The sequence below is a fragment of the Rana temporaria genome, chromosome 3, assembly GCF_905171775.1.
Source record: "Rana temporaria chromosome 3, aRanTem1.1, whole genome shotgun sequence".
NCBI lineage: Eukaryota > Metazoa > Chordata > Amphibia > Anura > Ranidae > Rana > Rana temporaria.
In genome coordinates this window covers 196,685,194-196,829,372 of record NC_053491.1, presented here as the reverse complement: position 1 = coordinate 196,829,372, position 144,179 = coordinate 196,685,194, and the positions used below count along the sequence as shown (strand labels likewise).

At 42.2% G+C, this 144,179-nt stretch overlaps 1 protein-coding gene and 1 long non-coding RNA gene across 2 annotated transcripts; both read left to right on the top strand.

The window, feature by feature from the left end:
* The first annotated feature begins 27,227 nt into the window (after positions 1-27,227).
* Positions 27,228-133,565, top strand: WIF1 (WNT inhibitory factor 1). Its single transcript, XM_040344084.1, has 10 exons — positions 27,228-27,566; positions 27,713-27,852; positions 56,799-56,907; positions 84,619-84,759; positions 96,054-96,149; positions 97,861-97,956; positions 99,967-100,062; positions 111,399-111,494; positions 118,174-118,269; positions 133,182-133,565. Exons 1-10 carry the CDS (start codon positions 27,425-27,427, stop codon positions 133,301-133,303), a joined length of 1,134 nt encoding a protein of 377 aa, XP_040200018.1. The 5' UTR covers positions 27,228-27,424; the 3' UTR covers positions 133,304-133,565.
* Positions 62,759-63,305, top strand: LOC120932011. The gene is made up of 3 exons (XR_005747921.1): positions 62,759-62,812; positions 62,899-63,028; positions 63,219-63,305. It is a non-coding gene; the product is annotated as an uncharacterized LOC120932011 (long non-coding RNA).
* Positions 133,566-144,179: the final 10,614 nt, after the last annotated feature.

Below are 144,179 nucleotides of genomic sequence, written 5' to 3'. Positions count from 1 at the left end.
CCATTTATGTGTTCATGTGGATGTTACTTGGCACATACCACCCACCTCAGTTACACTAAAGAGAAAACTTTGTTTTTTGTTTTGGATAGAGGGGAGAGGAATTGGAACACCTGTCAGTTCTTATTGCTGTCTGTGCCCCCGCTAAAGAGATTCCTTCTTCCTATTTGTCCTGTTTACTATTACCATTGAAAGTGAAAGTAAAAAAAAAATCCCACATTTTGGGTTGTCCCCACAAAACTAACATAACTACGGAGGAGCTGCAGAGCTCAGGTGGGAGAATATGTCCACAAGACAACTATTAGTCATGCACTCCACAAATCTGGCCTTTATGGAATAGTGGCAAGAAGAGAGCCATTGTTGAAAGAAAAGCCAATAGAAGTTCTGTTTGCAGTTTGCGAGAAGCCAAGCGGGGGACCCAGCACACATGTGAAAGAAGGTGCACTGGTCAGATGAGACCAAAATTGTACTTTTTGGCCTAAAAGCAAAACACTATGTGTGGCGGAAAACTGAAGCCTCGTACACACGATCAGTCCATCCGATGAGAACGGTCTGAAGGACCGTTGCCATCGGTTAACCGATGAAGCTGACTGATGGTCCGTCGTGCCCACACACCATCGGTTAAATAACTGATCGTGTCAGAACGCGGTGACGTAAAACACAACGACGTGCTGAAAAAAACGAAGTTCAATGCTTCCAAACATGCGTCGACTTGATTCTGAGCATGCATGGTTTTTTAACCGATGGTCGTGCCTACTAACGATCGGTTTTGACCTATCAGTTAGGAATCCATTGGTTAAATTTAAAGCAAGTTGGCTTTTTTTAAACGATGGTTAACCACTTGACAACTGGGCACTTAAACACCCTAATAACCAGACCAATTTTCAGCTTTCGGTGCTCTCACATTTTGAATGACAATAACTCAGTCATACAACACTGTAACCAAATGAAATTTTTGTCCTTTTTTTCCCACAAATAGAGCTTTCTTTTGGTGGTATTTGATCACCTCTGCGGTTTTTATTTTTTCCGCTAATAATGAAAAAAGAACGAAAATTTTGTAAAAAAATGAATTCTTTTTCATTTCTATTATAAAATTTTGCAAAAAATGAATTTTTCTTCATAAATTTGGCCTAAAATGTATACTGCTACATATCTTTGGTTAAAAAAAAAAAAAATTGGGTTATTATTTAGTCTGGGTGAAAGTTATAGGGTCTACAAGCTATGGTACCAATTACTGAAAATGTATCAATTTGATCACATCTGAAGTACTGACGGCCTTTCTCATTTCTTGAGACCCTAACATGCCAGAAAAGTACAAATACCCCCTAAATGACCCCTTTTTGGAAAGAAGACATTCCAAGGTATTTAGAAAGAGGCATGGTGAGTTTTTTGAAGTTGTAATTTTTTCCCACAATTCTTTGCAAAATCAAGGTTTTTTTTTTTTTTTCCACAAAAGTTTCATATTAGCAGGTTATTTCTCGCACACAGCATATTCATACCACAAAATACACCCCAAAACACATTCTGCTATTCCTCCCGAGTATGGCGATACCACATGTGTGAGACTTTTACACAGCGTGGCCACATACAGAGGCCCGACATGCAGGGAGCACCATCAGGCGTTCTGGAGCACCCAGACCAGTTCTGACATTTCTCTCCTACATGTAAAAATCATCATTTATTTGCTAGAAAATTACATAGAACCCCAAAACATTATATATGCTTTTTTAGCAAAGACCCTAGAGAATACAATGGCGGTCGTTGCAACTTTTTATCGCGCATGGTATTTGCACAGCAATTTTTCGAACGCATTTTTTTGGGAAATAAAACAGTTTTGTGCTTTTTAAAAAAAAAACATTAAAGTTAGCCCAATGTTTTTGCATAATATGAAAGATGAAGTTACGCCGAGTAAATAGATACCCAACATGTCACCCTTCAATATTGCACACGCTTGTGGAATGGCGCCAAACTTTGCTACTTAAAAATCCCCATAGGCGACGTTTTAAATGTTTTTACTGGTTACATGTTTTTAGTTACAGAGGAGGTCTGGGGCCAAAATGATTGCTCTCGCTCTAACGTTCGCAGTGATACCCCACATGTGTGGTTTGAACACCGTTTTCATATGTGGGCGGGACTTACGTACACATTCGCTTCTGTATACGAGCACGCGGGAACAGGGGCGCTTTAAATATTTATTTTTTATTTTTATTGTTCATTTTACTTTATTTATTTTAGTTTGACACGTTTTTCCCCAAAAATAAATGTTTTGATCACTTTTATTCCAATTACAAGGAATGGAAACATCCCTTGTAATAGGAATATAGCATGACAGGTCCTCTTTACAGTGAGATGTGGGGTCAATAAGACCCCACATCTCACCTCTAGGCTGGGAAGCCTGAAAAAAAACAAAAAAAAAAAAAATGATCCTGGCTTCGATCGCAGCGGTGAGTCAGAAGAAGCACCGGAGGGCGAAGGGAGTGGGGACATCCACTTTTGCCTCCCGTAAGAACGATCAAGAGGCGGAACAGCCACCATGATCGTTCTTATGGTGTAGAGAATCGCCGGCTGAAAAAAATGATATCTGAATGATGCCTGTAGCTGCAGGCATCATTTAGATATCCCTGCACAAAGTCAAGGACCTCATATGACGTGGGCGGGAAGTGGTTAAAACACATTTTTTTCCCCAGAGTATTTTCTGGGTATTGCAGAGTATTGGCCGGGGTATTGCAGAGTATTGGTGCGGGGGTATTGCAAAGTATTGGTGTTGGGGTATTGCAGAGTATTGGCCGGGGTATTGCAAAGTATTGGCCGGGGTATTGCAAAGTATTGTGTGCGGGGGTATTGCAGAGTATTGTGTGGGGGGTATTGCAGAGTATTGTGTGGGGGGTATTGCAGAGTATTGTGTGGAGGGTATTGCAGAGTATGGTGCGGAGGGTATTGCAGAGTATGGTGCGGGGGTATTGCAGAGTATTGTGCGGGAGGTATTGCAGAGTATTGTGCGGGGGGTATTGCAAAGTATTGTGTGGGGGGTATTGCAGAGTATTGCGCGGGGGGTATTGCGCGGGGGGTATTGCAGAGTATTGCGCGGGGGGTATTGCAGAGTATTGCGCGGGGGGTATTGCAGAGTATTGCGCGGGGGGTATTGCAGAGTATTGCGCGGGGGGTATTGCAGAGTATTGCGCGGGGGGTATTTCAGAGTATTGTGCGGGGGTACTGCAGAGTATTGCGCAAGGGGTACTGCAGAGTACTGGCAGGGGGTACTGCAGAGTATTGCGCGGGGGCATTGCAGAGTATTGCGCGGGGGCATTGCAGAGTATTGCGCGGGGGCATTGCAGAGTATTGCGCGGGGGCATTGCAGAGTATGGCGCGGGGGCATTGCAGAGTATGGCGCGGGGGCATTGCAGAGTATGGCGCGGGGGCATTGCAGAGTATGGCGCGGGGTTTTTGCAGAGTATGGCGCGGGGTTTTTGCAGAGTATGGCGCGGGGTTTTTGCAGAGTATGGCGCGGGGGGTATTGCAGATTATCGCGCGGGGGGTATTGCAGATTATCGCGCGGGGGGTATTGCAGATTATCGCGCGGGGGGTATTGCAGAGTAATTGCGCAGGGAAGGCAGAGTATTGCAGGGGTTAATGCAGAGTATTGCACAGGGAAGGCAGAGTATTGCAGGGGTTAATGCAGAGTATTGCACAGGGAAGGAAGAGTATTGCAGGGGTTAATGCAGAGTATTGCACAGGGAAGCCAGAGTATTGCAGGGGTTAATGCAGAGTATTGCACAGGGAAGCCAGAGTATTGCAGGGGTTAATGCAGAGTATTGCACAGGGAAGCCAGAGTATTGCAGGGGTTAATGCAGGGATGGCTGAGCAGGGATGGATGGATCTGTGACTGCAATAGTCACAGATCCATCCACAGCGCTGCTGACACCCCGCGCTCCCCCCTCTCACACTGTATCGATCGGTACAGCGAGAGGAGGGAGGAACCGGCGTCATCAAATGACGCCGGTTTGTTTACCTGTGATCGCGCCGTCATTGGACGGCGCGATCACATGGTAAAAGACTGCGGTTGTCGGTCAATTACCGAGATCTGTGTAGCGCCGGGTCTCATAGACCCGGCGCGCACAGAATTTTCAGTGTGCGCGCCCGAGGCGGCGCGCATTACTGCTTCTGGTGGGCGCCGTTAAATAACGGCGACCCCCAGTTAAGCAACCACCTTGCCGCCGTTATATGACGGCGGCTGGTGGTTAAGTGGTTAAATAACCTATGGGGCCCACACACGATCGGTTTTGACCGATGAAAACGGTCCATCAGACTGTTGTCCTCTGTTTAACCTATCGTGTGTACGAGGCCTAACACTGCACATCACCCTGAACACACCATCCCATTTGTGAAACATTGTGGTGGCAGCATCATGTTGTGGGGATGATTTCCTTCAGCAGGGAAGCTGGTCAGAATTGATGGGAAGATAGAAGGATCCAAATATAGGGCAATCTTGGAAAAAACCTGTGAGGCCTCGTACACACGACAGAGATTCTCGGCAGAATTCGCCGAGAAACTCGGTCAAAACCCGGATTCTGCCGAGAATCTCTGTCGTCTGTACAGTTTTGGCTCGATGGAGCCGCCGAGGAGCTCGACGAGAAAATAGAGAACATGTTCTCTATTTTCTCGTTGGCCGCGTTGTTCTATAGGAGAAGGCGGCCCGCCGAGCTCTTCGGCGGCTTCATCCCAAAACGAGACGAGGAACTCGACGTGCCAAGCACGTCGAGTTTCTCTGTCGTGTGTACGAGGCCTTAGAGTCTGCAAAAGACTTGAGACTGGGGCAGAAGTTCACCTTCCAGCAGAGTAACGACCCTAAACATACAGCCAGAGCTACAATGGAATAGTTTAGATCAAAGCATAGAATGGCCCAAAGTCCAGATCTAAATCCAATTGAGAATCTGTGGCAAGATTTGAAAATTGCTGTTGGTTGTAACATGACAAAATATGGAAATTTTTTAAAGGGTAGGAACACTTTTTCAAGGCACTGTAAAACATAGATACATAGATAAACACTATTAAAGATAAAACAAATAGGTAAAGGTAGCATTTTACATCTATATGTAGAACCTTTTAACCTCCTGGGCGGTGTTCCCGAGTCTGACTCGGGGTGAGATTTTTGGGCAAGGATCGGTAACCCCGAGTCAGACTCGGGCTCGCCTCGCTGGATGTACAGGGAGTTTTACTTACCTTGTCCCTGGATCCAGCGATGCCACCGCGCTGTGTGAGCGAGCAGGTCCTCGCTCGATTCACACAGTGCCTCCGTGTGACGCCGATCTCCGTTCCCTGCGACGTTACGACGCACGGGGACGGAGAACGGCGCCAAATTCAAAAAAGTAAACAAACACTATACATACAGTATACTGTAATCTTATAGATTACAGTACTGTATGTAAAAAAAACACACCCCCCTTGTCCCTAGTGGTCTGTCCTGTGTCATGCATGTCATTTTATATAATAAAAACGTTTCTTTCTCCCTGCAAACTGTAGATTGTCCATAGCAACCAAAAGTGTCCCTTTATGTCAAAAATAGTTTTAGATCAGCTAAAAAACAGCGATAATAAATTATAATCACTTGCAGAATTGTGCGATAGCGATTTGTGGGGAAATTCGGCATAAAAAAAAAAAAATAATGACAGCAACAATTCTGCAACTGAGCAAATTTCAGTGATTTTGATTTGATTACATTATTGAATAATTTTTATTATAATTATATTATTATTTGTTATAATTATTTATAATTATTTATTATATTATAATTTATAATTTTGTTTTTAAAAAAATGTCATACCCGGGATGCCTATTAGAATCTTGTTTGGTCAGATTTAAGTGAGTTATTTCTAAAAATTACAGACCTACAATATAAAACGCCAAATTTCCTTGCAAATAATGGTACCGCTTTCAGCATGTTTTTTCTGAAAGAATCATACCGCCAGGGAGGTTAATACCATGCCATTCATTTTATTTCATATACAGAAGTGGATTAATAAATCAGAAATGTGATTAGGATGTATAGTAAAAAAATAAGCTAAAGGAGAAGCTTGCTCTTTTTAATTTTATTTAAAAAAAAAGTTATATTGAAAAATAAGATGGATATACACCAGATAATGAATCTCTCTTTTAAAGAAGAGATTCACCTAAAATTGGTTTTAAAATTTTAAGTGTAATTGGGCACAGTTTGATTCACCACAGTCTCTCTAAAACTTTCCAGGACCCACACTGAAAGTTCTGCTTTTGGCACTGGAATAGCCAAAATATTTTAGTCGCAATTGTATGTTTTATGTTACTATCCTAGATAAATATTCTCCAAATAATCCTAATGAACATCCACTGAAGGATACAGGGGATTATTTTACCCTCTAGGTATATTCCCAAAGGTATAAACGTTATAGTCATTTTGGCCAAAGGCAATAGAAGCTGTGCCGGCAACCCAAAACTGTCCTGTCATTGTTAGATCATTGGTGTGGGAGATCTCCACATTAGCCCCATAGAGAAATTTATAGACCCAGCGGGGAATTAAATTTATCCCCACCCTGCCAAAACGAGTAGTATTTTCCTTTAGGTTTTTGCTATGCATTTCTGAAACATGCCAGTGCTACCAAAAGGAGGGGTGTTATTTTACTAGTAAATAAGACTTGGAGTCATGTGTTTTCCTTCTCCGGCTCCACATATCTTTTTTTAAATCTTTTATTGGTCTCATAACATCTTTGAACTCACATGGATTACTATATTGATTGCTTCGCATTTTACAAGTTGTCTTAACATGGTCAAACTGGCATCCACAATTCATTGCCATTCTGGAAAGAAAAGCATTTTTATTTGAAAAAGAAATACTCAGAATGACAAAATAATATTTAATAAAGCAATTAACATGGTCCGTTATTATTTTAGGAGGTTTTAGCACAGTATTTTTGTACTGCAAAGGGTAGGAAAACAAAATCACACTCACTATGGGTCACTAATTGAACATGATTTGTGGTTGTAAAATTGCTGTACTTCAAACACATGTTAAACTGCCTGCTGTCTGCTCACACTTGGAATGTGTCCCTGTCTTTCTGGACCTAATTACTTGCTTCAGTTTCTTTTCACAAATGCATATACAGTAAAATGTGTGACTGAGAGAACTATATGATGTGCTTTGTGCCAAAGTAGCAGATCCAAACGCTCACGTTCAATATACTGTGTGGCAGGTAAAACTGATGAGGTGAGAGCTACATAAATGCCTGCCTATATGATCAGTACTGAACAGAACAGTTACATACTTTCCTCCTTTACCTAAAGTCATAAAATTCTAGACAAATATTCCTCTAAATTTGAAATTGCTGCTTGTGGAGCAATAAAACCTACTTTTTTTCCACCTGTTAAAAAAACTGCTTTTTACTTTGATAATTAGTACACTCCTTTTTCCATTGCTGGTCAAGAATTTGCACTTGTTGTCTCCTGAGCCGCAAGTAAATGGGTATACCGTATTTGCCGGCGTATAAGACGACCCCCTATTTTTCCAGGAAAAATTTTGGTTTTGGGATATACTCGCTGTATAAGACTATCCCCTTCCTACTAGTCTTTCTGGAAGCTGAGGGATAGCCAGAACAACCGCTGACAGAAACAGGCTTTTTTCAAATCTCACTGTCCCATTACATTACATTACATGCCTCACTGTGCCATTACATTACATGCCTCACTGTGCCATTACATTACATGCCTCACTGTGCCATTACATTACATGCCTCACTGTGCCATTACATTACATGCCCCAACTGTGCCATCACTTGCCTCCACTGTGCCATCACTTGCCCCCTACTGTGCCATCACTTGCCCCCACTGTGCCATCACTTGCCCCCACTGTGCCATCACTTGCCTCCACTGTGCCATCACTTGCCCCCCACTGTGCCATCACTTGCCCCCACTGTGCCATCACTTGTCCCCACTGTGCCATCACTTTCCCCCCCTGTGCCATCACTTGCCCCCCTGTGCCATCACTTGCCCCCACTGTGCCATCACTTTCCCCCCACTGTGCCATCACTTTCCCCCACTGTGCCATCACTTTCTCCCCACTGTGCCATCACTCACTTTTTGCAGAGTCTGGCTTCCAGGCCGATGACAGTCTCCGTCACGCTGCGGGCGTCCATGATTTAAAAGCCGCGCCTTCTCCTCAGATTGTTCCGTGATAGGCGGAACACAAATTTTCCCAGCAGGGCCTCTGTTCAGTGTTCCGCCTATCATGGATGTCCTCTCGTCCGAGGATGAGAAGGCAACCGTGATAGGAGGAACACAGAACAGAGGCGCTGCTGGGAAAATTTGTGTTCCGCCTATCACGGAACAATCTGAGGAGGAGGAGCGGCTTTTAAATCATGGACGCTCGCAGCAGCCGGAGACTGTCCTCGGCGTATAAGACGACCCCCGACTTTGGATGCATTTTTTTGCATCCAGAAAGTCGTCTTATACGCTGGAAAATACGATAGTTTAAAGAGTAACTACACTTTTGTTGAGAAAAATACATTCCTCTCGGGTGATTTACGTACATTACAAGGATTTTAACAAACTTTGTTGCAGATTGCTGCGGTAAGTCAGTCTTAAGAAATCACTGTGTGTTTGTTTGTCTCCATATGGGAAAGTGAATATAATGGGAGTTGTTTCAAAATTATAAACTGCAGCACTTGGAAAGCTCTAATGAGGAAAGCTGCAGGGCCTGCATCCCCTTAACCGTGAATTCCTATTGGGAGTATCTCACCAAAAATGACATTTCTGTTGCAGGGGATGCCAGAAATCTCATTTGTATCTTAGTGCAGACTTCTGGGAAAATGTATGGGCCAATCACACAAGCCGGAAATTATGTTTCTGGGTGGAGATGTAGATTGAAAAGGAAGGGTAATTTTTAATAACATTCAATTACTATATGACTTGTGTTGCAATTGTATACGCTTTATTATTTTTTCTTTATTTGCAATTTTTTTACCCACGAAAGTGGAGTTACCTTTTAACTTTATTTTAAAGACACTCTCTGGTAAGGGGGATTGCATAGTGTTTATTTTTTATAAGGCTGCATGACAAAAAAAACAAAAAGTAAAGCCCCATACACAGGTTTTTCTCTTCAGGTTTACCAAAACCATCTAATATGAGGTCAAACCTTAAGAGTTACAATTTGTATGCAATCAGGCAGGCCCTTGCACTACATGGTTTTGGTAAACCTGAAGAGAAAAACCTGCAGGAAAACTGAGAGTGTGTATGGGGCTTAAAGGAGTTGTAAAGAATTATTTTTTTCACCTTAATGCAATCTATGCATTAAGGTGAAAAAACATCAGATGCTGCCGCCCCCCCGAGCCCCCGTTATACTTACCTGACCCCTCAAAAGTCCCGCGCGGTCCTGAGATCCTCTTCGCCGCTCAGCCTGGCCGCTGATTGGCTAGAGCAGATGGATTGAGAGCAGCGCAGCCATTGGCTGGCGCTGCTGTCAATCACATCCAGTGACGCGGCGCACCGAGGGGCGGGCCGAGTGATACAGTGAGCTGCTATGGCCGCTCGCTGTATCACGGGAGCGCACCCGCAATTACTCACCACCATGCAAGCTCTCGCATGACTTTGGTCAGTACTTGCGGGGAGGACAGAGACAGCCGCCGAGGGACCCCAGAAGACGTGGATCGGGGCCACTCTGTGCAAAACGAACTGCACAGTGGAGGTAAGTATCACATGTTTGTTATTTTAAAGGAAAAAAAAATCCTTTAGTAATCCTTTAAGTGTAGGGCAGTTGCTCCTGCCATAAATTTTATTTTTCCACTAGTGTTGCGTTCTAGTGGACACCACTGTATCATGTGACTGTGGCCCTATCAGATCTCTATGGGATGCTGAATGTATTAATATAGAGCTTGTTGCCAACTCAGCCATGCTACCTACAGTTGTGCCACCAGCCAGAGACACGTGGTGTCCACCTACACCCTCCTGCAGTACCACAGCAAACTTTTGAACCCCCCCCCCCCCCCCACACACACACATGCCTGGCAAATTTATATTTTTTTAGCACATATGTTAAACACAAGACCCGTGGGCCAAATCCGGCCCTCCAGGCCATTTCATGTGGCCCTTTCACCTCTCCTGCAGGTGCTACACCTCCCTCATCTCCTCCTCCACCTTGTCTCAGCAGTCAGCAGCAAACAGGAGGACAGAACTCCTCCACCATATCCTGCGCTTCTCCATGCAGTCGCAGAGAGGCTTGTCTCTGCCACCCTCCTCTCCATTTCAGCAGTCGGCAGCAGAGAGGACAGAACTCAGCCTTAGCACCCCCTTGTCTCTGCCTCCACTGGTCTAGCATTTAGAAGACTCCAGCAGCTGACTCCAGACCTACACAGGTCATTCACCAGACTCTGCACTTTCTCTTTCCCAGCTCTGCCCCTCAGCACAAGGTAAGGGGGGTGCACTGTGACGTAAGAAAGGGTGGGAGACTCTTGACTTTTGATAGTGGGGGACTACATATAGAACTGGCCCTTTTAGGGCAAACATAATGCTGATGCTGCCCACTATGAAATTGAGTTTGACACCCCTGTTTTATAGGGTTCAGAAGATGCCCAGTATTACAGCCACATCCTGGCAAGAGCACCATATTCCATTTTAACACAGGGCTGTCTTAATGAGAGGGCACACCTGGGCACTGCCCAGGGGCCCCAGCTGCATGGTGGGCCCCTGCACTTTCCCCAAAGCAGCTGGTCCTTGAGCCCACGCTGCCCCAAAATTGGGGGCCCCATGGTGGCACTGAAAGTGGTGGATACACAGGGGAGGCAAGCTGGTAGCGGTGCAGAGGGGCCATAGTGATGGGGAGGCATCAATCTAGCAGATATATTATATGCACAGGAAAGCTTTGTTACTTTATATACTGTATGTAGTATTTTCCCACTGTTTCTTTGATGTACAGAATGATTGTAGTTAATGCGGAGAACCATGCAAAAGGGGAAGCTCTGCTTGTCTGTCTCCTCCCTACTTGATATCTGTTTACTTACACTGTCTCCATTGTAGGGGCCCCAGAGCCTTACTTTGCCCAGGGGCCCATGATGCTATTAAGATGGCTCTGTTTTAACATGATGCTTTTGCAAGGATTTTGCTATAACGATAGGTGCCTGGGCCCTATAGAAAGGTCAATTAACCACTGGTAGGTTTGATAACAACTATTATACAGTAACATTAAACTGTTTGTAACTTTTCATAAACACTGTTTAGTGTTGGTGAATATACCCGTAAAATGTATTTCCACTTTTGCAGACAAATTGGGATAACACCTACATCATATTTTTTACATGTTACCCTTAACATAGCATAACTTTCATAACTTACATACATATTTGAAAAGTGCTGATTACCTTTTTAAGTGCTTTTCGCTTGCTTAAAATTCCATACACGTTCTCCTTGCTTTGTAATGTTTAGGAGGGGGTTGTGGAGTAATGTTTAACATTGTCTGTTTTATTCTCAGTTCTTCATTAGCAGCTGAAAACTAGATTTAAACACTGTCCTAACAAAGGGTTAAAATGATAGAAATCATCCCCCTGCATTGTATGTCATTGAGGGACAGCTCACTCTATATGGGGGCAAAAACACTGTGAGACTGTCCAGAAATTCTAAATCAGCCATGACATCTTGGAACCATCTAAAAGTTAAAGAGGTTGTAAAGCTTTGTGTTTTTTCACCTTAATGCACCCTATGCATTAAGGTGAAAAAACACCTTGCACTCTCCGGCCCCCCGAGCCCGTTTTACTTACCTGAGCCCTGAATCTCCGTGGGCGCGATCCTGCGTCGTTCTCTCAATCTCCGAACGGCTCCTCATTGGATAGATTGATAGCAGCGCAGCCATTGGCTCCCGCTGCTGTCAATCAAATCCAAAGATGTGGCCACCGGGGGGCGGGGCTGAGTTATACACTCGGCGGCTATGCACACCGAGTGTATAACACGGGAGCGCACCCGCAAGGTAACCCCCTCAGGAGAGAGCTTCCCAGAGGGGGTTAGCTCTTGCGGGAAGAAGCAGAGACACTCGCCGTGGGACACCAGAAGAGGACGTTCGGGGCCACTGTGTGCAAAATGAACTGCACAGTCAAAGTAAGTATGACATGTTCGTTATGAACCTTTAATACCACTTTCAGAAATATATGAATTTTTTTGGAATGTTTTAGTTATGCTGTGTGAAAATTAAAAACAGTGTCATACAGGCCTGTCCCCTGATGTCATCTGTGATAAAATACGTATTGGTGGGGCTTAAGGAGGTGACATCATCGAGCATGCTAGTTGGCAGCCAACTGGGACGGAACCGCTTGCCCATTGGAAATCATTGTATGACGCTGTTTTAGATTTTATATACGTGAGTGCGCACCTTGGTCTTCATTAAAATTGAATTAAAATGCTATTACACTATGGAGTTGCCCTCGGTCTTCCTTTTTTGTTTTTACTAAAAGAAGGTTTATATTTTCTCTTGTGACTCACATTGGATAGTGAGACTGGATCAGGATTATGGTCAAAATTTTTTGGTAAAAAGCTGGAGTGTATTTGCTGGTGCACACATCACATGATTTTTCCATGGGGGCTCGCAGATTGAAGAGTGTTTATATGGACTTTTTGTGAACATTGGTGTTTATTTACTAAAGCTGGAGAGTGCAAAATCAGAGTCCCTTCTGCATAGAAACCAGTCAGCTTCTAACTTCAGCTTGTTCAATTAAGCTTTACCAATAAAACCTGAAAGCTGATTGGTTTCAATACAGAAGTGAGCCTGGTTTTGTACTTGCCAGCTTTAGTAAATAAACTCCATTGCATGTTAATACAATTAATTGATCATAAATTGCTGTTTATAGGCTACTTTTATGGAAAATTTTGAAAATTGTTTTCACAAATAATTTTTGTATGTTATTTTCACAGGAGATTTGTTCAATATTTATTTTGTATAATATGTTGGTAGGATAAGTAAATAGCACTTGGGTGTTTTTTTTCTATTCACACCGTGGCTTTGAATACAAGCATCACACTCTTTTAATACGTAGAGAGGCCTCTATAATTAAGTCTTTAACAGGGTGAAACGTGTTGGAGGGATGTTCTCCCATTGGTGGAGACCAGGCTGGAGTCATTTGATATACAGATCATGTTAGTAGTTCAGTGGCATGGATCCATGATAATATAATAAATGTTAACAGGGTATTCACACATATGGGCTTATTTTAGAAAGGTAATTGGAAGAACAATGATGGAGTGCAAAGTTCAGCACCCCCATACCTAAAAAGGAAAATGGAAACAATCTTCTACTAAATGCCACAATCTAAAATTATATTTCCTTAATACACTGCCATATAATCTGACACAGTGGGCCAGATTCAGGTACATTTACGGTGGCGTAACGTATCGCATTTACGTTACACCGCCGCAAGTTTTACGGGCAAGTGCTTGATTCACAAAGCACTTGCCTGTAAAGTTGCGGCGGCGTAGCGTAAATCCCTCCGGCGCAAGCCCGCCTAATTCAAATGATCCGGGTAGGGGGCCTGGATCATTTAAATTAGGCGCGTTCCCGTGCCGAACCTACTGCGCATGCTCCGTTTTGGAATTTCCCGCCGTGCTTTGCGCGAAATGACGTCTCACCGACGTCATTTTTTGAACGTAGATGTGAGTTACGTCCTTTCCTATTCACGGACGACTTACGCAAAAAAAGAAAAAATTCGACGCGGGAACGACGGCCATACTTTAACATGGCAAGTCTATTTATACGCCACGAAACAGCAGCTTTTTTTTTTTTAATTTTTTATTTACACATCATACAAGGCTGGTCCACATGAACCACATCAATAACAATACAACAGCTGTAGTCAGCGTACATGTGTATAAATTCAAGTGGCATCGCCTAAACATAACAGTTTGCAACCGTGGCCCAGCCTCCCATTTCTTTTCCGTTTTCTAAGAGCGAAATGAGTTAGGAAGAAGGAAGGAAGAATGCCGGAACTACTCAGGTAAGCAGACCAGCAAGGTGAGAATATAGGGTTAGTTGGAAAAGCGGGGGTGGGGGAGGGGGTAGAGAAAAAGAAGAAGGGGGGGGGGGCTCGCGACCATGGACATCCATTTTCATCTGGCTTTCTGTTTCCAGTGGCCGCCCCGGCCTCGCACTCAGGAGGGCTTCGGGGCAGGCACAGGAGAGTCAGACTAAATGCGGGGTCTGATGTTCACCTCTGAGGGCCTGGCCCTCCTCTGAGTATTTGAACATTGTCCAAAGCTGCCACGTCTGGGAGTATTGTTCGTTTCTATCTTGTTTTGAAAGGACCAAATCTTCTAGCCAGCCAATCTCGTCCACCTTCTTCAGCCACATGGTTACAGTCGGTGGGTGCGGTGACTTCCAGCACAATGGAACGCAGGCTTTAGCAGCGTCCAGCAAGTGTCTTACAATGGATTTTTTATAGATCCGCGCCGGGGTGTCTGTCGCGTGGAGCAAAAAGTATGCCGGGTCATCCGGCACCCTTCGATCCGTGAATTTTTGAGTAATTCGCCTGATTTCTTCCCAGTATGGCCTAATGCGTGGGCACGACCAAAAAATATGCATCAGAGTCCCCTTCTCTAGCTGGCATCTCCAGCAAAGGTCCGATACGTCTGGAAACAGTTTATTCAGCACGACTGGCATTCTATACCACCTTGTCAGAAGCTTGTAATTAGTCTCCTGGACTCTAACGCAGATCGATGATTTGTGCGTGAATGTTAAGATATGTTGTCTCTTATTAGTTGTGAATTGGGATCCCAGGTCTTGTTCCCACTTCCCTAGGCTCGGGAGTTGGTAGCTTTCTGGGGGCTCCACTAGTAGTGCATGAAGCAACGAGAGCGCATGAGGTAGCGCTCCCGTCTCTTCGCACATCTCCTCCAGTGACGTAAGGGTACGGCCTGCGGGGGGGGTGTCATGGTCCTAAGGAAGTGGCTCAGTTGGCCGGCCCTCAAGAAGTCCAGTCGAAAACTGCTCGAGCTGTCCATCAACTGCGCTAGCGTCATCCATCTGCCCGATTCGCTGAAGTGTGAGGCCTGGAAATAACCCGACTCGCTTAATGTGGTAAACCTGGCATCGTTAAGACCGGGCGTGAAGTCTGGGTTGCCCAGAATAGGGCGCAGGGGTGAACTTTCCGACGCAAGACGGCCCTGTCTCAGCAGTCTGGAGCAGATTTTTATGGTGTTTCCTATTATCGGGTGATGGTATACGTCTATTCGTTGTAGGGTTTGGCACCACGGGGCGCGTCTCAGTAGGACCTCGCTCTGTTCCTGTTCCAGTCGGGGCCAAAGTTTGAGTGATCTGTGACGGCACCAGTCTATGAGCCGATTAAGTTGCGCCGCCTGGTAGTACGTTTTTATGTTTGGCATAGCCAGTCCCCCGTTTAGTTTGGGTAGGTAGAGTACTGCTCTCTGTACCCGGGGTCGTCTCCCTGCCCACAGAAACTCCCCGAATGCGGTCTGCGTTTGCTTAAAGTATGTCGTCGGGATGTGAATGGGGAGAGCCTGTATTAAGTATATAAATTTCGGCAGTATAGTCATCTTTAGGATGCTGTTCCTCCCGAACCATGAGTGTAGTCCCGTGGTCCACTCATTCAGTAGCCGTTGGACTGTCTTAAGTAGGGGGGGGGAATTAAGTTTGTAGATGTCAGAGAGTTTCGGCGGGATGCGCGTACCCAGATAAGTCAATGCTACGTCTGTCCATTTCAGTTTAAAGTCTTGTTCAAGTCGTCTTAGTTGCGGTTGTGGAATCCCCACTCCCATCGCCTCAGATTTTGTAAAGTTGATTTTTAGGTTGGCCAGCCGGCCATATTCTTCGAATTCCCGCATCAAATTTGGAAGGGACACCGCTGGATTGGTCAGGGAGAACAGCATGTCATCCGCGTAGGCTGAAATTTTATAGTGACCTTCCCCCGCCGTAATCCCGTAGATATTTGGGTTCTGTCTGACGTGTTGCAGAAAGGGCTCCAGGGTCAGAGCGAACAGGAGGGGTGACAATGGGCATCCCTGCCTAGTCCCGTTAGTAATCGGGAATGGGTCCGACAGTGTGCTGTTCGCCCTCACCCTGGCCGTGGGATTCGTATATATGCCGCCGTTATCCAGTGTAGCATCCTCCGCCCCACTCCTACATGTTTTAAGGTGGAGAACATGAATTGCCAATTCACTCGGTCGAATGCCTTTTCGGCATCCGTACCTACAAAAACGCATGGGACCTTTGTCTTGTTTGCTACATGTAACAAGTTCAGTACCTTAGTCGTATTATCCCTGGCCTCTCTGGTTGGGACAAAGCCCACTTGATCCAGATGTATGAGGTCGGGGAGGTATTGTTGAAATCTGGTGGCGATCAGTTTCGTGAATATTTTTATGTCGGTGTTTAGTAAAGATATGGGGCGGTAGCTGCCACACTGACTGGGGTCCTTACCCTCCTTATGAATTACTGCTATTTGTGCCTGCAGGGTGTCTATATGAAATGTGCCCTCTGAACCCACCGTGTTAAACAGGTTTACCATCCGATTACCTAGGGTCGGGAGTAGGGCTTTGTAATAAGCCGTGGTGAGGCCATCCGGGCCTGGGGCCTTGCTTGGTTTTGATGACTTTAGCGCCGCTTGGATTTCTGACAAGGTGATTGGCTCTTCCAGTGTCTCCCTCATGTCTGATGTCAGTGTCGGCATGCCAGAGCTGTCTAGGTATGCAGATGTCAAGTCTCGGTCTGGGTCCGCTTGCGGGGAGGGGAGGTTGTAGAGATGGGAGTAGAAGGTCTTAAATTCTTGTGAGATTTGGTGTGGTAATGATAACTTTTTCCCATCCCTTGCCACTATATGTGGAATATATGATGCCATGTTTTGCTTGCGGATCGCCTGTGCCAGCATCCTCCCACATTTGTTACCCGATAAATTTTTCCCCTGCACACCTGCATCGCTGCCTTTGCCTTGTAGTGTAGCAAGTCTGTGATCTGCTTACGGACAATATTCAGGTCCGAACCCACTTGGGGAGTCGGATTCTGTTTATGTTGGGCCTCCAGTATGTGTAGCTTAGCAAGCAGGGCATTTAACTGCTCTGTTCTTGCTTTCTTCAGCCTGGAACCATGTTTAATCAAGAGTCCCCGCACAACCGCCTTATGGGCTTCCCACACCACACCTGCAGTACTATCCTGTGTCGTGTTCGTATCAAAATAGTGTCCCACCTCCCTGACTACTTCCGCCATGGTGTCCGAGTCTTGCAATAGGCTCTCGTTCAGTCGCCAGGTCCGTCTCTGTGTGGTCTGGGTTTCTGCTAGGGCGTAGACTAATGTGATCGGGGCGTGGTCAGACCACGTAATGGGTCCGATCTTTACCTCCTTGACCGCATCTAACTGCCTGTGGGGAACTAGAAAGTAATCTATCCGCGAATAGGAGCCATGCGGTTTAGAGTAAAAGGTATAGTCCCTCTCTCCAGGGTGGAAGAGGCGCCAGGTATCGATCAGCTGAGCCGAGTGCATCGCCGCATGTATCCGTTTTCGAGAGTCTCTAGAGGTTGAGGCAGTGCCCGTCGACGTGTCCTCCGACGGGATCAATGGGATGTTAAGGTCGCCCCCTATGATTAGTCGGCCCTCCGCAAAGCGTGTCAGTTTGCTCAAGTGTCTGGTCAGGAATGTGTCTTGATGGTCATTGGGGGCGTATAAGTTCGCGAGGGTGACCTGCGTTTGGCCGATTTTGCCCTTCAGAAAAAGAAAGCGCCCTGCTTCGTCTAATTTAGCTTCCCCGAGCGACCATGGAATTCTGGCCGAAATCAATATAGAGACCCCCCGGGACTTTGATTCTGTATAATTGGAGTGGTATACTACGGGGTAGTATCTATTTTTTAGTAGGGGTAGATTTTGGTCCCTAAAGTGTGTCTCCTGGAGCATAATTACATCCGCTCCCAGGCGGCGCATGTCGTGTAGGAGCATTCTCCTCTTTTCCGGGATGTTTAATCCCTTAGCGTTCAAAGATACCACTTTTAGTCTGTCCATGATCGCGAGTCACCGGAGGGCGAGCCCCCCGGCCCAAATAAATAGGGAGGGGTCAGGGAGGGGGGGAGGGGTCAGGGAGGGGGGGGGGGTCCAGTCCTCACACTACGTGTGACTGGGAAAGTAGAGGGGAGTAGGAGGGGGAGATAGCGGGGTAGAGAGTAGGGTATAAAGATTTAGGAGGCCTACACAAGGGCGTGTGGCCAAAGTAGAAATACTAATGTAGCTCAAGTAGCTAAAAGCACTCTCCAGTGAGTCACTGGCAATTGAGCGCAGGCCTAGGTGGGTAGATGGCTGAACAGGACCGGCAGAGCAAGCTCCCGGTACCCCGCCCCCCCCCCCACCGGCAGTCGATGTCGTTAGGATTAAAGCCCACATTGCAATCAAGTATAACACACGTGTAAATATCAACACAACATTCTTAGAGAGGTAATATTAAGGTGGAACCAAAAGGAACAATTAAAGATAGGGTCATAAGACTCTTCAAACAGATTAAACCCAGAAGGACCCTATAACACGTCTCCCAGCGTGGGGTGCTAACTCCCCTCCTCCCTCCCGGGAGAGAGACCCCCGCCAGGCATCTGAACAGTATGCCAGGACTATTACGTGAGACCATTTCAGTGAGCAGCCGCACCATCCACTTCCCTCCCCGCCCCCCCTCCCCCTCTTTCACATTATTTCTTTCCCCATAAGCCGTATGTCTAGTTCTGCATCATAACGCTTCCGCTGCACACCCTCTCTGTTCTGTTCCACATCTCTCCCACTGTATGGCATGTCCCCAAATAACAAAAAACAGTCTGGTACCATGTCCCCTCTCTCTCTTTGGGGCACGGGGGGGGGGGAATCCCCACTCACCACAGGGTCAGTACGATGAACTCATGTGCTGCGGAGTTGCTACGGTCCAGCAGGGAGTGCCAGTGTCAGGCTGGCCGAGGCCCTGTATCACATGGATCTCCCCAGATCTTCACAGGCAGTAAACCAAAGGAAGGGGGGGGATAATTGCCAACCTCCACCCTCCTCCCCCGTGGCCAAGTAACGTATGGGCTGCAGCAGAGGGCTTGTCCAGCTAAGTCTGTGCCTGCGGGTGTTCTCTGATACCTCGGGCCAGTGTGGTAGGAGGCCTACAGCCATCCTTGCAAAGGAGGGGGCAGATGCGGGACAGTGTACTCCGATATCTCGGCTTGCCAGGGCATCATGTCCTATACAAGGGGGGATTCCAGCAGCTCCTAGTGACGGCAGGGGTAGTGTGTCGTGTACGGGGGTAGGGGGATGCGGCGTGTACTGTGGGCTGCGGCGCAAGGCCTACTCACGTCACCCCTGTAGTGCGTCTCCGGACGGTACTCGTCGGCGTCGTCTGTCCTGGCGTCTCTGGCGATGCTGTGCTGCAACTCTGTAGCTGGAAGGCCCCGATCTTCCAGGTGCACGTGGTAGGATTTGTAGCCAGTCCGGGATCTGCACCGGCTCCGCTCCCAGGAATCCGAACAGTCCAGGCAGGTCCGCAGGGGACTGCACCGTGTAGGCCCTTCCGTCCTTCCTGAACGTGACCGAGAGTGGATAGCCCCACCTGTATGTGAAGCCCAGTTGTCTGGCGAGTTCCAGCGCTGGCTTCAGCATTGCCCGACGGCGGAGAGTTGCCCTGGACAGGTCTGGTAGGACTGTGACCGTTGCTCCGTCCACGCGCACTTCGCCGCGTTCCCATGCTCCCCGGACAATTCGCTCCTTTTGGGCGTACCTCAGCAGCCTGCAGAGGACATCACGTGGTCTATCCGGGTCTTCCAGTCTGGGGCCCATCACTCGATGCGCTCTATCGATCTCCACCACTGCCGTAGGTTCTTCCAGAATTTCCTGGAATAACTCCTGGATCTTCTCCTCCAGGGCCTCTGCCTCTACCGTCTCCGGCACTCCCCGAAGCCGCACGTTGTTGCGGCGACTTCGGTCCTCCACGTCCTCCAGGTGGAGCTGTAGGGCGATCACCGTGTCTCGGTGCTGGTCCCTCGCCCGTTCCAGGCCCACCACCCGTTGCTCCAGGGCTGAAAATGACACCTCACCCGATGTCACCCTTTCCGTCAGCGTGGACACCTCCGCCCTCACTTCCTGGAAATCGCGGCGGTGAGTTTCCTCTAGTTTTAGTATCAGGGCTTCTATATCGGACCGCGTGGGTAGGGCCTTCAGCAAGGCCCTGATCTCTTGCTCCGTCGAGGAGCCCCCCGGGGAGAAGGACGGGGAATCCATTTGTAGGTCTGGGGGCCTCGGGGTTGCCGCTGGCTCGGGTGTCTGTTCCGGTTCGTCAAGGGACAGGAGCCACTCACCGCCCTCTCGTGCGTCTGCCAGGTTGGCCCTTGCTGTGCCTCGTGGTGCCGTCGCTCTGGCCCCCGGGGAAGCCTGAGCCTGGTACTGGAAATATTGGTGCAAATCTCTCGCTGGCGTGTTAGATCTTGTCACCCGGGTGTTAGTTTTAGTGCTGCGCTTCTTAGTCGATTGCATGCCGACTTTTCTGCTGTTTTGGCCGGTAAAGGGGAGGACAAGGCCGGGAGCTCGAGGAGAAAGCAGCTTCACTCAGCCATGTCTAGGCCACGCCCCCGAAACAGCAGCTTTAACTATACGCCGGGAAAAGCCGACTAGCGACGATGTAAGAGAATGCGACGGCCGCGCGTACCTTCGTGAATCGCCGGAAAAAGCTAATTAGCATACCCGACGCGGAAGACGACGCAAACTCCACCCAGCGGGCGCCGAAGTATTACACCTACGATCCGAAGGCGTACGAAGCCGTACGCCTGTCAGATCAAAGCCAAAAGCCGTCGTATCTTGGTTTGAGGATTCAAACTAAAGATACGACGCGGCAAATTTGAAAGTACGCCGGAGTATCAGTAGATACTCCAGCGTACTTCTTCTGTGAATCTGGCCCTGTGTGTGCAGTAATAGAGCCTGATGTATCCAAGCAATATAAATGTAAAGATGATCTAAAAAAAACTTTGCTCATCAGTATTTAACATGTGAACATGAATGAACAGTTGGAAGTGTATCCTCCTATTTTTGTCCAGGTGGTTTTGAGCAGAACACAGGCCCTTAATCAGCATTTGTCTCCCTGGCTGCTCACTGGGATATGAAATGATATAACAACCCTCTCCTGGATGGGTACATTTTAATCAAGACGTCTATATTGACATAACTCGGTTGCTTTACGAAAGGGGTGGAAAGTGGAAATGAGTAGAAAGAGCATGTTCTTTTTGCAAAGTAAATTTTTTTGCCAAGTAAATTTCCATTTAGCTCAGTGAATGAGTGAATCTGTGCTCACTCGAACCCCTTGACACTGACGTAACACAAATATGTGACCCCTTTAGTGTGAAAAAGCACATGGGCGATGAGGATAAAAAAGTACAGGGGTGATGAGGATGAAGAAGCACATGGGTGATGAGGATGAAAAAGGACAGGGGTGATGAGGGTGAAGAAGCACATGGGTGATGAGGATGAAAAAGTACAGGGGTGATGAGGGTGAAGAAGCACATGGGTGATGAGGATAAAAAAGTCCAGGGGTGATGAGGGTGAAGAAGCACATGGGTGATGAGGATGAAAAAGTACAGGGGTGATGAGGGTGAAGAAGCACATGGGTGATGAGGATAAAAAAGTACAGGGGTGATGAGGGTGAAGAAGCACATGGGTGATGAGGATGAAAAAGTACAGGGGTGATGAGGGTGAAGAAGCACATGGGTGATGAGGATAAAAAAGTCCAGGGGTGATGAGGGTGAAGAAGCACATGGGTGATGAGGATGAAAAGGTACAGGGGTGATGAGGGTGAAGAAGCACATGGGTGATGAAGATGAAAAAGTACAGGGGTGATGAGGATGAAAAAGCACAGGATGATCAGGGTGAAAAAGCATATAGGTGATGAGGATGAAAAAATACAGGGGTGATGAGGGTGAAGAAGAACAGGGGCGATTAGTATGCAACAGAGGACTTCTCTTTCCTGTCTATGTAATCTGCCCCCCACCTCCAGTCTTAACTCTGACAGTGCCGGTCCATGCACTCATCATACACCATGGCCCCTTCTATCTCATGCAGAACTCTGAAGAGCCAGATGGTGGGGATGAGTGGAAAAGTTGAAGACCAGTAGCCCCAGCACTCCTTGATGCTGGAGGAGCTCCAAAGACGTTTCTATCCTGTCCCGCCCCATCTCTGCCCGCATTTTGGACCACACTCCGGGCTTACTTTTATATCCCTGCTATAGCAGCCATAGCCAACAGTGACAGAGTTCCCGAGGAGGGGACACCCACCCACTTGCTCAATGACTGGGAAGCTCGCTCACAGGCCCACACTGCATAGTGGGAGTTTTAGTTTATTCTCAGTCCGTGAGTGTACAGCTACTTAATGGTATCACTCTTGTGTCAATTGGCACCCAGGTGCAGTCCGCACCCTCATAGTGGCGCCACTGCAAAGTGCCCCCAGGGCAGGTGGCCTCGTGTTGGTGTCTTTGGTGTTATCACTTTGAACAATAAAAGGCAATTGGAATTCCTGGATGTGCAGCCATTTCTTTTCTTACAGGGCAGGCGGCCTACCGGGAAATTTCTGGCTATGCCGGTAGGCCAGTCCAGCCCTAAACAGCATCCATACTGTCCAGTTATCCTACAGAAATCAAAGTGCCCTTCCTGCATCATACAGCACCCATACTGCCCTCCATTTGTCATAAAGCAGCTACAGTTCCCTTCCTGTATCATACAGCACTCACTCATACTGCCCTCCATTTATCATACAGCAACCATAGTGCCCTTCCTGTGTCATACAACACCCATACTGCTGTGAAGAAAGGTTAGCTGTACTTTTGTAAAATTACCCTTATTGATGTAGAAAAATAACAACGACAATCCACAATGCACAAATGAGGGATATAGGATACAGCTAATGCATTTCACTCCATTCTTGGCCCTTAATCATAGATCAGGAGCTATGATTAAGGGCCAAGAATGGCATGAAACACGTTAGTAGTATGCTATATCCCTCATTTGTGCATTGTTGTCGTGAATTTTCGAGATCAATAAAGGTGATTTTATGGAAGTGCGTGACTTTTTTAACCCCAGGATTCTGTGATTTACTGGGCCAGAATCCAGCAGTGTGCAGTGGCAGTGGGAACAGGGGAGACTCACCTGGTGCGGTGTTTCACTCTCTTTACAAACACCATACTGCCCTTGATGTATCTTACAGCCCCCATAGTGCCCTTCATATATTATACAACACCCATACTACCCTTCATGTATCATCCAGCATCCATGCTGCCCTCTATGTGTCATGCAACAACTATACTGTCTTTCATGTATCATACAGCATTTATACTGCCCTTAAAGAGATTTTAAAAGTAATTTATTTTAAATTAACAAATATGTCTATTCGCTATCTGCTCGGGGGAATGGCCCCGAACAGCCTCTTCTCCGGCTCTCCTGGCCCCTACTCTCTGTCCGGTGCCCCCACAGGAAGCCACTTCCCATGTGGGCACTCATGCTTGCTCACTCCCGAGCCCCGCTGCTACGTCCATTGATACCACTCCCTCGTCACTGACTGATGATTGACAGGACTAGGAACCAATGGCTCCTGGCGCCCCAGCAAAGCCAGCGAGACACAGAAGTGAAGAGCGAGAAGAGCTGCAGACATGCACAACACTGGATCAAATGAGGGCTCAGGTAAGTAAAAGGAAGTGGGAGGGGGGTGTTGATGCCTAAACATTTTTTACTTTAATGCAGTGAATAAATTAAAGTGTTACTAAACCCAGTATAATGAAAATAGTTAATCTGCCCTTCCTGTACCATACAGCCCCTCTTCTGCCCTTTCTATATTATATAGTACCCATATTGCTATTTATGTAAAATACAACACATAATGCCCTTTATGTGTCACGCATGTGTCATGCATACCCATCATGAATCACACAGCTACTATACTGCCTCTCATGTATCATACAGCACATATGCTGCCCTTCCTGTACTATACAGCACCAAAACTAGCCTCTGTGTATCATAGAGCACCAATGCTGCTCTTCATTTATTATACAACACCCATACTGCCCTTCATGTATAATAGAGCACCTATTCTGCCCTTCATATATCAAACGATACTCATACTGCTCTTCCTTTTATCATACAACCTATACTGCCCTTCGTGTATCATATAACACCCATTATATACTGCCCTTTATGTATGTTACAACAGCCATACTGCACTTAATGTATCATACAACACCCATACTACCATCCTGCATCATACAGCACCCTTACTGCCCTTAATTTATCATACAGCAGCCATAGTGCCCTTCATGTAACATATAACACCCACACTGCCCTTCATGTATCATACAGTACCCATACTGCACTTCCTGTGACATACACCACTTATACTGCCCTTTGTGTGTCATACAGCACCCATACTTCCCTTAATTTATCATACAATACCCATACTAGTCTTCATGTATCATACAGCACCCATACTGGCCTCCATGTGTCATACAACACCCGAACTACCCTTCATGTATCATACAAAACCTATACAACCCTTTCTATATCATACAGCACCCATTCTGTCTTTCGTGTATCATACAGCACCCATACCCCACTTCCTGTACCATACAGTACCAATACTGCCCTTTCTGTATCATACAGCCCTTCATGTATTACACTGATACTATACTGCGGCTCATGTATGATACAGCACATATATGTTGTCCTTCCTGTACCATACAGCATGTAATCTAGCCTCCGTGTATCATAGAGCACCCATGCCACCTTTCATTTATTATACAACACCCATACTGCCCTTCACATATCATATAACACACATCCTGCCCTTAATGCATAATACAACAGCGATACTGTTCTTAATGTATCATACAGCACCCATACTACCCTCTATTTATCATACAGCAACCATAGTGCTCTTCCTGCATCATACAGCCCTCCACCTCCTGCCCTCCTTTTATCATACAGCACCTGTAGAGCCCTTCATGTATTATACAACACCCATACTGTCCTTCATGTATCATACAGCACCCATACTGCACTTTATGTATCATACAGCACCCACACTGCCCTTCCTGTGTCATAAAACACTTTTACTGCCCTTACTGTATCATACAGTGCCCATACTGGCCTCCATGTGTCATGCAACACCCAAACTGCCCTTCATGTATCATACAAAACCTACACCTCCTTTGTGTATCATGCAGCACCCATGCTGTCTTTCATGTATTATACAGCACCCATACTGCACTTCCTATATCATACATCACATATACTGCTCTTTCTGTATCATAAAGCACCCATACTGCACTTGATGTAACATACAACACCTATACTTCCCTTCACATGTCATACGACATCCATGCTACCCTTCCTATATCATACCACATCCACCATAGATACCTTTCTGTATCATGCAATACCCATACTGCCTTTCCTATATCATGCAACACAAATTGCCCTTCATGTATCACACAGCTACTATACTGCCTCTCATGTATCAAACAGCGCCCATGCTATCCTTCCTGTACCATACAGCACCTAAACTGCCCTCCATGTATCATAGATCACCAATGCTGTATCATACAAAGACCCATATTGCCGTTCATGTATCATATGACATCCATACTGCCCTTAATGTTCTATGCAACACCCATACAGCCCTTCGTGTATCATAAAACACCCATACAGCCCTTCATGTATCACAAAGCAACCATAGTACCCTCCATTTATCATAAAGCAACCCTTCCTGTAGCATAGAACACCCATGCTGCCTTTCATGTGTCATAGAGCACCCATGCTGCCCTTTTTGTACCATAAAAGCCCCTATATTGCTCTCCATGTATCATACTACACCCATCCTCCCCTTTCCGTATCTTCCAGGAGCTATACTGCCTTTCATGTCTCAAACAGCACCCATCCTGCCCTTCATGTATCATACAGCACCCATACTGCCCTTTGTGTATCATACAACACCCGTTCTACCCTTCATATAACGTACAACACCCATACTACCCCTCATGTATCATACAGAACCCATATTACCCTTCATGTATCATACAGCACCCATACTGCCCTTCATGTATCATACAGCACCCATACTACTCATCATGTATCATACAGCACTCATACTACCTTTCATGTATCATACAGCACCCATACTGCATTTCATATAACATACAACACCCATACTACCCTTCATGTGTCATACAGAACCCATACTACCCTTCATGTGTCATACAGCACCCATACTACGCTTCATATTATATACAACACCCATATTACCCTTCATATGTCACACAACACCCATGGTACCCTTCATATATCATGCAACCCATGGTACACTTCATGTGTCATACAGCACCCATACTACCCTTCATGTGTCATACAGAACCCATACTACCCTTCATGTGTCATACAGCACCCATACTACGCTTCATATTATATACAACACCCATATTACCCTTCATATGTCACACAACACCCATGGTACCCTTCATATATCATGCAACCCATGGTACCCTTCATGTGTCATACAGCACCCATGGTACCCTTCATGTGTCATACAGCACCCATACTACCTTTCATATTATATACAACACCCATACTACCCTTCCTATGTCACACAGCACCCATGGTACCCTTCATATATCATACAGCACCCATGGTACCCTTCATATATCATACAGCACCCATGGTACCCTTCATATATCATGCAGCACTCATGGTACCCTTCATATATCATGCAGCACCCATGGTAACCTTCATATATCATGCAGCACCCATGGTACCCTTCATATGTCACACAGCACCCATGGTACCCTCCATTTATCATACACCCACAGTGCACCATTGCAGTCCTCATCAGCTGTGAATCACGTTGTGTTATTGTATATATTAGATTTGTATTCAGCACCTCGGACAGATCCCAGCCAGGACAGGCAGGTTACAGAGGTAGATCCAGGTGGGGAGGAGAGATCTGGAACTTTGTGTTACTAGTAAACTAGTAGATTGTTGTGAGGACAGCGGATGGAGCCCCCTATTCCTCATACGTCCTCTATGATATAGCTGTCTGACTCCGGGTCTCCCCCGATCCTGAGATTCCTGATCAGATGATGATGAATAAACCCCCCCTGATCGGAGCGGAACCCCCCCCTGATGTAGCTCTGGGTGAGAGGCAGTCGGTTGTAATCAGGCTCCTCCCCCATGTCACACTCTCGGCTCCCTCCTTTACTACTTCATTGACTGTAGAAGTGAGAGGCGGACCTGAGTGAGATCAGAGCAGGCACCAGCAGCGGCAGCACGGCACGGGACAAGGCAGCACTACCTCTATCTATCTCTATCTCTATCTCTATCTATCTACCTCTATCTATCTATCTATCTCTATCAGTAGAAGAGCCCGGAGCCTACAAGGGGCAGATCCCAGTGTCCCGGCAGCATGGCCCTGACAGCAGTGTGCTGCTTTGCTCTCCAACTCTCCGCTATGATTTGCTGTGTGATTATCAATGCAGAGGCTGCACAGAGGCAGGAGGACAGCCTGTACATGTGGATCGATGCCCACCAAGCAAGAGTCCTCATAGGTACCCTCCTTCTTCTTCTTTACTCTCAGAGATGTGCCCACAGATCAGGCATGGGCACAGTCCTAGGACCTCTACTACTGGAATTAGCTGGGTGCAACTGCTATGATCACTGCTTGTCTTCTCATCACTTATTGCATTTATTGCAGGCTTTGAAGAAGATATCTTGATTGTTTCTGAAGGGAAAATGGCCCCTTTCACCCATGATTTTAGAAAGGCACAGCAAAGGATGCCCGCTATTCCTGTCAATATCCAGGCGATGAATTTTACTTGGCAAGCAACCGGACAGGTATGTCTGCTATCTAAAGTATATAACATGGGTCTCTAAACATTCTAAATAAAGGGCCAGTTTAATGTCCTTCAGACATGTTGGTATCAGTGGGAGGAATAGTGCCCCATCATTGGTATCAGTGAGAATAATAGTGCCCGATCATTGGTATCAGTGGGAGGAATAGTGCCCCATCATTGGTATCAGTGAGAATAATAGTGCCCGATCATTGGTATCAGTGGGGGGAATAGTGCCCCATCATTGGTATCAGTGAGAGTAATAGTGCCTGATCATTGGAATCAGTGAGAGGAATAGTGCCCAATCATTGGTATCAGTGAGAGGAATAGTGCCTGATCATTGGTATCAGTGAGAGTAATAGTGCCTGATCATTGGTATCAGTGAGAGTAATAGTGCCTGATCATTGGTATCAGTGAGAGTAATAGTGCCCGATCATTGGTATCAGTGGGAGGAATAGTGCCTGATCATTGGTATCAGTGAGAGTAATAGTGCCCCATCATTGGTATCAGTGAGAGTAATAGTGCCCCATCATTGGTATCAGTGAGAGTAATAGTGCCTGATCATTGGGCACTATTCCTCTCACTGATTCCAATGATCATGCACTATTACTCTCACTGATACCAATGATGGGGCACTATTACTCTCACTGATACCAATGATTGGGCACTATTCCTCTCACTGATTCCAATCATTGGTATCAGTGACAGTAATAGTGCCTGATCATTGGAATCAGCGAGAGGAATAGTGTCTGATCATTGGTATCAGTGAGAGTAATAGTGCCTGATCATTGGTATCAGTGGGAGGAATAGTGCCCAATCATTGGGGTCAGTGGGAGGAATAGTGCCCCATCATTGGTATCAGTGAGATGAATAGTGCCCCATCATTGGTATCCGTGGGGGGAATATTGCCCCAATCATTGGGGTCAGTGGGAGGAATATTGCCCCAATCATTGCTATCAGTGGGTGGAATAGTGCCCCATCATTGGTATCAGTGGGAGGAATAATGCCCCAACATTGGTATCAGTGGGAGAAAAAATGCCCACTGTTGGTATCAGTGGGAGAAATAGTGCCTCATCATTGGTGTCAGTAAGAGGGACAACGTCCCATCATTGGTATCAATGGGAGAAATAGTGCCCCATCATTGGTGTCAATAGGGAGAAATAATAACCCCTGTTAGTGTCAGTGAAAAGAATTGTGGCTCATTGTTGATGTCAGTTGAGTGAAAAATATATAGCAAGATATAGGGCCTGTGGGCAGTAGTTTGGAGACCAGTGAGATATATATATATACATATATATATATATATATATATATATATATATATATATATATATATATATATATATATATATATATATATATATATATATATATATAAATCATGTATTAAATATGTTCCAAGTAAATATAAAAATATATATATTTTTAAATAATTAATATTAATATATATATATTTTCTGTGTGCGTGTGTATTAAAAAATAAATAAAAATTATATATAATGTATATATGTTTGTTAAAAATAATTAATTATGTCATCTAAAAAAAATAAAAAGGTTCCTAGTGCCAATAAAATATATGAGGCACTTTTTAACTAGATTGCTGATCTTCTGTTAAGTCGTATACTATAGATACAGAAATTACTGTATTGGCAAATCTTTAAAGTACAGAACTAGTAATTTTTAATGGTTTAAAGAACTTAGTAATCAATATGCCATAATATAAGTAGTCACAATAACTATATAATCAGAATTGCATGTTTTAATTGTGTTTTTTTTATATATATTTGCAATAACACTGCCGGTATAGTGTGTATGTATATATATATATATATATATATATATATATATATATATATATATATATATATATATATATATATATATAAATATATATAAAATAATGATTAGGGTAGTCAATATAAATAAGTATTTTGCTTCTCTTGGTAGTCAATATAAATAATTATAATTGCAAACTTTATTTGTATTTTTTTTTTTTATGACTTTGCAATATTACTGCTACTGTTATTTTTCATATTTAAAGTCATTATATCAATAGTCAGTATAAATAACTATAATTGCAAGTTATAAATGTGATTTTTTTTTATTATTGTTATCTTGCAATATCTTTGTTGGCAAAATTTATATTTCTAGTCATGATATAATTTGTCAATATAAATAATTATAATTGCACATTTTATTTGTAATATTTAAAATATTTTTGCAATATCACTTCTACTCTCTGGTATAATTTATAGTCATGATATACGTAGTCAATATAAATAATCATAATTGCAAGTGCTATTTTGTGCTACTCCCTGGAATAGTTAATATTAATATTAGCATTCTTTGGGTTATACATCGGTGTCTGTTTTTAGATATTCAGATATAATTCTTTTCAATTTTTTTTTATTTTTTTTATTACAAACACCAATGTTTTTGGTTTGCATTGATAAAAATATCTTGTGACAAAAAGACTAGACCAGTTTTTTTATGAACCTGTCATAGTAGGTAAAAAAAAACTGAAAAAAAAATTGTTTATTACAATCACGTTTACAAACACCAATGTTTTTGGTTTGCATTGATAAAAATATCTTGTGACAAAAAGACTAGACAAGTTTTTTTATGAACCTGTAGTAGTAGGTCAATTTTTTTTTTATTATTACAAACACGTTTACAAACACTATTGTTTTTTTTTTTGCATTGATAAAAATATCTTGTGACAAAAAGACTAGACAAGGTTTTTTATGAACCTGTCGTAGTAGGTCAAACAAAAAAAATATATATAGAAGGGACAAAACACATACACATAAACATAAACACAATATATATTGTTTTTTATTATAACAATCACGTTTACAAACGCCATTGTTTTTGGTTTGCATTGATAAAAATATCTTGTGACAAAAAGACTAGACACATTTTTTTTACGGACCTGTCGTAGTAGGTCATAGTGCTGGCAGAGGTCCGACAAGATTCTTCTCATGTTGTAATGCCAAGCAGAGCTTTTGAATATTTAGGGAAACTATATTAGTCCCAAGCAGCTGCCCTTCCCTGGATTACCAGCTGCTCAAACACAAAACTGACAGTAAATATGTCACACATAGTAACTTGAATGAGAAACAAAAATGTGTGTTTAACCTTTCTTTCAAGTTCATCCAAAACAAGGTCTTCATCAAAGGCAACACAGCAGGTAAGCTGTGCTTAGGGGCTCTGGGCAGTAAGATCAGCCACATGACACTGTGATGCGTGAAGAAATACAGGCATAGATTTTTCACGCAGCTGCCTTTCTGCTGCTTCAATAAAGCACAGAAAACGAGGCCACTTTAGGAAGTGCAATTAACCTGTAGCCATTCGATTTTAGATATTTGGTGACTGAAAGAAAAATTCTTATGTAGGTGAAGTTTTTTATTGCTTTTTTTTTTTGCTTTTTAATAAGCCTTATGTTATTTATTCAGCAATTAGTCCAGCTTAAGCCATTGGTCGTCATTGCATGCTGAAACTATATATGATTCATGTTGGTTAGGTACTCTTCTGCTTCTAAGCAGCTCTGTGAGTATAGATAAATGGCTTATTCATAGGGCCTAACTGCCCAAGTCCATGTTATCGTAATACCTAATAGGAGCATAGCAAACTCTTTTCTAATAGTATTTATGAGCCAAGGAAACGGCTTCCACTGAATCGGACTTACAGTTATACCTTTGCTGTGTAGCATGTCACATAGCAGAGGAAATACCTTGTTTCCTGACCTCTGCGGCAGAATTTCCACTGTGGAATGTCAGTATGTTTACATTCTGTGTGATTGACTTTTTTTTTTACTTAAAGGGGTTCACATATCAAAAGTGTGCAGCTTCCAGCCTTTAATATTGAGATTCTGTTCTTCTGTGGTATTTTGCATCTTGGTGTTGTAGACATGCCACTGGGGATCAAAGCATAATGCTGCTGAGATCCCACTTCATTTAGTAGAGCAAGCATGTGCATGCCATCTGTTCTATCTGATAGAAAACAGCGGTAAACGGCTCAAACTGTGGCCAAAAAAAAGGCTTTAGTACTCAGAGATGAGATGCGAGGCACCTTGTAAGCTACATCTGGTTTCCATAGTAGTTTACATTGTATAAAATGTTCAATATACAACCTCTGTACTCCACATCAGTGCATAAGACATCATTAATTTCATAGGTGAAAACTTCCACAAGATGCAGAGAGTAAGAAGCGAAAACCCAAGCGACACAACATGTTTTGTTGATCATAATTATCCTGACGCCGGTTCTCATTTTCCAACACTATAGGAATGACAGCTAAAATCTGATTGGTGGGTATGAGCTACACCTCAATGGGCTAGATTTACTAAAACTGGGGCTTACAGAATCTGGTGCAGCTGTGCATGGTAGCCAGCCAGCTTCTAACATCAACTTGCTCAGTTAACCACTTCAGCCCCGGAAGGATTTACCCCCTTAATGACCCATCCCTGCATCAATTTAACTGACAATTGCGCGGTCATGCAACGTTGTACACAGACAAAATCTGTGTCCTTTTTTCCCCCACAAATAGAGCTTTCCTTTGGTGGTATTTGATCAACTCTGCATTTTTTTTTTGTGCTATAACCAAAAAAAAGGGAAATAATTTTGAAAAAAAAAACAAAAAAACGCCAATATTTGAAACTTTTTGCTATTCTTCTATATTTTTGTTGGTAAAAAAATTGCAATAAGCGTATATTGATTGGTTTGCTCAAATGTTATAGCGTTTAAAAAATAGGTGATATATTTATGGCATTTTTTTTTTACTAGTAATGACGGTGATCAGCGATTTTTAGCGGTGCAGAGAAGGGGGCGCCAAAGTGGCAGAGTTCTCCCCTCCCTCCTTCTCTCCGTGTTTGTGTCCATCCAGAACTAGTGTTCAGAGCATAGGTGTGTGTCCGTCCAGAACTGATGTGTCTCTGATCATCTCCTGTACTATGTCTGCAGTCTCTGACCATCTCCTGTACTATGACTGCAGTCTCTGACCATCTCCTGTACTATGTCTGCAGTCTCTAACCATCTCCTGTATTATGTCTGCAGTCTCTGACCGCCTCCTGTACCAAGTCTGCAATCTCTGACCGTATCCTGTACCAAGTCTGCAGTCTCTGACCATCTCCTGTATCATGTCTGTAGTATGTCTGGGGGCTCTTTCTAACAGACTCTAACAGAAGCCCTCTCTGTGTCCATCAGAGAGGCCCCCCTCCAGGTCTCTGCTTCTCTTCCTGTATTTTGTTTATTGCTAAGAGATCATGTAAGGTTCCCAGGGTAATGAAGACTTTGTGGGGGAGCATCTCTGTGGTTCAGTCATTGCCATAGAAACATTTGTAAAGAGGAGGAGTTAGTAAAATGACCACGCCCATGTGGGGGCGCCAGAAATATTTTTGCACCCAGGCGCCTGTGACCCTAGGATCGGCCCTGGGTGATACAGTGGGCCACTGCATGTGGTTAAAGCAGAGTTCTGCCTAAAAAAGGTCTGCAGTACAAATTCTGCAGCTGCTGACTTTTAAAATAGGGACACTTACCTGTCCAGGGCGCCTGTGATGTCCTCACCCAAATCCAACCTGTCCCTCGGCTCCAGGTGGAGGCGCCGACATTGCTAGTAAGGGAATCAGCAAGTGAAGCCTTGTGGCTTTACAGCCTGGTTCCCAACTGCGCATGCGTGAGTTCTGAGTGGTCCCTGCTGTCTTCTGGGACTTGTGTGTCTCCCAAAAGACATCGGTGGGGGGGTTGGGGTGGATTAGGGGCCGGACATGGCATAGATCGCTGTGGATACTGTGGCGATCTTTTACAGGAAGTGGGAGCAAATACCTGTATTAGAAAGGTATCTGTTCCCCCCCTCCCCCCTGAACGGTGCCAAATGTGCCCCCTGTAGGAGGGGAGGATTCCGGACAGCGGAAGTTCCATTTTTGGGTGGAACTCCACTTTAATAACCTGTGAAGTCCATGAAGGTATTCCATGTGTGGTCAGTCCTTATGTATCCAGCTTGAAAGGAAAGTGAAATGGTGGCTTGTATGGTTACAATAAATTACAACTGGAAAACTCCCAGGGAGGGATGTCCTTGTTATCACATATAATGCTCTTGTGGTTCATTACCAAGGCACCTGCTGTCCTCCTTTAATTGGCAAAAGAATCACATATGAAAACTTCTTCAACTGTGTAATATGTGGTTTATCATTGCCCAGTGTGGGAGCCATCAGTGTCATTTGAAGAGAAATAAAAAGCCATTTAACACTCAAGTAAAGGAAATGTACGTATGCATCCATGTGGAGCTTGAAAAGTCCAAGCTGTGTTTCTGGCAATAAAGGTATATCAGTTTATATCCAGGATAAAACCAGTCCCTTAAAGGAATGGAGGAGGTAAGAGAGGAGGTATCCCAAAGGCTGGCAGCATGGGAGCAAGCTGGAAGCCTAACCAGTTTCGCCGGACATACCGGCTGCTTCAGAGGCAACTGTCTCCTGTCTGTGTGAGGGATGTCTTTAAATATACCTAAAATTACCGCTTTTGGTGCCAAAACAGAAAAAACGCCATTAAGTAAATATACGTCATGACGCAAAATGTCACAGGGGCACTCGCCATGATGTCCCTGCACATGTGCAGTAGGTGTGGAGGCTCCTACAACATCCAGGGGACACCAGGAGGCAAAACAAATATCATTGTCCCCCAATTTCAGCACAAAATTAATGAAAAAAAGAATACAAGCTAAAATACAATATATAAAACAATGGGATATTGTATAAAGATTCATATAATTATTCTAGATACTCAAGTAGTGATAATATATACAGTGTGTCATATCACTTTAAAGATACCAAAAATAATACAAAATATGTAATGGTATGAATTCACAAGTAGGAGAGAGACATGTCAAGGACCAAGCACCCTAAATGATATGCACAAGAGGGAACTAGGGGCCAAATCCTCAAAAGAGATACGACGGAGTAACTGCTGTTACTCCGTCGTATCCCTGGTCCTAACTATGGAACTGATCCACAGAATCAGTTTCCCATAGTTAGGACGAAGATCCGACATGTGTAATTGAATTACACTGCCGGATCTTTTCTGCTTCGTTTTTTCTCCGTAAGTTTTAGTTTGCAAACGCCAAATTAGGGCTGCTTTTACAAAGTGTAAACTGTTTACACCTTGTAAAAACAGACCTTTCTTGCTAGCGACGCGATTTTTTTTAAAAAATTTTTTTGGCGCCGTATCTTTTTTTTTACCCGACGCAACTTTATTGTCCCGTCGCAATCCACAAAGCCCGACGTAACGTAATTTCGCGCTATGCACGTCGGGAAAATGACGTCACGAGCATGCGCAGTACGGCTGGCGCGGGAGCGCGCCTCATTTAAATGGGAATCGCCCCCTGGAGAAGAGGAACGCCTTGCGCCGGCCGGATTTAAGTTACACCGCTCAAAATTTCTAGGTAAGTGCTTTGTGGATCGGGCACTTAGGTAGAAATTTTGCGGCGGTGTAACTTAAATAGGAAAAATTACGTTACGCCCTCTGGCTGAGAATTTGGCCCTAGGTTTATAAACGTATCAAACTACAAGCTATCGTTCAAGCCTGGGGGGTGAACCGCCCCCAGTTCCCAAATCTATTGGGTTTCTCTCTGCAGGAATATTTGATGAAAGTTACCTCTTCTGGGGTTGGGATTGACCACCTCTAACACCCTGTATTTTAATGATGTACTGTCTCTTTTATGATTAAGACATACATGTCTGGCTACAGGTGCCTTTAGATGGTATGTAGCGATGTCATATATGTGATCCTGAAGCCTTCTCCTAACTGTTCTTATCATCTTTCCGATATAATAAGCTCCACACGATATAACACTTGATGTATTGCAATTGGCATGTCCCTTGCATTTTAGGTATTTGCCATTTCACAAAGTAAGGGAATTGCCTTCAATCATAAACCTACAGAATTCGCTGGCTCCACAATTCCTATCAATATGTATAAGTAGGTGACCTAATAAATGAGCTCTTCTGTAAATGAATTGCAGACGATTTGGTACCAATTTTCTGACAGTATCATCATCCGTCAGCAGGTGTCAATGTGTGTGTATACATATATCCCTGATCCTGGGTACCAGTTCGCTAAATTGTAAACATATTTTAGTTTTGGGTGTCCTGTCCTTGTCGGTACCCGTTTCTTTAGAAATAAAGGCTTCCTTATCGTTGTCTTTGGCTCTCTGATAGGCGTTAGTCAACCATCTCCTTTGATAGCTACATTGAATGAATTTCTTTCTCAAATTTTTTGCCTCAGTCTCAAAGTCTGCAGTCTCTGTGTAGTTGCGACATGCATGTAGGTATTGTCCTATCGGTATGTTATAAACTAGTGATCTAGGATGGAAACTATCTGCATGCAGGAGGTTATTGATGGGCGTTGGTTTCCTATATCATTTTGTTTTAATGTCACTGTTCTCACCCAGTTCAATGGTCGCATCTAAAATATTGACCCATACTGGGTCACATTCACTAGTGTTTCTTAGTTCCTGTCTACAAGACGGGGACGTCGTCGATGTACCTGTACCAGGACAGAATCCTGCCCAGGTATGCCAACAATGCCCCCTCTTCACTGAAAAGCCAAGCCTCCCAATCTCCTGAGTAAACGTTGGCATATGCCGGGGCACACTTGGTTCCCATGGCAGTGCCCTATGCCTGGCAAAAAAACTTTTGATGAAATGTAAACTTGTTATGTGTTAAGAGGAATTACAAAAGTTCCAATACAAACACATTTTTTCCCTTCCTCCCCTATATTGTCTTGAGGACACATTTTAAAGTTTTATTTTTCTCAATCAGTATTCACCACCTCTCCAGTTATATGATGACATTCAGTGTTAATTTTGGCAGCACATTTTGATTTAGTTTTAGTCTTAGACTTAGGACTAAAATGGCATTTTAGTTTTAGTCCCATTTTAGGCTTCTGCAATTGTTTTAGTTTTAGTCGTATTTAGTCAACTAAATCTCCAGGACATTTTAGTCGACCAAAATGTCCTACATTTTATTCTACTAAAATCTCTACAGTACATTTTGTGAACAGCAATTTTCAAGTCTTGCCACAGATTCTCAATTGGATTTAGGTCTGGACTTTGACTGGGCCATTCTAACACATGAATATGCTTTGATCAAAACCATTTCATTGTAGCTCTGGCTGTATGTTTAGGGTCGTTGTCCTGCTGGAAGGTGAACCTCCACCCCAGTCTCAAGTCTTTTGCAGACTCTAACAGGTTTTCTTCTAAGATTGCCCTGTATTTAGCTGCATCTTTCCATCAACTCTGACCAGCTTCCTTGTCCCTGATGAAGAAAAACATCCCCACAACAGTATGCTGCTACCACCATGTTTGACAGTGGTGTGTTCAGGATAATGTGCAGTGTTAGTTTTTCGCCACACAAAGCGTTTTGCTTTTAGGCCAGAAAGTTCAATTTTGTTCTATCTGACCAAATCACCTTCTTCCACATGTTTGCTGTGTCCCCCACATGACTTCTTGCAAACTGCAAACTGGACTTATGCCTTTTTTTCAACAATGGCTTTCTTCTTGTCACTCTTTCTATAAAGGCCAGATGTGTGGAATGCACGACAAATAGTTGTCCTGTGGACAGATTCTCCCACCTGAGCTGTGGGTCTCTTCGGCTCCTTCAGGGTTATCATGGGCCTCTTGACTGCTTCTCTGATTATTGCTCTCCTTGTCTGGCCTGTCAGTTTAGGTGGACAGCCATACCTTGGTAGGTTTTTCATTGTGCCATACTCTTTTCATTTTTGGATGATGGATTGAACAGTGCTCCATTAGATGTTCAAAGCTTGGGATATTTTTTTTATAACGTAACCCTGCTTTAAACTTCTACACAACTTTATCCCTGACTTGTTGGGTGTGTTCCTTGTCCTTTATGATGCTTTTTTCTTACTAAGGTTATCTGTAAAAATCCTCTGAGGGCTTCAAAGAACAGCTGTATTTATACTGAGATTAAATTACACAGCCGCAGACTCTATTTACTAATTAGGTGACTTCTGAAGGCAATTAGTTCCACTAGAAATGTTGAAAAACATTTATCCTTCCACTTCACAATTATGTGCCAATTTGTGTTGGTCTATCACATTAAATCCCAATAAAATACATTTACATTTTTGGTTGTAACATGACAAAATGTGAAAATTTCAAGGGGTATGAATACTTTTTTTACATGATTTTTCCCTTGCCGGCTGTATACTGTTTATTATTCTGCAGTTTAGCTGTTTGTAGTCATTCAAGTCTCTCTCCCAGTGGCTCAGCTATCCCTACTTCCACTCCCAGTAGTAACTTGGCAGCCTTCAAGCTTTCTAATCTTTCAATGTGAAGGCAGACCAGGTACTCTTGAAGTGAGAAGCAGCAGAGATAAATTGCTTAGAGAACAACTTTAGTAACTCTAGTGTGAACTTTGAGGAGGAATGGATGCATAGTGCCTGTAGCTACAGATGTCATTGAGGGGTTGTTTTAAAGCTCCTTTTTTGATTGTTAAAAATATGGAAAAACATGAACATCTGTAGCCTGACAGCAGGTTTTCTTTACAGTTCATTTACTGTACTAGATTTAGACAAATATATACTTCAGACAGTGTAATGCCCTGTACACACGATCGGTTCATCCGATGAAAACGGTCTGATGGATTTTTTCATCAGATATCTGATGAAGCTGACTTTCATCAGTCTTGCCTACACACCATCAGTCTAAAAACCGATCGTGTCAGAACGCGGTGACGTAAAACACAACTACGTGCTGAGAAAAATGAAGTTCAATGCTTCCAAGCATGCGTCGACTTGATTCTGAGCATGTGTGGATTTTTAACCGATGGACGTGCCCTTAGACGATCGTTTTTTTTCTATCGGTTTTTTAACCATCAGATAATTTTAAAACAAGTTCCTAGTTTTTTCCACCGATGGATAAAAGATGGGTCCCACACACGATCGGTTCGTCTGATGAAAACGGGCCATCAGACCGTTTTCATCAGACGAACCGATCGTGTATACACGGCATAAGACAAGTACGTTGTGAAAGATATAGCACTTACAGTAAGTAGACTGCAACAGCCTTCTTGCTTAGGCCCAATTTATATTCATTACAAAGTGCTGTATAACACTATAAGCTGACATTTTTGAAGGCATAAGCATTCATTAGTCAGCTCTTACTGTTCCTAGACTTGGCCCACCAATGATACGGCATTGTAATCCAGAAATAAGAAGCAGGATTGGGGGATATGCCTCTGATGATGTTCCTATAAGGCTAGAAGAACCAAGGTTGCCTACACAATGTCACATGTGTGGATGGAAGTAATCAGAAAATATAGGCTAAAGATATTTCTCTCTCTCTTACATACTATATATATTGTAATATGGGTACAATCAGCCTGTCCACACATTGTTTGAATTTCAGATTATATTTGAACCATGTAAGGTCGGCTTTAATAAATGCCAAAACATGCCAACCCACCTGGCTCTCCTGTCAGCAGTACCACTGCTCTTTACACTGCCCCCTAGACCACGGGTTCCTCAGGCTCACTTATCTTTTATTCATAGCACCTCACTGTACTGGTACACTCCCAAATCTGTGCATTACAAAGTCAGGGCCCTTCTTCCCCTACTTTTTGTTGGACCTCCTTTCTATGCCTCTGTAGACTGCATCAACATCACAAACAGGTGCCTTCCAGGATCACCAGATTACTGACAAAGGAAAGTTGGGTGAACTGGTGCATTAAAACAGCAAAAAAGTCAGGCGCCAGGAAACCAGGATGTATATGACAGTGGGAATAAAACTTTGCGTCCTACATGTGTGAACACACCAGGAGAGATGTGATAGAAATCCATACAATCAAAAGCAACCATACAAAAAAAGCGCTATTTGGGCCAAGTCTTGTGTGGACAAGGCTTGGCCCAAATAGCGCTTTTTTGTATGGTTGCTTCTGATTGTATGAACTGGTGCATTACCATTATGTCGGGAAGAAAAACTGAAGAACCTTTCAGGTAGGATTCTTTATGTGTTTTAATTTTTAAATGGAATAGACTTTGCTGAGCAGAAAATGTAGGGTGCCAATGATGACTTGCCTTTTTGAAAATACTAGTTGCACAACTAGCTTTCTGACAGAATATCTTCAGTACTAAGTCACTGACCCAGAGCAAGTATTGAAGATGAAAAGTTCTGTCTTCAGTATTGCATCACAGGCTGTAAACCTGCTCCTGGTATGTGATTAAAAAAAGCATATCAAAGCCAGGAGGTCAGCCCTCATATTTTTCTTAGAATAGAGTAATAGCAGTTAACCACTGCTGAGCTAAGCCTAGTTGACCTTATACAGAGTCTGTTTTCAAGAAAACCTTCTTCCTGCTCTCTTGCAAAACAGGGGTATACTATATATATATATATATATATATATATATATATATATATATATATATATATATATATATATATATATATATATATATATATATATATATATATATATATTGTATTGTAATATTGTAGACTCCTTACAGATTTTTAGATTTTTTAATGAACTTTTATTTTCTCCCCGTTAGAGCAGAACTGTCAGGCAGTAAGGCCGTCCTATAGTTTATTAAAGCACAGGGCCGATGACAAATACTAACAAATCGTGTCGCAAGTCAAGATGTGGTCAAGATGACATAAATTAAATTTGGGGAAAAAAACGGTTTCATGAATTAAAAAATAACAAAACAGTAAAGTTAGCCCAATTTTTTTGTATAATGTGAAAGATGAAGTTACGCCGAGTAAATTAAATTGCGCACACTCATGGAATGGCGCCAAACTTCAGTACTTAAAAATCTCCATTTTTTTTACAGGTTACCAGTTTAGAGTTACAGATGAGGTCTAGTGCTAGAATTGTTGCTGGCGCTCTAACGCATGCGGCGATACCTCACATGTGTTTGAGCGCGAGCTACCGGGGATAGGGGCGTTTAAAAAAAATGTTTTTATTATTTTATTTTACTTAATTTATTTTATTTTTACACAATAAGACCCCACATCTCTCCTCCAGGCTGGAAAGCATGAGATTGTGAAAACAATTCACGGATCTCATGCTTTTAGAAGCGATTGCGGCTTTGTTTACATTCCAGTACCCCGGCATTTCTTCTACACCTGAACCATATAGGTTGCAAGCAATACAAACACTCCCTCGTGAGTAATTTGATCAACACGGCCCGCATGTGTATCCCATTTAAATGGAAGCAAGGCTCACATCCCTTTATAGGCATGTGGTTTTCAAAAATCCAAGAGCTATACACTATGGAAAACCCTCTAGCCACTTGCAACCACAAAATTGATAAGTTTAGAAAAACATGGTTCTATTGGATTTGACCTCTTCCCAGGAATATGAAAATGCCCTGACTGTAGGTTAAGCTACGTGTTCAGTCTGGACAGTTATGTTTCTGACATTTGAAAGGCATGCTCTCCGGGTTTGTAGATGCTCCCTACTGGACCCCTACCCCCCCACTCACACACACACACTCACTCACACACACACACACACAAACTTTTTAGTGATCTTTTTAGACCTCTTTTTTTTCCTATTTCTGGGAAAGGTTCCTTTTTCTACTTTCCCCAGTTTAGTGTAATTTTCCCTGGCCCAGTCCTGATTTAGATGTCTTTTGTTTTTCTCTCCTGATTTGCAAAAGAAGTTTCAGCCGTCTATAAGTCTGGGCTAGTTCTAGTCTGTTAAACAGTTTAATAAAGTTTGAGGGAGCAAATCGTACAAGCTTTGTACTAATGTTTGCCTTCTTCAAAGTGGAGCCAGTTTCGGACACTAGATCCTAATGTGATCCTAGTGTTGTACTGTATGATCCTAATCTTCATTGTCTAATATGCATCTGTATTGTTGTGACTTTCTATTTGTTCCACTGTTCACCTATTGTGTCACAAGCTGTTTTTTCTTTGCCTTGTACTGGGCGTCTTCTTGTTGAATTAAAGGGTCACTAAAGGAATTTTTTTTTTTAGCTAAATAGCTTCCTTTACCTTGCTGCAGTCCTGGTTTCATGTCCTCATTGTTCGTTTTTGCATTCATGTTGCTGTAAATCCTCTCTGTTCTGGACACTTCCTGGTTGCCTGTTTCCTGATGACCACAGTACTGGGAGATTTCTCACGGTGGTCACTAATCAAGGAGGTGTGAGTAAAACTAAACTGGATTGGTGCTGAGGAGTTTTAGACAAAGTATCACTGCTCTCTATTGGCTGACTGCCCTCTAGTGGCTCTCTGTACATCAGAGAACCAGGAAACAACAGCAAAAACGAAACTACACTGCAGGCACATTATATGATTGTTTTTTTATCTATTTTTAATCATTTTTAAAAGGAATCAGTTAACTATTATGTCTCTATGCCCTGTAAACAGTCATTTCAGCAAAAAAAAATAATTCCTTTAGTGACCCTTTAAAATTAAGAATTACAAAAATGTACAAGTAAAGTACACAACATTTGTTATTTTTGTGAAACTATCATGAAGATTTGAGAAATGTTTTGTCTAAATTTGGAAGGTGGTTTCAGTCTATTTCATAGCTGAATTTCATTAATATTTAATTGAACTGGGAAAAGAACTGACATAGTTCCACAAGTTGATGTTTTTCATATTACATCAGTTCAGCCACTGCTGCTTCAGGTAATCCCCTGTTCCTCACATGCTGTATTTTATTTGAATTAGTAGAAAAATATCTTAATGCATTCATGCCAAGACATGTATTCCAATCAGTTTAAAAGCAAGCAGCTGCTTTTGTTGATTAGTTGGTTGCCTTGCCAATGCAAGAACTTATTGTTTTCATCAGGACACTTGAAATGGCATATACTTATGTAATGTGTGCAAGAAAACACAAACTAATCCACGTAACAAACATTTCCTGCATATTACCTCAATATTTAGAAACTTTATAACAAGGATGACCCTGGGATACTTCATAATGTGGAACCCTAAATAGTATATGACATATTGGACTCCTATTCTTTCTATGATTATGAGTAAGTATTAACGTAAGTCAGAAGTATACATTGGTTAATCATTACAGATTATGGCATGAATAAACAGCCAACAGTGGAAAGCACACTGCAGGGACATTGCTAGTGCCATGAAAGACCTGGGGCGCTTTTGGGCACCCTGTGAGAAAATTATACAAAACCAGACTGCACTTGCTGCATACATAGGCTATAGTGCCTGTACCAAAAGTTAAGAACTCTTCCATTGCATATGTTTTTCTGTACACAGAATATGGACATATAATCAGCAATTTGAGGCTACCTTAATGAAGAACTTTTATTAAAATAGATGGGGACTACTTATAAACCAGCACCTGTGAAAAGAAACAAATTGCTTAGGAGTATGTAACGTGCAGCACAGCTCACAGTTTGCAGCAGTTATGAATTTTTAACATACAACACAGCACATTGAGTACAATGGTCAGAAATGTTGAATATATAGCCCAGAGTACAAAGAGTAACGAGTACAGTTCTCAGGATGCATACAGCACAGCATACAGACCACAGTGGTCAAGGGTAGGTAACAGAGGTATGGAAAATACAGCACAGCATACAAATTGCAATGGTTAGGAGTACTCAGTGGTCTGAGAAATAATATAAATACTTGAATGACTACTGGTATATACTGCTCACAGGTTCATTTGGGAGACTCTGGGGGTGAGATCTCTGTGGCACGGCTTGCTCATTAAAAAGGCCTCGCTGTCTACCTTTTTGATTCTTAAATTGTTTTACACAGTGAAGAGTTCAACAGAGGGAAATGGGAAAATCCTTATTGTAGGAAATGGAGACTGCAAGAAGGTGGGTGGGAGCAGAGTGGGAAATATAGAAGGGAGATCTCACAATCTTTATTTTTAACAGAAAGGTATTTTTATTAACAAAACAGCATTACAAGAAATGCAGTAGTCGACAATCAGGTTTACATAGAAACAATATCAGACAGAAATAAGCATTCCCAGTGTTTTTTGTTGAGAAAAATAAAAATAAAAACAAGGTACAAGTTCATAGCTCTTTCGCCCTGACATACCTCAACCGATAACTTCCATGTGCAGTCCCAACTAAAGCCCTCCCTCGAGTACCATAGGATAAACAACCGTCGCCCCTGTGCTAAATCCTCATGTCGTGCCTTAAAACTAACAACAGGCCCCCAATACGGCCTGAGCTTCGGGCAATCCCAAACCATGTGCCAGAAGGTCCCCTCCTCGATCCAGATCTCACGATCTTAATTCTCATTACAGAGAAGCCAAGGGCTGATGCAATCCATCAGACTCCAACTATAACTGAATTGGCACTTTTGGAAAACATTAACCATATGCTTTGTAAAACTCTGCATATTTAAAGTATGAATTACTATTAAAATGTAAATATTGCATTATAACATGAATTATTAACCACTTCCCGACCACCGCATGTATATGTACGTCCACAGAATGGCACGTACAGGCAAATGGGCGTACAGGTACGTCCTTGCCTTTCTGCGGGTCGGGGGTCCGACCCCCCCGTAACATGCGGCGGTCGGATTCCCGCGGGGAGCGATCCGGGACGACGGCGCGGCTATTCGTTTATAGCCGCTCCGTCGCGATCGCTCCCCGGAACTGAAGAACGGGGAGAGCCGTATGTAAACACGGCTTCCCCGTGCTTCACTGTGGCGGCTGCATTGATCGAGTGATCCCTTTTATAGGGAGACTCGATCGATGACGTCAGTCCTACAGCCACACCCCCTACAGTTGTAAACACACACTAGGTGAACCCTAACTCATACAGCGCCCCCTGTGGTTAACTCCCAAACTGCAACTGTCATTTTCACAATAAACAATGCAATTTAAATGCATTTTTTGCTGTGAAAATGACAATGGTCCCAAAAATGTGTCAAAATTGTCCGAAGTGTCCGCCATAATGCCGCAGTCATGAAAAAAATCGCTGATCGCCGCCATTAGTAGTAAAAAAAAAAAAAACTATCCCCTATTTTGTAAACGCTATAAATTTTGCGCAAACCAATCGATAAACGCTTATTGCGATTTTTTTTTACCAAAAATAGGTAGAAGAATACGTATCGGCCTAAACTGAGGAAAAAAAAAAATGTATATATGTTTTTGGGGGATATTTATTACAGCAAAAAGTAAAAAATATTGCATTTTTTTCAAAATTGTCGCTCTATTTTTGTTTATAGCGCAATTGTCTGTTAAAGCGACACAGTGCCGAATTGTAAAAACGCCTTTAGGCATTTAGCAGCATATTGGTCCGGGGCTTAAGTGGTTAAATAAAAACATTTCATTAGAAAAATACTAAATATATTAATTAATTTATTATTTTAGATAGTTATAGCTCCTTACCTTACCTTACCTTAAAAATAGTAATCTAAAATAAAAATAAAAATTATACTGATCAAATAACAGATACTGGGGCCTGTTAAGCTGCAATAAATTAATTATCTATAGTGATCATATGCTCCAGGGCGAATACATTTAGTTCTCTTAACATTCCCTCAATATGTCTCCTAGTAATTTAGTTTAGCCCTTTTCTGCATTCCAGATAAAAGTTGGTGAACTAATCCCAGAAACAGAATTGCATGTTCAACATGAAACTACTGGAGATGAGATGATGTATAGCAGTAAATTTCTATCTTTCGCTTCTTTTTTTTCTCTCCATCTTTAAAATGAATGCTTCTTTTAATAGAGAAATGTATCTTTCTAGCTTTAGAAGCTGCTTACTTGCATTAAAACTAAGCTCCAGGAATACCGCAACTTTGTAAAATGGTTTGACAGGTTCCCACTCCCGCTTCCGGCTGATCTAGCCATGGCAAAGTCAGCCAGAAATTCGCCCCCCCTCCTCCTTCCCCCGCCGCCGGGCCATTCACAAAGTGCTGCGTGCTTCGCGCATGCGCAGTAGGGAACCGGCTGTGAAGCCGCAAGGTTTTACTGATGATTTCCCTTAGTAGAGATGGCAGCGGCGGCACCCGACAGCCAAATGAAAAAAAACGTCTGGGGTGAAGACAACGCTGGACTCGTGGACAGGTAAGCATCCTAATATTAAAAGCTAGCAGCTACAGTATTTGTTGCTGCTGACTTTTAGTTTTTTTTAATGAAGGAGCCTGGAGCTCCACTTTAAATAAATATTTAAACGTTTATTTCACTTTCAGCACTTATTAGGCCAGCTAAGCAATGGAGGTGTCAAATAGGGCACCATTGTTGGGCTGTATTTTGAGCACCATTTGCCTTTAATTAAGGCCTGCATTGTAATCACAGTTCATAACTGCAACCCATGATTGATGTAAGTAGTCTGTATGATTTGGACCAAATGCAATAGGATGTGCAAGTACATTAAAAACATCCTACTTTAAAAAATTTCACTTTTTTGCATCACCTAAGGCCCCTTTCACATATACGGATCCCGTGAGGATCCGTATATGTCTCATCTGCTTGCTCAGCGGGGATCGCTCCGTTGATCCCCGCTGAGCCGGCAGATGACAGGGCGGTCCCCGCACACTGTGCAGAGACCACCCTGTCAGATCTCTGCTTTGCCCTCTGGGGGGATCGGATGAACACGGACCGTCTGTCCATGTTGATCCGATCCGCAGACGGATAAAAAAAAAAAGGATTTTCCTCCGTCTGAAAAATCGGACCATAGCGGGGACCGATGAGATCGGGTGTCAGCGGATGTTCATCCGCTGACACTCGCTATCCCATAGGGATACATGTATGTCTGTATTTCATCCGAAAACGGATGGATGAAATACGGTCTGCATGTGTGAAAGGGCCCTTATACAACCTAAAGTTTTGGGGTTGGTATATAAGCAAATATGCTGTTCAGTTTGAAAAGAAATTAACTTAGTTAATGAGGAGAAACTATGCTGATTTCTGTCATTCAATCATGCGACAATTTTTTTTTCCTTGCACTTGATTGGGTATTCTTTGCAAAATTACCTTTCACCACATTCACTAAGTTTATGGTAAATTCCCCTCCGAGGTGATATTTTCCTTGCAAAGTGAACAGCCTGTTTGCCTTTAGTAAATCAACACCATAGATTAATACATTTTCTTCACTCGTTACCCCCATCAACACAGGCAGTCAACCAGCCTGCCCATACATTGATTGAAATTTGTCTGTTCCCTGCTGAACCGGCTAAATTTTGATTCATGTATGGCCGGCTTTAGGGGCAGATCCTCAAAGAAATTACGCCGGTGTATCTGTTGATACGCCGCGTAATTTCAAATTTTGCGCGTCGTATCTTTGTTTTGGTATCCACCAAACAAGATACGACGGCATCTGTGTTAGATCCGACAGGCGTACGCCATAGTAGGCCGTCGGATCTAAGATGCAATTTTCACGGCGGCCGCTGGGTGGCGTTCACGTCGTAATCCGCGGCGAGTATGCAAATTAGCTATTTCCGTCGATCCACGAACGTACGAGCGGCCATTGCATTCTTTTACGTCGTTTCCGTTCGGCTTTTTCCGGCGTATAGTTAAAGCTGCTATCTGGTGGCGTACTCAATGTTAAGTATGGCCGTCGTTCCCACGTATAATTTTGAAATTTTTACGTCGTTTGCGTAAGTCGTCCATGAATGGGGCTGGACGCCATTTACGTTCACGTCGAAAACAATGACGTCCTTGCAACGTCATTTGGAGCAATGCACCCTGGGAGTTTTGACGGACGGGGCATGCGCAGTTCGTTCGGTGCCGGGACGCGCTTCATTTAAATGAAAGCCCTTACGCCGCGAGAGATACACTACGCCGCCGTAACTTACGGCGCAAATTCTTTCTGGATTCAAACCAAAGCCAGGTAAGTTACGGTGGCGTAGCGTATCTCAGATACGCTGCGCCGGTGCAGATCTTTGAGGATCTGCCCCACAGTCTCTAAATGCTAAGAGAACTGCAATATAATATAGTTTATAGTCAGTTGCATTTTACAGAGCGATGATCTGTGGTACCCTTGAAAACAAATGTGATTTTTGTTTATATAACATGTATATACGTAGAAAGCAAGTCAATGAAATATACCTACTCTTTAGTTGCTCACTGTTACTGTTTTTTTCTATATTAAATGAAGGCCAATGTCTCTCCATGCTTCTTTATTCCTGCACATTCTTCTATGCCATTCTTTTGCTCTTAGGTTATCCTAGTCAGAAGTGTTACACTCCTAATTCTGATCACAGGGTTTTTCTATACAAACCAAATTTGTGGAATGGGTTAAATGAGGCATAAACAGTCAATAAAGTTTTAATTACAAAAGCATTTTAATTCTTCTCCCTTTTAACTTGCATGCACTATTGATTATACATTCGTTAGAACATAATCGGGCATTTGGACTTTAGTGTGCCCGGGGTGTTTTATCCAAGACATCAAAGCCCTTCTGTAAGTCCTAAGAACAAAGGCTTAATAGTTTGAAGCCTGTCCAACATCAGTCTGTACCAGCTAGCCATGTGTCTTACCTTTCAAGGCATGGATTAACCTTCCTGCAAGCTACGAGAACTCTTTCTAGCTAAATAACTATCACTGCAAAATGACATATAAGAAGAAGCTAAGATTCGTTTATGTCATGTTCTTGGGAAATCTATTGGCTAAATGTAAGAGTGCATAAAATAGGATTAAGATTTGTTAATTTATTATGCAGATTATTTTTGTAGTTTCTTTGTTAGCCTGATTATAAATTGATTTAAGGAACAATACAAGAACAGGTGATTGTTCCTAAAAGTACCTCTGACATAGATCTAAACCTTAACAGGATGACATTTAGTTTGCTAAAGCACTGTGTATCATAAACAATTTCCTTTCTTTATTTTGTTTGTTAAATATTGTTTTCGCATCTACTTTGATATCCACATAAAGTTAACAAATGATTATCTTCTTTGTGAGTTAGTAGCAGGGCCGGGGCAAGGGGTGGGCAGGAGGGGAAGCTGCCATGTTTACTGTAAGGATGGGGGTGTCATATAGTAAGTTCATTGTGTTACGAGGCTGACAGGAGTAGTGACAGTGGCATCACTACTCCTGGGAAACCAAGAGCTGGAAGTGGCAGGGAGAAGGGGGGAGAGCCTAATGGAGGTGCATGTGGTGCTCTCTTTCCCCCTCCTCCTTTCCTCCTTTCTCAAGATCAACAGGAGTGCTGCTCTGGCAAGAAGAAAGGAGCTGGATAGAGAGAGAGCACAGCCTACACCAGTGATTCTCAACCAGGGTTCTGTGGATCCCTAGGGTTCCTCCAGAGGTTACTAGGGGTTCCTTCAGCATTGGGCAATTTCTGCCTCTCGGATAAGTTCCCACTGACACCATTGTTTTTTTTAACTGTAAGGATGTAATTCTTCCCAATGACCACAAGTGTAAGGAGCATTCTCCCCACTGACCATCACACTAATATATCATGAGTTGTAGATTTCTAATTTTTAGCAGGGGTTCCCCTGAGACCGGAGAACTATTTCAAGGGTTCTTTTGTATTAAAAAGGTTGAGAAAGGCTAGCCTACACACAGGGATGGACTGGCCATTGGGACTACAGGGAGTTTCCCGGTGGGCCGATGGCTCAATGGGCCGGCATCAGTGACAGCAGACCGCCGCCCCCCTTCGCTCCTTTGTCTCTTCCTTCCCGCAGCGCTCACCTCCTCTCCCTCCCCGCAGCGCTCACCTGGGGGGAACAGAGAAGCAGGGGGAGGATCAGAGAAGCAGGGGGGACGACAGAGGAGCATGGGGGAGGGGACAGACAGCTGACTCAACAGCATGGCCTGGGAGTTTCTCACTTCTGCCTAATCTTGTCCCATAAGGGGGGGGCACCGATTTGATTATTTTCCCTGGGTGAAATAATGTCTAGCTTCCCCACTGGTACTGCCTATACAAGTACCAGTACCAGCCGCTCTACTCTAATAAAGTAGAACGGCTAGTGGCTAGTGAAGGGGGAGAGGGGGCTTGGGTGGCCGGGGGGGGGTTGCGGGAGTTGTCCGGCCGCCATGGGAGAGACCTGTCAAAGTGGGCCAGTCTGGATGAAGTCCAGGGCCAAATTTTTGTCCCAGTCCAGCCCTGCCTACACAGTAGAGTGCTAGAGGAAGCCAGAAGAGGAGGAACCAGCCAGGAGGAGGTGGGGCAGAGTTCTCTGTCCCTCCAGCTCCCCCTAGTCAGTTCCATACTTCTTTATTCCTATACACACAGCTGCCAGCTTCTGAATACAGGAGTGCTGTCAGATGTGACTTTGTAGGGTTTGTTTACCCACATATTTCTTCTGTTATCTTACACCCCCAGGCCACCTCCTCCCCACACTAGCAGCACCAATTGTGGGTAAGGGGGCAAGTAAGCAAACTCTGCAAAGTCCCGATCTATCAGTACACCTGTACTAATAAGCCAGCAACACTGTCCCCAGTACTGACCTAATCTGACAGCAGCCTTTGGAGATCACTGCTATGAATGGCTTTGATTATCTTCAGACCTATTCATTATGTATGAATGAGTTCAAGGGTAAACAAAGCCATTCATATGAATGTAGAAAGCTGAAGTGAGCACAATGGTGACTCACCACTGTACTCACTTCAGAGATCAGAACTATGAATTCATATAGAATAAATCCATTGAGACATGTAGAAAAAAAGGATTTATAAAAACATAAAATAACTTTTATGACCTTTAGGCTTTATTTCCATGGACGTTTTTGGATGTTTTTACAGCCACTTTTCTGAGCGTTTTTTGCAGCTTAAAAACAGCGCTCCATGTTAGTCTATGGCCTCATGCCCACCATGACGTTTTTGAGCTGTAGATGGCTGAGCTGTTTTTAAGCTGCAAAAAAAAACCAGGACCAGTGCGTTCTGAAGCTCCAGCTTTAGAGCTGTAAAAACGCCAGACGTTATGAGCTCCAGCTTAAATAAAAAAAAATAATAATAAAAAAAAAAATGTAAAAACGTCAATGGAAATGAAGCCTTAGGATACATTCACACCAGTGGATACATTAGAATCCAGTGGCTATGTACGGTGGGATAACAGCAGTGCTAATGTGCCAATTGCAGCGCACTACACTGTTAACTTAGGTTTCCTCCCACACTGCAAAGATATGCTGGCTGGCTAATTGACTGTCAAAATTACAGGAAAAGGTACACTGCTGTAGCAGATTAAAGGAAACCAATTCTGGGAGGAATATGGAGGATGCCATTAACTACCTCTCCTTCTGCGAATACAGCTTTGCAGCATTTAGGATCTGCTTAACACTGAGAAAGAAGTGGACCTGTGGCATCATCAGACCAGACTAAAAGATTGCTGGAAAAAGGTAAGTATTGAAATTGTTTTTTAAAGGTGGCGGGGGTGATTCAAGGTAGATGGGAAGCTGGCATTGACCCCAAGGTTGGGCTTCAAGTATGATAAAGTTTATGATAACTCAATATATTCCATATTTTAAAAAAAAGACACACCTCCTCCTTTTACAAGGTGTCCTAAAAGGTTGCATCCATAGGCATCCAATTATTACAAAAGATTACCATCCCCACAGCTGGCATTCCTCTGCCCTACCCTCCAGGGCTATATCTCACTCTCACTTCCTAGGGTCTTAAATAAAAGTAACTGTGGGATTTCATAAATTATAAGTGATCTTATTGTCATAATCCACTTGTGCTTGTGAAATGTTAATGTAATGTATATAGTGAAGGCATTATGTACCACAAAATATGTTCTGTTGAGTTTTAACAATAGATGGCTTACAGTGATTGTAAAGGGACTTTTTTTAAATTAAAATAAAAAAGATGTTATACTTACCTGCTCTGTGCAATGATATTGCACAGCTTAGTTGCTTACCTCTTCCTTGGTGGTCCCCTCCAGCACCTCTTCTTCTCTTGGTAGCCCCCTCAGCAAGCCGTGTGCTATAGGGGCACCTGTGCGGTTGTGCCTCTGAGTTGGGCTGTGTGTGTCCATGAACACACACCCCAGCTCAGCTACCCCCCCCACTCCCTCCTCACAGTATGACTGACAGCAGTAAGAGCCTTTGGCTCCTACTGCTCTTAGGCCCCTTTCACACCGGGGAGGGAGGTGTGGGGGCGGTAAAGCGTCGCTATACCGTCGGAATTGCCGCGGAATTGCGGCGGTACTCTGAAGAGGCGCATTGACGGCGGTATAGCCGCGGTGTATCCTTTGTTTTCAATAAAAAGGAGCGGTGGAAGAGCGGTAAACACACCGTTCCTCTCACTGCTCCAAAGATGCTGCTGGCAGGACTTTTGGAGCGGTCCCACCAGCGCATCGCCTCAGTGTGAAAGCCCACGGGCTTTCACACTGAGACTGCAGGGCAGTGTCAGGTCACCTGCGGTCAGGTGACAGATGCACACCATTGGGGTCAGGAGTGCACCGCTAAGGTAGTGGACCTTATGGCTGACTGCTGCGGACGGAACACTGGGTGGCTAAGGATGGCAGGTCCACTGGAGCACTAACTTGGATCCCACAGGTAGCTAGAGCCTAAGATTCCCCAGGGTGCGGAGTCTAAGATCCAGCAGGTGTTCACCAGAGCCTCTAGTGGTGAGGATGGACTGGGCTGCAACTGGATCCAGGTCGCACCCCCCAGAGTCCCCCAGCTCACGCTCACAGTAGGCTATAGAGGATAGAGGGGAAGCAGCAGCTCAGGATACAAGAAATAGTGAGGGGATAAGCCAAAGGTCAGGGCGACTAGCAGACAAGGATAAACAAAAGACACACCAAAGGTCAAGGTAACAAGCAGACAGGGATAGTCAAGAACAAGCCAAGATCGGTAAAACAAAGACAGACGTAGCACACGGCAAGCAGGAACGCAAACAACGTTGATCAGCACGGCTGGCTTGCAGTGCACAGGTTAATATAGTGTTTCCTGATAGGGCCTGGGGTGGGGCCATACTTAGAGGAGAGAATACTTAAACAGCCAGGTGAGAGTGGCTGGCCTCTAAAGCAGGACATATGGAGGAGGTAAGCTGACAGACAAACATTACTGCATAACCATGACAGGCAGGAGTTTTTCAGGCTGTATTTAGGCGCTATTTTTAGCGCTAAACCACCTGAAAAACTCCTCAGAGTGAAAGGGGTCTTAGTGTAGCCTGTGGGAACCGAAAGAGGGAAAAGAAGAACTGCAGCTGGGGAAAGCACTGTATTAATAGAGATCTTGGGTAATTGCTTAGGGGCATGGAGGAGCTAGAACAGGTAAAGGGACATTTTTTACCTTAACGGAAGAAACACATTAGGATAAAATATGGTTTAGGTTTACAAACTGCTTTAAGAAGACACTACTGTATACTGTATACAGTATTAAAAATGGTAAAGCTTGATTAAGTGACTAGCAGAAGGTATGCCAGTGAAGAGAAGAATGATACAGGGTGTGACAAGTAATATTAGGGAGCCTGGCAGCAGGATCTTGTATTCATTGGAGAAGGGACAGTTGAGTCTATGGAAGGCAAAGCATAAGGAAATTGCAAAATGTGATGAAAGGCAGGAATGCAGGTCTTTTCTGCAAATTCTTTACACTGTATATTACTGTGTGATTTATAAAGCAAGTTATTTTGGTTTCTGTAAATGAACATGTCGTTTCTATTTGTTTTTAACATTACATAGTTTATAAAATTGAAAACAGGACAGAGGTCCATCAAGGTCTACCTAGGTGTGGGTGTGTGAATGTGTATTTTTTTTTTCTAGCAATTCCTAAAGCCCTGTATATTCTGTTTCTGAGGAAAACAAAACATTTTTTAAGTTGTCAACACTCTCAGCTAGTACCACTTCCTGGGGGAGGGAGTTAAACTTTTTGTTTATAGCTCTAAGGCCCCTTTCACATGGTCGGACCGTTCAGTTGTCAGTTTTGTCGGCGGGCCTGAACGACCGCTCCATGCAATCCTATGGAGCGTTGGATGTCAGTGGAGTCCGCTGACATCCGACCCGATCCGATCCGCCAAAATCAGACAGATGGCGTACATGGCGGATCGGGTGAGATCTGATGAAAACGGACATGCTGTCCGTTTTCATCAGATCTCTCCATCCGCCGGCTCAGTGGAGATCAGCGGAGAGATCTCCCACTGAGTTGGCGGGAGCTGGCGGACTCCGTAGCCTCGTGTGAAAGAGGCCTAACAATAAAGAACCCTTTGCACAATCCAAGGTCAAAACTCCTTTCTTTTAACCTCAAATCCTGGCCACATATCCTCTTTAGAAAACAGTTTATAACAGTTACTGAAGTCACCTTTGATATATTTGTACATTGTAATTACTGTTTATCCCCTTTTAAGCGCCTCTTCTACAGAGTGAATAACTGTTATCTATGTAACTGATCCTCATAGCTGAGGTCCTCCATCCCCCTTATTAATTTGAATATTTAGACAATTTATTTATTTTTAGTTTTGGATACAGAAGGTAAGGACTAAAACCCATATAAATTTATTTTGCTCCCTGTGTCCTGTTTGTAAAATTTCTCCACTTCCTGTTTTGAAAATGCAACAGGAAGTGTAAGGATAGGGGAATTCCCCCCTTAGACATTTGTCATTGGAACAAGTGCCCCAATGAAACATTTTCCCTCACCTCTTGTTCCAGTGGCATCTCAAAATGGTGGATTTCCCATCTTATGTGTTGGCGACAATGATCACCAGGACACACAGAGGGTAAATTGTTCCTGTGGGTTAATAGACAGCAATAAAAACTTTACAGGGGTTCTTACCCTCTCAATCTAAAACAAAAAAAGTTGTAGGTATAAAAATTGTTATCTGATAGCTCATATGGATTTTGTCTATGAAACAGGAGCATTGGTAGGTTTGTGAAAGTCCTGGGGCACCCAGAGGAAAGGAATGAGGCAGGAGACATAGCGCACTCCACCAAATAGTATTGTGGCAGTGGGAGGAGCTTAAAATAGGAATGATGAAATAAAACCTGTACCTACTCACGGTATGCATGAGAAGACATGGGCCCGGATTCACAAAGGAGTTACGACGGCGTATCTCCAGATACGCCGTCGTAACTCTGAGTGTGGGCCGTCGCAACTCGGCGCCTGATTCATAGAATCAGATACGCCTCACAGATGCCTAGATACAGACGGCGTAAGTCTCCTATGCCGTCGTATCTTAGGGTGCATATTTACGCTGGCCGCTAGGTGGCGCTTCTGTATATTTCCGCGTTGAATATGCTAATTAGCTACCTCGTTTACGTAAGGCGTTGGACCGGTGTAAAGTTACCCGTTATAAATCAGGGGTAAGTCATGTTAGGTATGGACGTCGGAAACTTACGAACAGCGTCGTATTTTACGTCGTTTGCGTAAGTCGTCTGTGAATGGGGCTTTGCGTAGGTTACGTTCACGTCGACTAAGCATTGAGCGGGCGTAATTTACTTAGAAAATTCGACGTGATACTGAGCATGCGCACGCATGCGCCATTCGTAAAAAGCGTCATTTACGTGGGGTCACGAAACATTTACATACAACACGCCCCCTAACAGCCTAGTTTGAATTAGGCGGGCTTACGCCGTGTCAGATACACTACGCCGCCGTAACTTACAGCGCAAGTTGTTTCTGAATACAGGACATGGCGCTCTAAGTTACGGCGGCGTAGTGTATCTGAGATACGCTACGCCCGCCTAAAGATAGGCGTTTGTATGTGAATCTGGGCCAGAGGGTTTAGGAGTATGTATTGTAACATACGGGAAACAGGGTTCTGGGATGCGTAATTTACAGAGCACAGAGTTTAAGAGTGTGTAATGCACAGGTCTCAGGAGTGCACAAAGCACAGAGCGCAGGGTTTAGTATTGCATAACACACAAAGTGCATAGACAGCAGGGCTCAAACGTTTGTAATGCACAGAGAGCAGGGCTCAGGGGGGCATAATGCATAAAGCGCATGACTCAGGAGAGAGCAAGGCTCAGAAGTAATTAAGGCACAGAACGCAAGGCTCAGGAGCAGTAGTGGCTGGTGGTATATTTTTGGATGCCAGCGGCAAACAGTGCACCCACAAGCCACCCCCCATCTGGTCGATCAGGTCTTCTGTACCATCCCCCTATCTTCTTCCCCGGTTGGACGGTTGCCAGGCCGTCACTTACCCCATCTATGGCGTGGGCAGAGCTTCCCTTCGGGCAATGGGTAATGGCTTCCCCTGTGTCTCCTCAGCATCAAGGCGGATTCCACCGTGCTTCTCCTCCCTCCTCCTCCTACACCAATTGGAATGCTTCTCCTTTCAGCTAATTGGGAAACGGGTGTCATGAGCTGCTTCCTGATTGGCTGAGAGGAGAATCAGGAAGACAATAGTGAATATTCATTCGCTATTGTCACACAACTGTGTCACACAACAATCCCAATTGGAATCCATGTGTCCAGCACCCCGCATGTAGCCCTGCATTATGGGCCGCCACTGCCCAGCAGTGCATAATGTGCAAAGCGCAGGGCTCAGGAGTGGGCAGCACACAGAGCACAGGGGTCAGGAGTGCCTAATGCACACAGCACAGGGGTTGGGAGTGCATGGTGTACAGAGTGCAAGGGGTCAAGAGTGCCTAATGCACAGAGCGCAGGTGTCAAGAGTGTATAATGCAAAGTGCAGAAATTAGGAATAAGTGATGCACAGGCCAATGTATAACTAAACCAAATATTAACTCCTCCAAGCACAAATCTCCCCAGTGCAGATTTCTGTACCCCGAAGTACAGATCCCTATCACAATCCACACACACTACAGGATTCCCCCACCTTCCCCAAATCCCCCCACTGATGACCTCTCACCTATGCTCCTCTGAGCTGTGTCATGTGACACTGCATGTTAGAGCTGAGAAGGAGCTTAGGGAATCCTTCCTTAGCTCTGAATTGCTGCAGCACATGCCCCTGGTGCCCAGTGCTATGAAAGGTCAAAGAATGAATATTACATAACTTTCTGTGTAGTCTCTTACCAACAATCTGTTCTTTATTTTTGACAGCTGAAATCTGATTGGAGGCTGGGAAAAGTACAGGTTCATATGTCTAATTCAAACTGATTGTAACTAACAATTCACACTTTGATTTACTTCTTTGTTTTACAGGCTGAATATTATTATGAATTTTTGTCTCTTCGCTCCCTGGACAAAGGAATCATGGCTGATCCAACTGTAAATATGCCATTACTGGGTACTATTCCACACAAGGCTTCAGGTTTGTCACCTTCTGTGCATTTTGCAAATTGTCTATTTTATCTATTCTTTTTGTGTTTGTGCCACTTTGTAGTCAACAAACAGCTAACCAGACTTTCGGTATTTGCCATGTCTTCATTGTCTTCCGTGATGAATTTATAGAATGCCAGAACAAATAACACAGATGCACAGAAAGTACCACTACCTATAAGATTAGCAATTATCTTAATTAGGCATTCAATTAGGCTTTTATGGTGATGTTGTGTACATGGAGTAACCTTTAGGGCAGCCCATTTCAACCAGGGTTTCTCCAGAGATTGCTAGGGGTTCCTTCGAGCAATAAGCAATTTTTGCCTCCCAGAAAAGTAACCACTGACACCAGTGCACTTTTTAGCTATCTGTTAGGCCTCGTACACACGGGCAAACATGTACAATGAAAACGGCCCGCCGGACCGTTTTCAGCGTATAGCCCGCCCGGAGATTTCTGTATGATGGCTGTACACACCATCATACAGAAATCCGCGCGTACACGATACGCGGTGACGAGGCCGCGCCGTCGCGGCCCTGGAAGTTCAATGCTTCCACGCATGCGTCAAAGTCATTCGACGCATGCGAGGGATGTCGGCCGCTCGGACATGTACGGCCGTTTCTAAGCAAGTTTAGAAACATTTGCCCGCTCGAAAACGGTCTGGCGGGCAAATGTACGCTGGAATCCTGTCCGATCGGCCGTACACACGACCAAACATGTCTGCTGAAACTGGTCCGCGGACCAGTTTCAGCAGACATGTTCGGTCGTGTGTACGGGGCCTAAGTGGCATTCTTTCTACTAATGTGCAGTGTAAGTAGCATTCTTCCCACTGACTACCAGTGTAATGACTCTTCCTCTCACTGACCTTTAGTATATGGGGACCTTTCCCCTTTTTACCACTCTGGACTGTGCATGGTGGCCAAAAAAATAAAAATGACAATCCTTCTCCCACTGAACACCACTGTAAGGGGGGCCTTTTTTCACTTCCCACCAATATAAGTGGGTACATTACTAGCCACCAATGTATAGGGACACTTCACCACTGACCAACAATGTAAGTGGTAATTTCTCCATTGTGAAGGAACCCTACAATTTTTACAGTCTGCATTTCTTTTCTGGACATGATTCATTTCTGTTAAATCTTATTTTATTTCATGGTTCTTCAATATTTTAAAGGGTGCTTGTAGATATGAATTAACAGATACGAGTAGAAGCAGAGGAAGACTGACAATAGTGAGTGAGGATGTGCTTCTAGAGCTCTGATTTATAATGGGAAGATCTGTTGTGAGTCTATTTTAAGTGAGCATATAGTTTGAGTTATTGTTGCAGTGTTTACCTTGAAGAATTCTTTTAATATGACTTTTGCGCTTTTTAAAAGTATTAATGAGGGAAAAATGTTTTCACTGCCAAGATAAGTTATCAGTCACAGTGGATGTACATTGTCCTCAGTGTGTCAGCTGCCTCTTAAGCCGGGCAGTGTTGGCTAAGGCCTCGTACACACGATAGGATTGCCAGAGGACAACGGTCTAAAAGACCGTTTTCATCGGTCAAAATCGATCGGGTGTGGGCCCCATAGGTTAGTTATCCTTCGGTCAAAAAAATAGGAACTTGATTTAAAATGTAACCGATGGACACCTAACCGATAGGTCAAAACCGATCGTTAGTATGCAAAAGCATCGGTTAAAAATCCACGCATGCTCAGAATCAAGTCGACGCATGCTTGGAAGCATTGAACTTCATTTTTTTCAGCACGCCTTTGTGTTTTACGTCACCGCGTTCTGACACGATCGGTTCATTAACCGATGGTGTGTAGGCACATCAGACCATCAGTCGGCTTCGTCGGTTAACCCAGTGTTTTTCAACCTTTTTTCAACCAAGGCACCCTTTAAAATCTGTCAGAATCTCGAGGCACACCAAACCAAAAATTTTGAAAAAAAAAATTATGCCACTTGCTATTTGCACAGTGGTTCAATTAATTAAAACAAAACACAATATAATACCCCAATTTGTGGGTATAGTGTGAAAGATGATGTTATGGCAGGTAAATAGACTAACATGTCATGCTTTAAAATTGCGCGCACTCGTGGAATGATGACAAACTTTGGTACTTCAAAATCTCCATAAGCAACACCTTAAAACACCTTGGGCCAGATTCATCAAGAGATACGATGGCGGATCTCCTGATCCGCCGTTGTATCTCTGAGATCCGACGGTCGGATCTATGCGACTGATTCATAAGAATCAGTTCCGCATAGATCTCCCTTAGATCCGACTGGTGTAAGTGACTTACACCGTTGGATCTTAGGCTGCAATCTCCCGCCGGCCGCTAGGTGTCGCCTCGGTCTTTTACGCGTCGGATATGCAAATGAGGAGAACCGCCGATTCAGAAACGAACGCCCGCCCGTCGCTTTTTTTTTACGTCGTTTGCGTTCGGCTTTTTCCGGCGGATAGTTACCCCTGCTATATGAGGGGCAGCTAATGTTAAGTATGGCCGTCGTTCCCGCGCCGAGTTTCAAATTTTTACGTCATTTGCGTAAGTCGGTCTGGAATACGGATGGCCGCAATTGACGTTGCCGCCGAAAACAATGACGTCCTAGCGACGTAATTTGGAGCATGCGCACTGGGAAATTTCGCCGGCGGCGCATGCGCAGTTAAATCGGCGGGGGAACGCGCCTGGTTTAAATTGTACACTCCCCCTAGCCACGGAATTTGAATTCCGCCGGGGGAGTTAGATCCGTCGGTGCAAGTTTCGAGGTAAGTGCTTTGTGAATACTGCACTAGCCTCGCAAAATTGCACCGGCGGATCGTAAATCACATAGATTACGCGGATCTAAAGATCCGCTAATCTATGTATATCTAGCCCCTTGTCTTATTTATTAAACTTTTTTTTCACTGTCCCTTTTGGATTGTTTCTCAGGCAAGACGGTGGAAGAGGGGGGACATCCCCTCCCGCCGCTTCTGAAAGCGTTCCAGTGGCTCAGAAACCACTCGGAATGCTTTCATGAGAAAGCCAGCCACTGTCTGTAAAAAAACAATACCAAGGTTATGGCTGATATTTTCATTTTAGGGCACTTTCACATTGACTAATTCCATTGCAAGCATGGTGATTTTATTTATTTTTTATATAATATACATGGGCTATGTGGGTTATTATTGATAATGATAACTGTAAACTTCAATACTGCAGTTTGGCCGCAGCGCAGGATGCCTGCGGTTTTCATGTGGTTTCTCATAAACTTCTATTATGTAGTACATTTTTGGTACATTTTCTGAAAGCACACCAAAAATAAGGGACATAATAGAAGTCAATAAAAAAACACATGAAAACCGCAGGTACCCTTCGCTACATCTGAGCTGCGGCCAAACTGCAGGATTGAAGTATACAGTTATCATCATCAAAAATAACCCATATAGCCCATGTATATTATATTGCATTTAAAAAATTCACCATGCTTGCAATGAAAAGTGAGGCAATGAAAGTGCCAACAAGTTTATTTTTTATTTTTAGAAACACCATGCCTGCAATAAAAACTAATCATACATTGAAAATGACAGGTGTAGGGAATGCCAAGGTGGCAGACACACTCCAGGTGGACATAACCTGCTATTTTGAGTTTACAGATGATTCTTTGTCTTGGCTGGCTCTATCAAATAAAGCGTGTACTGGATCTCTCTCTCCATCAGAGGAGTCTGACTGACAGGGTGACACGAGGAGAGCGGAGTGGGCAATGGAGGTGTCAGGAGGGAGACATGATATTAAAGGATCCCTCTCTTCCTCCATGCAATGACCTTCATGGCTCATCTACTACAAGTACTGTACCTGTGTCTCCTCGCTGTTTTGTTTCCTACTCGTGGTGTTCTTCTTCTCCTCCCCTCAGGGAAACGCGCGCCAGCCAGCATCTATTCCCGAGGCTCACACGTCACCGATATCAGTGCGTGCGGCGTGCGCCCAACCCTCCCATAGCAACCGATGACGTAATCGGTTGGCAAGACGCGGTCAGAAAAAGGTCCGCACAGCTTCCCGAGTGCCTGTGGCAGCGGGAAGTGAGCTTTACACAGTGGACCGGCACCACTGTAATAATAAATATTAACCAAGTGGCCATCAGATAGCTGCCTATATTTGGGGTCATTTTGCCGCGGCACACCTGGGGACTCTTCACGGCACACCGGTGTGCCGCGGCACATTGGTTGAAAAACACTGGGTTAACTTAAGACCATTGTCCTCTGGCAATCCTATCGTGTGTACGAGGCCTTAGAGTGCTGATCGGGAGTTGGTTGGCTGCTGGTTTTCCAGCATGCACGTCTGACAGAAGCCTGTTGGACAGACGGACATACACACAGGCCGAATGTTGGCCATCTGGCCATCTGTCTTCCAGAATGACCCGTATGTACCCAGGTATAGTCTTGCATTTCAAGGATGAGCAGTTAAGCACAACCACAGTGTAGAACTGAAAAACAAGAATTAGAACCTGTCTATGTAATTAGCAAAAATTGTTGCCTTACAACCTACATACACAATGCCAAACTATACATATTAACAACGTTTTTAAAACTGTTAAACAACCGTAAGTATATTACATGCTGATTTCACCTAAATTTATATCTAAACAAAAATGACTATGGGGTTGATTTACTGAAGGCAAATCCACTCTGTACTTCAAGTGCACTTGGAAGTGCAGTCACTGTAAATCTGAGGGGAAGATCTGAAATGAGGGGAAGATCTGCTGATTTTACCATCCAATCATGTACAAACAAAAATGCTGTTTTTTATTTACCTTGCATGTCCCCCTCGGATCTACAACTACTGCACATCCAAGTGCACTTTTAGTAAGTTCACTTGCAGTGCAAAGTGGATTTTCGTTTAGTAAATAAACCCCTATGTATTACCTTTAACTGAATCCCAATTTGCATCTTAACTATGAGTACAAATGCAAGTATTGTAATAAAAAGTGTTTGGATTTTTAGGAACTAGCAAAGATATGTAGTTGTGCTCATACGTTTACATACCCTGGAAGAATTTATGATTTCTTGGCCATTTTTCAGAGAATATGAATAACACAAAAACTTTTCTTTCACTCATGGTTAGTGTGTGGTTAAAGCCCTTTATTATCAATCAACTGTGTTTACTCTTTTTAAATCATAATCACAACAGAATCAGAATGACCATGATGACAAGTTTACATACCCCAGTTCTTAATACTATGTATTGCCCCCTTTAACATCAATGGCAGCTTGAAGTCTTTTGTGGTATTTGTGGATGAGGCTCTTTATCTTCTCAGATGGTAAAGCTGTCCATTCCTCTTGGCAAAAAGCCTCCAGTTCCTGTAAATTCTTGGGCTGTCTTGCATGAACTGCACGTTTGAGATCTCCCCGGAGTGGCTCAATGATATTGAGGTCAGGAGACTAAGATGGCCACTCTAGAACCTTCACTTTATTCTGCTGTAGGCATATGACAGGTTGACGTAGCCTTGTATTTTGTATCATTATCATGTTGGAATGTCCAAGTATGTTCCATGCGCAGCTTCCTGGCTGATAAATGCAAATGTTCCTCCAGTATTTTTTGATAACATACTGCATTCATCTTGCCATCAATTTTGACCAAATGAGTGAGGGAACTTGCTTTAATTTTTCCCTTCTGTATCTAGACTGTTTGAATTATTCATTCTGTACAATTTTACTCATTATGGTCTCTTTCATTTCTTCTGATTTCCCCTTAAATAACTCATTAGCAGTTTGATTACTTACTTCTATAGGACATGTACCCTATGTCTACACCAACCCTTTTTTTTTTTTTGGGTGGCGGCTATCCACCCACCACTATTTAAAGAGCCTGTCAGTTCTCAGCTGCCTGTGCTTGGTGGTGGATGGTAACAGGACATCTCTGGATATCAACTGCTGGGTAAATATCTAGCCCCTTTTCCTTCCTCTAGCCACATTTATTTCTTGCTGGCTGTATATTTAAGACTCTGTTTGCTATTTTTACAGACTCTCCACCCTTTATATCCCGTAGGATTTTCTACTTACTATTAAGTCACTTTTGACTTGTAGTCCTTATCTAACACTGTTTGGATTCAGGACAGTCCAAGGCTTGTTGCTTTTGTCATCAGGCTTTCAGGTGGGTGTTTTGAGTTTGTTTTTTGTTTTTTTGTTTTTTTTGCCAATTCATGTACTATATATACATAGCAATCTATACAGAGATGTAAGGCACACATGAGATATTAATCTCAGATTTAAGGGACAGCTTAGTGTTTGTTTTTGGCTTATATTTTAGCCTTATGCAATTTCGCCCATTGTGTTCTATTCAGATTCCGCTGGGAGTGGATATGGTTGTCAGCTTGATTGCTTTCACTTGAGTTGGACCCTTTTTGGATTTCTGCCTTTGACCCGGCCCGTTGATGGCTAGCGATATTCTTGTTGCTTTTCAATCACATCTTGAGCCACACACATTCTTGGACACATGGATTACTTTTATTTTTAAGTAAGCCCCCCCCCCCCCCCTTTTATTTTTTTTTATTTTTTTATTGTTGTGTATATTTGTAATGATCTGTATTAATGTAAATTGTGTATTTATCTTTTAGATATCTTTGATCTTATTGTCTATAAATCCCCTGAAGAAGGGAGAATTTTCGAAACAGCTGTTGGGTGTGACTCTAAGCAGCCTTGTGTTTCCTGTTCAATTACGTATTTGAATGATTTGTATTTATGATGTAAATATTTTTGATACAATTGGTATACTATGTGTAATTAATAAAATGTGCTACTTTTTATACAATTGTTACTTTGTTTATGGTCACTTATAAAGTCCCACCCTTTGGGGGTTATTTTGTTCTTTCCTACCTCTCATCATATGCCTTGTTGAATCCTCTCCAAATGAAGCGTTTATGGCTGTGGCCAAAAAGCTACATTTTGGTCTCATCACTCCAAATGACTTTGTGCCAAAAGGTTTGAGGCTTGTCTCTGTGCTGTTTGGCATATTCTAAAAGGGATACTTTGTGGCATTTGTGTAGTAATGGTTTTCTTCTGGCAACTCGACCATACAGCCCATCTTTCTTCAAGTACCTCCTTATTTTTTTTTGTGGGTTTTTGTTTGCATCCCAAACTATTTTCCTGGCAGTTGTGGCTGAAATTTTAGTTGGCCTACCTGACCGTGATTTGGTTTCAACAGAACCCTTATTTTCCACTTCTTGATTAGAGTTTGAACACTGCTGATTGACATTCTCAATTCCTTGGATATCTTTTTATATCCCTTTACTGTTTTATAGCGTTCAACTACCTTTTCCCACAGATCCTTTGACAATTATTTTGCTTTTCCCATGACTCAGAACCCAGAAACGTCAGTGCATCACTGGATGAAAGATGCAAGGGTCTGTCAGGAGTCCAGAAACTCATTGACCTTTTATACACACACACACACACACACACACACACACACACACACACTAATTACAAGAAAACAAACAGATCACAGGTGAGAATGGTTACCTTTAATAGCCATTCAAATCCCTTTGTGTCAAATTGTGTGCATGTTATCATGCCAAAACCACCAGGGTATGTAAACTTTTGATCATGGTAATTTAGGTTGTTTCTATTTTGATTATAATTTATGATTTAAAAAGAGCAAACACAGTTGATTGATAATAAATGGCTTCAGCCAAACACTAACCAAGTGTGAAAGAAAAGTTTTTGTGTTATTCATATTTTCTGAAAAATGGCCAAGAAATCATAAATTCTTCCAAGGTATGTAAACTTATGAGCAAATCTGTACATTTGGATCTTAAGATGGCACAATAATGTGCTTACAATTGCTTGAAGTTTGCTGTTGACTGAACTATCACTGTCAAGTGTATCATGTATTTAGAGTGATGTGTGGGCCCAATACGCTGTAATCGGAACATGAATGATGTACTATTTATAGTCAAACAAACAGGATGAGGTTTAAGCCAAAGTGTATTTTAATGGGAATAAAGAAAAGGTATTGGAAACTCATTTTATACCAACAAAAAGACCATAGGAATTTAACATCTATACATAAGAATCTGGAGTCACTGGGTCCTCAGAATTTATATATCATAAAAAAAAAAAAAAAACTTGTATCCACGTATGTGACTATTACAGAAAAATAGGAAAATACCATACTGTATTTATTCCAAATTAAACAGTTATACATATATCCTCCAAAGGGAAATATCACAATAGAGAATAATTTATTTGTAGACACAGATAAAAACATCTAAAACAACCTAAAGTGAAACCAGGATTTAAAAAAAAAGTTATTGTAGATTGGACCGATTTAGTTACTGCAAATTGTTTCCTCAGGTTAGGCCGATACGTATTCTTCTACCTATTTTTGGTAAAAAAGCATTTATCGATTGGTTTGTGCAAAATTTATAGCGTTTACAAAATAGGGGATAGTTTTATTGCATTTTTATTATTTTTTTTTTGTTTTTCCTACTAATGTCGGCGATCAGCAATTTTTTCGTGACTGTGACATTATGGCGGACACATCGGACAAATTTGACACATTTTTGGGACCACTGTCATTTTCACAGCAAAAAAATTTCACAGCAAAAAATGCTATAAAAATGCATTGTTTACTGTGAAAATGACAATTGCAGTTTGGGAGATAACCACTAGGGGGCGCTGAAGGGGTTAAGTGTGACCTCATATGTGTTTGTAACTGTAGGGGGGCGGTGACGCGTGACGTCATTGATCGCCTTTTTCCTATATCAGGGAACAGACGATCAATGACAGCGCCACAACGAAGAACCGCGCGCAGAAGCAAACGCATACGTGAGTAGCGCCCCCATTTGAAAACAGTCTTCAAACCACACGTGAGGTATCGCCGCAATCATTAGTGCAAGATCAATAATTCTAGCCCTAGACTTCCTCTGTAACTCAAAACATGCAACCTGTAGAATTTTTTAAACGTCGCCTATGGAGATTTTTAAGGGTAAATGTTTGACGCCATTCCACGAGTGGGTGCAATTTTGAAGCATGACATGTTGGGTATCAATTTACTCTGCGTAACATTTTCTTTCACACAATAAAAAAAATTGGGCTAATTTTACTGTGATCTTATTTTTTCATTAAAAAAGAAAATTTTTTTCCAAAAAAAGTGCGCTTCTAAGACCGCTGCGCAAATACTGTGTGACAAAAAGTATTGAAATGACCGCCATTTTATTCTCTCTGGTGTTAGAAAAAAAACAATATATAATGTTCGGGGGTTCTAAGTAATTTTCTAGCAAAATGTTTTTAACGTGTAAACACAGAGGGCCAGATTCTCGTAGATATGGCGCCGGCGTAGTGTAAGTCATTTACACTACGCCACCGCAACTTACTGGAGCAAGTGCCGTATTCTTCAACCACTTGCTCCGTAGTTTGCGGCGGCGTAGTGTAAATGGCCCGGCGTATCCCCGCGTAATTCAAAGGGGGTGGCTTGTATTTAAATTAAGCGCGCCCCCGCGTCGATTGAACTGCACATGCGCCGGGCTGAAAAATAGCCCAGTGCGCATGCTCCAGCTCACGTCGGAAAACGTCAATGACGCCGACGTGTGCGTCATTGACGTAAAGTCGTATTCAAGAACGACGCGGACCCGACACCATACTTAACATGGCATACGGCGGACTGGCGTAAGGTTACCCCTAATATAGCAGGGGTAACCTTACGCCTACGGAAACGACGCAAGCGACGAGTACGCGATGCAAATTCGTTCGGGAATCGGCGTATCAGGCTCATTTGCATAGTCCAATGAGACCTGAACGTAAACGTCACCTAGCGGCCAGCGGCGAATTACATTTAAGATCCGACAGTGTAAGTCACTTACACCTGTCGGATCTTGGCCGAATCTATGCGAAAATGATTCTAGAAATCACTCGCATAGATACCCGGGCCAAAAAACAGAGATACGACGGTGTCTCCTGAGATACACCGTCATAACTCTTCTGAGAATCTGGCCCAGAGTCTGAAAAAACAGGCTAAAAAAGTGGTTAAAAAATACGAAAATAGTGAAAATGTCTAAAATATTTAGAAAAAGTAGATACAGTCAGATTTTTTTTTTTATATATATGCATAAATCAGAGGGTTCCATCTAAAAGAGGTAAAACACAGATTAAATACACACATATATATATATATATATATATATATATATATATATATATATATATATATATATATATATATATCAATTCTACCTATTCCAAGTTGTATTTTTGAAACATAATCTCATCTGTAGCTTTTTTGACTGTGTACATATCCACTGGTCTAACTGATAGCAAAATGTTGTGAACATACAGTGTATCAATAGTTCTCAAATAGTCACTATACCTTTATAATCCAATAAAGGAGCCGTATTATTACATTCAATGCCAATGCTGCACTTGTAATCCCATAATTGCATGGGGCTCTATTTGCATTCCACTGGCTGCAACTGGTTACAGCAAGGCTTCTACATGAATTCCCAGGCATTCTAATGAAATGAAAAGGCATGGAGGTGGTTTACCATTTTTGTGGAGGAAAGAGTGTTGAGTATTAAACCACATAATATGTTTGTTTCAAATCTGCAGAAATTTAGTTGACTCACAATGAGTTCATGATTGTTATTTTGTTCAGATACAGGGTTCTGCTATGGACATTAAGTTTGCTCCTGCTTATTGTAACATGGGGGGCCATTAGCTCTCGTGGTAGATGCCTTTGCTTTGTCAGTGATTCAAGGCAGTCAGGAACTATATTTTAGGGCATGGTAGCCCATTTTTATTAAAAAGACAATTAAAAGTCTGTAACATAAAGGTTTCCCATGCATTGTTTTTTCTCCAGCAAATACACACAACGGAAAATGCTAGCCCACCTGGCTCTCTTTAGCAGTACTTCTGCTCTTTATGCTGGTCACACAGACCACAGGATTCTTCAATGTGGACGGTTTCACTTTAGCGCCCACAGCTCAGCTCTGGCCTTAGTCGTCAGGCCGTTTCACTGCCTTTTGCAGTCACACATGTTCTAAATGCCTCCTGCAGCCCCTCTGACTTCTAGAGACCTTGTATCTCTCTTGGTGTGGAGCAGTCTCCAACTGGGAGCCATGAGGTATTCCCATACTCTCATTATAAGGGCTGTGCTCACCTGAGAACACACTCTGCTGGTCATCTACAAAATCTGGACATAGGGTTGGAGATCCCGTCTCATCCAAGACACTGGCACAGGTATATTGATGACATTTTAATATTTTTGGACTTGCACTGAAAATGGAATTAAGAGAATTGGTCAATTTTTTTTTTAAACTTGTTTTATTGAAAACTTGTTTTATTGAAAATATACACATACATCAGGGCTCAAAATGTCAAGTCCTGAGCTACTAGCCGCCAGTTGCCCCACCCAACCCGCTCCTTGTAAATGATCATATTTTATTCAGATCATACATGGTATGCAGGGTCGTATATTGTTAAGTGGACCTTGGGCAAACATTTCCGTGCCCACTGTAGAAACACTACAGGAGAGGGTCAGAAAAACTGCAGACATACTACAGGAGAGGACCAGAGAGACTGCAGACATGACAAGGAGAGGGTCAGAGAGACTGCAGACATACTACAGGAGAGGACCAGAGAGACTGCAGGTATGACAGGGAGAGGGTCAGAGAGACTGCAGGCATGACAGGGAGAGGGTCAGAGAGACTGCAGACATACTAAAGGAGAGGACCAGAGAGACTGCAGACATGACAATGAGAGGGTCAGAGAGACTGCAGACATGACAAGGAGAGGCTCAGAGAGACTGCAGACATGACAGGGAGAGGGTCAGAGAGACTGCAGGCATGACAGGGAGAGGGTCAGAGAGACTGCAGGCATAAGAAAGAAAGGGTCAGATAGACTGTAGGCATGAGAAAGAGAGGGTTTAGAGAGACTGCAGGCATGACAGAGAGAGGGTCAGAGAGACTGCAGGCATGACAGAGAGAGGGTCAGAGAGACTGCATGCATGACAGGGAGAGAGTCAGAGAGACTGCAGGCATGAGAAAGAAAGGGTCAGAGAGACTGCAGAGAGAGGGTCAGAGAGACTACAGGCATGACAGAGAGAGGGTCAGAGAGACTACAGGCATGACAGAGAGAGGGTCAGAGAGACTGCAGGCATGACAGAGAGAGGGTCAGAGAGACTGCAGGCATGACAGGGTGAGGGTCATTTCAGAATGTTCTCTAGTCCTGAGATGTGGAAATCACAAAGAAAAAGGAATAAAACATTATAAAACAGAGCAGACAAACAGCTGCATGTATAAACTTCAAACTAGTGCACTCCTATGTAGACAATATCTTAAATGTATAGTCCATCACTCAGTAAAAATACAGATCATGTAATAAGTACAGTGGTCGCTGAGACCTCTCTATCCAGAAATATCGTAGTTAAAAGGTTAGAGTCAACCTAAATGGGAACAGAAATCATAGCCAACAAGAGTCGATCGCGTGTTAAGTATCTAGCCACAGGCCCCATATCGTAGTAAATTTTTGAGGGCAGCCTCTCGCCTCAAATGTTAAGCTATAGAGTGGAAGTGATTGATTAATAAGCTACCCAAGGTGTAGTAAGTTGTTAGTTAATTTGGACAGGTTATGGAGATGCGACTTGGTGTACATCTTGCAGCATGTATGCGTTCCTTGATCATCTGATCTTGGCGAATACAGCTGTGCAAAATGTAAGCACATTGTTTCCCTGGAAGCCCAGGTTCTGAATATAGAGAAGCAAATGTCAGCACTAAGAAGACCCTCCACACTAAAGGGGCCAGAACAGAGGTGGGTGAAGAGAAAGAGGGGCAGGCAGCAGAGACGAGTAGATGGGTGACAGTCAGGAAGTCTAGAGGGGAAAGTGCCAGGGAGGCCGGTCCTGAGCTGGAACATCCCAATAAGTACGCCCTGTTGAGGAACATTAATGAAACCAGTCAGGGACCAGCACTGCTGGAGCTTAGTGACTCCCCTAGCTGCCAGGGCAAAAGCTCCTCCAGTAAGGGTGGCAGTAAACCAAGGGAAGGGAAAGACATATTCTGGTGGTAGGGGACTCAATTCTTAGAAGGACAGAGAGGGCAATCTGCCACAAAGACCTGAAGCGCCAAACTGTATGTTGTCTACCGTGAGCTTGGGTTTGGCACATCACAGATCTGGTGGACAGATTACTGTGAGGGGCTGGGGAAGACCCGGCTGTCATGGTGCATGTTGACACCAATTACAAAGTCAGAGGAAGATGGAGTGTCCTAAAAAAAATGTTTTAGGGACTTAGGAGCTTAATTGAGAAAAAGGACCTCCAAGGTAGTATTCTCACAATTACTACCAGTACCTTGAGCCACACCAGAAAGGCAGAGGTAGATTAGGGAAGTAAATGAGTGGCTAAGGAGCTGGTGTAGTAAGGAGGGGTTCCTGGAGAACTGGGCCGACTTCTCAGTCGGTCACAAAATCTATAGAAGGGATGGATTGCACCTAAATGAGGAGGGTGCAGATCTGCTGGGAGTAGAGATGGCCAAAAAGTAAGAGGAGCTTTTAAACTAGGTGACAGGGGAGGAGGGTCCAGAGGTAGAGATAGTCAGCGCGGAACATATTCCAGAGGGTAGTATTGGGGGCATTAGTGGTAGGTTGACTAAAGCACCTAAACCCGAGGTAAGTAGAGTAACAAGTTCTATTTGCAACCTCAGAAAACCCAATAAGGAGACAGTATGCGACCGGTCTAAACTACGTGGCATGTCCACCAATGCCAGGAGTCTGGTGGACAAGATGGGAGAACTATAGCTACTGTTGTTTGAGGAGGATTTAGATTTAGTAGAAATTTCAGAGACTTAGTTCAACAGCTCTCATGAATGGCTGGCAACCATTCAAGGGTATTATCTATATCGTAGGGATAGAGAGGGTAAAAAGGGGGGAGGGGTATGTCTGTATATCAAAAATTATGTACAAGTGAGTGTGAGAGATTACATCACTAAGGGAGCAAGCAAGGAGGTGAAATCCTTATGGGTAGAGCTGCAAAGGGATGAAACTAAGGGAAAAGTAATACTGGGAGTATGCTATAGGCCTCCTAACCAGAGGGAGGAGGCGGACCTCATAGCACAATTTGGATTAGCGGCAAGGGTGGGAAGTTTCATCATAATGGGAGATTTTAATTATCCAGACATAAACTGGGTGGAAGGAACCACGCATTAATCTAAGGCTCGCCAGTTCCAAAATGTCTTGCAGGAAAATTTCATGGGTCAGATAAAAAAACGCACCAACTAGAAACAAAGCATTACTAGACCTACGGATTACCAACAATACAGACTTGATCAGGGATGTAGAAATACGGGGCAATTTAGGAAACAGCAATCACAGGTTAATTTGTTTCAGTATAACTCATACTAATAGGAAACATAAGGGGAATACAAAGACACTGAATTTCAAAAGAGCCAACTTCCCTTAACTACGAGCCTTGCTAACAGATACAAATTGGGATATTTTAGATGGCCATTTAGGTGTTTGCAGCCTTCCTTTTTATGTCCTTTTGAGTGATAACTCTCAGGATTATCTTTGGAAGTAAAGCGATCCCTGCTCGTGTTTTTTTCCTCTGATCCTTTATATAAAGAGCCCGGCTGGATGAGAGCTCTCTCCCTGGATTGAGGAACAGGTGGATTGTATCGTTGCCAGCAGGCTCTTATGATCTCTATAATCTGAGGTCCAACTCATCTGATAAGCGGCATTATTGTTACACTTATTGGCTGCAGAAATATCAAAGTTTCCGAATATTTGGAAGTTCTCTAGAGGTTTCACATTGTGATCATTATCCATATGGACTTTTGTTTTTATACAGCACAGTTTATATCGGGTTCACTTGAGAATACGTTTATCTGGACTATTGTTTTCACATAACTTTATATATTGTGATACACACATACTTTGATGTTAACATTTTATTTTATGTTTATTTTTACAGTTTGACAATTAATCAATTAGTGGATGCACGCTTGTTTCTTTTGCATCAGATGTTTTTGAGCTTTTAGTATTTAGGCTAATCACAAGCAGGGGCACCCTTTCTTTGAATCACCTGGCTAGCGCAGAGTTTTTTCCATTTAGCTATACCATACTATTGTCAGACTCCATTTTTTGAGGATAGGAGGAATGATGTCTCTATGCGATTATGCAATCTAAAATGTGTTAAGGTTTTGTCAATGGAAACAGACAATGCTGCAAGAGTGAATGAGATCTATAATGATTTATACCTGAATATAATGTATAGGAGGACCTACCGAGGAAGCCTTTGGAGGTGTATTGGGTATAGGAACAGAGTCAAGTCAGCACATTTGATGCCACCACTGGATGGTGTGGAGACCCTGGGTGAGAAGGCAGTTTACTTTTAATACTATGCGCATCACATGGCATGGAGAATGCATTTGATTGTGAGTGTCCCATTTTAGATTTTATTACAGTAAAATGTTTTAAAACTTATGGAGAGCACTATTGGTTTTATTCCTTTTGCATGAGTACATCTCACATGGAGAGGAGGCGGTCAAATAGAAGCTCCAGTCCATGTGTTGGTGCCTGTGATTGCTACTGGAAGCCAGGAGCCAGTTGGAGTATAGCCCTAGAAGGCAAACACGCATTTGACCTTGACTTATGACTAAAGTCCAGCCCAGGAGGTGAGCGCATACGGTTCACTAGGTGTTATGCATGTGATCCGTTGAAGACAATGCGGGAATATCTGGAATTTACTGGTGATTGACTACACATACATATTTAAGCTCTTTTTTTTTGTTTCATTATTTGGGACTCATTTATTTAAAAGACACTTTTTTAGTTGCTGCATCATCATTAGCATCATATCTTAGAGGGTTAGAGTGAAAACACCTAACGGTGCTGGGTAGCAACTAAGAATTCACAGATTTGTGAGCACATTGATTTGCATGTGATTTATGTACATTCGGTTTATATGTCACAGATAGTTTATGGTATTTTGTATTAATAGTAACTGCGCTGATTGTCTTTCATTTTCTGTAATATGATATTCCCACCTTGGGTTTTTGGATGGGATATGTATTGCTCTTAAGCGCTTCCGGACCACCCCACATACATTTACTGTGGCAGGACGGCCCAGGTGTGCAAAATTACGTACCAGTACGTGATTTCATGCATGTGGTATAGGGGCATGCGCACGGTGATAGGACACAGCAGGAGCCAATCAGCGGGTCCAGCAGCCATGATGGCTGCCGCGACTTGCCGATCGTTCACAGGAGAGACGGAGCAGCAGTGTGCCGATGTAAGCAAGGCACAGTGCTGATCTGTCAGGGAGGAAAATTGAGAAATCGGGTTTCAGCTAAGCTGAATCACGATATCCCTTTTCCTTCATTGAATCCACTCCCCTCACAGTTAGAAACACCTCCCAGGGAACACATTTAACCCCTTGATCGCCCTTGATCGCCTCAATCCTTCTCTTCTGGGGTCCCCCAGCGGTGCTCCTGGCTCCTCCCTGCATTGAGTGCCCCTTAGGAGACCCGCATTCCAAGGGGGCACCCGTGCGGGTGCGTTCCCGAGTCCTGCTGCTGCTTCTGTTGACACAGACAGCAGAACACGGCTCCCATGTCACTGAATTTGATTGACAGCAATGGGAGCCAATGGCTGCTGCTACTATTAATCTATCCAATGAGGACACAAGACAGGGGCTGGAGCTGCTTGGATCATTCTTGTTGCTGGAAAGATCGGGGTTCAGGTAAGTAAAAGGGGGGCTTTGGGGGGCAACTGCAATACAAAAGGTTTACAACCCCTTTAAGTGGTTTTAGATGTTTTTCATCTGGAGGATATACTTATTTGCTAAATTGAAAAATGTATATTATATTTTCCTATTTTTCTATAGTAGTAGCATAAAGTGGATACAAGATTTTTCATATCAAACATATTTTATAGCTAGAGTTTCCAAACGCGACTGAATTTCTCTGTAGTTTTACCTTCAATAATGTTGTTTGATGTGTGTGGACAAATAATTTACATACCAAAGTAATTATTATTCTGAGATTGTCACCATTTTGGCTTATAAAAACCAAATGAAGACCACAGGGCTTATTCAGTAGAGCAGTACTAAAGTTAGTAGTACACAATCAGTTTTCAGTTACTGTACAAACAAAAACATTGTTGCTGCCGCTATGGAGACTGGTTCACTTAGGCCCCTTTCACACGGACGGATAGAATGGTGCTTTTAGCTGCAGATTCTACCGCAGCTAAAAGCACACAATGCTTTCCTATGGCCCCATTCACACACTGCGTTTAGAGCGGGTTCGTTACCTGCGGTTTGGTGCTGATAGAAAACATAAAATTGACTGCATCCAGGAATGATTTGCACATAACCGCAGGTAATCGCAGTGCACTGTGTCAGCTGCGTTTGGTATGAATCATGAGGGGGAACTCCACACCAAATTTTAAATAAAAAACCGGCATGGGTTCCCCTCCAGGAGCACACCAGGCCCTTGGGTCTGGTATGGATTTAAAGGGGAACCCCTACGCAGACAAAACGACGTGGGGGTCTCCCCAAAATCCATACCAGACCCTTATCCAAGCACGCAGCCCGGCCAGTCAGGAAAGGGGGTGGGGATGAGCGAACGCCCCCCCTCCTGAACCGTACCAGGCTGCATGCCCTCAACAACATGGGGGGGTGGGTGCTTTGGGGCAGGGGGAACCCTGGGGCCCCCCCTACCCCAAAGCACTTTGTCCCCATGTTGATGGGGACAAGGGCCTTTTCCCCACAACCCTGGCAGTTGGTTGTCGGGGTTTGCGGGCGGGGGGACCCCCACCCTATGTGAATGAGTATGGGGTACATCGCACCTCTTCCCATTCACCTGGAGGAAAAAAGTGTCAAAAAAACCCACACTACACAGGTTTTTGAAGTAATTTATTAGGCAGCTTCGGGGGTCTTCTTCCGACTTTGGGGGTCTTCTTCTGACTTTGGGCGTCTCTTCTTCTACTCTCCGGTGCCTTCTTCCTTCTGCTGGGCTGCTCCGCTATCTTCTTGCAGCTCTTTTACTAGCAGCGGCCCGGTCTTCTGCGCAGTCTTTTCCCCTCTTCTCTGTTGTCCTTCTGCCGGGCTGCTCCACTATCTTCTTGCAGCTCTTTTACTAGCGGCGGCCTGGTCTTCTGCGTCGCCTTTTTCCCTCTTCTCTTCTTCGATGTTGACACGACACTTCCTCCTGCTGTAATTCCGGGTGCGCAACGATTTATATAGGCGTCTTATGACGTCACAGTCTCATTATGCTCCGGGTGGTGACGACATAAGGGGCGGGATCACCAGGTGATATAACCCTGTGACCACGCCCCATGCCTATATAAATCGTTGTGTACCACGCACTCGGCATTACAGCGGGAGGAAGCGTTGTGTCAACATCAAAGAAGAGAAGAGGGAAGAAGACGCCACAGAAGACCAGGCCGCCGCTAGTAAAAGAGCTGCAAGAAGATAGCGGAGCAGCCCGGCAGAAGAACACCGGAGAAGAGGAGACACACTCTGGACTTCAGGAAGGACACCTCCGAGCTGCTGCTGCTTTGGAGGAGACACAGTTAGGAGGATTCGGAGAAAACAGGACACCACAGCCCGGGCAGTAAGTGCCAGACCTCCCGCTGGGAGGATGCTGTCATGCTGTCAGTGCTGGGAGGGGGCTGTCAGTCCAAAAAAGTTCTGCTCCCTGGTAGAGGTGCCGGAACGCCGTTCTGGCAAGGTCTGGCTCCTTGACACATTTCAGTTAATACAGTTTAAAGCCCTATTTTCATTTTCAGATAAATTATACAAATTCAGGGTGGATCAAGACGCTAATGCTGCGTACAGATGATCGGACATTCCGACAACAAAACCGTGGATTTTTTTCCGATGCATGTTGACTCGAACTTGTCTTGCATACAAACTTTATAAAGAATGCTGTAAGAAATGTAAGGGTGTAATTAAGATAGAACACGAAAGACACATAGCGGAGGAGAGCAAAAACATCCCAAGAAATTCTTTAAGTATGTAAACAGTAAATAAGGGAGGACAGACTATATTTACCCCAAAAAGAATGAGGAAGGACATCTGGGTACCAAGGATGGGGAGTTGGCGAAGGTATTGTATTTATACTTCTCCTCAGTCTTCATGGGGGAATCGGGGGGGCTTCAGTAACCAAAACTGCAGTGTTTATCCTCATGACACATCACAGGAAGCACCCTCATGGCTAACAGAGGACAGAATTAGAGTTAGACTTGGGAAACTTAACATTAATAAATCACTGGGACTGGATGGCTTGCACCAGAGGGTACTTAAAGCGTGGGTTCACCCTAAAAAAAACTTTTTTTTTCTAGCATGCCATCAAGCATACTAGTGCGATCTACAGTACGCCTTTATTTTATTTTTTGCCGCCGTACTCACAGTTTACTGCCGTAGTGAAGTTTCAGACTCCCCGCGGGGAATGGGCGTTCCTATGCAGACGGAAGATGATTGACGTCACAGTCTCATTATGCTCCGGGTGGTGACGACATAAGGTGATGGCGCGTCACGCTTCCCGAAGATAGCCGAAATAGGACTTGCCTCTTCACGGCGCCTGCGCAGTCAGCTCCGATGTCTGTGCGCAGGCGCCGTATAGCGCCGTAAAGAGGCAAGTCCTATTTCGGCTATCTTCGGGAAGCGTGACGCGCCATAGCTGGCCGTCAATCATCTTCCCTCTGTATAGGAACGCCCATCTGAAACTTCACTACAGGATTAAACAGTGAGTACGGCGCAAAAAAAAAAGAAAGGCATACTGTAGCTCGCGCTAGTATGCTTGATGGCATGCTAGAAACTTGTTTTTTAGGGTGAACCACCGCTTTAAGGAACTCAGTCAAGTAATTGCCAGACCATTGTTCCTTATTTTTACTGACAGTCTACTGACTGGAATGCTACCAGCAGATTGGAGAGAAGCCAATGTAGCACCAATATTATAAAAGGGCCCAAAATACATCCCTGAATATTGCAGACCAGTTAGCCTAACATCAATAGTATGAAAGCTCTTGGAGGGGATGATAAGGGACTATATACAAGATTGTAGTAATGAAAACAATATCATTAGCAGTAATCAGCATGGATTCATGAAAAATCGTTCTTGCCAAACCAATCTGTTAACCTTCTATGAGGAGGTGAGTTGCCATCTAGATAAAGGAAGGCCCGTAGCCGTGATGTATCTGGATTTTGCAAAAGCATTTGACACAGTTGCCCATAAACGTTTACGGTACAAAATAAGCTCCTTTGGTGTGAACCATTGGATGAGTACATGGATTGAAAACTGGCTACAAGGGCGAGTTCAGAGGGTGGTGATAAATGGGGAATACTCAAAATGGTCAGGGGTGGGTAGCAGGGTTCCACAGGGTTCTGTGCTGGGACCAATCCTATTTAATTTGTTCATAAACGACCTGGAGGATGGGATACACAGTTTAATCTCTGTATTTGCGGATGATACTAAGCTAAGCAGGGCAATAACTTGTCCGCAGGATGTGGAAACCTTGCAAGAAGATCTGAACAAATTAATGGGGTGGGCAACTACATGGCAAATGAGGTTTAATGTAGAAAAATGTAAATTAATGCATTTGGGTGGCAAAAATATGAATGCAATCTATACACTAGGGGGAGAACCTCTGGGGGAATCTAGGCTGTAAAAGGACCCGGGGGACCTAGTAGATGCAATGCCAAGCTGCTGTTAACAAAGCAAACAGAATATTGGCATGCATTAAAAAAGGGATTAACTCCAGAGATAAAATTATAATTCTCCCACTCTACAAGACTCTGGTCCGGCCACACCTGGAGTTATGCTGTCCAGTTCTGGGCACCAGTCCTCATGAAGGATGTATTGGAAATGGAGCGAGTACAAAGAAGGGCATCAAAGCTAATAAAGGGTCTGGAGGATATTAGTTATGAAGAAAGGTTGCGAGCACTGAACTTATTCTCTCTGGAGAAGAGACGCTTCAGAGGGGATTATAATTTACAGATACCGTACCCAATATCTGGGTTATGGTGTTCAGCTGCTGATTACTTAATTTCATAATTTTCGAACATCTTAAAGGGACATTTAAAAAAAAATGTATTACATAAAAAAGGGAAATTTTTTATTGCGTTTTAGTCTAAATATGAGGTCTTTTTGGCCCCAGATCTCATATTTAAGAGGACCTGTTATGCTTTTTTCTATTACAAGGGATGTTTACATTCCTTGTAATAGGAATAAAAGTGATGCAATTTTTTTTTTAAAAACAGTGTAAAAAAATGTAAAATAAATAACAAGAAAAATAAATATATTTTTAAAGTGCCCCGTTCCAACAAGCTTGCACGCAGAAGCGAACACATTCGTGAGCAGTGCCCACATATGAAAACAGTGTTCAAACCACATGTGAGCTATTGCCGTGATCGTTAGTACAAGATCGATAATTCTAGACCTAGACTTCCTCTGTAACTCAAAACACGCAACCTGTAGAATTTTTTTAACGTCGCCTATGGAGATTTTTAAGGGTACATTTTGTTGCCATACCACCTGCGGGCACAACTTTGAAGTGTGACATGTTGGGTATCAATTTACTTGGTGTAACATAATCTTTCACAATATAAAAAAATAGGTCTAACTTTACTGTTGTCTGATTTTTTAATTCAAAAAAGTGTTTTTTTTTGCCCAAAAAAGTGCACTTGTAAGACCGCTGAGCCAATACGGTGTGGCAAAAAGTGTTAGACTAACCACCATTTTATTCTCTAGGGTGTTAGAAACAAAATATAATGTTTGGGTGTTCTAATTTTTAAGCAAACATTTTTTTGTTTACTTGTAAACACCAAATCTCAGAAAGAGACTTGGTCCTTAAGTGGTTAATAAAACAACGTATTATTTATTTCCCAAGAAAATAGGAATATGCTAGCAAGAAAATATTATAGAGAATTATGCAGAGTATATGACAAAAGAACACTCCTCATTCAGATCTCCAACATTGATTCCCACCATAGCAACATTACTCGCAGCAACATTTGCATTGGGTTTTTCTGCATGTTGTTCCAAAACCTCTATCTTTGCTGACCCCCGAGACTGTTCAGCTTTTGCATGTGTGGGATAACTCCATAATTGCAGACTGGGCTTCATGTAATTCCTTCCTAAGCAGTATTATAATACGCTTATTCTCAACCTCTCTGGTTCAAAGAGGCAATGCAGCTCTCTCTTTGTTTACACGTTTCCTCTAATTCATTCATTTTTTGTTCCAATACACGATTCTCAGTCACTAATTGTTCAATGTGATCACAAACACTTGCATCTGCCTTTGCAATCATTGTTAATATATTCTTAGTTACACTGCTCCAATAATTGTTCTCTCTCAGTATCCCATTGGGCTTCTTTTTCTGTAGCAATGCCTTTCATTTTCAATAACATGCATACAACATTGGCCATCCTTGCTTTCTTGCATTTTTTTGAAGAAGTCTCATATTTTATCTGATCATTATGAATATTACATTGTCTCAATAACTCTTTAAATAGTCGTGTTAAAGCTTTTTCTGCCCCGGTGTTAAAATGAACACAGGCATGTCTCTTAATAAAATCTTCAATGACTTCCATTGATTTGCTAATTAGTCTACACTGAGGGTTGCTCAACCAGACTATATATAGTTGCACATACACAAACACACAGATAAAAGCTGTTTAAAAGCTAACTTGTAGTTCTACAGCACACAAGGCAGAGCACAATCAATGCTCTACTATTACCACTGACTTTAGCCCTATTATCTCAGAACACAGGCCACATTGAACTTCTATTGGAACATAGAGCCATTTCACTCTCAGGTGGGGAAAAATAAACAATAAAATATATATATATTTCTCCCACTTTCTGCTCAAAGATGTTTGGGTATCCAGTCAATCTGAAATGCATATCAGATAATTAAGGGTGATCAGCCCCTCCCTCACCAGCCCACTTGACCAGCTACACAGACCTCAAACAGTTGCACTAGCAATACAATAAACGTTAACACATACACATATACCAGCCAAAAATCTCACCAGGTTTTGCACCTTTTACACATCCATTCAGACCCATTCGTAACCACCCCCACTTGTCTACTGTCCAATGAGAGATTGCCAAGAGATAGTCCTTTTAATATATTATATTTCTGTCCATCCTGCTGTATTGGCCTCTAGGGGCAGAATTGTCCATGTATCATGTCTATGTGCCCTAGGCCATCTTCAGTGTTAGCTAGCCCTTGTTCTCTTGGAAGCCTGTAATCACACATTACAATCTTATCACACCAGGTGGGTAAGAGACAAGCTTTGATGTGTAACTTTTTACATTACAACTTAAGGGCCATCTGCCTGTATCAACCAGGAAGTGAAATTCCAGAAATATGATATTAAACCATGTTGCCTTCCAACACCACCTGTCAACTGAAATGGCAGGACAAGTCCTGACTAGGTCGGATAAATGTCAGTTGGTTGGGATTCTACCTCTCTACACACCCTGCCCCCTCACTGGCCATATTCCTGATGCATGGCTTCACAGCGGAGTTCCACACCAGCCTCATCACCTTACCCCTCGCCACCCACAAATGCAGGAATTTCCCCTCAAATACGCCTCAGTTGACCTGGCCATCCAGGCCATCATTGGGATAGGTCCCGGTGCCGAGCTGTCCAAAACAGACATCTCAGATGCGTTCAAACTCTCTATTGTGCAATCCCTTTCACAGTGGCATGGTATTAAGTTGACAGAGTCTTATTACTTTGCCACCAAGCTGTCCTTTGGGTCCAAGAGCAGCCTGTGGCTGTTCAACGTCTTCGATCAGGCCCTCGCATGGATTCTGTCACACCAGGCCCACGGTCATCCACTACCTCATTGACTTCCTGCTCATCGAACAACCAGGTACACCCCCAGCAGATCTAGACAAGAATAGTGTTCAGCAACCTCAATGTGGACATAGCCAAGCATAAAGTGGAAGGCCCGTCACACTCTATCAAACTTCTTAGGTCTCACTCTGGCTATGCGTGCCATGCAAACTAGCCTGCCTCCTGACTTACTAGCCTTTATCAGCACAGTAGCCTTTATCAGCAAGGGTGCTCCAGAATGCAGTTGCAATTCTTACTAGGGATGCTCCACTTCACCATGAGAATTATTACTCAAGGGCGCTTATTTATATCACGGCTTTTAGACTTTTTCACACCAGTGCAAGATCCAGACCGAGTTCTCAAACAAGACCAAGCATCAGTAGTGGAACAAGTTCCTCACCAACTGGAATGGCATTTCAATGCTCATCCCGGAAGTTAGAATATCATCAAAAGTTAATTTATTTCAGTAATTCAATTAGCAAAGTGAAACTCATATATTTTATAAGAATGTGTTACACACAGAGTGATATGTTTCAAGCATTTCTTTATTTTAATTCAAATGATTATGGCTTACAGCTAGTGAAAACCCAAGATTCAGTATCTCAGAAAATTTGAATATTACATAAAACCAATAAAAAAAATAAAAGGATTTTTAATACAGAATATAGGCTAACTGAAAAGTATGTCTATGTACACTATAGTATGCACTCATTACTTGGTCTGGGCTCCTTTTGCATGAATTACTGCATCCATGCGGCATTACATGGAGGCGATCAGCCTGTGGCACGGCTGAGGTGTTATGGAATCCCAGGTTGCTTTGATAGCAGCTTTCAGCTTGTCTGCAATGTTGGGTCTGGTGTCTCTCATCTTCCTCTTGACAATACCGCACTTCTCTATTCTCTATGGGGTTTAGGTCAGGGGAGTTTGGTGGCTAATCAAACACAGTGATACCATGATCATTAAATCAGGTATTGGTACCTTTGGCAGCGTGGGCAGTTGCCAAGTCCTGCTGAAAAATGAAATCAGCATCTCCATAAAGCTGGTCAGCATAGGGAGGCATGAAGTGCTCTAGAATTTCCTGATAGAGGACTGCACTGACTTTGGATGTGATAAAACACAGTGGACCAACTCCAGCAGATGCTATGGTTCCTCAAATATGAGTACAACTATATATGATTTCAATTTTGAGTTGAATTACTGAAATTAATTAACTTTTTGATGTTATTCTAATTTTATGAGACACACCTGTGTGCATATATATATATATATATATATATATATATATATATATATATTGGGAAGCACAGTGGTGTAGTGAGTAGCACTCTGGTCTAGCAGTAAAAAGGGTTGCTGGTTTGAATCCCGACCATGACACTACCTGCCTGGAGTTTGGATGTTCTCCGGTACATTTCTTTTGGTACTATTTTGTTGTTTACCCGCTTCACCATGAAGGAGCCCCCTGGTGTGTGTCTTGTGTGGACTGTTATGTGTTTTGTTGTGGCTTGTGTAACTGTGTTGGAGTGGATATACAGAGTTCTACTGGAAAATTGTGATGCTGTTTCTCACAAAATACTTTGCCTCTACACGCCATCATATATGCTCATGACTGCATGACATTGTTTCATTTTTTTGGTGCGTATTCTTGATCACATGTACTTTCTTCTGGCTGATATATGTTCCTCCACCTTATACTGATGATGTGTTGAAAAAACTTTCAAGGTTTTTGGCTCAGTATAAATCCACCCAGTGCGGGTAATGGTCGATTTTAATAACGTCATTAATCCTGATTTGGAAAGGCCTACACCCATGGGTCAGTCAGGAACGCTAACTGAAACCAGATTTGTGAAACAATTGACAGAGCTAGGTTTGCTGGTTATCTGAGGACTTAGACATCCCGATGCGTGGGTACATTCATGCAATTTAAGAACTTATTCTACACTGTCGCATATTAATTTAGCTCTGGGATCTACTTCTGTCTTTCCATGAATAGAGTCCACGACATATGGTCCCAGTGGCCTTTCAGACCATTTCCCTCTTTTAGTCAACTTATACACACAAACCAGAGGGGATTCCCTCATGGAAAGTCAACCCATTTTGCTTAACCCTCATCTCACCCAGCAGTGAGTTGGAAAGTGATATTATATTGCGTACCCCTCTGAGACTATTCGGAGCAGGTAGCAGGAAGCTCAAAAACTGTACAGGGATTTCTCCTTGAAATATAAATTGCTGTCTCCCAAACACAAAATAACAAAGTTCTGGTTGCAGACGGCCTTCCCATCAAAGTACATAAATGATATGGCCGGTCCTTTTGCCAGAGCTCCTCCTAGCGCTTGAAGAAGCTATGAAAGAGGCTACTATTAAAGTACTTCCAGAACCTGGTAAGGATCCGCTTTACCCTTTATTCTGAATGTTACCGACCCTTTTTGCGCCTTCTTTTGGATGATAAAATTCTTGCTAGGGTTATGGCAAATAGACTGGCAGTATACATTTCTGATCTGATTTAACCCGATGAATCTGGATTGATACCATCCTGAGGTACGGTTATGCATAGGAGACAATTTTAAATATTCAAATCCCAACAGATAATATGGGTAGGAGAGCGATCCTTTCACTCAATGCTCAAAAAGCATTTGATAGCTTAGAATGGAAATACCCTTGGGAGGTTTTGAAAATTTAAATATTAAATGTTGATTTATGTAAACTTGCTTGACTAGCCTGCATATATTAAATAAGCTAGGATGTGTTAAAATTCCATCTATAATTTAACCATCCCACCTGATGTTCGTGCCTCACTAGGGCACACAAAGCTTATTCTCCCACTTTCATTAGCATTGGCTAAAATCATAGAGCCAATTGGAACGATTCTATGCCATGTAATCACTGTGATGGTCAAAAAGAGCTATCACTAATGTAAACATTGTAGTACTGTGGTGAGCCCTTCCTTTCTTTTCACAGCCGAGAAAGGGGAGAAGGAGGGTATATTGACTGAATCCATTAATTCAATAAATCTTTTTGGCAGTAGCTGGGGTAGGAGCAATCGTAGGTGGGGTGGAGGTTGGGGTTAAAATGCAACTGACCACAAAGGATGGTTGTGAGGGGAAAATTAGTTTAGAAGGCCATTTACCACCAATGATGTGGACTCGTTTTTTGGGATGGGGGGTTTAAAGGGCCAGCCACCACCAATGATAGAGGGGTGGGGAGTTACTATCAATGAATATGGTTCTGTTTTGGGGGTGAGGATAAAGTCCCATTGGCCACCATTAATTGGAGGATTGTTTTGGGGGTAATTTAAATGTTTGCAGCTATACTTGACATCTATCTATTGCAAGCAATGCGATTTCAGCGCAATGCATTTCATCCTCCAGGGAACTTACTTCCATTAATAACAGTCTACTTGCACTTGGCTTCAGTGGGTGACTGCTATAGGCTAAATGCATGTTAATCCATTTTTTTTTTTAACCATCTCAATATTAAAAAATGTTTTTTTTCCAAAATACTGTGGGAAAAAAATAGCTTGCCTTGGGGTGTCCACTTTCCAAAAAAATTGTTATTTTGGGGGTGTTAATACTATCCTGACATTTTTTTGTATATGTTTTATACTAGAAAGTAATAGAAAGGTTTAAAAAAAATCAGTCTTTTGTATTTTTTATATTTAAAAAAATGAAATGCCACCAACAGAAAGCACTATTTGTCTCAGGAAAATGATATGATATTTTGCATGATGAAGTAATTGTCATTTAAAACTATCATAACACTGAAAACTGATAAAAGGCCTGGACAGCAAGGGGGTGCCACATGCCAGTCCTGAAGTGAATAATTTGTAAACCAATTTGTTTCACGACTTGTATACCATTCTTGCTATATTGCATAGTTCTGTATGTGAATTTATATTCTTATATTTTAGTTGTTCAGGTTGGTTTTCCATGCCTCGGCAATCAAGATGGAGTGGCAGCATTTGAAGTTAATATTCTTGTTATGAATTCAGAAGGCAATGTGATTCTTCAGACCCCACAAAATGCCATATTTTTCAAGACTTGCCAGCAAGGTAATGACATTTTACAGCTTAAACTTTCCAAGACCTCTATATGCAGTTGTAATATAAACATGTGTAGAAGTAGCTAACATTAATAAATACACTGTGTATTTACTGCACAAGTATCTCTTTTATGACATTTTCATAATTCCATTCCATGCATAAAAGGTAAAACTTATAAGTGTCAAGTACAAGTGTCAATTTGAATGAGTACCTTTTGTATTTGTAAACATTCCCACTATGCTCCAAAGAAACTTTTTGTTGAAAGTTGAAGGTCTACCTCAGTAAATTGAATCACCCTCTGGTTTTGTTACCCCTCAAGGGCTCCACACAAAATTCTTAGTATTGACAAACATGAAGCCACTCAAGCCTAGTACACACTATCAGGATAACAATCCGATGTTAGTACAGCGATCTCCCCTGCTGAGATATTGTGTTCTGACAGGGGGATGGCCCCCCGACATAACACTCCAGTCAGCGCTCTCAGCCATTGGCTGAGAGCGCTGATCAGGAGCCGGTAGTCTGCTGGTTTTCCAGAATGCTTGTCCAACAAAAGCCTGCCAAATGGCTGCCATATACATGGACCGAATTTTGGACGTTTGTTTTTAAACTGGCCAATGTCATCTGACATTCGGCACGCATGTACTAGGCTAAAAATGGTTATTAAGCCACTCCTCTGTGTGTGATTTATAAAAATAAATGCTGCAAATACCTAATTTCACTGTAAAAAATACTGAATGAACAAAATAGTAGCGCTATGTGCAAAAATTGCACACTGGTGTGCCGTGAAAAGTCCCCAGGTGTGCCGCGGCAAAATTACCCCCAATATAGGAAGCTATGGCTGCTATCTGATGTAACGGCTACTGCTGGGCACTTCGTTAACATTCGTCTTTACAGCGGTGCCGGTCCGCTGTGTAAAACTCACTTCCCGGCACTCGGGAAGCTGTGCTGGCTGTGCGGGCCTCCCGACAGCGTCTTGCCAACTGAATACGTCATTGGTTGCTATGGGAGGGTCGGGCGTACGCACTGTTATCTGTGACGTGAGAGCCGTGGGTACCAGTAGACTCTGCCTGGCACGCTTTTCCCTGAGGGGGAAGAAGAACGAGTAGAGTAAGAGGTGAAAGTATTTGTACCTGTCACTATCAATGTGAAAAGTGTAATAGTTTTATTACAGGCATGGTGTGTATAAAATAAAAATAAAAACTACATAACACTTGGCACTTTCACAGTGAATCGCTTCATTGCAGGCATGGTGATTTATTTTAAATGTAATATATTTACATGGGCTATGTGGGTTATTATTGATAATGATAACTGTATACTTCAATACTGAAGTTTGGCCGTAGCGCAGTGTACCTGCGGTTTTCATGTGGTTTCTCAGACTTCTATTATGTCCCTCATTTTTGGTGTGCATTTCTCAAATGTACCAAAAATATACTACATAATAGAAGTTTATGAGAAACCACATGAAAACCGCAGGTACACTGCGCTACACCTGTGCTGCTGCTAAACTGCAGTATTGAAGTATACAGTTATCATTATCAATAATGACCCATATAGCCCATGTATAATATTTAAAAAAAATATTAAATCACCATGCCTGAAATGGAATGAGTCAATGTAAATGTGTCCTAATTGTAACAAGTGTTATGTAGGTTTTTTTTCACAGAGCACAAAATTACAGATTTTAAATTGTTTGCCGGGGGTTATGGCTGAAGATATCAGCCATAACCTTGGTATGGTTTTTTTACAGACAGTGGCTGGCTTTCTCATGAAAGCATTCCGAGTGGCTCTTGAGCCACTGGAACGCATTCAGAAGCGTCGGGAGGGAATGTCCTCCTCTCCCACCGTCTCGCCTGAGAAACAATCCAATGGTGTGGCCGGCTAGTCCAAGAGGTAATGAAAGAGTAGATCCCCCCTTGAAGGACCGGAGCAACACCATGACTTCCGGTCCAGGCTGGAAGTAAACTTTTTTTTTTTAAAGTAAAAGGTAAAGGTTTTAAAGGTAAAGGAGAGAGATGAGGTCTTTTTGACTCAGATCTCTCCATAAAGAGGACCTATCATGCTTATATCTATCACAAGGGATGTTTACATCCCTTGTAATAGGAATAAAAGTGATATTAAAAATGTAAAAGGGACAGTGAAAAGAAAAAAAAAATTATAAATAAGACAACATTTTTTTTAAGCACCCCCCCATCCCTACACACACGCATATCTAAACAGTATTCACACCACACATGTGAGGTATCACTGCACATGTTAGAGCGAGTGCAATAATTATAGTGCTAGACCCCCTCTTTAGCTCTAAACATGTGACCTGTAAAGGTTTTTAAAGTGTTGCTTATGGAGATTTTTAGGTACCGTAGTTTGTCATCATTCCATGAGTGTGCGCAATTTTAAAGTATGACATGTTGGGTATCTATTATGCCATAGCATAATTTTTCACACTACAGGCGGTCTCCCCGGGTTACAAACAAGATAGGAACTGTAGGCTTGTTCTTAATTCGAATCTGTTTGTAATTTGGAACAGGTACATTTTGTAAGTGTAGCTCCAGCCAAAAAATCTATTTTTAAGCTTTTTGGATAACATAGGGAAGGGTTATCACCCCTGTAACATTTGTTTTGCTGTCTGTGCCCCTGTTCAGAAGATTTCACCTCACTTTCCGTCCCAATGACAATTGGATTTTGAAAATGTGGGGTTATTAGGGAAACAAGGATTGGTGATAAAGCATCAGTGGAGAGGAGACACCCTTTCCCCATATTAACTCTTACAGGAGAGAATTTCCCTTCCCAGGTGTAGATTTCCCCTCACTTCCTGTTGTCTCCCTCCGTTTGCAAGTAGGAGTCGTTTGTAAGTCAGATGTTTGTAAGTAGGGGACCGCCTGTATACCCAAAAATTGGGGTATATATTGTGTTTTGTTTTAATTAATTGAAGTGAATTTTTTACAAAAATAAATGCGTTTGCAAAACCACTGTGCAAAATTTTTATGTGGCATAAAAAATTGCAACAATCACCCCCTAGTGTGGAACAACGTACTGAACTCTGTACTCTGCATTACAGAATACAGAACTCAGCGGCTACAAACTACTGAAAGGTCTAGCATGGATCGTTTTTTGCAAAGAAAGGCTCCAGTACCCAGCTCTGATTCGGAGCCATCAACTTCATCATCCACAAGTACCTCAGCAGAGAGGGTAGTGGAGGCCAGCACCAAGACAAGGAAAAGACAGTGTGATGATAGATACCTGTCATATGGTTTCATCTGTACAGGGGTTTCATCATGCCCTCTCCCTATGTGTCTGATATGTGGTATGAAATTATCAAATGAAGCAATGGTTCCAAGCAAACTTAAACGACACCTGTCAACAAATCATCCATCACTAGCCAGCAAGGAACCAGAATATTTCATTTGTTTGAAAAGTCAACACAAACGACAAGAGCCAATCATGATGAAGAGTGCAAAAGTGTCAGAGAAAGCACTGGAGGCTAGCTATTTAGTGGCCGAGATAGTAGCTAAAGCTAAGAAGCCACACACAATTGCGGAAACGGTCATTTTGCCAGCATGCACAGCTATTGTCAACAAAATGCTACGCCCACAAGCAGCAAAAGAAATAGCAAAAGTTCCACTGTCTGACAGTACGATTGGAAGGCGAATCAATGACATGTCTGCAGATATTGAAAACCTGTTTTTAAAAAAAATCAGATCTACTGGGAAATTTTCCTTACAAGTCGATGAATCCACTGACATAAGTGGGCATCCTCAGCTCTTGGCAAATGTTCGATTCATAGATGAGGACCATATCAGGGAGACTTTTTTGTTTGCAAACCGATACCTGAGAAAACAAGTGGAAAGGAGATTTATCGTGTGACAACAGAGTATCTGGAACAGGGCGGATTAAGCTGGAAGAACTGTATCAGTGTCTGCACTGATGGCACTGCTGCCAGGATGGGTAGTGTCAAGGGCTTCATCAGCAGAGTAAGAGTTCAGAACCCAAGTGTGTGAAACACTCACTGCTTTCTTCAGTAAATATCAGATGGAGCAGTAAACATTGTAAATTACATAAAAATGCGGCCCTTGAAGACACGTATGTTTTCAATTCTGTGCGCAGAAATGGGAGCAGAGCATCATAGCTTGTTGTTACACACCGCAGTCTGCTGGCTTTCACAGGGAAAAGTCTTGGACCGAGTATACGAGTTAAGAGAAGAAATCAGAAAATTTCGAATAGGACAGAAGTCTGCATATGTAGAATTGATGGAAGACAAGCAATGGTGTGCGAAACTTGCATACCTGGCCGACATTTTTAGACATCTGAATGAACTGAGTGCTAAAATGCAAGATAAAGAAGAAAATCTTCTAACCTTGTCTGACAAATTACGTAGCTTCAGATCCAAGCTGACACTCTGGCGCTCCTTTGTAGAACAGGGCAGCCTTGAGATGTTTCCCCTGTGCAATGCACATTCAAATGGCAGCACACTTTCTGATCTTATCTCTCAACACCTACAAATTCTTGACGAAAGATTTAGTCACTATTTTCCATCTGAAGCTTTTGCAGAGTTTGACTGGGTCCGTAATCCTTGGAGTTCATGTGCATTGGATAGCTCAAAAGTCTTGCCACTAGCGTAGCGGCGCAAGAGCAACTGGCAGAGATCAGGGAAGATCGCACATTAAAAATCAAATTTCAAGATGTGGCTTTGGATACGTTTTGGGTATCATTGAATAGTGAGTACTCAGTAGTTTCAAGTACCGCCATTGCAATTCTACTACCCTTCTCTACTACTTACTTGTGTGAACTGAGCTTTTCAAGCCTAATCTATATCAAGAACAAGTATAGAGAGAGACTTAGGGCTGTGCACCAGGAGCTGCGTGTCTGTCTCTCATCCTTTCCTGCCAGAATAGAGTGGTTGTGTCAATTGTCCCAGGCTCAAGTATCCCATTGATGTAAGTAACAGTTCAATTTTTTCCACATTTTTGGTTTGGTGTGCCTTGAGATCCTGACAGATTTTAATGGGTGCCTTGGTTAAAAAAAGTTTGAAAAACACTGGTCTAGCAGATGGAGTTTGTCGTAGGAACGTGGAGTACTTGCAGACGTTATGTGACACACGTCCGGGTTAACGTACGGACGGTGTATAAAGGGGAGGTTATGAGACCGTGTAACCAATCCTATTGAAGAAGTCCTGAGTGACTAAACTGGTCTAGGAGTGGTTACATGGCATACTACTCGTGTTCCAGGAAAACGTTCAGAATACCGACCACCGAGTGTGTAGTGCTTTAAAGTGAAGAGGGGAACGAACGGAGCAGGGGGTGAGACTGATGGTTTACCTTAGGTCTGCCGAGACCATAATACAACAAGCTTATTGCGAAATTGTCTTTGGTTTGGAGCCCACTGCCAAGTTCATTGTTGAAGTGCCTCTATTTGTTTTGCTAAATGTGAGTGTAACGTGAGAGGGTTTCTTGTGCTGCTTTTAATAAATTTGGTTTTGATATACTTTACTATTGGAGCCATTTTTACTTTTACATGTGGAGCAACTTCTGATTTATTGGAACACTGGTGGAATTGATTATTTAGTTTGGAGATTTACTCAGCTATATTGCCAAGCATGCGAATGCAAGGCATATTGTATTGGTAAGTGCAATTCTTTTGGGTGTGGAGTCACTGAGCACTATGGCGTGGTGGAAGTTTTCAAGCAAGATTGTTTAAGAAGATTTTTTTTGGACACTTTAAGTTTCATCACTTGGAATTTAATCACTTATGGACTTGGCTTGTTAAATTTATCCCTTCTATCACTAGATGGACGTTTTTTCTTGGAACATTGTATTATTTATATATTGCTTTTTTCATTATTTGTCACTTCTAAGGCCCCGTACACACGACCAAACATGTATGCTGAAACTGGTCCGCGGACCAGTTTCAGCATACATGTTTGGTCGTGTGTAGGCGCGAGCGGGCCGAATTCCAGCAAACATTTGCCCGCCGGGCCTTTTCCCAGCAGACTAATATTCCTGGACGTGTTTTAAAACCGTCCGCTGGAATCCTGCCCGCTCGGACATGTACGGTCGTCTGTACAGACCTACCGTACATGTCCGAGCGCCCGCCGTCCCTCGCATGCGTCGAATGACTTTGACGCATGCGTGGAAGCCTTTAAATGGCAGGCCCGCCCACATCGCCGCGTCATCGTCGCGTCATCGTCGCGGCGACGACGCGGACACGCCCCGCGTATTGTTTACGCGCGGACTTCTGTACGATGGTTAGTACAGCCATCGTACAGAAGCCCTCTGGCAGACATGTACGATGAAAACGGTCCGACGGACCGGTTTCATCGTACATGTTTGCCCGTGTGTACCGGGCCTAACATATACCTATTATGGTTTAATACGTGTATACTTTGTCACAGATTTATTTTCACATTTATTTAGGATTGTTCAAAATAATTTTTGCACATAGCGCTACTATTTTGTTCATTCAGACTTTTTTACATATCATTTACATTTTTTAAGTAGCTGCTTTTCTTTGGGTTTTTATATTGATTGGCGCAGTGGGGTGAAAGAAGGTTGAAGGGCGCATATAATTTCCTTTTTTCACTATTTGTTTATTACCTAATTTCACTGCCAAGATTGTGATCACAGGACTGGCCAGCTTTCTCCTTTCCTCCTCTGAGAGATGCAGCGGGTGGGGCTGAGATTCCTCTGCTGATGTCAGTCTGGGGGAGAGGAGGAGAGAGATGGCTGGTCATGTGATCGCAATCTCGGCTCTTAAATGAGGTATTTACAGCATTTATATTTATAAATCATTCACAGAGGGGGACACGGCAATAAGAGGCAGTGCTGATGGTGTATGCAGGTTAGTGTTATGAGAGCAGCAAGAGGGGGGAGGGGCAGCTCACACACCGACAGATATGTGAGGGGGGAGGAGGACACAGGAGCGGAGAGCAGATAGCAGGTTGCTAATGACAGAGGCACGTAAACTGATCACAGTGTCTGGTCTCAGCAGTCATGATACCGTGGTCAATTTACTGATGGGGTGGAGAAACTGTCAGGATCAGACAGGTTCTTTAGTTGTTACAGGGGGCCAAATGACACAGGACAAGCACTGTGTCATATAACATGCTTTAAAATAGCAGGATCCATCTTTGGGGGGGGGGGGGGTTAACAAATGCTTTTATTTATCCCGCTATAGCAGCACAGGAGTAAAGTTGTCCTTACTTGATTTCATTGACAATAAAAATACAGCAGGGTACTTGAAATTACTGTAACAGGTGGGTTGATCTGGGAGCTCCTGCCCATTTAAAAGTAACATGAAAGAAATATACAACTACTTAAATTTTTTCTAAGGGCCGGTTTACACCAGATGCAGTTCTGTGTGTTTTTTTGTTTTTTTGTGCATTAAAAACACATGGACAGTAGATTATATGGGTTTCAATGGCCTAGTTCACATCAGTGCCGTCAGTTCCAGTGCTTTCCAGTTCAGAATTGTACTAGAACATGGCGAAACGCATTAAAACACACTGAAATGCACCTTAATGCTTTACATATGCATTACAGCAAAAAAAAAAAAAAAAAAAAACGGAGAGAAAAAAAAGTGGATAAAACACATAGAAAATGCATCAAAAATGCACCAGAACCCATAAATAACTTATTAAAAATGTGCATGCAGCAACGCATCTGGACCGCGTTTGTGTGGTGTGAACCATCTCTAAAAATGCCAGTTATATGCCTGTCATCCTGATGCTTTGGTTTCAGTGCTCTAAGCTGATTCAATGAAGGTATGATAAATTTAGACTTTTCGCTGACTTTAATTTGCTGCATGCTTCTTCCAGATTTTTGATTTAGAAGAACTGAATCAGGCAACTACTATTTTTGAAGGCCAGCACTGGCATCTCCATAAATCTTTCATGACAATTGTTTTTTAACTCTTTCTTTACTTATGAACTTGGAAAGAACAAGGACAACATTCCCAATACAGATGTACTGAAAAATACTAGCTTCAGCATGAACTGCGAGAATAAATGGAAAGCTAGCTTTGCCTTTAGTTACTGCTTCTAACTAGTGTACTCTCTGTACAGTATGGCAATAAATTAATTACAGGCACAGTGGGGGGGTTTTTAGTAAAACAGGAGAGTTCAAAATCTGGTTAAAAAAAAAAGGATCCTGTTCCTTTAAAGCATGAATAACAGCACATTGCTTGTGCTGTGTAATTTGGCCCTCTCTATCACCTAAAATACCTGGCTGATCCTGGTTCTACCCTCCCCCCTGTAAACTGACCATGGTTTATCATGGCTGCTGAGCCCTGACACTGTGGTCAGTTTACATGACCACCCGGCAGAAGTCAGAGGGAGATTTTGACCCCTCCCTCTGTAGTACATACATCGGAGAAAGAGAGCGACGGGCGCTCACGTGACCGATGAATGGCGAGGAGAAATAAAGTATTTAGAAGAAGAATTAAAAAAAAAAAGGCATACACTATATAATACATGTTATCCTAGCAGAGGGCCTGGCAGTGATTGTGAACACTGCCTTAACAACCCCTTTAATTGAACAAGCTGACATTTGAAACTCATTGACTACCATGCACAGCTGCACCAGATTCTGAGTGCACCATTTTTTTTGTAAATCTCAGTGTTTGTGACTGCAGTTTGACGATCTAAAAAATATTCAGCAGGGAAGTCTGTAAATGTGGTAAGAAGTGGATTTGCTCCCTACCAACCGTTGCTTTTTTTCACTTTTATTTATACTGGAAAAAGTCAGCTGAAATGTGACTGATTGTTGGGTAATATCTCTACTTTTTGTGTTCTCAGTTTAAATAGAAGATTATTCATTTTAGAACCTAGAATGCTGGAAACTTTCCTGTATACTGTCACCATATGATTACCTTTGCTGTGCCCTTAACAATCCAGATGTTCAGGTGCAGCGCTATAAAGGCGTTTCCTTTTAGATTCAATACAGTACTTGATTGTGGGGTTCTACATGTAAATCTGCTTATATATAGCCAAAACAATTTTACTCCATTCTATGGGCCATGTACTCAATAAGATTTACTGATTTCACACCTGATTTGATTGAGTTTGATGACTGTTTTTTCTACAGTTTTTTTCTCTCATTTAAACATTATGTGCTCCCAAATGCACATACAGTATCACACAAAAGTGAGTACACCCCTCACATTTTTGTAAATATTTTATTATATCTTTTCATGTGACAACACTGAAGAAATTACACTTTGCTACAATGTAGTTGTGAGTGTACAGTTTGTATAACAGTGTAAATTTGCTGTCCCCTCAAAATAACTCAACAAACAGTCATTAATGTCTAAACCGCTGGCAACAAAAGTGAAAATGTCCAAATTGGGCCCAAAGTGTCAATATTGTGTGTGGCCACCATTATTTTCCAGCACTGCCTTAACCCTCTTGGGCATGGAGTTCACCAGAGTTTCACAGGTTGCCACTGGAGTCCTCTTCCACTCCTCCACGACAACATCACATTTACCCTCAGCTTCTTTAGCTTAGCAAGGCAGTGGTTGTCTTAAAGGTGTGTTTGGGGTCATTATTATGTTGGAATCCTGCCCTGCGGCCCAGTCTCCGAAGGTAGGGAATCATGCTCTGTTTCAGTATGTCACAGTACATGTTGGCATTCATGGTTTCCCCCCAATGAACTGTAGCTCTCCAGCTGGGAGCACTTATGCAGCCCCAGACCATATCACTCCCACCACCATGCTTGACTGTAGGCAAGACACACTTGTCTGTATACTGCTCACCTGGTTGCCGCCACACACGCTTGACACCATCTGAACAAAATACGTTTAACTTGGTCTCATCAGACCACAAGACATGCTTCCAGTAATCCATGTCCTTAGTCTGCTTGTCTTCAGCAAACTGTTTGGGGGCTTTCTTGTGCATCATCTTTAGAAGAAACTTACTTCTGGGACAGCAGCCCTGAAGACCAATTTGATGCAGTGTGTATTGTATAGTCTGAGCACTGACAGGCTGACCCCCCAACCTCTTCAGCAATGCTGGCAGTACACATACGTCTATTTCTCAAAGACAACCTCTGGGTATGATGCTGAGCACGTGCACTCCACTTATTTGGTCGACCATGGTGAGTCCTGTTCTGAGTGGAACCTGTCCTGTTAAACCGCTGTATGGTCTTGGCCACCGTGCTGCAGCTCAGTTTTAGGGTCTTGGCAATCTTCTTATAGCCCATGACATCTTTATATAGAGTAACAATTCTTTTCTTCAGATCCTTAGAAAGTTCTTTGCCATGAGGTACCATGTTAAACTTCCTGTGACCAGTATGAACGAGTGAGAGTGATAACACTAAATGTAACACACCTGCTTCCCATTCACATCTGAGACCTTGTAACATTAACAAGTCACATGACATCATGGAGGGAAAATTGCTAACTGGGCCCAATTTTGATATTTTCACTTAGGGGTGTACTCACTTTTGTTGCCAGCAGTTTAGATATTAATGGCTGTGTGTTGAGTTATTTTGAGGGGACAGCAAATTTACACTGTTATACAAGCTGTACACTCACTACTTTACATTGTCCCTCCATACTGTTAGGTAGAAAACAGCTTGGTGTGGAAGACTCCAATGGCCAGACAGCAGTATGCGAGAGGGATGCCATTACTTTTAGGATTCATCTTAGGTATTCATGACAAAAGACGTACATATTAGTCCTTTATCTGTGGGGAATGGCGTGCCATCTTGTATACCTTGGGTGACAGTCTGGTATTGTTTGGTTGAATAAAATGTCATAAAAAGCTAATGGATAGGGTCTAAATGATGATGTCCACAGATTTTCACTGGCATTGAATCACATCGCTAAACTGCTACCTACAGCTTAAAGTAGAACTATGGCAAAAAATGTTTTTTCATTTTGGATAGACTAAGGGAGGATAATAACCCCTGTCAGATTTTTTTCGCCATCTGTGTCACATTGCAGGGATTTTCCTTCCCTACCTATCCCATAGCCAAACAGGAAGTGAAAGAAAATCCCTGCAAATAAAGGGAATTTCTTGGGGAACCCCAAGTCACCAGAACTAGTATCCCCATAGGAAGATTTACCCTCTATTAGTTTTAAGGGGACAACCCAAAATGTGGTATTTTCTTTTACTTTCACTTTCATTGCTAATGGTAAACAGGACAAAAAGAGAGGGTGAATCTCCCGAACAGGGGCACAGAAAGCAATACAAACTAAAAAAAAAAAAAAGTTTTGTCCTTAGTTATACTTTAAGCGTATAACAAATCATGTGTGCTTGGACTTATGTTCAACAGTCAACTTGACATTGCAACACTGTCTTTTTTTTCCAGCTAAGTGCCCAGGAGGATGTAGAAATGGAGGTTACTGTAATGAGAGACATGTCTGTGAATGTCCAGATGGGTTTTATGGTCCGCACTGTGAGAAAGGTAAAATCATGTTTTCTTTGGTCAAATCTTTAAAGTAGAAACCGTATTTCTTTCATATTTTCTCATACCATGAAAATGAACTATAAAATCAAGCTGTAAAATATAAAAACAACATAATATTAATTAAGACCTCTACTGCAGAAGCTGTGCCCAAAGAAAGTCACGTGGAGGGCCAAGTACTAGTCCACAATATGACCATCGGTATATCTGTAGCTAATTTTTTGCCCAGACTAATGCCATGCCGTGGTCACACTGTGTCTCTGCATGGATGTGTCAATCTTGATAGAGGAACAGAACTTGGCTTCCTCGTGTTACACCAGCCATCCTCATGACTGGTGATCTGATCACCTGTGTAGTAATGATCAATAAGCAGCAGGAAATGTGGATAAAGCTTGAATCTACAGATTCAATGAAGCAGGGAGATGCTTCTATGTAGGTTCCCAGACACATCTTGCTCTCCAGCAAGTCCTCAGAGGAACAATGAGCAGCAAGTTGTCAGCCTAAATCCCATGAGAACATCTTCACTTTTTAGTATAGGTTGACTTGAATTCTTCTAAGCTGAAGTCATGAAAGGGGAGCCACTGTGGATTGAGTAGGACTGAGTGTAGGCATGGTTTTGCTTTTACAGAGCTTACATTTCATTACGGTAACCAGAATTTTACACTTTGTAGAATAAGGGTTTTATTATAAAGGATTCTGATTAGCGCAACATGAAACTGTTAACACTTTATCAACTATTTAAGTTTAACCTACTTCATTTGTGTGCAATATTTGTATCAATGTTTGTTATATGTCTTATATTTTTTATCGTCTAGTAGTTCCTGGTTTAAGTTTTGACATTTCTAGCTGAATTGATTCCATTCTATGTGGTTTGGATATGTTTTGGGAAATAAGTACAGTCTGAAAGTTTCACTCCTGTTTTGTATTTAGCATTTGCTAACAATAAGGCAAGCTAAGTATGTGCTAGCCCTGAAGCATTCTTTTTATAGTACTGCCAGTGTGTTTAGGGAATGAGCCTGTGCTTCCATGTGGTCTGACCAATGAGATTTATCAGTGGCCATACAATAATATGAGGCTGCTTAGCAAGGGAGACAAGAAGTTATGAGTATCCTTCCAGAAATAATTTTTTACCTTCCCTGTAACTGTAGGACATGTGTATACTGTTAATTCCTTATAACGTCTAGTAAAGAGATAGACTGGAATAAATTAAAAGATGGCCCAGATGGCAAACATTATACACCAACATTAGTATGAATGGACCATAGCATACTGGTACCTGAGATTTCTTGCAGGCCTACCACAAATAAGGGGGAGAACATATAACCAGTATAATAATACCACGCATACCTCCAAAAAGTAAATATATTACCAAACTGGTTTGACTTTTCATTTTCTAAATGCTGCATCTTATTCTTCCCTTGTATTCAACAACCAAACATATTCTGTCACTGTTGGTATTATAACAAATTCCACTTATTATAACTCATCCAAGAATAGATCTAGAAAAGGGGTACAATAAAATACTTTTACTTCTGAATGAAATGACTTAATACATGTAGTCTGGTACAAATATAGAAAGGATGTGAAACATCGATACTCACATGCCCTAAGTATGACATGCATGTCTACAAGTAGGCTGTATTATTGTTAAACTGACCATGCCTATAATGACAGTGTATTGAATTGTTGTCTCTGTGTCATTTTGTTATAGCACTCTGCATGCCACGGTGCTTAAATGGTGGGCTTTGTGTAACTCCAGGACTATGTATCTGTCCACCAGGGTATTATGGCATCAGTTGTGATAAAGGTATGTGAATTGAATATAAGTGTTTAATATGAAGCCTTTAGGGGGGTTGCTTGTGCTTCACTTTTATGATGTTACCCACAGGGTATCAAGCCCTTTAACAGAGTACAGATATACTAAGTGACAAGAGCCTCAGAGGTTTTATGTGAACCCAATGTACTCTTTATTTAATTAAAGTTAAACTCTACAACTTTGAATGGAAACTTGAAGTACATTTAAACATAAAACTGCAGCTCATCATATCCAATCCTAGTGAGGATGTATACATGTGAAAACCTCAGTCAATGCCGCTCCTTAAGCCACACCCCCCTCACATGTTTCGCCTCGCCCATCGGAACTTAATCATAGGGACCACTATGAAAACATAGGAAATGGGGTACAGAGTGGTGATCAGATGCCCTTTCCACCTCCTGTAAAAGTGATCCAGCAGCTTATTAGCAGCTTGAATCACTTTCACTGTGTAGGGAATTGCCAGCTTCTCTTTAAACCACTTATGCAGCTGAGAACAGAGTTTACGTGATCACTTAATTAAATGTATTGCTAACAATTACTGTAATTCTACTGAAAGCAGAAACCCTTTGAGAATTTAAGTGGTTGGTGTAATTTTTTATGTTGCACAATATGTTTGTTTATTAAACACATATTTGCAGTAAAAATACACTTAAATAAATGTTAGCATGAACAAACACAGTATTATACCCAATTTTTGGTAAAATATAAAACATGAGGTTGCATCAAGTAGATACCAAACATGTCAAGTTTTAAAATTGTACATGCTCATTGAATCGTAAAAGTACACTCCATAGTTAATGCTTCTAAAACAGGTTTAGAGTTGCTAGCAGACTAGTTCTTTTAACAATATAGTGGCAATAGATAGGATGTTGATCATACATTTATGGTAGTGAAAAAGCAACACGTGCAGCGTATATTAGTGTAACTTAAAGGAGAAGTATGGGTCTATGAAAAAACAAACATACATACTCAGCTCTATAATTCAGCATCGGTGTGATGTTGCATCTGTCCCCCATCAGCTCTAATTCTGAGATCTGGGAGATTACGTGACAGCTGATCATTCAGCCAGGGGCGGACTGACCATTGAGGCACTCGGGCACTGCTGAGGGCCCCATGCCACTAGGGGGCCCCATCAGGGTTGCCAGGCTCAGTAAAACCAGGGACAGTATGTAAAAATCTGTGTTTTTTTTACATCTGTCCCTGATAAGTCCGAAACCGTCATGCTTTTGATGTGAAAATCCCGAGATTTTAGCTGCCCCGCCTCTGCACTGCCTCCTGGCATGGTGGCCATCTGTAAGCCCGGGGGCCCCATAATCTTCTATTGCCCGGGGGCCCCATGAGTTGTCAGTCCGCCCCTGCATTCAGCTCTCAGTCTTCTCAGAGCGGAGAGCAGCGATTATCAGTCACACTATGCTCTGCCCCTCCAGGGCTGGTGAGAGGGCTGAGAGACACAGCCAGCCATCAATCAGGCAACTGGGTGGATCCCAACAATATTGTCGGGGATCCTTCCAGAACTTGGAGTGGCTTTGTGACATCAGCTGAAAACAAGCAATAGCTCCCTATAAGCTGCAAAAGTCAGTGCACCCCTGTGATCCAGAAAAGAAGTATGGTCAAAAAAAACTTTGGCCATACTTTCTTTTACTCTAACTAGCATACATTGACCGAAGCTGTTGCAAGTGTTTCTTTATTTTAATATTATGCAAATGATATTTATCTAACTATTATTATTATTATTTAGGTACTTGTATAGCGCCTTACATATATAGCGCTTTACATATACATTGTACATTCACATCGGTCCCTACCCTCAAGGAGCTTATAATCTAAGGTCCCCAACTCACAATCATATACTAGGGCCAATTTTAGACAGAAGCCAATTAACCCAATTAACCTATCAGCATGTCTTTGGAGTATACTTGAGCTAATGGTTATTTAACTTCTAGTATAATAATTAAAGTGTGGATATGTTTTAAAAAAGTGCAAATTATTTTCTTTATGCAGCAAACTGTTCGACCATCTGTCTGAATGGAGGAACCTGCTTTTATCCAGATAAATGTATCTGCCCGTCAGGTTATGAGGGAGATCAGTGTGAAATAAGTAAGTGACATATCACAGCCAATTACACTGTAAAGCAGAGATCATGTGACCCTTGTCTGTGTTAGGTTAAAACGTTGTAAAAAAGGCAACTTAAAAGCTGCTTTTATTTATGTCAAGATCAAAGAATTTTGTGAGGCTTGGCATCAAAGGTTTTCACACATGCCACTGTAACAGGGTGATATTTGAAGCTGAAAGAGATGTGTTCACGTTTTCCTATCAGCTGGGATTCAAACAATCCATTTCATATTTGGCCTAACCTGGAGGAACATGTGTATGTGCAATAAAGGCGTTCAGAGCTGTTTGTATATCCTTTCTTGCAGGAATTTGGTTAGAAAATATACAAAAGCAAATTCTCATACCAAAATGTAAAAAAAAAAGAGTACTAGTGATGGAGTTCTACCTTAACTGTCCATAACGTGCAATCAATCTTTCTATCTCTTCAATGGGACTTTTTAGGCAACAATCTGACATTAATTGGCTTTAAAAGGTAAAAACGATATCCTGTATTTGTACATCATAAAGCACATAACTTAAAATAAAACATACATATTGTAGCCTTGAACATCGTGTCTCTCTTTAGTGTGTAACGTCCATAATATTAAAAGCACAGATTGTGAACCTATTGTACTTTACAGTCTCCTTGGTTCATCACAAGCGTTACTTGAACTATTCCTTTTTAGTGTTCATGCAGCCTGCATCCCTGGTATGGGGACACATAGATAGCAGGCAGTTTTAGAATAAAATATTTTATTAAGGCAGCCAAGAACTGATTAAAGAGTTAATAAAGCCAGGACCCTGCATTCACGATATCGGATCTCCCACAGTATACAGAATATGTAAATGCAATAGTTTTAGTAAATATAAACTTACCTTTTCTAATCAGAAGTATATAGCAGTCTTATGACTTCTATCAGTGTCTGGTTAAAGCTTGTAGGAGGCGTTTTCATTCCATTCTGGTTTTCTTTTGAGGCTGCAGGACCCCTGACCCTCTGTCTGGACAGTGCTGATTGGCCCTATGCTGATCACATGCACTCTCCCGAGAAAAAAAAACTCTCTAGCAATGAACACCAAACTGAGCATGTACAGAGTGCCTCCAAGGCTCTGTTTTATCAGCAGATGGATTGAGGACAGTGGGAGAAGGGGAGGATCAGAGGAGACATGATTAAACAGTCTTTTTACACAATGCAGAGGTTTAACCCCTTAGGTTCCACAGTGAGTGTAACAAGCATACTTAACTGCATATACATGCTGATTTTACAGTCTTGGATTTAGAAACACTTTAAAGTATAACTAAAGGCAAAACTTTTTTCCAGTTTTGAATAGAGTGGAGAGGGATTAGAACACCTGTTTTTATTGCTGTCTGTGCTCCTGTTAAGGAGATATAAATTCTCTAACAAAAATCCCAAAATATGGGTTGTCTCCAGAAAAGTAATAACAGGGAAATCTTCCAATGGGGACACTAGTTCTGGTAACCTGTGGGTCCCCAAGGAATTCCCCTAATTTGCAGGGATTTTCTCTCACTTCCTGTTTGGCTATGGGACAGGAAGTGCAATACATCTGACAGAGGTTATAACAATCCCTTGCTCTATCCAAAATGGGGGAAAAAAATATACAGTTGTGCTCATAAAATTTCATACCCTGGCAGAATTTATGATTTATTTTTTTCAGAGACTATGAATGATAACACAAAAACATTTATTTCACTCACGGTTAGTGTTTGGCTGAAGCCATTTATTTTCAATCAACTGTGTTTACTCTTTTTAAATCACAGTAACAGAAACTACCCAAAATGACATTGATCAAAAGTTTACATAACCTGGTGATTTTGGCCTGATAACATGCACACAAGTTGACACAAAGGGATTTAATGGCTATTAAAGGTAACCATCCTAATCTGTGATCTGTTTGCTTGTAATTAGTGTGTGTGTATAAAAGGTCAATGAGTTTCTGGACTCCTGACAGACCCTTGCATCTTTCATCCAGTGCTGCATTGACGTTTCTGGATTCTAATGCCGCGTACACACAACCGTTTTTCGGGATGTAAAAAATGACATTTTTAATCGGATTATTTCATTAATAAAATTGAAAAAATCCGTGAAAGTATTCAGCAAAATGGAATCGTCACCAACCCTTCCCCAAATCCCAAACCAAATACCCACATAAATCCGCCGCAACCACCAAAATTCATTCTAAAACCCATCTCCATCAATGCCACCAAAAACATCATCAGGACTCTGCGTAACAGCACAGCAGCCAATGACATCGTTCTCACTAAACTGCTGAAAGAAAGTGCCGATATACTGGCACCAGCTATCACGCAGCTCATAAACCAATCATTCAAGGAGGGCACTGTGCCCACCTTGCTGAAACAAGGTACAATAAAACCAATCCTAAAAAGACCTACCCTTGACCCCAAAGACCCAAACAACCGGAGGCCCATAACAGGTCTAAATGTTTTCTCAAAGGTAACGGAGAAATAAGTTGTACAACAGCTGCAACTGCATTTAGACACCCATAAATTCCTTGACCCGTTTCAATCAGGCTTCCGTCCGGGTCACGGAACAGAAACGGCGCTGCTCAAAATATGGGATGACGCTCTAGAGGCTGCAGACGAAGGAGAATCTTGTCTCCTGATCCTGCTGGACCTAAGCACGGCTTTCGACACGGTAGACCACAGACTACTAATAGCTAGGCTAGTTGAAGTGGCCGGTGATTTACCCTGGTTCTCCTCCTTTTTGGAAAACCGATCACAAACAGTGAAACTGGGATCTTTCACTTCTGGAAAACGTACAGTATCATGCAGGGTCCCTCAGGGATCTCCCTTGTCACCCGTATTGTTCAATATCTATCTCCGCCCTCTTTTTGAAATCGTCAGTAACCAGAAGCTACTTTACCACTCCTATGCAGACGACACTCAACTGTATTTCCGCATCTGCAACAAAAAGGATCATTCTCTTGAACTAGAGAAATCCCCCTCTTTAATAGATAACTGGATGACATCCAGTTATTTTAAACTCAACGGTTCAAAAACAGAACTTCTCCTGTTTCACGCCAACCGAAAAAGTCACCCTGCGTCAACTTGGACACCCCCGCCCATTCTGGGGAAAACTATCACCCTTAGCACCAAAGTCAAAAGTCTCTGAGTCATTTTCGACTCCTACATGACAATGGATGCACAAATAGTGTCAGTAGTCAGCGGATCCCACCATCTGCTGCGCCTACTACGCAGACTCACCCCCTACATCCCGAAAGAGGACATTGCAGTCGTGGTGGGAACAATCATCAATTCCAGATTCGACTATGCAAATGCCCATTATCTGGGACTCCCCAAATACCAAACCACTCGTCTGCAAGTCGTTCAAAATACGGCTGCTCGATTAGTGACTGGCAAAAAACCATGGGAATCAATCTCACCTTCGCTGAGAGCCCTTCATTGGCTGCCAGTAAAAGACAGAATCACTTTCAAGGCACTTTGCCTAACGCATAAGTGTATTCACGGAAATGCCCCCCAATATCAATGCAAAAAAATAAAAGCCCATAACCCAAATCGCATCCTGCGATCCACAAATAAAAACCTACTCCAAATACCCAAAGCCAGATACAAGTCCAAAGGAGATTGAAGATTTGCAGTCCAGGGACCTCGGCTGTGGAATGCGTTACCAACTACCATCCGACTGGAGTCGGACCACTTCACTTGGCCTTCAGGAGAAAGATTAAAACCCATCTCTTCTGAGGTCAAGGGGTTCCTTACCCTTGGAATGGAAACAGCGCCCAGAGGTGATTCAGTTCGAATGTGTTGCGCTTTATACGTTTTTCACTCACTCAATGGTCTAGAAAAAACAAAGTTTTTTTCAACCCGATTGTTAACCCGGCCTTGCCTACACACGATCGTGAAAACAAAATGCTCTAGCAAAGCGCGGTGACGTACAACACGTACGACGGCACTATAAAGGGGAAGTTCCATTCGGATGGCGCCACCCTTGGGGCTGCTTTTGCTGATTTCATGTTAGTAAAATACAATTCGCGCTTTTCAGTCTGTTACAGCGTGATGAATGTGCTTACTCCATTACGAACGCTAGTTTTACCAGAACGAGCGCTTCCATCTCATAACTTGCTTCTGAGCATGCGCAAATTTTTCACGTCGTTAAAGCCTACACACGACCATTTTTTACGACGTTAAAAACGACAACGTTAAAAACGACGTGAAAAATTAGAGCTGTTCTAAATTTTTAATGGTCATTTTTTACATCGTGAAAAATGCTTTGGAGCCCACACACGATTGTTTTTAATGACATAAAAAAAACTTAATTTTTTACAACCCGAAAAATGGTCATGTGTACGCGGCATCAGTCATGCGGAAAGCAAAATAATTGTTAAAGGGTCTGCACGAAAAGGTAGCTGAAGTGTATAAAACAGGAAAGGAATATAAAAAGATATCCAAGGAAGTGAGAATGACAATCAGCAGTGTTCAAACTCTAATCAAGAAGTGGAAAATTAGGGGTTCTGTTGAAACCAAACCACAGTCAGTTAACTAAACTTTCAGCCACAACTGCCAGGAAAATTTTTGGGATGCAAACAAAAACCCACAAATAACTTCAGGTGACATACAGGACTCTCTGAAAACATGTGGTGCAACTGTTTCAAGATGCACAATAAGGCAGCACTTAAAGAAAGATGGGCTGCATATTTGAGTTGCCAGACGAAGGCCTATACTAAGCAAATGCCACAAAGTATCCTACTTACAATATGCCAAACAGCACAGAGACAAGAGTCAAATCTTCTGGCACAAAGTCATTTGGAGTGATGAGACCAAAATTTAGCTTTTTGCCCACAACCATAAATGCTACATTTGGACTACATGCCTACGATGAAAGGGACACCATTCCTACTGTGAAACACGGAGGTGGATCGCTGATGTTTTGGGGATGTGTGAGCTACAAAAGGCACAGACAATTTGGTCAAAATTTATGTCAAGATAAATGCAGTATGTTATCAAAAAATACTGGAGGAACATTTGCATTCATCAGCCATGAAGCTGTTCATGTGACGTACGTGGGCATTCCAACATGACAATGATCCAAAACACACCTGTCATTGGCTACAGCAGAATAAAGTGAAGGTTCTGGAGTGGCCATCTCAGTCTCCTGACCTCAATATCATTGAGCCACTCCGGAGAGATCTCAAACATGCAGTTCATGTAAGACAGCCCAAGAATTTACAGGAACTGAAGGCTTTTTGCCAAGAGGAATTTATCAGCTTTACCATCTGAGAAGATAACGAACCTCATCCACAAATACCACAATAGACTTCAAGCTGTTATTGATGTTAAAGGGGGCAATACACTGTATTAAGAACTGGGGTATGTACATTTTTGATCAGGGTCATTTAGCTAGTTTCTGTTGTCATTATGATTTAAAAAGAGCAAACACAGTTGATTGATAATAAATGGACTTCAGCCAAACACTAACCATGAGTGGAAGAAAAGTTTTTGTGTTATTCATATTCTCTGAAAAATGACCAAGAAATCATAAATTCTGCCAGGGTATGTAAACTTATGATCACAACTGAAGTTCTACTTTAAGTCTCCCCAGGGTAGCCAATAAGGAATGGTTAGGTTAGGCACTCAGCTTTAAAACAACTGAAAAACAGTGACAGTCCAGTGACATTCATAGGGAGAGGTACAATGTAATACGCAGTTGCAATTAAACAAAATATTTTAGGAGAGACCCGTGAAAGTTGCCATTGCTGACATAAAAAGAAACGTGACTTTTTTTGACCCTTTCCTTCAATTGTTTCTAAAGCACTAGGTAAGAATGCTTCTATTCACAAGGCACTGAGTAATAACTATGCCTTGCTAGAGTAGGAACAGATTTGCAGTAAGAAAAGCCAGAACTTGTCATCTCACAACAAGGCTGCTACCATTTTCCTAGGAAGGTCAGCAAGGCACCTTCCAAATTTCTCTCATGGTGTATTTTCTTTGAAAAAAGTAGTACGTAAATCAAAGTCTGTACATCTAAAACAAGTATCTGAGGGTTGTGTAATGAGCTCACTAGGGACTCCTTAGTGCCACAGGTCTCTTTGAAAAGAGCTTGTCCAATCCTCCAAGGTCTATGTTAGGGGGTTTCCCTAGACAGAGTCCATGGAAGAGCAGAGAGTGCCCTATATTACACAGTAGCCAGTCACTGAAGTTATTCCTGAGAAAACTTTCACACTATGCATTTGCATTAGAACCTTTGTGCTTAAACTCTTGTTTAAAAATGAGGTTAGATGTGCAACCATAGGGGCATGCAAACAAAGTGCAAGTGAGTAAGTGCTATTTATACACAAAAATCGAGAAACAATTCAATTCAATTCAATAAACAAAAACAATGTCTATTTCAAAGCCAGCTATGAGAGCTAGACTGCAATCATAAAGACAAAGGAGCAGATCTTCATCCTATGCTTCCACACGGCAGATGAAAACAGTAGGTATACAAAGGGGGCGCTTACCGAATCTGTTGGATCCCTATCACAGAAATCATGCAAGCTCAACACACATGACCGTTTATTTTGAATGCTGGGTGACTGACATCATGAAACTTTCAGCAAAAAAGTTCAAAACAAACATGCAAATAAACAACCAGTCGTGGCTCGAGCCAGCTAGCTGTGGCTTGGTGACAGCAGGTTCTCTAGCTCCGCCCGACGCTGCGTTTCTCTGTATGTGGCGTCTACTGGGAAGGGAGGCTAGAACCAGACGTCACACACCATGCTATAAATAAACATCTACAGGACAGTGACACCGGAACCCTGACAGAACTCACTTGTCCCTAGGTCACCAGTGTATAGGACTCCAATCCTGTCAGCACATATAAGAACAACTTTGGAGCACATATGCCGATGGATTGTGTCCTTCAATTCATAAGACATACCGTGGGACATAAATAAAAGACAACATACCAATACATGATTCAAAATTATACATAATTAAAAAAATAATTATATAAAAAACATTTTAAATAAATTAATTTAAAAGAAATTAAGATGGAACCAAACAGTAGGCCTACTGATTAAAGGGGAACCCTCCCCTGATATAAATATGTGCCTGGAGTGAGGGTGGATAAATGTGTAGATTATATTGGGTCAAAAACTTTAACTATTGTTTATGTAGCAGTTAATGTCCCACTCAATGTTAAGGGCCCAAGGGGCTGTGACACTGCATATCGAAAATCCATTGCGTTTCATGATGTTATATGTGGCGTTTCAGATCATTTCCTCTCCAATGTGGAATATATCTCTCAATACCTATGACTTCCAATAGTGATGGATCCCGATCATGATATTGGCGGAAATGCCACGAAACGCTGTGGCCAATGAACCCTCTGCGATTATTGGAGAGATGTTCTCCTATCCTAACTTTTAACGCACGGGTGGTCCTCCCAATGTATTGGAAGCCACAGGGACAACACAACAAATAAATTACCCCTATGGTGCCACAGGTGATGAAATCTGATATGGAGTATTCTTTGGAGGTAGTATGTGAGGTAAAAGTTGAAGTTCTGATAGTTCTGGATGATGAGCATACCTTGCATTTTTTGCAAGGGAAGAAGCCCTTTACTGCCCAAACAGTTGAATTTTAGGAGGGGGATCAACAACACTGGGTTCCCCCAGGTCTTTAAGGTTTTGATTTCTTCTGAATAGAAGTGGACATTGTTTTTGTTTTTTATTGAATTGAATTTTATTGTTTCTAGATTTTTGAGTATAATTAGCACTTACTCACTTTGTTTGCATAAGCCTAAATGTAACCTCATTTTTAAAGTGGAGGTTCACCCAGAAAATCAATTTTTAACATTACATTCAGCCGAGTTGTCCTAATGACAATCGGCTGTTTTTTTTTTTTCCCACGTACATACCTTATTTTCATTGCCGATTCCGGGTATGCCTTCTGTGGGACTGGGTGTTCCTATCTGATTGACAGGCTTCCGACCGTCGCGTACTACGCGTCACGAGTTGCCGAAAGAAGCCGAACATCGGTGCGCAGGCGCTGTATAGATCCGCACCAACGTTCAGCTTCTTTCGGCAACTCGTGACGCATAGTATGCGACGGTCGGAAGCCTGTCAATCAGATAGGAACGCCCAGTCCCGGAGAAGACATACCCGAAAGGGGCGGTGAAATAAGGTATGTACGGGAAAAAAAAAAAACAACAGCCAATTTAATTAGGACAACTCGGCTGAATGTAATGTTAAAAATAGATTTTTGGATGAACCCCCGCTTTAAACATTTATTTTTAGCTGATTATTCCAGTTACACCGTAGTTGCAGCACCGTCATTTCATTTTATACAGTTTTGCAGTTTTTTTCTTTTATCCTTTTGCACTCATTTGCATCTACTTGCACATTTGCACATTGGGGGTAGCGCGGATTGACCACGCCATACATTACTACTTAAACCCCTGACAGCCCTACATAGCCTTCTATACAGGCCACCAATCACATCGTCATGCATTTCGGGACATATATCCTCTGCTAATCTAGGGTAGGCCTCCAGATTTCTACTCATCCCTATGTGGCTGCAGAGTGGGAACACATTAACCACTTGATGCCCCAGGAGATTTATCCCTCCCCCTTCATGAACAGGCCATTTGCACTGCGTTACTTTAACTAATGAATTGTGTGGTCATGCAGTGTTGTATCATTTTTTTTTACACAAATAGAGCTTTCCTTTTGGTGGTATTTGATCACCACTGGATTTTTTTATTTTTGCGCTATAACTGAAAAAAAAAAAAATTTGAAAGAAAACACCAGAACTTGTTATCTAACAACCAGGCTGCTACCATTTTCCAGGAAGGTCAGCAAGAAAACTCCAATATTTTTTACTTTCTGCTATAAAGCATATCCATTAAAAAAAATGTAAAAAAAATGAATTTCTTCATAAATGTGGTCCAATATGTATTCTGCTACATATTTTTGGTAATAATTAGCATATATTGATTGGCAAAAGTTATTGCATCTACAAACTATGGTATGTATATACTGGAATATTTTTATTTATTTTTATACTAGTAATGGCTGCAATCGGTAACCTATAGCAGGACTGAGATAGTATGGTGACAATCTGACACTAATTAACCAGTGACTCTAATACAGTGATCAGTGCAAAAAATATACACTGTCACTGTACTAATGACACTGGCTGGGAAGGGGTTAAACATCAAAGGGAAACATTTGTAGGGAATCAAAAAACAGCACATCCCTGCTGACTGTACAGAGCTCTGTATTGTTTACATTGACAGAGCTGTGTCGTGTCTTCTTCCTCGCTGATCAGTGGGTGATCGGCTTGTGCTGTGACTAATCACAGCACAGCCAGTGTGCCAGCGGTGCATCCCCCCTACCTCTAAGTGCCAGATCACTTACTAGATATGTGATCCGGCATAGGAGAGCCACTCTGTCACCATACTCCTATGTGAGGCGGTCGGCAAACGGTTAAAGGTTTCCTTGCATGTGACCTCAAAAGAGAATTAGTTTCATTAAATAAACTTGACACCACTTAAGACCCCGACCAATATGCAGGTTAAGGACCTTGCCCATTTTTGCGATTCGGCACTGCGTCGCTTTAACTGACAATTACGCAGTCCTGCGACATGGCTATAAAAAAAATTGGCGTCCTTTTTGCTATAATAAATATCCCCAAAAAAGTTTAGGCCGATACGTATTCTTCTACCTATTTTTGGTAAAAAATCGATTGGTTTGCGCAAAATTTATAGCGTTTATAAAATAGGGGATTATTTTTATGGCATTTTTATTAATAATTTTTTTTTTACTACTAATGGCGGCGATCATCGATTTTTTTCATGACTGCGACATTATGGCGGACACATCGGACACTTTTGACACATTTTTGGTACCATTGTCATTTTCACAGCGAAAAGTTCTATAAAAATGCGTTGATTACTGTGAAAATGACAATGGTAGTGAAGGGGTTAACTATTAGGGGGCACTGTAGGGGTTAAGTGTGACCTCATGTGTGTTTCTAACTGTAGGGGGCGGGGCTGGACGTGTGACGTCAGTGATCGTCGTTCCCTATATCAGGGAACAGACGATCACTGACATTGCCACACAGAAGAACAGGGAAGGTGTGTTTACACTCACCTCTCCCCGTTCTTCAGTTCCTGTGACCGATCGCGGGACACTGGCGGCGATCGGGTCCACGGGTCCCGCGGTCACAGAGCTTCGGACCAGGTGCGCGCTCGCGACCTACAGCTGGGCTCTTAACCTCCCTGGCGGTATGATTCTTTCAGAAAAAACATGCTGAAAGCAGTACCATTATTTGCAAGGAAATTTGGCGTTTTATATTGTAGGTCTGTAATTTTTAGAAATAACTCACTTAAATCTGACCAAACAAGATTCTAATAGGCATCCCGGGTATGACATTTTTTTAAAAACAAAATGATAAATTATAATATAATAAATAATTATAAATACTTATAACAAATAATAATATAATTATAATATAAATTATTCAATAATGTAATCAAATCAAAATCACTGAAATTTGCTCAGTTGCAGAATTGTTGCTGTCATTTTTTTTTATTTTTTTATGACGAATTTCCCCACAAATCGCTATCGCACAATTCTTCAAGTGATTATAATTTATTATCGCTGTTTTTTAGCTGATCTAAAACTATTTTTGACATAAAGGGACACTTTTGGTTGCTATGGACAATCTACAGTTTGCAGGGAGAAAGAAACGTTTTTATTATATAAAATGACATGCATGACACAGGACAGACCACTAGGGACAAGGGGGGTGTGTTTTTTTTACATACAGTACTGTAATCTATAAGATTACAGTATACTGTATGTAAAGTGTTTGTTTACTTTTTTGAATTTGGCGCCGTTCTCCGTCCCCGTGCGTCGTAACGTCGCAGGGAACGGAGATCGGCGTCACACAGAGGCACTGTGTGAATCGAGCGAGGTCCCGCTCGCTCACACAGCGCGATGGCATCGCTGGATCCAGGGACAAGGTAAGTAAACCATGCCTGTGGATCTAGCGAGGCAAGCCCGAGTCTGACTCGGGGTTACCGCTCGCAGCAGGAAAATCTAACCCCGAGTCAGACTCGGGAATACCGCCAGGCAGGTTAAAGGGGACGTATATATACGTCACTGTGCCTAGCCGTGTCATTCTGCCGACGTATATCGTCGTGCGGCGGTCCTTAAGTGGTTAAATAGCAGAAATAACAGAAAAATAATATACAGACATAAGCGCAAATGTTTTACTGGATATAACCATTTTGTTTAGTAGTTCCAATGACTGATGTCTATTTAAAATAAAAAAATTGTACTGTTGTGGTCTCCCTTAGGTAAATGTCAACAACCATGCAGAAATGGAGGCAAATGTAGTGGAAAGAATAAATGCAAATGTTCTAAGGGCTACCAGGGAGATTTGTGCTCAAAGCGTAAGTATATATTCCTAATTACTTAATGTTTATTCTTAAACACATTGCTTTAAATTGTATTTGAATAATATTATTGTTTTTTTTAAGGGTTATTGAGGAGTTTTTTTACCTCAGGCAGGACAAGAAGCACACATGTTCTTCCTGTATTTGCATGGGTTTCCTCTGAGTACTCCAGTTTCTTCCAACACCCAAAGACATGCTGGTAGATTATTTGGATCAAATCTAAATTGGCTGTAGTATGTGTATGCATGCATGTGAAATAGGGGCTTAGATTGTCAACTCCTTGGGCCAGATCCACAGTGAGAGTACGCCGGCGTACTTTCAAAGTTCCCACGTCGTATCTTTAGTTTGAATCCTCAAACCAAGATACAACGGCATCTGGGTTCGATCCGACAGACGTACGGCTTCATACGCCTTCGGATCGTAGATGCAATACTTCGGCGTCCGCTTGGTGGAGTTCGCGTCGTTTTCCGCGTCGGGTATGCAAATTAGCTATTTCCGACAATCCACGAACGTAGGCGCGGCCGTCGCATTCTCTTACGTCGTCTCTAGTAGGTTTTTTGCAGCGTATAGTTAAAGCTGCTTTTTTGCGGCGTATAGTTAGATTTGCAATGTTAAGTATGGCCATCGTTCCCGCGTCGAAATTTGAATTTTTTCTTTTTTTTGCGTAAGTCGTCCGTGAATCGGGATGGACGTAAGTCACGTCTAAGTTTAAAAAATGACGTCCTTGCGACGTCATTTCGCGCAATGCACGGTGGGAAATTTCGAAACGGAGCATGCGCAGTTCATTCGGCGCAGGGACGCACTTCATTTAAATGAAACACGCCCCCTAATCGCCGATTTGAATTCCGCCGCCAGAAATACACTACGTCGCCGTAGCTTACGGCGCAAAATCTTTGAGGATTTGAAAGAACGCCAGGTAAGGTACGGCGGCGTAGCGTATCTCTGATACGCTGCGAGGGTGCAGATCTATGTGGATCTGCCCCCTTGAGTGCAGCAAGTAGCGGGAAGTCCACATAAAATTAACAAGGATGATTTTGAGTGATGTCAATCTGAGACTCCACTTGTATTGTGTCTGTTAACCTTCATATTCAGACATAATAGTATCACTAAGGCCGGGTACTAACAAGCAAACATGTACGATGAAACCGGTCCGTCGGACTGTTTTCACCGTACATGTCTGCCCGAGGGCTTCTGTACGATGGCTGTACTAACCATCGTACAGAAGTCCGCGCGTAAACAATACGCGGGGCGTGGCCGCGTCGTCGCCGCGACGATGACGCGGCGATGACGCGGCGACGTGGGCGGGCCTGCCATTTAAATGCTTCCACACATGCGTCAAACTCATTCGACGCATGCGAGGGACGGCGGGCGCTCGGACATGTACGATAGGTCTGTACTGACGACCGTACATGTCCGAGCGGGCAGGATTCCAGCGGACGGTTTTAAAACACGTCCAGGAATATTTGTCTGCTGGGAAAAGGCCCGGCGGGCAAATGTTTGCTGGAAATCTGCCCGCTCGCGCCTACACACGACCAAACATGTATGCTGAAACTGGTCCGCAGACCAGTTTCAGCATACATGTTTGGTCGTGTGTACGGGGCCTTACTTGCAACTGGACAAATATTTGTTTACTCTACATACAGGTCATTCTCAAAAAATTAGCATATTGTGATAAAGTTCATTATTTTCTGTAATGTACTGATAAACATTAGACTTTCATATATTTTAGATTCATTACACACAGCTGAAGTAGTTCAATCCTTTTTATTGTTTTAATATTGATGATTTTGGCATACAGCTCATGAAAACCCCAAATTCCTATCTCAAAAAATTAGCATATCATGAAAAGGTTCTCTAAACGAGCTCTTAACCTAATCATCTGAATCAACTAATTAACTCTAAACACCTGCAAAAGATTCCTGAGGCTTTTAAAAACTCCCAGCCTGGTTCATTACTCCAAACCGCAATCATGGGTAAGACTGCCGACCTGACTGCTGTCCAGAAGGCCATCATTGACACCCTCAAGCAAGAGGGTAAGACACAGAAAGAAATTTCTGAACGAATAGGCTGTTCCCAGAGTGCTGTATCAAGGCACCTCAGTGGGAAGTCTGTGGGAAGGAAAAAGTGTGGCAGAAAACGCTGCACAATGAGAAGAGGTGACCGGACCCTGAGGAAGATTGTGGAGAAGGACCGATTCCAGACCTTGGGGGACCTGCGGAAGCAGTGGACTGAGTCTGGAGTAGAAACATCCAGAGCCACCGTGTACAGGCGTGTGCAGGAAATGGGCTACAGGTGCCGCATTTCCCAGGTCAAGCCACTTTTGAACCAGAAACAATACTGGACTGTTGCTCAGTGGTCCAAAGTACTTTTTTCGGATGAAAGCAAATTTTGCATGTCATTCGGTAATCAAGGTGCCAGAGTCTGGAGGAAAACTGGGGAGAGGGAAATGCCAAAATGCCTGAAGTCCAGTGTCAAGTACCCACAGTCAGTGATGATCTGGGGTGCCATGTCAGCTGCTGGTGTTGGTCCACTGTGTTTTATCAAGGGCAGGGTGAATGCAGCTAGCTATCATGAGATTTTGGAGCACTTCATGCTTCCATCTGCTGAAAAGCTTTATGGAGATGAAGATTTCATTTTTCAGCACGAACTGGCACCTGCTCACAGTGCCAAAACCACTGGTAAATGGTTTACTGACCATGGTATTACTGTGCTCAATTGGCCTGCCAACTCTCCTGACCTGAACCCCATAGAGAATCTGTGGGATATTGGGAAGAGAAAGTTGAGAGACGCAAGACCCAACACTCTGGATGAGCTTAAGGCCGCTACTGAAGCATCCTGGGCCTCCATAACACCTCAGCAGTGCCACAGGCTGATTGCCTCCATGCCACGCCGCATTGAAGCAGTCATTTCTGCAAAAGGATTCCCGACCAAGTATTGAGTGCATAACTGAACATAATTATTTGAAGGTTGACTTTTTTTTTATTAAAAACACTTTTCTTTTATTGGTCGGATGAAATATGCAAATTTTTTGAGATAGGAATTTTGGGTTTTCATGAGCTGTATGCCAAAATCATCAATATTAAAACAATAAAAAGGCTTGAACTACTTCAGTTGTGTGTAATGAATCTAAAATATATGAAAGTCTAATGTTTATCAGTACATTACAGAAAATAATGAACTTTATCACAATATGCTAATTGTTTGAGAATGACCTGTAATATATGCTCCAGCTGGATTGACACCACTGTTTGGCTTTGCAATGGCTGCAGTAGTTGGGTATAAATGAGAAGTGAAGATACATTATATGGTCAAAGGGTTGTGGACATCCCAAAAAATTGTGTTTCCAGTGAAGAGTACTGGGAATGCTTCTCCATAAAAACACATTTTATATGATTGTGTAATTCCAAACATATTGCAACAGATTGAAGAAGGTTATTTTATGATCAAGCTTGACTGTGCTCCATGCCTAAAGCCAGCTACATAAAAACATGATTTGATGAGTTTGATGTGGGGAAACATGAGTAGCCTGCAAAGAGCCCAGATCTTAACCTTAGACCACCTTTGGGAATAATTGGAACACCAGTTGTGAGCCATGTCCTCTCATCCAACATCAGCACCTGTCTTCACAAATGCGTTTGTGGCTAAATAGGAACAATTCCAATAGACATATTCCAAAATCTTGTGAAAAGCCTTTCTAAAAGATTGGAGACTGTTAAAGCCCCAAAGGAGAGGCCGTTTCTATTATTGTTCATGGTTTTGGAATAGTGTTGAGCGGAATACGCCAAATTCGATTTTGCGATATATCACGAATATATAGCCGAATATTCGTGAAATATTCGCTAAAATCGAATATTCGTGATATTTAAAAAAAAAAAAAATAATTGCGAAATTTCGCTAATGCGAATTTATTGCGAACATTTTGCGAATTTTTTTTTTCTGATTGGCTCTGATGCAAAAGAAGGGCGGAGAAAGTATTCTCGAATATTCGGAAGTCGAATATTCGGAATATTTTATCAAAAAAAAAAATGTTGTGAAATATTTTGACAACTGTGGTAGGAGAACTCTGATTGGCTCTGATGCAAAAGAAGGGTGGAGAAAGTATTTGCGAATATTCGGAAATCGAATATTCGCGAATACTTTCTCCGCCCTTCTCCGACATTTTTTTTTTGATAAAATATTCAGAATATTCGATTTCCGAATATTCGAGAATACTTTCTCCGCCCTTCTTTTGCATCAGAGCCAATCAGAAAAAAAAAATTCGCAAAATGTTCGCAATAAATTCGCATTAGCGAAATTTCGCAATTTTTTTTTTTATATTCGGAATAGCGAATATTGGCCGCGAAATTCGAGATATTCACGAATACTCGAATATGCCATATTCGAGCCGAATATTCGCAATACGAATATTCGTGAGCAACACTATTTTGGAATAGGATGTTCAACAAGCTCATATAGGTGTGATTATCAGGCGTCTAAAATGTTTATCCATATAGTGAATCACACCAAAAGCAGTACACACTTTAATTAACTCAGCAATGTCCCCTTAAAGTTAATGTAGTTATTTTGCATGGAGTTGGTCATTGAGTAAAAATCACTTAAACCAATGGCTTAGATTACAATATATGTGTGCCTTAAACATGCTTAAGTCGTGATTGCAAACATACAATATATGCTGTATAGATTTGACCATTTATAGATTTTACCATTTTGATATTAACAATTTGTTGAACTGGTCCTGCAAAATCGCACAGCTTTTCAAACCTGTTTTAAGATATTACCAACATTGTGTGTGTTCTGGATTTCCTCTCACTAACATGTATTACATTATAGACTAAACTAAGGGCCAGATTCACGTACCTGCGGCGCAGCGTAACGTAACCCATTTACGTTACACCGCAGCAAGTTTTCAGTATAAGTGCCCGATCCACAAAGCACTTACCTGGAAACTTGCGGCGGTGTATCGTAAACACGTCCGGCGCAAGGCGGCCCAATTCAAATGGGGCGGGTACCATTTAAATTAGGCGCGCTCCCGCGCCGGACGTACTGCGCATGCTCCGGTCGCAAGTTTCCCAACGTGCTTTGCGCAAAATTACGACGTGCCGACGTGTTGAGAATCGCGACGTGTGTAACGTACTTACGTCGGGAAAACAAAAAAATTCAAAAGCAACGCGGGAAAGACGGGCATACTTTAACATGGTGGAGTAATTTTACACCATGTTAATAGCAGCCCTATCTTTGCGACGGGAATCTAAAACTTGCGACGACGTAACGACGGGAAAAACCTTTGTGGATCGCCGTAACTGCTAATTTGCATACCCGACGCTGGTTTAAGACGCAAACTCCCCCCAGCGGCGGCCGCGGTACTGCATCCTAAGATCCGACAGTGTAAAACAATTACACCTGTCGGATCTTAGGGCTATCTATGCGTAACTGATTCTATGAATCAGTCGCATAGATACTCTGAGAGATACGACGGAGTATCTGAGATACTCCGTCGTATCTCTTTTGTGAATCTGGCCCATAGTATCTAGATTTTCTAGGTACTTAGGTGAGGCATAAGGACATATTGGATATCATCAATTGCAGAGGACTTTACTCAAGCTTTAAAGCCTTTGTTTTGGGTAACATGGAGAATGGTTTATCTGTTAAAGCGGAGTCCTGCCTGAAAATTATTTTTTTTTTAAAGTCAGCAGCTACAAATACTCTGACTTTTAATATAAGGACACTTACCTGTCTAGGGAGTCCGCAATGTCCTCACCCGAAGCCAACCTGTCCCTCGGCTCCGGGTGCAAGCGCCGACATCCTTACTATCCTTGCCCAATCTGATTGGTCCCTGCTGTCTTCTGGGACATGTGTGTCTCCCAGAAGACAACGGGGGAGGAAGGAGGAGGGGCTGGACATTGCGTAGTTCTCCGCAAAAAGTGCAGCGATCTATGTGCAGAGGTGGGAGCCGATACCTGGATTTGACAGGTTTCTGCTCCCACCTCCCCCCTGAAAGGTGCAAAATATGGCACCGGATGGGGGGAGGAATACGATCAAGTTCCATTTCTGGGTGGAACTCCACTTTAAGGAGATTTTAGTGGAAGATTTTAAATGCTGTTTGTTTCTCCAAAGCAGAGATCTCCTTTATCTTCCTGTACTGTCAGACACCTGCCAAATAGACAGAAAATGTGGTGATTTTCCAACACATCCTGTTTTGTCTGACACCCTTTATATAGGCAGGAAGTCAAATAGGACAGACAGCATTTAAACGTTTACAGCGGATCTAAGCTGTTTGCACTCTATCCAAACTTAAAAATAAAATCTAAACTGGAACGGACCTTCAAGATACCTATACTTCAGCAGGAAAGTCGGGTTTCCGACCTCCTATCTACTTTGAACTGTCAACAAGTGTAAATTGGCACATATAAAATCCATGGAATTTGTTTTTAGTGAGTATTTTTATTACTTTTGTGTATTGGATTGGAGCATACTTTGTTCTGAGTTGAGAGGTCACTGTATTGTAAAGTATTTGGAGGTTATTAATTTATGAGTTTAGCTGCCTCACTATGTTGCAACTAGATTCTGGATGAAAGAGTGTTATTTTTTTTATTAGCTGTTGTGAAATGTGTTTGGAAAAAATGATTATTCCACTGGATAGTTAACCAATATATAAGCATTTTTCTTACCTCTATAGCTGTGTGTGAACCCTCCTGTGGATCACATGGAACCTGCATTGAACCAAACAAATGCCAATGTAAGGAAGGATGGAATGGCAGATACTGTAATAAACGTAAGTTTTTACTATAATTTCTGAATCCTAAACTTCTGGGTGGGGGGGGGGGGGCGGGTTCCAGGGCTCTTTAATATAACACACACACGTTATATACAGTATATAATCCACAGCATTATTCACCTTTTTTATTTAGGATGCACCATTATTGTATGTTTCTACTGAGGCTGTGGTGCATAAATTAATTGGGGTATTAAACCCTAACTCAAATATTTTTTAGTATTGGATAGGGTGTACAAGGGCATGGTCCTTTGTTGTTAGACATGTGCGGTTCATTTTGTTCTGAATAAATATTCAGACAAATTTTCGATTATTATTATTTTTCATTATTCGGAGATTCGGATAGATCCAAATCCCCGAATTACAGTACAAACAAATTTTACCGAATTCTCTGAATAACAAAACGAAATTCGTCCAAATTACCAAAATTTTACTTTTGGAAGTGTAAACATATTGTTGAAATCAAAGACTGTGTGTGTTATTAGTTTACCATTTTGTGCCATTTCGAAATAATGCTGTTTTAGTTAAGTCAAAGGTGGTTTAAAGAGTCAATGTAATCATTTGATGAAGATTTTTCTTTTGTTTGTTCAGTTAAATTTAGCAAAATTAGTAAAATTGATAAAAAAAAAAACAACAGTAAAATATAAATATTTAAAAGCATTGACATTATTTTTTTCTCAGATGGCTAAAACTTTTGCACAGTATTGTACATAGTAAAATGATGAAAAAAAGATACTTTTATTAATAAGAACACTTCGCATATTTTGAATAAACGTATTGTTATGTCAAACAAGATCAATGTGTATACATATCAGATATTTGTTGACTCGGCTGCCGCATTCGAATCTAAAAAAAAACGATTTATGATTTTTCGATTCGACCGATTCAAAATTTATCAATTGGAGCGGTTTGAATTGAGAGAAAAAAAGTAAATTTGAAGAGCATTTAAAAATACATAGCACAAATTTCGAATACAAATCCCGAATACGAATTGAAGGAATCAACTGAATTTAACTAAACAAAATAACTAGATTAACAAATCTAAACGAAACAATTTTTTCATCATACACGTCTATTTGTTGCTCTGTCCACATTTTAAACATTTAAAATTTCCTCTTGGCTGTTTCATGGATATATCAAAACATTGGAAGTGAGGGGGAAATCTCTTGACGTCCTATCTATTTGATGGATGTCAGAAAGACATGAGGGGAAGGCAGACAACAGTATAAATATAAGAAGCTTGCATTGTTTCAATTGCTGGTTGCATGATGTGATCCAATGACCCTATTTATATTTGTGTATATATTTAAAATAAAATGAGAGAAAAAGGGGAATGGGTTATTTAAAGACTTATAAGGCTATGCATGTAATTGCCACCATCCCTTGAAATAGAATACAGGAATAAACCTCAAGATTGGGCATTTTAATGGCATTAAAAAAAAAAAGAAAAATGCTATTATTTAAAATATATTATTTCCATATAAATAGAATTAATAAAATGACTGTCCTCATTGTAAACATAGTATACAACAATGGGATCACATTACATAAACATGAATATAATTATGTAATATGATACCATTTTTGTATACTATGTTTACAATGAGGACAGTCCTTTTATTAATTCTATTTATATGGAAATAAATATATTTTTTAAATAATAAAATGTTGCATTTTTTTTAATTGCCTTTAAAATCCCAATATTGAGGTTTATTCCTATATTCAAAGGGGGGATGGGTTCCCCTTATTAGAGTTTGAGTGAATACGCTGTATACTCAAATACATATATAAAGTTGAACAGAAGAGGAAAAATAAAGAAAAGATAAAAATACATATTATATACAGAATGTATGCAATTCATGTATGCAATTTAAGCATGGAAGCTAGATATTGAAAGAAAAACCCAGAAGAGTAAAAGAAATAGGTGAAAGGGTATTAAGGGAGAAGGGAGCCACAGAGGAAGCCTAAAGGCAGATGTTTTTTTTATCTTAATGCCTTCTATGCATTAAGATAAAAAGCCTTCTTTGTGCAGCAGCCCCCCTAATACTTACCTGAGTCCCATCTCTATCCAGGGATGTCCACAAGTCCCTCAACTGTCCAGGAGTCTCCCTCCTGATTAGATGAGACACAGCAGTGGAAGCCAATGTCAAGTCAAAGTAATTTAGGCAATAAGGAGAGAGAATGGGGCAGGGCCGAACCACAGCTTTGTGTCTGAATGGACACACGGAGCTGTAGCTCGTCTCATTTGCCCCCATAGCAAGCTGCTTGCTGTGGGGGCATTCGACAGGAGGGAGGGGCCAGGAGCACTGAAGAGGGACTTGAGAAGAGGAGGATCTGGGCTGCTCTGTGCAAAACCATTACACAGGGCAGGTAAGTATAACATGTTTGTTATTTAAAAAACAAAACAAAAAAACAAGACTTTACAATCACTTTAAGAAGGCCACAGGGAGAGGGAGCATTTCCTTGCGTTCAAAGTTGTATAAAATGTGGGGAGTTGAAAGAGTTAAGCCATTGGTTGCCGGATTCTATCAGAATTTTATTGCTACCTGTGTTCTCATAAGGGGAGATTTCTCTTTCACTTCCTGTCTAGATGACAGGTGACAGACAGAACAGGAAGAGAAGTCACACAACAGCCACATGTTAACTTTCTTTGGTGTACCAATGGCAATTTGTACGTGTCCTTTTCAAACTAACAGAACTTCAGGAACCCATTTGTTGTTTGTTTTATGTTATGCTGCCTCTTGGTTGCCCTTTCCTTGACTTATGATGAGCTTCAGGGTTAGTAAGCATTCTATTTAATAGAAGATGCATTTTTACTTGTTTTCTTTTCATTTATGATTGAAAACAGAATGCAGTTTTCTCTATTTATAGAGTTCTAGCTGATGTTGGCTGTAGTTAGGTTGGCAGCACTTTTACCTTATCACTTTGTACTGAGTAATTGCAGTTTGTTTTATAAATCTCCCAAACAGTTAGGCCTTGTACACACGATCAGTCCAAACTGATGAAAATGGACTGATGGTCTGATGGACTGATGGACTGATGGTCTGATGTGCGTACACACCATCAGTTTAAAAACCGATCTAGTCCAACGCAGTGACGTAAAACACACGACGTGCTGAAAAAAACTAAGTTCAATGCTTCCAAGCATTCGTCGACTTGATTCTGAGCATGCGCGTGTTTTGAACCGATGCTTTTGCGTACTAACCATCGGTTTTGACCGATCGGTCAGCGGTCCATCAGTCCGATTTTAAAGTATGTTTTAAAACTTTGGTCTGAAGTACAAAAGACTGATGGGCCATACACACGGTCGGTTTGGACTGATGAAACTGAATTTCAGTCCATTTTCATCAGTTTGGACTGATCGTGTGTACAGGGCCTTAGTCTAGGTTCACATTTATGTGGCTGTGCTTGATGCGTTTTTCGGGCAAGTTTTTCAGTGCATTTTGTGTTTTTTAACCAGTGTTTTTGATGCGTTTTTGCATGCAGTTTTCATGCATAAAATGCTCTGCCCCCCCGCAGCACCTTGTTCCCATGTTAATGAGGACAAGGGCCTCTTCACGACAACCCTAGCCGGTGGTTGACGGGGTCTGCGGGCGGGGGGCTTATCGGAATCTGGATGCTCCCCTTTGTGAAGGGGGCCCCCAGATCCCATCCCCCCTATACGAATGGGTGTCGGGTACATCGAGAAGACAGAGCTATTAATAAAGGAATTGTCAAAAACCGGCTCTTGTGTTTTTATTACATTTCACTGCTTTTTTTGTGAATATGTAGGGGTACGATGTGCCCGATACCCATTCACAAAGGGGGGGCGGGATCTGGGGGCCCCCTTCTTAAAGGGGGCGTCCAGATTCCGATAAGCCCCCTGACCCCAAACCTTGACAACCACTGGCTATAGTTGTCGGGATAAAGCCCTTGTCCACATCAACATGGGGGCAAGGTGCTTTGGGGTGGGGGATGCAGAGCAAAGCACTGTGCCCTCCCTTTCCTGACCTGCTGGGCGGTATGCTCGGATAATGGTCTAGTATGGATTTTAGGGGGGACCCCATGCCATTTTATTTTACATTTTGGCATGGGGGTCCCCTCCAAATCCATACTAGACCTTAAGGGCCTGGTATGGACCTGGGGGGGGGGGGGCACACGCTGTTTTTTTCCGCAATTATTTTTGCTGGCAAATTATTATTTTTTTAGCTTTCAGCAAGGAACCCTGCTGTCAGCTGCTGACTCATCAGCTGTTAAGGACACGGCAGCGGGCTTCCTGGTCCCCTGCTTAGCAACCAGCTATATACAGTGGTAAAATAAGAACCGCAAACGGCAAAACACATCAAAATTGCATCACAAATGCAACACTTGCGTTTCTGGTGTGGTTCCACTGAAATCTATTTGTCCCCGGCTGCAAAACGCATAGATGTGAACTAGTACCATAGGAAACCATGTTAAATGGACTGTAGTGTGTTTCTGCAAACTGAAAAACACACTAAAAACACATAGGTGTGAACGTAGAGTTAGTACAGAAAGTACAAATAAGGGTACACATTTTCCTCATGCACTATTAAGCCAGTGGCAATTATGTTTCTTAAGAGTATCAGTTTACTTTAAAATACACCATGTACCGTATTTATCGGCGTATAACACGCACAGGCGTATAACAAGCACCCTAATTTTAAGAGGAAAGTTTCAGGGAAAAAAAACGTTCCACAGCCCCCTGCGTATAACACGCAGGCACAGTTTACCCTTTACTTTCATGGTAAAAAAGTGAGTGTTATACGCCAATAAATACAGTATATAAAACAAAATAAAGCTACTGGTATTATACATTTATGTTTTTTATCTGGTACATGATGTATTAATTTATCCTGAAACAGGTTATTGTATAATTGGTGGTAATGGAACCAAAAATACAGATATTGTTTTTGATCCTGCCCAATATCTTTAATTTAAGTAAATGTTGTGATTAATTGGTCATTGTGAACACAGCCAAAGTGGCAGCTTAGTGCACAGTCAATGTTTTCAGCAAAAAAGGCTGATTACCAAAATACCACTTTTATAGAAATTGTATTTAAAGCCAAGTATATTATTACTAATGTGTTATATTTTTTTTTATATCTGTAAGTTCCTGATGAAACACAGCACTAGAAAAACTGGGTTTTCATTATTTGCCAACCATAAACAAGAATGACTGGAATGCATGTATGTGTTTCTGTTTTACAACAGATGTTATAATCTGTTTTTTTGAAATAGATATTACATGTGAGTGCAATAGTAAGGAGGGACATGCTCACCTACTGTGAATAAGAAAAGATAAATCTAGTTTGGGGTATTGGGTGAACTACCATGGCTGTATTTTACCTCCATTTCTGCCCTACTTTCTGACAGGACAGATGAATTACTACACTCTTCATCCAACCAGCAGTGTAATCAAGATCAAGATGGACTTTCTATAGCAGTCTTTCTTAACCCTTTTTCCCCAAAGGAACCCTTGAAATATTTTTTAGTTCTTGAGGAACCCTGCTAAAACGAATTAATTGGTGGTCAATGGAAAAAACACCCCTTACATTAAAGGCCAATGGAAAGAACATCTAGCTTACTGTAGCAGGCAGTATTATCCCTTATGCCCCGTACACACGATCGGAATTTCTGATGGAAAAAGTCTGACTGACTTTTTCCATCGGAAATTCTGACTGTGTGTATGCCCCATCGGAGTTTTTACATCAGATATTCAGAAGAATTTCATCGGAGTTTAGATAGAGAACATGTTCTCTTTTACTCCGATGGAATTCCATCGGAATTCCGATATGAGTTTGGCCGGGCAAAAGCCTGATTGTGTGTACGGGGCATTACAGGCATCTGACAAGATCATTGGTGTCCTGCAGCTGGCTTTGCCAGGTGGTGTTGGCCCCAGGACTATGCAGGCATCATAAAATGGGAGGTTAATCAGCAACAACTTGAGTTGCCCTTAAAAACCTCTGGATAAACCCTAGGGTTCCACAGAACCCTGGTTGAGATTTGATGGCCTCTAGCTTGATTCCCTTTTTTCCCAAAAATTGTATTCGACCTTAAATAGTCAAACCTGATTGGTTGCAGGTGACAGCAACCATATTTTTCCATTATTCCAGTTTTCCCATTTTAAAAAGCTCACAAGTATAAATAGCCTACAAGGCGGAATTACAGATTCCTTCCTTTAGCAGATCACTATCCTTTGAAAGCAATTTTCGGTCAACTTGGGTAATGCATGATACAAAATACTTTTTTAGATTAAAAAGATATATTTAGCCAAATGCTATTCTAGTACTGCTGCCACTTTGTATATGTCTTGTTCTATCACACAGATCGTGTGATAAAGGCTCCCTTTCTGTGAAATGCCCATTTCCCAATGTCACTCAAAATATCCAAGAGTTAGGGTACTTTTACCTTTCAAAGTTCAGCATGACAGGAGCCAGACCACCACAGAAGTTTAAACTGGCATAGAAGTTTTGGCTACTGTCCAATGCAAGCTTTTAATCTGATGATGCTGGCAGATAATGATAGGTACTATTATAGAGTGTGACGGGACTTCAAACAGATCTGTGCTTATGCATTCATGCACTGTGCAGAACTGTTTACCAAATCTGTAAGTATGCTGAACAAACAGTGACATAGAGTAAGAGACATAATATACACACACAGCAATAGCTTAACAAGGGTTCTACTCTAAAAGAGCCAAAAAAGTAACTGTGCTGTAAAAAGTTTGATTTCAAGTGCTGGTGAAGACATTCCCAGAAGTAAGCTAGAAATCTTTAAGTGAAGGAGCAAGAGAAATTGTTTATAATGTTTAATTTCCATCTAATAAGCCAGATATATGTCTTTCTATTAGTAGCAACAGAAATTCTATATATTTTTTTTTATTTGCAATAATTCTTGTTTGCACCCCCTTGAACAAGGATGCTACAATAACCTAACAAGGCTTGGAGTAATGAATAGAAACCTACTGCCCCACTCACCTCCCTCACCTTGGAGCTATATTTACTGCATGGGCTACTGTATGGGGGATCAGATGAAAACGGACCGCCTGTCCGTTTTCATCCAATCCACCAGACGGTGGAAAATAGTGTTTCCTTGGATTCAGCGGATTGGATCGGATGTCAGCGGACATGTCACCGCTGACATCCGTTGCTCCATAGACCTGCATTGGGCATCCGTTCAGGTCCACCTAAAAAACTGAAAATGAGCCTTAGGAATCTCTAAATTTGTCACCATCAAAAACAGCAGAAATACATAGCAAATAGAAATATGCATACAGTTCAAGCAAGTTTTTTGTCCCATTGGTCAATGTCCTTGGGAGGACACTACTACCAGGTTTACAGTGGCCATTGATGTATGTACTCCAATAGCTCGTAGCAAGCAATAAAGTTGAGACAAACACTAACATCTGCATATGGAAACATTTTAAGTGACAGTCCAGACCTCAGTGCATGCCGAGGGTACTTCTCACTACACTGTCCTACGGCTGTTAAAGGGAGCTTCCAGATTCTGATAAACTCCCCGCCCACAGACCCTGACAACCACCGGCCAGGGTTGTCGGGAAGAGGCTCTTGTCCCCATTAACCTTAAAAGCACCCACCCCCCCATGCATGTTGAGGGCATGTGGCCTGGAATGGTTCAGGAGGGGGGACCCTCGCTCGTCCCCTCCCCATCCTGACCTGCCAGGCTGTATGCTCAGGTAAGGGTCTGATATGGATTTTGGGGGAACCCGTGACAATTTTTTTTTACATTTTGGCATGGAGTTTACCTTCAAAATCCAAAACCTGAAGGGCCTGGTATGGATTGGGGGAGACCCCACGCCATTTTTTCATACATTTTTCATCTATATTGCCGAGACCCGGAAAACTACTAAGTTTAAATTACATTTTTTTCTTTAGAAATGTCATTATTGCTGCGGCATGTTCTATACATCGCACATATGCGCCACTTTACAGGTCTGATATTTTTTATTATTTTTATTTCAGGTTTTTAAGTTAACAGTACATAACAGAGCCTATTGGGCATACCCAAGCTCAATTGCATAGCAAAAAAAAAGAAGAAATAAACAGAAGCACAATAAAATCACAATTAAAACAACCTAGCTAAAATTAAGGCACTCTAAACTATCAAAAAATTGGTATGCTTTAACCGCCCGCGCAGGCGGAAATATTAGTATTCTTATTGACCACTTTCCCTCTCAAACATCCTACAGAGATAAACTCGTGAATTCATGAAAATATGCACTCTGCCATATCTTATGTGTCAGGAAAGACTCCCTCTAATGAAGCATAAATGTAGAGTTGTACAACAATACACACCATTAATTGCTTATCCAAGTGTTACCAGGCACGATATTTAAAGGAATATTACATTTTTATTGTTTCACTTAAAGCATCATTAAAATACCTGCTCCTGAAAAAAATTATAATTTTAAAAACGTTTTCTTGCATTGATACATGTCCCTTATGGCAGTACCCGGGTCCCCATAAACCTTTTACGGCAATAACTTCCATACAAGCCTTTAAAATTAGGTCTTTTGATTTTTCATGTCTGTGTCCCATAGACTTTAACAGGGTTTGCATGTTCGCTGGAACTTTTTGCCTATTCGAGGTGCTCTGGTGTGAACCGAACCTGGGGGTGTTCGGACCACCCTTATTATAATATTTCTAAAGTATAATTTGTTATTAGAGATATTAAAATATATTTGCAGTTTGTTGTACACAATGAAAAATGTTACCTCTTTTATGCTGGCCTTTTTCAAATACTAAATCTACAGCCGTAGCCAAAAGATTTAAGAATGACACAAATATTCATTTTCACAAAGTCTGCTGCTTCAATGTTTTTAGATATTTTTGTCAGATGTTACTGTGTTATACTAAAGTATAATTGCAAGCATTTCATAAGTGTCAACGGCTTTTATTGACAATTACATTACGTTTATGCAAAGAGTCAATATTTGCAATGTTGACCCTTCTTTTTCAATACCTTTGCAATTCGCCCTGGCATGCTGTCAATCAACTTCTGGGCCACATCCTGACTGATGGCAGCCCATTCTTGCATACTCAAATGCTTGGAGTTAGTCAGAATTTTTATTTTATTTTTTGTTCACCCACCTCTCAACCGCAAGTTCTAAGTGGGATTAAGGTCTGGAGAGTTTCCTGGCTTTGGACCTAAAATGTTGACGTTTTGTTCACCAAGCCACTTAGTTATCACTTTTTCTTTATGGCAAGGTGTGCCATCATTCTGGAAAAGGCATTGTTCATCCCCAAACTTTTCTTGGATGGTTGGGAGAAGTTCATCTCGGAGGAAGTTTTTGTACCATTCTGTATTCATGGCTGTGAGCGAGCCCACTCCCTTGGCTGAGAAGCAATCCCCACACATGAATTGTCTCAGGATGCTTTACTGTTGGCATGACACAAGACTGATGGTAGCTCTCACCTTTTCTTCTCCGGACAAGGTTTTTTCCAGATGCCCCAAACAATCAGAAAGTGTATTCATCAGAGAAAATTAATCAGTCCTCAGTAGTCCAATCCCTGTACCTTTGGCAGAATATCAGTCTGTCCCTGAAGTTTTTCCTGGAGAGAAGTGGCTTCTTGGCTGCCCTTTGGCTTCTTGACACCATGCCATCCTCCAAAAGTCTTTGCCTCACTGTGCGTGCAGATGCACTCAACCCTGTTTTTATGGGAATAAGTTAATTTTAATGGCAAAGAGGGACTTTGCAATTGCAATTCATATGATAACTCTTCATAACAATCTGGAGTATATGCACATTCCATCATAACAACTGAGGCAGCAGGGGGTTTTCTTGAAATGGTAGAAAAATCTGTATTGATCTGTGGTTTGTGACATTGGGCCATAACAGCAACATTTAAATGATAAGGTTCTTTTCAACATATGTTTCTTGCAAAGGTATGCGGAGCATTGTATTTATCTTCTACCAAATACTGCACATGTAAACAGGATGAAAAATGTCTGTACATGTGCAACTATTTGGAAAAGTGTTTATTATTTTCATAAACTCTGTTATGCGTATGTTTAAAAGAATGTTCTTACTAGTTTAAAGGCGGCAAAACTTGCAATGTATGTATGCTTAAACAAAATCTCCACTTACATTAAAGAATCATAAACATGATTGTTAGCCAGTTTTTTCTTTTTAATTCCATTAACGTGTTATTGACCATTCCATGTCTATCTGCAGTCATCTATGATTTTTAAAGACTGACAGAATTTTGAATATGTTACTAATACACTACATATTAAACTTCCCAGGTATCCTATCCCTACTATCATGTGATTAAGGCTGGGTTCACACTATGTGCAGACCAGCTCGCAGAAGGGGGTCTGGTGCTTCCCCGTTCACCATTTCAGGTCCGAATTAGGCCTTACATTGTTGCCTGAATTCAGACCTGAAACAGAGCCTCAGGCCCCGTACACACGTCCGAGAAACTCGACGGGCAAAACACATCGTTTTGCTCGTCAAGTTCCTTGTGAAGCCGCAGAGGATCTCGGCGAGCCAAGTTTCCTCATTGACTAACGAGGAAATAGAGAACATGTTCTCTATTTGGCTCGACGAGTTCCTCGTCGGTTTACTCGGCCAAAAGTGTACACACGACCGGGTTTCTCGGCAGGATATGGCTCCGATCGAGTTTCTGGCTGAATTCTGCCAAGAAACTCGGTCGTGTGTACGGGGCCTCAGATACACAGGACCCTACAGCTGTGCGCTCCACAGCCGCCCCAGAGATATGTGAACCAGCTCCATTGAGAGCCGGTCAAACGCTCATGTCATGCGAATTGGATACGGAAAACCACATCCAATTCGCATAAGTGTGAACCCAGCCTGAATCACTGCTTTTCTTAGAATTCTACACAGAGCTTAAAGCGGGGGTTCACCCTAAACATTTCTTTTTCTTTATCCCATACAGCATACTAGAGTCAGCTATAGTATGTTTTTTTTTTCCGCTGTATTTACCGTTTAATCCTTTAGTTTCGTTTCAGACTCCGGCGGGGAAATAGGCGTTCCTATGAAGAGGGGAACATGATTGACGTCCGGCTATGGCACGTCACGCGTTCCGAAAATAGCCGAAATAGGAATCGGATATATACGGCACCTGCGCAGTTAGCTCCTAGTCTGTGCGCAGGCGCCGTATAGCGCCGTGAAGAGCCGAGTCCTACTCCGGCTATTTTCGAAACGCGTGACGCGCCATAGCCGGACGTCAATCATGTTCCCCTCTTCATAGGAACGCCTACTCTCTGCGGGAGTCTGAAACTAAACTAAAGGATTAAACGGTAAATACAGCAAAAAAAAAACATACTATAGCTGACGCTAGTATGCTGTATGGGATGGTTCATAGATGTTTTTTAGGGTGAACCTCCACTTTAAGAGAATTTTTTTTTTTTCCCAGATCAGATATTTTTCATGTTTTTGCATAGCTACTAGTGCTGTATGTTTTTCTTACAACATTTAAATGCTAAGTTCAACTCAACAAAATTAATGAATGCATATATTTTGCATGCATAAATGTGCATGTATTATTATTATTTTTTTTTTTTACATTAGCCTGCAAAGTATTGCTCCCATGATCGGTGAAATAAAGGTGCAGTGCCAGGCTCCTTCAGACTCTTCCACTTTCAGTTACTAAACTGGAGGAAGTGTCAATATGGTTGATTTAGAAAATGCCAATAGACTGTGCACTTTGCAAGTGCAGTTGCACTAATTTTCCTTAGTAAATGTAATGTGGTGAAGGTTCTCTTTGTAAAAAATACCAAATCACCTGCAAAGAAAATTTAAAAAAAGCATTTTTGCTTGCACATGATTGGATGATATAAATCATCAGAGCTTTAATACATTTACTAAGCTCTGGGGAATATGAGTGCAACTGCACTTGCAAAGCGCACAGTCTATTTTCCTTTAGTAAATCCACTCCGATGTATTACATTGAGAACTATAACTCCATCTGTCATGGTGGCGGACGGCACTAGCAATTCATTCACACCGATTTCAAAAGTGACAGCAGTAGGGCAGAAGAACCCCCGATACGATGTCATGGGGGTGAAGGTAGTCTGGGGGTGGGGGTTGCTTTAGCAACATGTAATGCCTTAAGTACAGGTGCAAGTTGCTGCAAAAGGTGGAGCCTTTAGCCTTTAAAGATGAGGTTTGAGTATGGCAATTTTACAGTCATGTAAAGCTTGGACCAATGTAAGTATGCCCAGTGTGTGCCAAACCTGTGGGGCATCTTTGTGGAAGCTGGAAATCACTGTAGTAGGCACCTCTACTACAGTGATTGCCACTGGTTTCTGGTTCTCATGCCAAGTGGCAATCTACTGCTTTGTGAACACTTGCTTGCTCGGCGCGGTTGTCATTCAGAGAAAACTTTGCGTTTTCTCAGAGTTTTCTGATTGGACAAGGTGGGAATACGGCTGTCACCAACCCAACTTTCTACCTCATCTAAAAAGAACTCTTTGAATTCATCGAGAAAATAGTAGCAGTGCCTACTATAGTGATTTCCAGATTTCATTGGGATCCCACAGATATGGCACATGCATACTTACATGTAGCTATATAAAGATTGCCATACATAAACCTCAGTGTTAAGACTGATCTTGTGATTATATTAGAGACAGAAATATAGGCAGTCAGTTTTTAGTAAGAGCTTGGTAAGTCCTACATCAGTATCAATGAAATTGTAGCCAGTAATGACAAGGTAGAGTTTGAGAATAATCCATACAATATATAACTGACCTGACCTAAACAATACTTACACTTTTTGTAGTATAGTAAGTGCATCTTATAGCTTTTTTTAAATTATATATTCAATCTATTAAAATGTAAGGGAATAAATATAAGATTCTACATAGAACTGCAACCACACAATGTATGTTCTACTTTTAAATATGGTGGGGAAGAATTTGAACCTCTGTTATGTTTAATTGCTGACTGTGTCCCCCTTGGGAAGATTTCTTCTCATAGCACTGGGCAATACTGGGGAGGGTGGTATCCAACTATTCAACATGTCTATTCTGCTTGGTTCATTGGTAAATGTCTAGGCTGGCCCTGGTAAATGAACTTTTGGGCACAGCTAAATTAGCATCACAATGACTTGTCATCAGTCATAGAAAAAAATTGTAAGTTGGTACAAAAATTTAAGCAGATATTTTCCTGTTGAGATAAGCATTGTCCTGACGAGGTCAGTATCAGCATGATAGTTCAGATACTAGTTTCATTTTGGGGGACAGTAGGATTATTGGAGTTTACAGATAAGGGAACCATTCGGCTTAGGGCCAGAATAGTGTATCTCTACTTGTCTGGTGGTAGGTGTATTGAACTGCAAACTACTCTTGCTCAGATGGGGAAAGTTTTATGCTCTTCATATATATAAGTGTAGGTATTAACAACTGCTATTATTTCAAGGTAAATAAAGGTAGGTTTGAATCTGATCAGTGGCTTTTGTATAAATAATAGCTGTGGTTAGTACTGACTTTAATACATAAAGCTGTTTTGTTCTCTGTATCACTGGTTATGTCTATGTCAGTGTTTCCCAACTCCAGTCCTCAAGGCACACCAACAGGTCATGTTTTCAGGATTTCCCTCAGATGAAACGGCTGTGGTCATTACTAAGGCAGTGAAACTGATCAAATCACCTGTGCAAAATAATGGAAAGCCTGAAAACATGACCTGTTGGTGTGCCTTGAGGACTGGAGTTGGGAAACACTGGTCTATGTGATATAAATTACTACAACAAATATCCAAGATTTCTATTACTAGTAGGCTGAAAAATGCATGCTTAGAGTGTAGAACATGTAACTTATCCACAGTAGCTTCTCCCATATAAAGGAAGCTTCACCCTCAACTTTAGCTGAACTCAAGCCAGTCTCCCCTAAAAACTACAATGTATTTGTGTATTAAACACAAAACAATAAGAGCTGGTTCACACAGGGGCGGCATGACTTTGGGGGAGACTCGGCAAGACGATCTCAAGACGACTTCAGAGGCGACTTGCAAAATGACTTCTGTATTGAAGTCAATGCAAGTCGCCCAGAGTCGCCCCCAAAGTCATGCAAGAACCTTTTTCGAAGTCGGAGCGACTTGAGTCGCTCCTATTAGAAGGGTTCCATTGAACAGAGTGGAGCGCGACTTGTCAGGCGGCTGAGTCGCCTGACGAGTTGCCCCTGGGTGAACCGGCTCTGACAATGTTTATTGTCCTTAGAACTTTTGGTAATATGGAGAACTTTAATATAACTAAAGAACCATAGGGCTTTTCTCATGGCAATTGTCCAATGTGTCAGGAGCCAGGGGCGGACTGACAACTCATGGGGCCCCCGGGCAATAGAAGATTATGGGGCCCCTGGGCTTACAGATGGCCACCCCGCCAGGAGACAGAGCAGAGGCGGGGCACCTATAATCTCGGGATTTTCACTTCAAAAGCATGTGGGTTTCGGACATATCAGGGACAGATCTAAAAAAAACATAGATTTTTACATACTGTCCCTGGTTTTACTGAGCCTGGCAACCCTGATGGGGCCCCCTAGTGGCATGGGTCCCTCGGGCAGTGCCCGAGTGACTGAATGGTCAGTCCGCCCCTGTCAGAAGCTATACAGTAATGACCATCTAACCTTAGGCAGCTTGCCACAATTAAGGTAAGTAGTCACCAGCTTGCTTACTTTCTTGTTGAACTTGTATATCTAGCACACATTAATGTAAATTTTACATGTTTATTTTTGCCACTGAAAATAGATGTCTGTATATGTACTGTATGCATAAAAATATAATATATAGCATTTGAAATAATAATTATCTTACTGGTTGACTTGCTCCTTTAACAATGTGTTTAAAAGCAGCCGAGAATTTGTTTAAGTGTGTATAATGACAGAATGTCTGTTTCTCTCATTTTGTCTCTTGAACTTTGGGTAATTTTCAGGGTATGGAGCCAACCTCACGAATGTCCTGAGGCCAGCAGGCACCAAGAACAGACAGCATACACCTTCTCCTAAACGGACTGATGACAGGCATGTTACACCCGAGTCCAATTATATCTGGTGAAGCCCGGCACATCTGAAACCTTTTACATTACACAGTTCAAAGTGTTCATTAACCTTTCATGCATTGTATGATTACTGGTCTGAATCCTACTAGTTTTAATGTAAACCACTGACGTATCATTTCCTTCCATGCAATCGCTATATCAGTTAAATGATCCAAGACTGGTTTCTGTTTTTTTCAGTAGGTTTTACAGCCACATATGTAAAATATGTCTAGTGTTCATAAATATTTCAGAAATAAAATGGAATTCCCAATAAGAGTTCAGAAGCACATTGTTTCCAAAATGTTGTACATCGAATCTGTTAAAAAGGAGGAGCAGTTTGTTAAATTACATATTACAATTATTTTTTAAGGAGCATCAGGGTACAAATTGACTATCAGGACACACTTGCATATACCTGGCATCCCTTCATCAGAGGTCAATGTAGAGATAATTCACCTCTTGTAAACACTGCTGTGTTTAAATTCCAGATAATACATCAGATCTGTTCTACTCACCATAGCATCATAATGCTGCAGTTTGTATAGGAGTAAGTTATCTTTACACTAAGCCTAGTGCCTCAGTCATTCACAAATGTGGATTTAAACTGGCAATTTGGAGAGCCCCCAATCTGCATTTACCCTTGGGCAAGGTTATAGGGATTAATAAAGTTAAAGCGGGGGTTCACCCAAAAAAAAAAAAATAATTTAATTGTATCTAGCAGATCCAGCATGTTAAGGACATTAGATTTCGGCATTTTTTTTTTTTCTCGGTACATACCTTTATATCCTGATGTTGTCCAGGGCTTCCGGGTTCCGATGACTGCTTGACTGGGCGTTCCTATCCTTCCGTTCGATGATTGACGTCTTGTGAAACAGGTGACCTGTCGCACAACGCGCGTCACCAGACGTCGGGAAAGAGCCGAGCTGCGAGTCGGCACTATACGGCGCCTGCGCAGTCAGCTCTACACGGCGGGCGCAGGCGCCGTATAGTGCCGACTCTTAGCTTGGGTATTTCCGGAAATCTTGTGACGCGCGTTGTGCGACAGGTCACCTGTTTCACAAGCCGTCAATCATCCAACGAAAGGATAGGAACGCCCAGTCCCGCAAGCATCGGAAGCCTGAGGCAGGGATAGGAACGCCCAGTCCCGGAGTCGTCAGAACGCGGAAGCCCTGAACAAAATCCGGATATAAAGGTAAGTACAGAGCAAAAAAAAAAAAAACTGCCGAAATGTAATGTCCTTACTATTATACTTTTTAATGTAAAAAAAACGTTTTTAGGGTGAACCTCCACTTTAAGCTGGCCAAACATTATACATTTTTTTAGTAAAATTTTTGTACAATCTTCTTTAAATTGACCTTCAACTAAGTAGTGGAAGGGCCTATACGTGTTGTCTAGGTTTGACATCATATTATATGGTTTTTAGTAAATGTAAAGGAAATTTGTACCATAAGGCCCGGTACACACGAGCAAACATGTACGATGAAACCGGTCCGTCGGACCGTTTTCACCGTACATGCCTGCCAGAGGGCTTCTGTACGATGGTTGTACTGACGCGGCGACGTGGGCGGGCCTGCCATTTAAAGGCTTCCACGCATGCGTCGAAGTCATTCGACGCATGCGAGGGACGGCGGGCGCTCGGACATGTACGGTAGGTCTGTACTGACGACCGTACATGTTCGAGCGGGCAGGATTCCAGCGGACGGTTTTAAAACACGTCCAGGAATATTTGCCCGCTGGAAAAAGGCCCGGCGGGCAAATGTTTGCTGGAATTCGGCCCGCTCGCGCCTACACACGACCGAACATGTATGCTGAAACTGGCCCGTGGACCAGTTTCAGCATACATGTTTGGTCGTGTGTACGGGGCCTTAGATTGTATAATGTATGGCCAGCTTAATATTACTTGAGGTGTTTTGGTAGAGAGTATTACTCCAGTATTTAGTTTTGTAGTAAAATGCACAAAGCAAGCAGGATGTGTTAGGATGAGGAAAAGGAAGTGATCTTCAACTAAAGCATGTAAAAAGTTGTAGAGGGAAAAGTGGCAATATGACTATCACTGCTTAATCCAGTGTTTCTCAATTCCAGTCCTCAGGCCCCCCCAACAGGTCAGGTTTTCAGGATTTCCATTATTTTGCACAGGTGATTTGATCAGTTTCACTGCCTTAGTAATCACCACAGCCTTTTCATCTGAGGGAAATCCTGAAAACCTGACCTGTTGGGGGGGCCTGAGGACTGGAATTGAGAAACACTGGCTTAATCCAACAGTGAGAAAGGTCTTTTTTTTTTTTTTTTGGTGTAATTTTTTTCTTGATTGGGTATTTATCAGAGGTGCCAGTGTAAAGCCAGCCATAGATGGATCGCTCGATTCCCCCATCAAAACAGTCAGTGTTGATGGGGCAATCCCTCCTGCAGAGCCATTGTGTTTTCCCAGCAGGGGGGTAGGGCAAGCAATCCCTGCTGAGAGAACACAGTGATTATTGCTAGCGGCTATAACAACTGCTAGCTATGATTGCATGTAAAATCTGACAGGCTGGTTGTACCCAAGTTGATCAAACGATCAACTTGGATACATTCAGTCTGCCCATACATGGTTCTGTCTTGGCTGGTTCCTGCTGAACCAGCAGAGATTTGAATCATCTATGGCCAGCTTAAGATTTACTCTATAAAAGCAATCATTCCCCATATACTTATTTGTTTACAGCTGAGGGTTTGTAGAGAAACATTCTACCCACAACTGATATTTCCTTGAACCTAGTAGAGTGAGCTACCTTCTGGCTCTCTTGAGGACTCTGAATCTCCCTGCTATAGTTCCTGGCTATGTTTTCTGCCCACCTTGGGATGCTGGGAGTTTGCACCTACCTTTGGGTGTTGCCATATCTTTTTTTGGCATTATACAGTATATAATAAAACAAATTAGAAATCCAATAGAAAGAATGAAGTCCACTTGAAGTGGTAGTTGCCACATACTTGGATCACAGGCACAGAACTACCACCAGCATGCCCTAAACATATGATAATACATTGGTGGGGTAAATGCTGCAGCATCTACAAATAACTAAAACTTGATTTTGGGTGGACTGATCCCTAAATATATTCCATCTGAATTAGGAAACACAAACAAAAATAAGTTCTTGCAAGCAATCAGATTTCTTCATAAAACCCAACTGAATTTTCATTTTAAATCAGCTACAAAACATTGAAACAAAAGTCGTAAAAAAAAACTAACACTTGTTTTTTCTTAGAAAGCAGCCACAACCTGAAAATATAGGTCCCCTTCCAGCATGCCATAGAGAAGGACACTGGGGAGTTGAACTTCTGTGTGGAGCAGTGGTCTCTCTGTGAAGGTCTGACACACTGCCAAATGAAAATCCCATGCTTCCTGATCACTGAATAGCTCTATATCTGACTCAGCAAGGGGCATGCTGGACCTCAACAGAGGAACCACTGCTTCCACACATAAAGCAAGGTGCCTTCTCTACAGCAAGAAACCAATTCGGTTTTTCTTTATTGTATATCCAGAAAAATAAACATACTGGTTTCTATGGGTTACTGTTCATTATATATAGTCATTGCACTTGATTTTTAACTTTGTAAAGAGTGGGGAAGGGACAATATTTCTACCAGATTTGCATATTGCAATCTGTGACCCCATTGAAAAGATTTTCCTTATTATTCTGTCCCACTAATGTACACTACCTGGGGGCATAGGAATATCCCAGCAAGGAGGCATTTACAGCAATGAAAAGATTTTCAGAAGATCTAACCTTTCCCAACTCTAGTAAAATGTTTTCCTGGGGCCAGTGTGGCAGCATATATGTGGTAGTGGTCCTAGCTTCCCACAGGATTAGTAATGACTATAAATGTTTCACTCAGACATAGTACCCTTATTATTTCTATTATTCTCAACATGCTCACAAACTAAGGCTTTGCCAACCATTTTCCTACCTACCACTGGTTAATGGTATCCACACAGGTTCAGCCTATCCTGAATGAAGTTGTAGTTCTTAGTTGTACACATGGTGCAAATAAGGCTGGAAACCCCAGCAACAGCAATTTATTTTATTTTTATGCTTTTTCACTCCCCCCCCCCCCCCACAATGTACTTCCTTTTTCCTCTGGGTCATCCTCCCGTCTGCTGCATGCGCATCTCCATACTATTTTCTTCATTTTCTACATAGAGCTCCTCCCACCTGTGACATCACAGTGCAAATGCATAGTAGGGCCTTTTTGGCTATCTTGGGGATGACAGAGGTGGCCTGGCTGCGGGAACCCAATCAGGTGCTATGAGGCAAAGCCACAGGTTAAAGCCACTGAACAGGCTAGGAAGGTCAGGCTGCTGTGGCTGGGATTCTTAACGGGAATTCCTTACGTTAATTTTGGTAAAGCTCTATTGAGTTGATTAACGAATGGCAAATAGACTGTGAAATTTGCAAAGTGGAGTTGCACACTGCAAGTAAAGTTGCTCCAGAGCATAGTAAATGAGGGAGAGCTCTGCTAACTTCCATCATCCAATCATATGCAAGAAACATTTCTGTTCTTTTTTTTTTTTCTCACTTTCCTTGCATGTGAGTGGGTATTCTTTGCAAAGAAGATTTACCTCCTTTAGAAAGCTCTGGAGCAACTGCACTTTGCAAAGTGCACAGTTTATTTGCCTTTAGTATATTAACCTCTGTGCATCTGTATTTCAGTCTGTGCAGTTTCCAGCTTTCTTTGTGTGTTCTGACTTTCTATACTTAGCCTGTTTTCCACTACATGAAGAGTGCTCTGCTTGAAAAAATATTCTCACACTTCCCTTAGGTATAAGCAGAGCTTTTTTTCTCAGAAAATAGGTGCAGGAACTCAACCACGACCCGTTCAGATTTCACAAACAGTAGAAGGGTCTTAAAGGGGCAATAAACACCAGGATTGCATTACATACAGAGTGCAGAGTTCAGGGGGTTACACACAGAGTGCAGAGCTGTCACTTGTAAACACAGAAACCAGAATTCTGTGTTTACAAGTGATTTTGGTGAGCAGGCACCAAAGGGTCTGAGCCAGAGGTGGTGCAACTGAGTTCCCCCAAGTCCCCCCTGAAAAAAGCCCTGGATATAAGTGTGGCTCTGGCTGGTAAGTATTTCCTTCAGACCCAAAAGAGTGTCTACTACAGCTGCACCCTCTCTGCTCACAAATCCTCAAGCAAAAGAGCCAGAAAAAAATCCCAGTGCTCCAGAAGCCATGGATGTCCATCCTCAAATCACACAAACCCCATTATTATTCCAGCCCCACCTCTAGCAGGTAGGCATCATTCAACTCACTCACTGAGGCATTTTTCAGCCCAACTCTGGGAAATGCTGGGCACTAAGGCTTATTCCCTGTCCGGCAAGCTAGTATGCTCCTTATGTTTTGCAAAACAGCGAAAGACAAGTATTCTCAAAGTAGTGACAATGCACCTGTGGCTGGTTCGTTAGCACAGTTTCCTTAACCAGTGGCACCACCATCAACTTGTGCTGCAAGTCAAGAACCACTGTTTCAGTCTTTACCATCCCAAGGAATCCCAATGGCCCAGCTGTGGGGGAGAAGAGGAGCTGGAAGAAGAAGACAGTGAGGAGCAAGATCTCATTTGTTTATTTTTTGACTTTGATAGAATCTTATATTTTGGCCTTTAAGTAGGCCATTCAATGGGAGGAACCCCAGAAGTCTTCCTAGCAGACCAGCCACTATTATCCAAAGCTGGAAAAGCATGCTCCAGCCTTCCCATTTATATCAGAAATTAGTCTTTCAGTAAGAGTGGAGGAAAACGGACAGGAAACCACCCAACTTCAACAGATTCTCTATCCGATTGTCAATGTCTTTGTGATGTGTTTGACAAGAAATGTAACTCTATGGAACATTTTGCATCTTTATACTCCAAGCCAGGGCCCTCTGGCTCTAACATTTTTTGGTAGACCCCAACCTCCAAGCACAGCTGGTGCACAAACCCCATTGATGGTCATTTTCTGTTAGGCCAAAAACTATATATGAAGATCAGGTCTCTCTTTGCCAACCCATCAAGATATTCCTTGCAATGCAGAAGAACTTCTGGTGGTGGACAGACATCTAAATATCACGTTAGTCCAGGCCTACGACAATGTCAGCTAACTATTTTTCCTACAACATTGTTAGACCATTTTTCCTCTTGATTCATAGCCAACAACGAGAAGTCCCTTAATGAGGAACTCTTCAGCCAGTTCAGTCTGCAGTGGGATCGTCTGCAAGTGTACCTTTTCAGGTCTGGAGGAACTGATGCCCTTGTCCAGCCACGGTTGACCTAGAAAAAAAACATATTCACACAGTCAAACTTATCCTTGCTTCTAAATATCTTGACGAATACTCCTTTTACTTTAGTTAAATCTTGCTCAATTCTGTATCTGACCTAGAAGACTCTTTTTCTAGTAACGATTACTCTGACTTGCAGGATCTCTGATATTCAAGCCCTGGGGAACTATATATATACCTTCTTTCCAGGTAGAGTGGTCCAAAACTGGTCCACTAGATTTGGCTTAAAGTTCCACTAAGTTTTCAGGTCAACTAAGATTGGGTCCTCCCCTTTTCCAAAGACTCTGCACAGCCCCAAGAGTTTCGCAAGCTGGATTAGGCCAGATGCTTCAGAGCATACATCACTGCTACAGAACCTTTCAGGGCTTTAGAAAGACACAGAGGCCTCAAACAGCACTTTATCCTACTGGATTGTTATACTAATTCACAAAACTTACAGTGCTAATAGCAAGATCCCCCTCAAGTGATGACTGCCCATTCAAAAATAGCAGCATCACGGCCAGCATTCACAGTTGTTTCTCCTAAGGCCAACTGTCATGCCGCTCCTTGGTCAGCTTTTCACACATTTCTGTCACAATACAGCATGGAACTGGCAGCCTGGACATCTGTAGACTTCGATGCTAGAAAGGTGTCTACTTCTTTCCATCCTGTCTCATAATAAATAAACTTTTCATCATACCTTCCTGTGTTGCTATTTATTTACCACATATATGCTGCTATTTTGGCCCCAAAGAAAACAGAAATATGGCAGCATACTTTGCCCACTCTATAATATTGATTCTAGTTAAAGCAGAGTTTCACCCAAAAATGGAACTTGCGCTTTATGGAATCCTCCCCCCCTCCGGTGTCACATTTGTCACATTTCAGGGGGAGGAGGGAGCAGATACCTGTGTAATACAGGTATTTGCTCCCACTTCTCGACATAGATCACCCTGGTGACCGTGGTGACCTACACCACATCCGGGCACCTACTCCGTCCCCCCTGCTGTCTTCTGGGCGACACACAGGTCACAGAAGACAGCAGGGACCAATGGGATCGCGCAGTGCGACTCGCGTATGCGCTGTAGGGAACCAGGAAGCGAAGCCGCAAGGCTTCACTTCCTGATTCCCTTACCGAAGATGGCGGTGGCAGCACCCGAGAGCCGACAGACAGATCGGCTTTGGCTGCCGACATCACGGGCGCCCTGGACAGGTAAGTGTCCATATATTAAAAGTCAGCAGCTGCAGTATTTGTAGCTGCTGACTTTAAATTATTATTTTTTCGGCGGAACGCCGCTTTAAGAGAGTTAAGGTTCAATGTCTGAGGGAAACATTTACCGTTAATACTAGTACTGTGGGTAGTCAGGGTGGAGCCAACACCACATGTATGCTACAAAGTTTAGGCAGCAAGAAAATTTATTTATGGTGATATAATTGATACATATTTACATCATTGTTGCTGTCTGTGCTCAATGGAGAGATTTTATTGTCACTTCTTTTCCAGACAGGAAGTGATGAGAAATCTACCAAATAAAGACACAAACGAGAATAATAACCTGACAGAAGATCTAACCATTCCCTACTCTATGCAAAATTAAATAAGTTTTGGCTGAAGTTGAGTTTTTAAAGTGTACGTATAGCCAAATCTTGGATAGAGTAGAGGAGGGTTAAAACCCCTGACAGTTCATATTTTGCTGTCTGTGTCCTACTGAGGAGATATTATTTTACTTCAGATATCAACTCTAAAATGTCATTGGATGTCCCATTTATTTCTGTTCCTTTGACAATGAACACTAGGACAAATCGAGAGGGTAAATCTCTTCAGCAGAACACAGCATTATTTACTTGATAGGGGTTCTAATTCTTACCTACTAAAAATAATCTTGGCTATACATACACTTTAAATTAGACATTAGAGATGAACTGACTGTGGTTGAACCTGCAGTCCATTATCAGCAAAATCAGCCACGTGGTTCTATATATACCTATACAAACCCTTCTTGCCATAATGTAATAAATATAATCTCTATGTATCAATATGTCGCAATATTTAATGTATAAGTATAAGGCCTGATTTGGCTATATAGTTTTCAGATATGCTATTGTTCTATATTGACTGAAAGATGTTTTCCCTTTTAGTAACTGGCATTTAAGTGAGCTAGTGTACAGTATACAAAATGTTCTCAGTGTAAAGTCATGTCAGACTGGCTAGTCATTATTGTAAATTTTACAAAATTGTGTACTAAATAAAATTGCCATTTGGATTGTAAGCAGTACCATCTGAGTGTTTGTTGGATTATAATGGTTTACTTTTGTACATATTTTATACTAATTAAAAGATATTTGCTTCTAATAGTAATTGTAATAAAAATTTCAAATATCGTGTACATATCTTAAAATTTTATTATGCATTGGCAAGGTTAAAAGAAGTCACATACATTGATGTAAAAATGTCAGTGGTAAAATGTTTCTCACCAATTAGACTTACATCTGCACTGGAAGTTAGTTTGTGACTGGTAATGCAGGAAGCAGAGAGAGGGAGAGAAAGTTATACAGCACAGGCCTCGCAGAGTACAATACTGTACAACTACTCTTCTGCTGGCCCTTTGAGGGGATTTGTGAGTCCAGTGACTGCATTGAATTACAGGTAATTTCCGATTTTAACAACCGTGTCACATCCAGATCAAAGTTCCCTGCAAAAGTTCAAGAGGAAAGATAGTATACTCACCTCTCTGGTGGCCCATGTCGCTTACCTCCCAGTGCTGCAATTTCCATCAATGTCTTTAGCTTTCAACACAACAAAAATGTTATCGGTAGTCGTCTCTAAGAAATAGTGCCACATCCAATGAATGAATCGAGAAACAGAAGGCAGATCTCCTAGTGGACTTTAAAGGCACCAAGATATATAAACTCAAAGAGTAAGGTATAAATATAATTTATTCTGCGTATACCAAAGAGTTTGTGTATGCATTAAAATTGAATCGTATATGGAACAGTTATAAAACCACATGAGAACAATGATATAATGAAGCAAAAAGTATACGGGAGATGATTGTCCAATTATAAACCCGACGTTTCGGAGAATTGTCTCTCTTTCCTCAGGGGAAAATGGACGGTTCAGCCGTGATCTACAAAATGTACATAAAGCATTAGCATATGCCGATATAATGCAAAGTGAATAAGGTTGGTAAATACAACAAATTTAATCAGCGCAATACTCACAACTTGGTACATGTTCTCCATTTTTTATATTGGATTTATTTCATCAAATTACAGGTTTTAGTTGTGTCGACTCCAGCATGGGTGAATAGGAAACGCCAGCAGGCATCTAGCACCAATTGAATTCTATATACCCATTTTTCCGAATCCACCAGCAACTCCAGGGCGCTACAATGCTTATTTCTTTTTTTTTTTTAACATGTTATATGGAAAGTTATATATGGAGAACATGTACCAAGTTGTGAGTATTGCGATGATTACATTTGTTCTATTTACCAACCTTATTCACTTTGCGTTATATCTGCATATGCTAATGCTTTATGTACATTTTGTAGATCACGGGCTGATCCGTCCGTTTTCCCCTGAGGAAAGAGAGATAATTCTCCGAAACGTCGGATTTATAATTGGACAATCATCTCCCGTATACTTTTTTGCTTCATTATATCATTGTTCTCATGTGATTTTATAACTGTTCCATATACGATTCAATTTTAATGTATAAACAAACTCTTTGGTATACGCAGAATAAATACTATTTATACCTTACTCTTTGAGTTTATATATCTTGGTGCTTTTAAAGTCCACTAGGGAATCTCCCTTCTGTTTTTAGCTTTCAACACTTCCAGAAGTGTCAGATTCCTATGTCCGTTAATACCCAATCACATCCAACTAAAATAAAAAAACAGCATTTTTGCTTGCACGTGATTGGATGATGGAAGTCAACAGAGCTTCACCTTATTTACTAAGCTCTAGGACAAATTCTCTTGCAAAGTTTAAGTTCTTTTGCTAAGTGAAGAGCCTGCTTGCCTTTTTTAAATCAACTTCATGGCCTGCCAGATAGCAAGTATATTATTATACCTGTTCTCTTACAGGGCAATTTAACCTTTTTTTTGCAACAGGGTTAATTTAAGGTAAAATAAGGCATTTTTCTGTATTTGTTAGAGGTTCCTTAACTACTTGCCGACCAGCCGCCGTTATACGGTGGCAGGTCGGCTCCCCTGCACGAGAGCCTGTAGCTCTACGTCGGCTCCCGAAGTGGCCACTAGGATCGCCGCCGGGCACCCGCGATTGCTCGTTACAGAGCGAGGACCGGGAGCTGTGTGTGTAAACACACAGCTCCCGGTCCTGTCAGGGGAGAAATGCCTGACAATGTATGAACAGCGATCAGTCATTTCCCCTAGTGAGGCCACCCCCCCTACAGTTAGAACACACCCAGGGAACATACTTAACCCCTTCCCGCCCCCTAGTGTTAACCCCTTCCCTGCCCGTGGCATTTTTATAGTAATCCAATGCATTTTTATAGCACTGATCACTATAAAAATGCCAATGGTCCCAAAAATTTGTCAAAAGTGTCCGAAGTGTCCGCCATAATGTCGCAGTACCGAAAATTTTTTGCTGATCGTC

Excerpts from the sequence above, each read along its gene's own strand:
- WIF1 (XM_040344084.1), top strand. The coding sequence starts at position 27,425 with ATGGCCCTGACAGCAGTGTGCTGCTTTGCTCTCCAACTCTCCGCTATG. Across the intron at positions 96,150-97,860 it reads TGGTCCGCACTGTGAGAAAG|CACTCTGCATGCCACGGTGC; the intron begins GTAAAATCATGT and ends ATTTTGTTATAG. Across the intron at positions 111,495-118,173 it reads GGGAGATTTGTGCTCAAAGC|CTGTGTGTGAACCCTCCTGT; the intron begins GTAAGTATATAT and ends TTACCTCTATAG.